This window comes from Gossypium arboreum, chromosome 10, assembly GCF_025698485.1.
Source record: "Gossypium arboreum isolate Shixiya-1 chromosome 10, ASM2569848v2, whole genome shotgun sequence".
Lineage (NCBI taxonomy): Eukaryota > Viridiplantae > Streptophyta > Magnoliopsida > Malvales > Malvaceae > Gossypium > Gossypium arboreum.
In genome coordinates, this window is record NC_069079.1 from 110610376 (window position 1) to 110754554 (window position 144179).

The 144179-nt window shown below is 33.2% G+C and overlaps 1 protein-coding gene, 3 long non-coding RNA genes and 2 other non-coding genes across 9 annotated transcripts; 2 read left to right on the plus strand and 4 right to left on the minus strand.

The window, feature by feature from the left end:
* Positions 1–24002: 24002 nt before the first annotated feature.
* Positions 24003–24604, minus strand: LOC128281691 (uncharacterized). The gene is made up of 2 exons (XR_008271946.1): positions 24397–24604; positions 24003–24233 (listed from the first exon to the last, which is right to left on the minus strand). It is a non-coding gene; the product is annotated as an uncharacterized LOC128281691 (long non-coding RNA).
* A 623-nt stretch (positions 24605–25227) lies between these two features.
* Positions 25228–91813, minus strand: LOC128282525 (uncharacterized). Its single transcript, XR_008272822.1, has 2 exons — positions 91587–91813; positions 25228–25420 (listed from the first exon to the last, which is right to left on the minus strand). It is a non-coding gene; the product is annotated as an uncharacterized LOC128282525 (long non-coding RNA).
* Positions 41984–42089, plus strand: LOC128283183 (small nucleolar RNA R71). Its single transcript, XR_008273525.1, has one exon. It is a non-coding gene; the product is annotated as a small nucleolar RNA R71 (small nucleolar RNA).
* On the minus strand, positions 44550–44654 carry LOC128282770 (small nucleolar RNA R71). Its single transcript, XR_008273124.1, has one exon. It is a non-coding gene; the product is annotated as a small nucleolar RNA R71 (small nucleolar RNA).
* Positions 70561–72454, minus strand: LOC128282524 (uncharacterized). The gene is made up of 4 exons (XR_008272821.1): positions 72364–72454; positions 72165–72249; positions 72010–72052; positions 70561–70788 (listed from the first exon to the last, which is right to left on the minus strand). It is a non-coding gene; the product is annotated as an uncharacterized LOC128282524 (long non-coding RNA).
* An 11621-nt stretch (positions 91814–103434) lies between the features above and the next one.
* LOC108489332 (ATP-citrate synthase beta chain protein 2) lies at positions 103435–108707 on the plus strand. Of its 4 annotated transcripts, none has more exons than XM_053019988.1 (16): positions 103435–103735; positions 103989–104213; positions 104368–104470; positions 105139–105204; positions 105291–105414; positions 105571–105705; positions 105916–105976; positions 106080–106156; positions 106361–106516; positions 106626–106754; positions 106832–106964; positions 107060–107187; positions 107408–107590; positions 107681–107751; positions 107888–108172; positions 108312–108707. In XM_053019988.1, exons 2-16 carry the CDS (start codon positions 104114–104116, stop codon positions 108385–108387), a joined length of 1827 nt encoding a protein of 608 aa, XP_052875948.1. In that variant the 5' UTR covers positions 103435–103735; positions 103989–104113; the 3' UTR covers positions 108388–108707. The 4 variants fall into 4 exon arrangements, with proteins under 4 accessions (XP_052875948.1, XP_017649283.1, XP_017649284.1 ...); XM_017793794.2 differs by having other exon boundaries at positions 103436–103735; positions 104005–104213; XM_017793795.2 differs by having other exon boundaries at positions 103436–103735; positions 104016–104213.
* The last annotated feature ends 35472 nt before the right edge of the window (positions 108708–144179 follow it).

Sequence of the window (144179 nt, forward strand, 5' to 3'; positions counted from 1 at the left end):
ATAATCATAATAAAACATTATCACAATATATTAAAGCATTAAAAACATACTACAACACCACATTATTTGCATATGTACTTACCTCGGTACAAAATGATGATAGGCGAGCTTAATCGTCGTGTACTTTATTCTTTCCTCAATCAAGTCCCGATTCACGTTTTTCTTGATCTATAATACCAAATTTAACTTATTTAATATTCACATTGTTCAAATGGGCCCATAATTCATACTTTTGAAATTTTACATTTTGACCCTTAAACTTTCACATATTTACGATTTAGGCCCTAAGCTCGTAAAATGAAATGCATGCATTTTCTTGGTTACCTAAGCCTAGCCGAACCTTTAATATGCTCATATTAGCCCATATTTTCTTTTATTTCACATTATTACTATTCTCTTTTACACTTTTACAAATAAGTCCCTTGTTTAGGTGTTTTCACTAAAAATCACCTAGTAAAAGATGTTTACCATGCCTCAAACATTCATATTCCTCCATTAATCATCATAATACATACATGTCACACATGGTTCAAATTTTATACATGAACCCTAGCTTAAAATATAGCTAGAAATGGGTAGATCATGCTTCAAGGACTTCAAAAATACAAAGAACATTAAAAACGGGGCTAGGATGCACTTACAATCAAGCTTGGAAATGTTGAACAAACCCTAGCTATCGTGTCTTGCAATTTTCGGCAATAAAGGAAGAAGATGGACACCAATTTTGACTTATTTTTCCCTTTTTATTCTTTTAATTACGAAATGACCAAAATACTCCTAGGGTTTCTCTTTTACATTTTTCCCATGCATGTCCATTTTTGTCCAAATTTATAGAAATTGGTCAAATTGCTACTTAGGACCCTCTAATTTATAATCTAAAGCAATTTCATGCTTAAAGCTTCTAGAATGCAACTTTGGCACTTTATTCAATTTGGTCCTTAAAATGTAATTAGACGTTTTATGCATAGAATTTCTTTATGAAACTTTCACACATGCATGAATTTATAACATAAACCTCATAATAATCATAAAATAATTATTTTTATCTCATATTTGTGGTCTCAAAACCACTATTTCGACTAGGCTCTAATTCGGGATGTTACAAAGCCTGTATGGTCCCTCAGGAACGAAAAATTTGTAAGTAAAATTGGGGATTTGAATCCACCGCATACTCAAAACTTGACTCATTTCTTCTTCTTTTGAAATGCAGACAAAGAAGTTAGAAGTTGGCTTCTACAAGGATCTTCAAAGCACGCTCTCGCGATAGGCAATGAGGAATTATTCGACCACTAGCACCCTTCATCGTCGAGATGTTTTCGGTGTGGAAAGAAAAGAAAAAAAGATAGAAGAAAGTTAAAACCTAAGACGAAGAAGTTACCAAGATTTACCTTAAAGAAAGCTTCAATAAACCTTGCTTGTAAAAAATGATAAAATTGTAAGTTTAGGGTTTTCAAACCTCTTCCCAGTGTTTTGACAGTTTAAATAACCGAGGACCATCAACGGTCAGATATAAACAGATATGATCCACCTGTACACGTGGTAAAACTAATGTCACATCCCAGTGGTTGCTACGTATTTAGCAAGTTGTATAAATATGAAGTGATGTCTCTAAGGAACTCCACTTTATACCCTCCTTAGACCTAATAGGAGGGACTAGATTGTTATATACTTATGATCACTGACCTGAAAGCCAGATAAGGTTTGGGTTGCCTAACCGCGACCCGGGTATGGTCCACTAGATGGATATGTGCAAGCCTCACAATACAAAGTCAACAAGAGGTGTTCGCAAAGGGAGTTCGCAGACTCAACTCGCACACGTCAGTGGGTGCTCACAGGAGGATCTCGGAATCTCAGCTCGCATATTCCCAATGAGTGTCCAGCAGCCAGCTAGAGCAGTATACATGTCCATCATGCATAAAGTCTACTAAGAACGTCAATTCCATGTACAGTAGCTATGTATATAAATATTCGATTGTCCCCTTTAATGAGACACGGCAAAAATTTACTCAAAAATTCTCAAAATAATATTTGTTACTTTATAAAATATAATTTTTTTTTTATAATTTCACAACCGAGTTATTAAAAAACCAATTGGCTCAAACTCTTAAAATATAGAATAAAATTTACATTAATTAAATTTTAAACATAGGTTTGAATAAAATTGAATTGAATTTTCACTTTAGAATTTAAAGTGTGGACTAGATTATGGAAGACTTATAATGTGGGTGACGATTATGTAATAAATTTATAAAAAATTATATAAATTTAAATATGATTTTGGTTGGAATAGTAAGATTGAAAAAATAATGTTGAGATATTTTGGGTTAAAATTCCAATTTTATATAGAACATAAAAAGATAGTTTGTTAAATTGCACATATCTTAATGTTATTTTAGTATAAAGATTTTTTTAAATTTATCTTCAATTTGTTGGGATATATTTATTTTAATATTTTAGTGTTTTTGATGAATTGTATTTTTAATTTTTATATAAAAATAAAATAAAAATTTTAATATGGGTAGGCTAAGTCGAGTTTGAGTTTTAGGATTTTTATCCGGACGGTCTTGGGAAAAAATTAATTCCATTTTTTGGTCGGGCTGGGTTCGAGCATATCAATCGAGCCTAGAACTTTGTGAGGACTCAACCCAGCCCATGGACAATCTTCGAATAATATAACTTATTTTATATAAAAAAATATTTTTGTAATTTTCTTAACCAAATTCATATTCAGTTGATTCATGATATCAATTCAATCAAGGTTTAAATAAAAATGTAAATATAGATTAATATTATATTTAAACCCTTGTGAACTCAAAGGTTGAAGTGGGCAGATAACTTTATGGTCCACTAAAAATGAAAAATGGGCTTATTACTTGGTAGTATCTTTCATAGCGTAAGGCCGAAAAGTAGCCCAAAGCATTAAACATTAGCAATAGACCACAAATTCAGGGAGGCTAAGACTAAAATGGGCATACAAACTTAAATTCAAGGATAAAATAGGCATATTGATTTATTTCTATTTATGATTTGAAATAAATAGGGTGTTTATTAATCATGTTTTACTCCTAGAATATCATAATTTATTTTTGATGAAAGAGATCTTAGATCTATTAGTAACTTTATTAATAAAATGATTTAATCAACTTAAGTAGAAACCATTTAATTAAAGGTAGAATGAAAGGTAATGAAAAAACCTTTAACTCAATCTTAAATTAATAATAAAAATAATTTAATAAACTTCAACATAAACTATTAATGATAAAATAAATAAAATATCATTTACTAAAAGTGTTCTACATTAAAAATTGTTATTATTGTTATGAATATCATATTAAGTGGATGTCCATCAAGATCAAGTTAAGTTTTAATATACTTTAAATTCTAATAGTCAGTAGAAGTAGATCTATACTTCATTTACACTTCTTATGCCTATAAATAAAAATTTTAGAGAAGCTTTGTAAATATTTTGATTGATCAATAAAATACGCTCTACATTTGCTCTCTCATTCTCCTTGTTTTTTATTCTTTTTTTTTATAACATGATATCAGCACGATTCTCTTTTAATTGTTTTTCTCCATAAGTCACAAAAATTTTTCCCTTTCACCAAGTCTTACCTGTTTCAAGCAACAACCAATGCAATAATCGGTCACTCAAATTTGCTACTCAAGCTGTTGTCAATTGCCTTCTAGAGCTACTATTATTTCAGTCTTCAATTGAGGCTTGCGCATTATGAGTAATCATTATACAAAGAAATTTATATAATCCTTACATGATATGTTTTTCTCCTTTATTAATTGATTTTTGTAAAATTATTTTATGAAAAATATTATTACTTTAAGGTTTCTTTTAAACTAAGATTCTTTTATTAAATTAAAATATGTATGATATTTGGATGATTAAAATTTTTATGATTAAATTATTGTTATTAAATATGCTTGAAATTATTGTATTATATCTTTTAAAATTGAATTTATAAATATATGATTAAAGCATCATAAGATTTTATAACATATATGTGGTATTGAAATTTGGTACAATGTGTATAGGATAACTTTCAAGCATCGTATATGAAAACTTTGATTTTGTTTATTAAATGATTTTTTACTATTAGATTATAAATGTGATTACGAAAAAAAGTTGTTTTACTACTTGTAATAGCGCTCGTGATAATAGCTAGGGTGATAACAATAATGTTAAAAAACCTCAGGTATATTTTATTATGATTTATTTATTATATCATGTTTGTTATAATTTAAGACTAATCATAACAACATGAATAAATAGATTTTGATTTGAAATCCATGCATGTTTTGCGATGGTGATTATGAAATAAAGAATCAATGGAGCTATTTAGAAGTCTGTCCTACCAGATTTGTTGCATTCCCTGAAGCAAATGAAGCAAATGAAAACATAAAGAGAATAAAATATATAACCATGAACAACTAAAAGTGGGAACATATTAATAAATAAGAGAACAAAGAGAGTTCTCTAGATTACTCTTAAAAGGGTAAAGATAACCTGTGTTATCAATGTCATATGAAAGATTATTGACCACATATGTGGCGTATGCTCAAATATTTTGTTTTTCTTAATATTTTTTTAGGAAGAATATGAGAATGCAGTAATAAATTCTATCATTACAAATAGAAAATATTTATCTTATTTGGTACTGAAACAAACAAATATTATTCCAATATTTGATAGTACAAAATCAGTTTAAAGCTCCAGAAGAGCTAATATATCAATATATAAAAAGCACAAAATTTGTGATGGCTAATGCATTAGTTTTAAAATATATTCATTATAATGAATATCATATTAGTATTGTGAATGGAAAAATGATTACATTTCATATGAATCAAAAGAGGAATGGGTTATTGGTTTATATTTATTACTCTTGTTATAAACTGGATTGATCGTGACTATCTTTGGGATCTTCTTTTGTCATCATCCCCGTTAAGGGGTTGAAAGCGAAATATTTGACTGTGAAAGATCTACTTATGAGCAATAGAATATAATAAATCTATTTAAAGCTCGTTATGGCTTGATGCACTTGCAATTGCAAGTTTTTTTAAAACTGTGAGTATAACACTATAATATTCAGAATAAGTTCTCAATTAAAATTACGTGGAAGAATATTACTGATGAGAACCGTGCAAGAGAGAACTCGTTCAACTTTTCATGATTCAAATGTGCTCCTACAGTAGCAATATCATGAAAAAAAATTACTTATGATTGAACAAAAGTCTTTAACCACAAAACTTAATCATTCCCTAAAGAGAATGTAACAATATGTAATGAATTTGAAAGCTATAAGGGAATGTAACAATATGTAATGAATTTGAAAGCTATAATCTTTAACGTGGATGTAGCAAATTGGACTATAATAATAGTCATGGGGGATTGTCGTAATAAATTTTCTCACCATCAAAAGTGGAAAAATGAAGAAAGCAAGAAAAGAACAAGAATTTCCAATAACTTTTTAAGAAGAGAGACAATATATTTAATAGATTTTGATTGGATTTAAAGTCTACTACTGAAGTTTAATTTGCTTACCTCATATTGTCAAGACTCAACGTAGAACAAAAATGTATGTCTTTAAATATTAAATCAACTTGATATATGATTTAAATATTTAAATATTTTTTAAGTTTTGATTATATGTGTTACATATTGTTTTAAGCATCTCATTTGTTCATGAAAATGAATATTAACTGATTTATTTATGTCGCTATAATAGGTTTTATAATTAAATAATATATTTGATTAAAACATATCTAGTATACAAATTTATGTTAACAAACCAATGAACTTTATGGTTATTCAGATTTGATTTAGTTCAAAGAATTGTTAAAGATAGTAGTTTATATGTTTTATATAATTTTGTTTGTTAATTATTTAGAGAAATGGCACGAGCAATTGTAAATGAAAAGTTCCATGAGCTTGAATACTTGGATTTTTAATTAAATCTTATACATGTTTATGATGATGGTTGTGGAAAAAAATTGCTAGTTTTTCATTATGCCATATTTTTATGTTTGAGATATGTCGTTTATTGATATATTTAGTATAGACTTGTTTCTATAAATGACCTAAGCAGTTATTCTTGGTAATTAACTGATTATGCAAAACTCTTGTTAAAAAGGTTTTAAAAGTATTTTGAATCGAACTCGGGACTTCTCGCATCCGAAGCTAGAATCATACCATTAGACCAAATTCCCTGCATTTGAATATTTTGGCATATTCCCTGAAGTGAATATTGCATAAACTATTTGGAAACTATATTTATTGACTTAATGGCATTATAGACTTCACATCGACTTAGACATTTCCAGTAGTAAATGTCGCAATAGTACTTATATGTGGATACAAAGTAAATGGAATGATAGTAAAATTATCAATTTGTTACAATTTAGTACAATTGAAATGCATGTTAAAGTAAATAAGAAGTTTACTAATACAAATGCATTTAAACAACTACAATTCATATGGACATTCATTAAAAACCCAGAAGATTCTTTAATTTAAAGAATTCTCATTTGTTACTTGTTCTCAATGAAAATTGATTGTTAGAAACTCACTAGCTAAAGTTGAGATTTAATGTCTTGCATTTCTAAAATGAATATGGGCGCATCCATCCACCATGTGGATGGTTTTGATATTATATGATTTTGGTAGATGCATGTATAAAATAATTGCGTATGTGTTATCAACTTGTAAGTTGTCGTTTGCAATATTTATTGTTTAAATAATTAACTTTAGATGATGGAATTAAGACAATTCATCTTGCTAATACTAATGAGTTTATATCTCAGTCTTTTATTAATTGAGTTTGAAAAACTTTTGTAAATTTTTTATTTATGCGCATAATGGTTTAGAGAAATTGTTGGTTGAACATCCCTGATTAATGTCTAAACCATTACTTATGAGAACTAAACTTCCTATTTCAACATGAGATTATGTTGATTTACATGTTGTACGCATCAAGCCAATAAGTTATAAATATTGTAACACCCCTAACCCGTATCCGTTGTCGGAATAGGGTTACAGAGTATTACCGTAAAAATGTAACTTATAATCAATTGTTTCTAAACATTTCATAAATCATATCATAGTCCATTCAAACACATGCATATCGTCCCTTATTTGAGCCATCGAGGCCTTAGAAACACTTTAAAAATGATTCGAGACTAAATTGGAAACATTTAGAACTTTATGAAAAAATATAGAAAATTTCACACTACAAGGGTCACACGGTCGTGTGGCCAGGCCATGTGCCTCACACGACTGAGACACATGCCCATGTCTTAGGCCGTGTAACAGTCAAAATTTGGACACACGGTCGTGTCCTAGCCCGTGTTCATGCCCGTGTAACTCACTGACTTGGGTCACATGGTCGAGCCACATGCCCATGTGCCAGGCCGTGTAACCTTCGTAAAACAACCTTTAAAACCTATAGGGGATACACGACCGTGTCACATGGCCGTGTGTCACACACGGCTGAGACACGCGCCTATGTCTTAGGCCGTGTGGATAAGAAAATGGCTAAAATCAAGCCATTTCTCTCACCATTTAATTCATGAACCTACAAGCCACTTGCAAATATACACAAGGCCTTAAAACATACCCAAATCATACATAAAATGACCAAATACTTATACCAAATGTCCATACAACCAATATGCCAAAAGACACCTCAATCACAATTCATCAAACCTATCAAAACATGTGCATATTTATCCATTCATCAGTCAATCACACCCAACTTATTTCTATACCAAACTTACCATATTTGACTACATTTATATAATTAATAATAGTTCATAACTACCTCAAAGCATAATCCATCTTGGCCACATTATAAACATTCCAAATATTGTCATTCCAAACATGCATCAATTTAACCATGTTAACAACCACCAACAAAATACCATACGTACCACAAATTCAAAGCAACATTACATGCCATAAACATCAACTAAATATTAGACATACGTCTACCTATACACGCCATTATAACCATGACCAAAATATCAAAATCTATCGATATAATCACTGGATAGTGTGATATATCTCTAACTAGCTTCCAACTCAATCGAACTTCCTATAATCTGTAAAGTAAGAGAAAGATAACCACATACGCAATGAATGCTTAGTAAGCTCGTATAAAATTTAATCATAATATTCCATTTTAAATATGAACTTTATAAGTAAAAAATAAACTTATACCAATGCCTCAAGATTTATCAAACTATATAACTATCAACTCACAAATGAATAGGTTCATTAACATCCCGAATACTTTCCATTTATAACATAATAAGGTCTTATAAGCTGATGCGTCATTGAGAGCACCAAAAATATCTTATCCTTATAAAATAATGAAAAAGAATAGTATAAAGGAAGTAGGGTCAAATCCTCAGGGATTGGATTTGCACAAGTTCCTGTTCCTCGAAATTCCGGACAAAGTTATGCCCAAGAAAACTTGTGTAGCTAGAAAAAAATAAAAAAAAATAGAATTTAAAGTTTGGTTGAATTGAAATTAAGAAAGTTCAAATTAAAATTATAACGAAAGATAGAGTTAAGTAAGAGAGAGTTTTTTTTATAGAGAGATTCCAGCCTCCGATTGTCTCGATCTGCCTTGGGTTCTATCATTGGCTTTTAGGTGATCCTTCTCGAACAAAATAAACCAGTTATAGTGGAGAAGGACACCTACGACCAACAGCTCTACTTAGATTTTAAACTTATGATTAGAGGAACCTGACTCTAGCCAACTGTCACTTTTGTGGGACTGTATTACACTAGATCATCACTTCTCACTGGTGAATGCCACGCCATTTTGTCTATTGGGCTCGACAACCACTGACGCAGTAAGCTAACGAACTGGCTGTGCAGCCTTCCCAAAACATACAAAGCGACCACCTTTGTACAATATGAAAAGATCGCTTTTGAAGGGACATCAACGAAAGCGTTAGTCCCATAGTGCGGAGAAGCGATGAATACTCGTTGAGAAGGCTAAGCGTGGATTCTAAGCCTCATGAACCCTTTTTGGGGAATTTCGACAACCTTTGGCTAGATAAGTTTAGTGGCTCATGATTTTTGGGGGAAAAGAAACAAATGTAATGATAATGGAATTTTTATTAAATAATATGAAAGGGAATAAGGCTAAACGTTTTGGGAGAGGGAGTGTTTACAGAAAAGACGAGTGAAATTTGTGTCACTCCATCCCCTATTTATAGTGCTAGGAAACCTAGTCTATTCCTAATTAAATTCTAAAAGATAAATATAAATAAATAAAGATAATTAAAGATAAATAAGGACAAATAAAGATAAAAGCTAAAATTAAATTCATGCTATGAAATCTCTTCTTTGCACTTTTGCCCCAAATCTTCCACAATTTGTATTTTCGACGCCACCTCTTGGACGCTGGTCCATTTTATCTTTAAATTCATGCTTTTAGCCCCCAAATTTCCTTTTCCTGTAACGCCCAAAAATTTTTATTTTTGTTTCTGTTAAAATGTGACACAAATCTGTATCTGCTTCAGTGGTTAAATGTTCTGGATGTGTGTGTGAGGTCCTAAGTTCAAGCCCTGCCTTTGGCAAATTTTGATAATTTTCTGATCTAAGCCTTGTGTATGGAAAGTAGGCTTATATTTAATTATTGGTAGAATCACATCAGAATGGGCCTACTGGTCTGGTGGTTAGGTTGAGTGTTAGTTGGCTGGAGGTCCTATGTTTGAATCCCTGCACGAGCGTGGGTATTATTTTTGCTTAGTTATCAGATAGAATTTCGATTGAACTAAAAGTCTGAGGAGTGGATTAGTGGGAGAAAATCAAGGGACGTGATCATAATTTATTTAGACTTTTATTTTTTTATTTTTATTTTCAATTTCCCCAAATTTTCTCCATCTTTTTACATTTTGCTTCTCCTTTCCTTGCTGAAATTTCTGTGCTTTTTCCCTCTCTTCTTTGGTTGTCCAAATTGTCTCCTCTTTGTTCAATGGTTGTGTGCGCTCGTCGGTAAGTAATTGTTTTCCATTTATCTCTTTGTTTCGTGGATAGTTTTCTAAAAGAGGTTTGTGTTTGGTTCTCTTGGATTAGGCGAAGGTCAAGATTTCGGGGGTACTCAGTAACACCCCTAGCCCGTATCTGTTTCCGGATTAAGGTTATGAGGCATTATCGATCATACTAATATTCATAAAAATATTCATTATAAATTGCAATTCGAGATCTAGTTCACATTTATGCTTATAACTCAATCAAATATCAAATCTTAAAAATTTCAACATGCACAACGCAGCATAAATAATGCATAATCCAATATATATATACATATATTAAACATTTTATACATATACAGGACATAGAACACATCAATAAGTTCATTATTGAATATTAGACTTGTTTTATAAAAGTCATACGTATGCACAAATTTTACATCAATTAAAACAAATATCATTACCAACCTTATTATTCATTTATGCGGCATGTATATATTAGCCTATATGGATTTCATGTGTTGTGGATATTTAGACAAATTATGAACAAGCATTCGGGTACATATATAAAACCCATTCCATTCTTTACCTACTCGGCTATCACAATTCATTTACACATTTTCATAACCTTACAAATAATCAATGAAACTATACAACCATGCACATATACATATCAACCATAATAATAACATATATATGTACATGTAAAGACATATAAAAGCTCATCTACATGCCATGACCGAATATCTAAACACACATATTCTTCGTTATTAAACCAAACTCCTTATATTAATCTAAGGCCCTATATGTCTAAATTGTCATGATAATTAAATTAAGTACCATACACATCATTAATATAGTCTATAAGTGGACATCGAATTTACTTCATGCATAAATGTTTTGGTTCTTACCTTACAAATGCATGACCTACCTTAGCACAATTAACATCTATTATACACCATGTGGCTAAAACACATAGCAACATCACAAACATTATATTTATTGGATACACTTTCAATATGGCTCAACCAAGACCAAGCATATATATATATATAATATAACCAGATTCATTCATGTCACATCCAAATTCAACAACCAACCTTATTATACAATCACATAACACGATTTATAATCATCCATAGAACAGGACATAATAATCAAAATAAACTCAAACCATAAATGAAACCAAAATCGATTTCTAGCATAGAAAATAAGCCATTTTTGCATGGCCTTTATACATAACCAAAGCTCATTATTTCAAAACACATTCCAGCCTATAGATGCCATAGTTCCAAAATGCAACTTATAAAATACCGAAAGCGGTTGATAGTGTGATAGACTTTGTTGACGATCCCTAAGCTTGTAACTTGAATCCAAAATCTATAAAACAGAGTAAACATGAATACACAGAGTAAGCTATCATAGCTTAGTAAGTCATAAGCAAATAAACAACCCAATGATATATTCAACTTATTTTAAGCTAATCCAAATTCCATTATCATTATCAATCTTAACCTCAAACCTACAAATGAGATAAATAATACATCTTCATACACAAATTCTACCTTGGCTGAATTCTCTCTTAATCAATTTGACCTAATATCATTCAATTTTCTAAGTCAAAATGTCTTAGTATAATCAAACATACACATACACATTTATATAAGCTCAAGAACCATAATATAACATCATGTACATATACGACTTATATGGCCGAATATACATACTCACATATATACACATATCCAAGAATCAATTCTACAATATTCATACCATTTATTTACAAGGCTGAATATATTTACCAAATTCACATATAATCTTCGTTTGTATCACGCATAATTAGTAATAAATATCAAGTTACTTATTTACATTATCCCAAGTAAACAACAAGCTAACTCATACTTGATCATTTAGCTCGTTTTACACACCCATTCACGATTTTCTTTTACCTGATGAACCATTCGAAATTGGATAAGGCACTCAGATAATCACACATATCGTACAATGCCAACGTCCCAGACGTGGTCTTACATGTAATCACATATAGATGCCACTGTCCCAAACTTTGTCTTACTCGCACACATATATCAAAGTCACATATCGACGCCATGGTCTTACTTGCACACATATATTGGAATCCTATGTCATGACATATGTATCCTAACTATTCCTAAGGTTCATAGAGGGCTTTCAGACATCGTAACTCGGTCGAAACCAATTCGGAAACATAGTAATCAAGCTTATTCACATTTGGCTTTAGCATAAATAAAATCATATATTTCATTTTAGCATACATATACCTTGCATTTAATTAAAACTAAGTACGTCTATTTGCTTATAAACTTACCTCGGACGATACAAAACGGAACAGGCAGCTAGTCGACAACTTTCATTTTCCCCCGATCCAAATTTGATTTCTTTAGTTCTTGATCTAAGCATATTCAAATTAAGCTCATTCAAACATATTTTCATTCAATTTAGTCCAAAAACACATAAATGGGAAAATTACCATTTTACCCCTGATATTTACACTTTTTACAATTTAGTCCCTATTGCACAAAACATAAAATATACAAAATTTAAATATACCCATGTTGGGCCGAATTTTACCTATACTCATACAAGTCCATATGTTTCATTTATTTCACATTTTAGTCCCTCAAATTATTATTTCTGCAATTTAGTCCTAAATACTCAAAATCATCAAAAACTCCAATACAAAACATGTTAATCTAAAACATATCTTTCATATTTCATCATCAAACAACAAAAATCACAAGCTTTCAACAATGGCGTAACTCAAAATAGTCACCAAAATAAAAAATTTAAGCATGGGTTTTGTAGTACTAGAAGCAACGATCTCAAAAAACGTAAAAATTATCAAAAACCAACTAAGAACGACCCTTAAATCGAGCTTGGAAGGATGGCCGAACCTAGGTTTTCTCTTTTCTTTTGTTTAGTCTCTTATTTTCGGTGGATGAACAAATGAAATAAAATATGAATATGTTAACTTCTTTTAATTATTATATGTTTATTAACCATATTACTAATTTAACCTTTATAATTTAATAAAAATCATTACTTTCCTTAGCCATTACCGTCCATCTATAATAATAATGGCATAATTACAACTTTAAGGCTTCAATTTAGAAAGCCACTAACAATTCAGCCCCTTTTGGAAATAACCACTAAATTTTCATTATACGTGATTAAGTCCTTTTATTTAATCGGACACTCAAACGATAAAATTAAATCATGAAAATTTCACAGATATAAATTCAGAAAAAATAAACACAGAAAATAATTTTAAAATATTTTTCTGACTCAGATTTGTGGTCCCAAAACTACCGTTTCAATTAGGGTCTAAATCGGGTTGTTACATACTCCTACAGCGATTTGAGCATTAAAGGTTTCTGCTCGTTACCAGTAAGTTTACGAATACGTTATTGATGTTGTGAGTTCCCATTCATAGAATCTTTCCGTTAAGGTTTCGAAGATGTTACTGAAATTGAGTGTTATTATGATAATATTTAGGCTTTGGAAGGCTTAGGAGTGATTTTGCATCGAATTGATCCCAAGTGTGTACCCAAAAATGTAGAAAATAGGATTCGAAAAAAGCCAAAAAAACCCCACTGTCGACGCCACATGAGCGTGTGGTCGCCCATGTGGTAGGCCGTGTGCGGCAGCACGGCCGTGTAATCGATGAAGGTCAGGCCATGCGCAGGACAAGGCCGTGTGATGGTCGGGGTGTCGCCATGTATGCCACACAGGCTAAACCGAATTGGGCTTGTGGGCCCACACGGGTAGTCCACGTGGGCGTATGAAATTTGGACCAGCCGTGTGATTCACATGGGCTAAGGCCAATCTGGGCTTGTGGGCCCACACAGGCAAACCACATGGTGTGTGTGAGCCCATTTAGCTAAAATGTTTCCTAGGGTTGCACGGGTCGCTCGAGTTGAATGTGAATTTACTATAGGGTCTGTAAGCTCTACTTAGACCCTAAATCGTGTGAACTGAGTATAAATGTATGTATTAAGCATGTTAAATTTATGCATGTTTACTAATCTGTATGTATGACTGATAACTGAATATTATCATGTAAGCATGTACTTCTGTATATTTGTATTGAGCATGTTTAGTTGCATCTACATTGAAGTGGGATGGTTAGTTATTGGAGGAAGTGTACTGAAAGGCTTTCATGCCTATTATGTGGTAGCTCAGCTGCAATTTTACTGATAAGTGTTGTATTCGGTATGACTTGGAGTGTAGGGCTGGGTGGGTGTGTAACGCCCCAAAAATTGGGCCTAGAAGAGTTGGGCTTTGAGTCTGGGATTCGGATAGAAGAAAACCCGAATATTGAGAAGTTTTAAATATTACTAGTGTTTAAAAAAATATATTGATAAAATATTTATGTTATTACTAATATTTTAATTTTTATGAAAATTATTATCATTATAATTATTAGATACAAATATATTTATAAAATTATTGTTGTTAATTTAGTGTTTAAATTAACATATTATTAGAAAATTTTATGTATCTATTTTTATTGATTTATGGAAATTATAATTATTATTATTAGGAAAAATATATATATATTATCGTATTTGAAATTTTCATTATTATGGTTATTATTATTATTATTATTATTTTAGTTTTAAATACATTACAATGGATTTAAAGTGTGGGAAAAATTAGGACCAAGACTCTAGCAAAAAAAAATTATTATTTTTGCTCCTTTAGGGGATCTGGGCATTAAGGTTAATTAATAAGTTCGGCTAAAATTTGACATAAGGAGGAGTCTGGCCTAGTGGTTAGGCATGTTAAGCGAGAGGAAGGGAGCAGGGTTCGATTCCTGCGTGCGCAAATGTGAGTTTTATTTTAGAAAACCAAGGGTCGCTGTGTAGGCCTTATTAATTGTTCAGCTAATTCATGTCGAAGCAAGCATCCGCCTAGTGGCGAGATGTGTGGGAGGAGCCTAGGTTCAAGGACGCTGCGCGCAATTTGTGTGTTTTTTTATATGCGATCGCGGCTAGATAAGGGTTAAGATGAGTTGCAGTATAATTTAACACAAAAGAGCTAATGGCGCGATGAAAGCAGCAGCGTTAAAGGGACCGAGAGGGCACGAGTTCGAATCCAGTCTTTGGCGTTATTTTGGTTTGTTTTAGGCGGACCAAGACTTCAGCAGTAAGGTTTATAATTAATCGTGACCGTATATAAGTAAAGAGAGAAGCATGGTGCAAATGGCAAAGACGCAGGCGAAGGCACAAGGCGCATTTGAGGTCGAGGTTCAAGCCTCACCTCGCGCACGGAAGGCTTGTATTTTTTTGCTCACGTGGGGAGAGTCGAGTTTGACCGAAACTCTACTAGCCATGGCTTGAGTTGGTCAAGCGGTGGACTCTGCTGATGGTGCAAGGAAGTTGGATAGGATTTAAATTGGTGGTGGCTGAAATTAAGGAGAAAAATAGGAATTTAAACTTGGGAAGGATTTGTATGTCAAATAGGATTCATGGTGGTACCAATTGGCTATAGGCAATTAAATGCCGAAAAAGCTCTCAAATTTTGGCTAGGATGAATTGTTTGTTTATTTTTTTCAGCTCAAATTCTCTTATCATATTTTCTTTATTTTATTTTATTTTCTCAAACTTCATTCCTTTTGATTCATCTTTCTTTTCTTCTCCGAAGCCTAAATCTTCTATTGCTATTCTTAAAATTCTTTTCCCTTTTCTTTTTCTTCCACCGATCTCTCTCAAACCATTGCTAACCGATTACCCTTCGAAAGGCTAAACCACACTACGTGATAGCCGACTTTACTCCTTAGCCGAATCCTCTATTCTTTTTCTTCGTTATTCTTCTATTTTCTTCTTAACTCGAAATAAGCATACCTAAGAATAAGTTCTAAAAGCCGAAAACCCCATAGTCTTAGGAGCATAGCCGGATCTTTAGACCAGTAAAGGATCGATTTCTGCTAGGGTTTGAGGGTTAGATCTACATCAAAATTGAATAAGAACTAAAGTTGAATCGTTGGCTGAAGAAATCGGTGGTAAGTTTTCGAATCTATTTCTTTATTTCAGGAATTAAGAAAAGTAGAAACCCCTAAGGGTGGCTAGCGTTTTGGTCTAAGGGTTTTTTTGCCTCTTTCTTTTGATTGTGTAAGAGTTAGCATAGACAAGAGGACAAGAGGACGTACAACGAAGGGCTTGAAGACTAATTCGGTTGGCTCTTCAGATCTAACCCATATTTCGGCAAAAGGTAAAAAAAAAAAAACCTGGGATCTAAGGCTGTGTTGGACGAGTATGGTAAGAGGTTAAATAAGTAGTTTGTTTTTGATATTTAGATTGACGTGGTAGTAATCCAATTGTAGGCAGTTCGTGTGTAGATCTCGCCAACGTATCATTCTAAATCAGGTGTGTAAACGACACCCACTCATAGACTAGATCGGTAAAAGCCGAAAAGCCAAAAAGCCGGCATTTATGAACTTGCAAGCGTCTGGCGCTTGTGAGGTGGTTTGGTTGTTAATTTTGATAATCGCAAGCAAGTATGATTGCAGAGTGTGTAATTTCGCACGCCGGTATATTTGGGCTTAATGGGCGAAAATAGGTTAGTAATAACAGTCTGATTCGTAAAAACTCTCGGTAAGTGCTTCATTAATGTGTTAATGGTTAGAATATGTATGTAAACTCTAGAATAGTAAATTTTATTAAACTACCCTAAGTATAAAATTACCGTTTTACCCTAGGTGCTAAATAGCCGTTATACCCCTAGGGTTAATTTTGACCGAAATACATGATATTCGATTCATTTGTTATATGCCATGACATGTATATCATTGCATGGGGTTGGGTTTTGTTATGGAGGAAGAACCTGTTACGGTGGTCGTGCCACATATTACGATATAAATGACTTTGTTGGGGATTATAGTTAGTGCATAATCGGTGCTAACACCGTAAGTGTAGGGATGGCGTGGTGATTTATTCCCCACAGGAAGTGTAGGGATGGACGGAGGCAAGTGCGAGGTTGGATGGGGTTATCATGCATTAATCATATGAGACTGTTTTATTATGGGCCAATCAGTATTAAAATGGGCCCAATCTGTGTTAATATGGGCAAGACCCAATATATCTCGACTTGTAATAGGCTACGCCCGATTAATCTTGATATGGGCTAGGCCCAGTATACTCTGTTACTGTAAGAGGTTATGGCCCAAATTAATACTGATATGGGCTAAGGCCCAGTTAACACGATTTGAATAGGGCTTAGGCCCAAGAAAGCTTGAACCGATTTGGGCTCTGGTTGGGATATTTTACACTCGAGTTTTCCAAACTCACCCCTTTTTTCCCATCTTTGCGGTGAGCCTTAGATCGATGGACTTGGAGTGGATGGGATTCAGAGTGGCCACGAAGATTAAGTTTTGTTTTCTTTAAAATAAGTTTTGCATTTATTATTTTGATTATTTTTATTCGTTAAAGTTGTAATAAGGCCGCTTTTTATTATTTTTAATATTTTGGGTTATTAAATTGGTTAGCTCTAGGTGCGTTTTATAAAAGTTACTTATTTTTAAAATATCACGATAACCAAGCAAAGCTTCCGCAACGTAAATGTTTTCAAAGGAAATAAATATTTTAAATAGACTTAAACTTAATTTGTTGTTCGTGGACAAGTAATAAGCTTAAAGTGTGGCAATGAATGTATGCATGTCTAGGATTGGATCATGGAAGAGCTAGGTACTTAAGCAGTCTAATTGACTCACCTCCTCTTTTCTTGAATCCTACCTGGTGCGTAGTATCCATTCACTTTAAGCCATGACAAAGAAGGTTTGATTTTTTTCGATACTTAACTGTTTTTTTAAAATAACATGTTTCTGCCACTACAAAGGTTTACAAGTTTTCAAAGTTTCCCATAAGATTTTACAAGGTTGTTAACAATGCTTTGATTATTACAATGAATCACATTTTGGAAAAAAAAATAAGGCTAAGGTTTTATTCAAGTTTAAATGGTAAAAGTTTCTAAACATCAAGAAGGGTTTTCAATGAAAACATGGTTTTTGAAAAACACTTCAATGTGACACGCCAGATTCGGTCGTAACGTCTGAGCCGGGTTTGGGGTGTTACAGGGTGTTTTAAACCCCACATGGTGTGTAAGGATGGTTGGAGATGGTGTATAGAGGCTGGTGGATAGGATATTGTTTTCTATTACTATATGCATACTGCATCTGAGATGGGCTAAGGCCCTATTTATATCTGAGACTGTATCTATAATGGGCTTAAGCCCAGACGGCATTTGACTGGTAACTGTTGTTTGACGGTTGCATGTCTTCTGTGGGGATTACACATTGAGTTTACGTAAACTCGCCCCTTTTTGTTTATCTGTACAGGTAACCCCCAGACCTAGACGGATCGATGCGGCAGAGGACTCAACGGTGACCACATGACTATTGAACTAATTTAATTCCATTTAATGTTTTAATTCCTATTATTTTTCGGGTATTTATGATGTAATTTGGACTTTTGGACTATTTTCGCTTACTTTGGATTTTAACTGTTGACATGGACTTTAAACTACAAACTCAACGAAAACTCGGTTTTATTAAATACAATGTTTTTCCTAATGTAAACAATTTTCTTTAAATATCACTGTTTTAAAAGCTTCCACTACAGAATATATTTTTAAACGAATCAAATTAAAGAGAAAATAGTTTTGGAATTGATGAAAGATAAATAAAATCTAGTAAACGGAAATGGTCTTAACTTGATAAATTCGATTTCAAATTCCATTCCATGTGACATCGCCAGATTTGGCCATAACGTCTAGGCCGGGTTTGGGGTGTTACATTTGCCTTCAATTTAGTCCCTATAAGATAAAAAGTCATAAATAGCTCAAATTAGTAGGATCATACTTAAAATAAACATATAATTAATACATAAAAATATGTCATTCTAGAGTATTATCATAAGCTGAATTACATAATCATCAACCTTTTCTTAAAACGGTGAATCATTTCATTTACTTAATCACTGTTCCATTTTCTTAGCATAAGCTTAATCACGTTATCAATTCACGAATTAGTGTATTTATTCGTGACATAAGTAAACTCACATATATCATAATTAAATTCTTTCCTTACAAGTAAGTCCTTTAACTCAACAATCCTTTTTATTTCATCATATTTCATCTCATCCATGAACTTATCATTTCAATATCTATTTTCACCCATTTCATTTATATAACACACAATACATAAGCATAAACATCAACCATAACCATAAGTTAGTGCATTTAAACATAACTCTTTCATATTTAACTAATAATCATTCTATAATTCATCATTCGTCTCAAACTTTCCTATAAACATATCATTTTGGAATCACTTACTTTCACTAAACAAGATTAAAGCTAAATGAATAAATTAATCATATTATACATTTACGAAGAACTTATAGGCTTCATATTGAAAATGATTCATCATATGCTTCTTGTACTATAATAGTTCAATCCAAACTCATTCATATATGTATATAAACATATATCTTTAATCGAATAATCATCAATTTAACAATACTAATATATGATTAAGTAATTCATTGAACATTTACTAATATCTTCACTATACCTTAGCCTTTAACATTAATATAATTTTGTAAATTCCATTCACATTTATCCGGACGAACTAGTAACTTGAGTCAAATACTTGTGCAACTACACCACACCAAAGGCATCATAGATCCATAATAGGGGCACCAAAGTGCAGACTGGGGCACATATGTGCAAACAAGGGCACCATAGTGTGAATAGGGACACTGAAGAGTATACAAGGGCACAAAAGTGTAAATCCAATACAAGCGTGCATTCTAACCTTATTGGCATTCCAATCGTATCCTAGTGATTACTATGTTCAACCAGACATTTCATGTAATCCATTTCTTTTATCATTCACAGGCACTTCATCATTTCCGTACACATAATATAATATCAATACATATATTCATATTGTCAATGTACCATCACAAAGATTGACATCATCCATTAATCACTTTCATATTTCTCAATACGCATGCTGCAACAATTCATAATCATTCTGAAATCGCATATCTCATATTTCATAAACATTCAATAGTTTTCTTATAAATCCTTTCTCATCTTATATTCAGTTATAATATTTCGAGTTCCAACTCACATTTTAAACATCATATATAAGTATATGCATTCATAAATAAGAAATATATATAGGTATGTACAATTCTATACCTATGAACTTACCTGGCTAAATTGTAGAAATAACTAAGTATAGGGGTTATTTAGTAATTTTTTCTTCTCCTCGATTTTGCACTCGTTCTTGATCTAAATTAAGAATTTCATTCAATTCATTAATTTAGACAGTTAAAAAAAATTATTTTACTCAATTTAGTCATTTTTGAAATTTTTACAAAATTGCCCCTAATATTTTACTTTTATGCAATTTAGTCCATGAGCCTAAAACATGTAAATTAACCATTTTTATTGTAAACCCATGCTAACGAAATATTGATAGCATCCATTTTTGTCCATTTGTGCAATAATTTCACATCAATTCCTTGAACTATTACTATTTCAACAACTTAGTCCCTAATTGCCAAATTCATCAAAAATCATTTAACAAAATACTTTTAAATACTAACCAACACTTAAAATTCATCATTTAACATCTAAATTCACAAAGATTCATCAATGGCAACATTCAAAATCTTTAACAGTTTCAAAAACGAAGGCATGGGTTAGCTGGACCTAGTTGCAACAATAAAGAAAAACATAAAAATTAATAGAAACGGGTAAAAATAGCTTACGATGCATGAATTGAAGCATGGCCGAACCTCGGTTCTTCTTGCCATGGTGTTTCTGTGATGAACATATCAAATGAAGAAGAAAACCTTTTGTTTTCTTATTTTATTAACTTTTATTTTTTTTATTTTATCTTTTAATAATATTATTATAACATATAAATCACATATAAAATTAAATTAAAATAAAGCTTTAATTTTCCACCAACTTAAGAATGGGTAATTTATCCATTAAGGCCATCCAGTTATAATTCTTTAATCAATTAACACCTTTAAACTAATAGTGATTGACATTTTCAATTTTTACAATTTAGTCCTTTTTTACTTAATTAACTATCGAAACATTAAAATTTCTTAACGAAAATTTAATACAACCTTAATAACACTCCGAAAATGTTTATAAAAATATAAAAATATTTACAGCTCGGTTTATAGAAATGAGGTCCTGATACCTCATTTTCTAAAACCACTTGACTTTAGGGTCTTACCACTTGAACTTAATTAATCATTTATATAACATAAATTATCATATCAAAAACCATTTTAAAAACCATATTTGACTTGTAAATATTATTATACTTACTCGTGAATTTATGGCCCTGAAACCACTATTTCGGACATAACAGAAAAACAGGCTGTTACAAATACTCCCCATTATAATTAGTTTTTAATCAAGAGCTAAATATTTCTCATCTTTGAATTTTTGTAGGTGCGTATATGTTCCAATTGCTACACCAAAATGCACAAATATGAGTGAATCCTCAAAGAAAGTTGTGAATATTTATTAATTACAAGTTTCTTTATATTATTAGATGTTTTGAATGTATTGGAGATTCAATTATTACATGATTTGTGATCACAATTTTGATTCGATAGTTTTCCCAATATTAGGAGGAGAGAAATAATAACTTGTAATGAGTCAGAAGGAGAGTAATTTGAACCAGAAGTTCAACAAGGTTAACTCATTATAAGTTAACTGTTAGATGTATTTACAAACTTAATATGAATAATCAAGTGTTATATATCAGCTAATATTTTAATTTGAATCAAAGTCCCAGTAGGACATTCAGTTAAAGTAAATAATACATTGATCGGTTCCAAAGATGAAAATTCTTCTAGATGGTCATATAGTGGAGGCGGGTGCTCCAAAAGAGATCCAAGACATAACTAATAAGTAAAACTCCAAAAGAGATTCATGTACTTGAAACTGAAAATAAAATATCTCAATAAGTTATGTCAATTCAAGAAAATGTGGAACCAGAAAATAAAAGTGATCAATAATGATTTTGCATGCAATTTTATTATTGAAATAATGAAATAAAAAAGATCTTGCATAAATCTATTGAGAAATATAGATATGGAATAAATTGATCAAAATAGAAAGACGCAACTCAAGTATAATTAAATTCGTGAAGTTTTTGGACTAGTAGTCCAAATATCTAAAGGTATAAAGCCAGTGGTGGTGCAAATGAAGTAATTTTGCAAAAGCAGAATAAAATATGAAGTTTTTTGCTAAGTCCTGGCATTGATTATGAAAAGATATAATATTATTTTGTGGTGGATGCAATAACCTTTAGATATATTATTTTGACAATTCATAAAAGATTTAACTTGCGTCTAATGATTATTGTTACAACCTTTTATGAACCACTATATATAAAATTTATATTAATATCCTTAAAGGATTTAGAATATTATAAGCATATTGAAATTCTTGGGAAATTGTTCATTTATATGAATTGAAATAATTTGAATATATGTGGTAAATAGTAGTTGAAGGAGGATTATAAAATGATCCAAAATACCTATTTGTGTTTTTATAGAAGAATCATGATTAAAATTTGTTATGATTTTTGTTGAAACTCCTGAAGAGATCAAAATATATTTCCCCCAAAATTTTCCCTCACTCATGACTTTCAAAAGAATGATGATATAAATGCTTAACAGATACATTCAAATAGTCATTTGAAAGACTAGTATTCAAGATTGAATATGTAGAATATGAGAAAGTATGTGATGTTTTCATGAGGGGGAATAAATACGCGTTGTACTCTTTTTCCCTTAACCGAGGTTTTGTCCCGTTGGGTTTTCCTAGTAAGGTTTTTAATGAGGCAGCATATTGTGTGTATTATAGATATGTGTATTCTTTTTCCTTTATCTAGGATTTTTTTTTCCTTTATCTAGGATTTTTTTTCTCATAGGGTTTTTATCTTAGTAAGGTTTTAACGAGGCACATTCTCTACTAATGGACATCGAAGAGGGAGTGTTATGAATATCTTATTAAGTGAATGTTCATCAAGATCAAGATAAGTTTTGATGTACTTTAAATTCTAATAGTCAGTAGAAGTATATCTTTACTTCATTTATACTACTTATGCCTATAAATAGAGACTCTGGAGAAGCAGACTCTGGAGAAGCTTTGTATATATTCTGATTGATCAATAAAATATACTCTCTCTTTACTCTTCCATTCTCCTTGTTCTTTATTCTTTGTTTTTTTTATAATAATTATGATTTAATTACCATATATTGTGGTTAAATAATTATATTTAAAGTTGATTTTAAATAGCATTATTGTGTCTTAATTTTTATATTTATCTACATATTTAAATAAACTAATAAAAATTTAATCTTGACAACTATCTATCATTTTTCTTTTCCTTCTTCATTTTTTGATAGATTCATTTTTGTTTTCGTAAATTGATTCAAATTACAACTTTTGTAATTATATGATAAGTAGTAGGTACTTTAATGTGTTTGGGTGAAGAATTTACAGGAGATATTTCATTTGTATCAAGGTTTTCAAAATTTGTGAGTAATTTTAAGTCTGAATTTTAATAGCTAAGTTTCCTTAACCAAATTTGACCTAAAGTGGTGGGTTTTTTTTAATTCCTCATATTTTTATTTGATTTAATACACATAGTCCCGTTATAATATAAAAAAACTTAAACTTCAAAATTCAATTTTATTTAATTCTACTTTCAAAAAAATTACTTAACTCTAATATATTTTTTAAATTTTATTCTATTTAAACTGTAACACCCCCAAACCCGTCCTAGACGTTATGGCCGAATCTGGTAGCATCACATGTGAGTGTTTTTTAGAAAACCTTAGCGAGTTGAAAATTTGTCCAGTTTGTTATCTTTACTTAGGTCGTGAAATCCCTACTCCAAATATCAAGTGGAAACATTTCATAAACACGAAAGCTAAAACGTCATTAATTCTTAAATCAATAATCTATCAATTTAAAATCCCAAAATATACCCAAAAACAGTTCGAGTCCGAATGCATATCCAATCCCCAAAAACAACTTTTAAGGTAAAACAGGAAAATAAATGTTATTCATAAAACCATTAAATGTCTACCAATGGTCACCATCGAGCCCTCCGTCGCACCGATGCATCTATTACCGGGGATTACCTGACAAACAAAATAAACAAAGGGGTGAGTTTTCGTAAACTCAGTGTGTACATCCCCACAGACAGCATGCATACAAATAGATAACATAGTACAGTTATTCAGCCTTAATCATACAGATTTCGCATGCATAACAGATCAGATATCAGAAAACATGCCTACCAACCCTGCACACCATCTCCGTCCAACCCAACACACCATGTGGGGATAAAATCGACCCACCCATCTTTGCACACCGTATATGGGGATATAATCGATCCATCCAACCTTACACGCCATAAAGTACAGCATCGCAGCACATATCATAAGTATGCAGCTTAGCTACCAGATAACAGGCTAATCGCCTCTCAGACTTCCTTCTCTTCACAATAATCCCAACCCTATGCAATACATCATAAATATCATGGCATGCTATTATGCAGTTAACAGATCATATCAACATCATGTCAAAGCATATTTACAAAATCAGACAGATACACATGCTTATAATAACGTACTTTTCAATAACCAATCAGAGTATGGGAACTAAGTAACACTTACCGTCCCTACAGTTAGGTCACAGTCGACTTAGGCGACCCGTGCAACCTTTGTAGCACCCCAAACCCGGTCAGAAGTTATGGCCGGATCCGGCATGCCACATCAAAAACGTAAAAAAAAAATTTCATTCTAAGTCCAGAAAATCGTACTTGATGTTCAAAAGATTAATTTCATTATAGGTTAAAGTGAATGGAAGTCATGCACGGTAGGAAACCGGAAAAGAGGTGGTGAGTCCATCGATTGCTTAAATACCAAGCTCCTTCGGATCCAATCCTGACATGCATACCGCCATTGCCACACCTTAACGTCATGGATATTTCTAGGAAACCGATTTTTAGGAAAAGTGATTAATTTTGGAAAATACTTTCATTGCGGAAGCTTTGCTTGTCGTGTTATTTTGAAATCAACTGTTGTTTTTTTGAAAACGCGCCCTAAAGCTATCCAATTTCAACAGTTAAAATAAGTAATACCTATCTTAGTAATACATATTAAAACCATCAAAAATAAATAAGCGGCCTTATTACATTTAAAAGCCCAAAACCTCAAACGTAATTAAAAGGATGTCCAGTTCACCAGAAGAAAATCAAACTTTCAGAACGGGTGGCCACTTCGAATTCCCTCACAGCTCCAAGCCCACTATGGTTGGAGATTTCCTGCATGGATGAAAATAAAAGGGGTGAGTTTGGGGAAACTCAGTGTGTAAGGAAAACCCATTCAAAGCCCAAGTCAGCTCAAGCCCATTGGGCCTAAGCCCATTCAGGTAACAGTGGTATTGGGCCAGAGCCCTTTTCAGATTACAATAAACTGGGCCTTAGCCCCTTATTCAGATAACAGTATGGCCCATAGGCCCATTTCAAAATACATGCAACATCAGTAAACATATGCAAGCCCATTTGGGAGACTACTCAACCCACCAACCACTACACTCCACCGTACCAGCCATACACTCCATGTGGGAATAGCTCAACCCACCCATTAACACTCCACAGCTTTAAAACATTCTTTGCTCAATTATCGATAAATTGAGGCAAAGCCTCCAAGACGTGGACAAGCCACTTTCAGTACTTCTCCGTCAATATCCCAATCCCATGCATCAGATAATAACAACATTGCATGCAGTAAATAACAACAGTCAAACATGCATTTAGGTCAATTTAACCCTAGGGGTATTTCGGTAATTTATCTCCTAGGGGTAAAATTGTAAATTTTCCACTTTTAAAGGTATTTTAGTAATTTATCTATTTTAGGGTTTTCATGCATATTCTTACCTTTCACGTACTCTGAGAATCACGCATCGAGAGTTCTTACGAATTGGGCAGTTGGCCCATCATTCCAATTTTGGCCCATTAAGCCCAAAAATATCGAGGCACGTAAATCATGCACTTTGCAGTCCAAATTTTGCAGTTTACCAAAAACATTAATCGATTTACCTCACGAGCATTCGCTTTTTTCGCAAATCTACAAAATACCGATTTTCGGCATTTCGCTTTTCGCTTTTGCCGATCTAGACTAAGAAAGAGGGTGTTAGTTACACACATTTTGCTGACGATATGTCGACGAGATCCACACACGAACCGCCTACAATTGGATTACTAACACGTTAATCTAACTATTCAAATACAAACTACGTATTAACCCCTTACAATATTCGGCCAACTACACCTACAGATCATAGTAAGCTTATAAGAAATCAATAAGCAACTCATTAACAATTTTTTGTTAATGTTTACCACATAATCATAATTTCACTGCAAGCTGTCTTCCTGAGTAACAGTCACTAAATCATTTATAACTGGAGCTACGAAACTCCAAATTAAGTTCCGTTAATTTTCCCTGAAAATAGACTCATATATCTTCTATCCATAAAATTTTCAGAATTTTTGTTTTATCCAATCAATACCAGATTTTTCTCAAAGTTTCTCATGTTTCACTGTTTGACTAATCTGACCACTCTTCATTACGAATCAAATTTCTCATTGTACAGAATTCAAAATATGTTCTTGTTTATTTCATTAGAAACTAGACTCAATAAGCTTTAATTACATAATTTATTCAGCTTCTAATTCATCTCCCACAATTTATGGTGATTTTCCAAAGTCACGTTACTGCTGCTGTCCCAAGCAGATTTATTACCAAATCACTCTTTCATACACCTATCTTGCATGCATGTTATTTAAACATGTATATCACCAATCAATCATCACATATCTATGATTTTTACTTAAGCATAATCTCCATTTCATCATTTTAAAGCACAACATGTTAGCCGATTTTTCCTTTAGCATCTAAGGCACATGCATGCTCATTTGTTTGGCTCAACTTCACCTATCTTCCATTTTTCATCAAAAGAACATCAAACAACAACCATTTCCTTCATTTTAATTCATGACTAAATGCTCACAACACAACTAAAAATCAAAATATGCTTCAAGAGTTAAGATAGAATCAAGAAGAACTCATGAACATCAAGATAGAAGCAAACTACCATGAACTTACCTTCAATTTTCTTCCCCAAGTGACCGAACATTTAAGAGCTTTCTCCTCTCCTTTCTCTTCTCTAATTTTAGGCTAGGATGAACAAAGATGGACAAAACTTTGTTCTTTTCACCCCTTTTTCTTTTAATAAAACTTCATATTTCATCCATTTAATTCTTTAATACAAAAGACATGAATTTCTTATCATGAAACATTTACCTAAACCATTATCATGAAACATTTACCTAACCCATTATCATGGAATATTTACCTAATCTATTATCATGAAACATTTACCTAACCTATTATCATGGAACATTTACCTAACCTATTATCAATTTGTATCAATTTGTACCATAAATTATGGATATCAAGTACTCATATTGTCTACAACAACATGATGGCTGGCCACTTCATGTAAAATGGGAGGTTTGTCATGCAAATCCTCCTATTTTGCACTCCTATTTATTTGGTCACTTCAATTTAACCTATAGCATTTTCAAACATTTTCACATAAGTCCTATTTCATAATTTCACTCCCTTTTTCTTATGGAACAAAAATTAACTAAAATTACCGGGTTCTATCTTAAGCTTGGGCTTTTTAGAGGCCCACTAACATAATTAAACCTATGCCAACATTCATAGGATTCCCGAAAATTGGGGCGTTACAACCTTACAGAACCAATCAGCAAAATTGGGCTCACACGCCCGTATGCCCTACCCGTGTGGGTCACACAGCCCAAGTTGGCCTTGCCAGTGTGGATCACACGGCCTAGCCCAGATTCTCACAAGACCGTGTGATTCACCCGTGTGGGCCCACACGCTCGTGTGGCCCACATGGCCCATTTGCTTAAGCCTGTGCCTCGTATACGACCTACAAGCCATCACACACCCGTGTCCGTCACTCCCGGGTGGCACTCGCATGGCCTGGCTCATCAGTGACACGCCCGTATCTCGCGATGTAGGCTACCACACAAGCAGACCATATGCCTGTGTAGCGTCGGCAGGCCACTTTTCGACTTTCGCTGAAACTCGTTTTGCGCATAATTGGAGTACACACCTGGTTCGTTTTCGCTGCTAATCCAACCACAAGCACTTCAAAGCCTAACATTGACAATACCGAGCCCAAAATCAATCACTTAAATCGACATCCTTAAGTGCTGTCAAATCCCGAAAGAGAGATCTACTTACCTTCAATGCAGAACGATGTTTCCTTGCTGTTTAAAACTCGATTACTGATCTACAGAACCTTGGATATTCCCTAAACAGCAACCAAAATGCCTCTTAAACAATCTCTAAAGGAAATCACGAAACTTAATTAAAGCGATACTTACCGAAACGATAGAACCGCTAGCAATACGCCTAAGCTTATCAAAAAAAGAAGAAAAACGAAGGGAATGAGGAAAAAGAGAAAGGGAATTTCGGCAGCAAGGGGAAATTAGGAAAAAGAAATAGCAGAGAAAAACTTTTGTTAAAAAGAAGGGAATAAACCCTAATTTTCCCTAAACCCCAACTCAGATTTCTGATAAAGCCCATCTCTTAGCCAAAACTTACAGCAAAAATAATCCCAACGCTACTACAGGGAATCGAACTCCAGACCTCCAACACACCAACACACATCTTAACCACTACACTAGCAAGCCCATTCTGTTAGGTTTTTACCATCAATTCCTTAAAAGCCCACTGACCTAGAGTCAGGCTTACTCAAATAAAAACCAAAATTTAGCCCAAGTTAAAACTTGAATTTGGGACCTCCCAAACACACCCTAAAGCACTTAATCACTTAAACCAAATTTTTTTTTAAGCCAAAAATAACACCAAGCAAAAGTTCCAATATTTTCACGACCAACAAGCACAAAAGCCGAAACCATAGAAATTTGGGGCGTTACATAAACTATTTATAAAATTTTACAAATATAATCAATTCATATTGAATATATTTTATATTATTTATTTTAATATAATTATTCTTCTTTCCAATTGCTTTTTAATTTGTAAAATTTCAATAATATGATTTGTCTTAAATTAGTTATTTATCCAAACAAAGCAATTACAAATTAGTTATTTATCCCAATAAAGCAATTACAAATGATAGCATTTTGAATTGATAGATTTTAGAATACTAACATTTTAAAAATTTAAAATTTTTAAATTTATTCAACCAAACATATAAAATTGCTACTTTTAGTAATATTATTATTTTTAGGGATTTGGTAATATTATTCTTACTTTAATTTAATTGTATATATTTACAAAAAAATTTAAAATAAGGATTATATAGATAAATTAAATCATATGTTATGTACAATTAGTATTTCAATATTTTTAAATTTATATTTTTTTATAACCTTCCCAACCCAACCTAAACGTTAGGCCTGGATCTGAGAGATTATATCGATCATCGAAATGGCCTAGTAGCGACCGGGGTTTATACAACAATCATTTTAAATATTTTTTTATTTTAGAAGAAAACTTAGTCTATTTTAGAAAAATCCATGAGTTAAAAAACAATTAGTTTAACATCTTTCTTGTAAAGATGATTATAATTGAAATTTTAGTTAATTTCTAATTTATTTATTAGACAAAATTTATTTATAATCTTACTAGGAAAAGTGATTTTTAACTTAATTTTAATAAAATCTACATTTCATTTATATTTGATTATAATCCATAATTCAAAATTTAAAAAAACAATAAAAGACATGCATGCTAATTAAAACCCACCTATGTCTCATGCCACGGTTCAAAACAAAACAATATAGTCTCTGAATAATAAAAATATCAAACAGTAATTTTAAAATATTCTTATGGTAGAACGGCCAATCTGAGCCAAGCCCTCTGTACGCCGAGTCCATATCCTAACCTGGTAAGTTTTTTGTAAAGATGAAAATAAAAAGGGGAGTGAGCTATGAAGCTCAATGTGAGTTCCATCACAAGAAAATCGATGCAAACAGTAGACAAAATGTAACACCCCAAACTCGGCCTAGACGTTATGGTCGAATCCGGAGATGTCACAAAGAAGTGTTTTGAAAACTGAGTCGTTTCATTAAATCATTCAAGTTTTATAACTCATATTCGTTTATAACAACAATCGAAAGAGTTACTTCATTAATTTATTTACCAAAACATAATTTACAGCAAAAGTCATAGAAAACGTTATATTTGAAAATCTCGTTCGTATTTTTGGAAAACCTTTGTTTCAGTAAAAACCATGCTTTTTTAACTAACCGTCGCAAATAAAGTATTAAAACAAAAATCCAAATCCTAAAATTTAAACCAAACGGTTCAGAGAGTCTAATTATTACAAACTCTCAGTAATAATCCTTAATTTGAAATAAAAACCATAATCTTAAACAGTTTACGAACTTGTGGTCACCGTGAGGCTCTGTCACACCTATCCACCTAAGCCCGTGGATTACCTGAATAGAACAGACAAACAGATGTAAGTTTTCATAAACTCAGTGTGTAACACTATTCATACAGGAATCACATACACAGTCAAATTCTGATTTGGACCTAAGTCCTTTACAAATACAGGTAACAGAAACAAATATGCAGAACAGATATACAGAATTCTACCTTCATCCTCTACACACACCAACTCCTTCCATCGCATCATACCATGTGGGGTTAAAAACACCCACCCATCCCTACACATCATATAGTGTCGATACGACACATAACAGATAATATGCAGTCAAGCTGCCAGAATACAGATACAAAAATATCATGCTTAACATGCTCGCATACAAATACTATATATATAATAGAATAATCAGACATGCATAAAGATGTCCTACTCAGCGCAAACTATCAGAATATCATATCACATAATCTAGGGTTTGGTTAGCCCTTACCGACCCTACGGTAGGCCCACAATCAATCGGAACGACCAGTGTGACCCAAGGAAAAATTTCAAAAATATGGGCCCACATGGGCATGTGGGCCCACACGCTCAAATTGGCATTTCCCATATGGCCCACACGGTCTGGCCCAAAACCTACACGCCTAATATGGCCTAGCCCGTGTGGCCCACACAGCCACACTCACACCATCACACGGCCGTGCCGCACCTTCATTAGACACACAGCTATGTCTCGCACACGGCCAACCCCACAACTGGCCACATGCTCGCGTGACGTTAACAGATTACTTTTTCGGCTTTCGTCGAAACCCGATTTTCTAAGTTTTGGGAACACACCTGATATGGTTTCGATGCAAAAACACTCCCGAGCCACACAGCACCTAAAATTGACCAATAAATTACTGAATTAGTCACTTAAATCGATACTAAACCGAACTACATTGAAATAGACAATCCTTTAATCCACCAAAGCCTTTACCTTCGAATGAGCAACGGTGGTTTCGCACAACTAAAGCACCAATTGGAAGCACTTAGCCCCTTGATCTTCTCCTAAGCACAAAACGAATCCCATTAACCAATGATTCACTAACCAAAAAAATAACCACACTTACTAGAAACATACAAAGAACACTGAAATATTGAAACACGATAAATTATTTAAAATATTTATAAAAATAATTATGGCTCGGTTTATAGAAACGAGGTCTTGATACCTCATATTCTAAAACTACTTGACTTAATAAATGATTATAAAACATAAAATATCAATTCAAAAACTTTTTTTCCTTTTTTTTAAATCCATATTTGACTCTTAAATTTAAAATAATAATATTTACGAGCTTACTTGTCAGATTCGGTGGCTATGGAAATCCTTTTGATTTCTAACTGAAAATAGTAATTTTTTTGTGAAAGAACCAAATTGTAAAAAAAAAAAGAAAATTTCTTTCTTTCTTTCTTCTTCTCACGTTAGTAGCATGGAAAGATAAAGAGAATTCTTCATCTTTCTTTCCTTATATGCTAAATAAAAAAATTATAAATATAAGTAAATGTTAAATCAAAATATTAATAAACTATTATTTATTTATTTATTTATTTAATCTAAAATATCATCAACATCATTATTACTCTTCAAAATTATCTTCCTTGCAAAATGACCTTTTTGGCCTTTATGATCCTTCAAAATTCCTCCACTGACTCATCACTCATTTTAGTAAAATTGTGATTTAACCCCTCATACTTTTTTCCACTTATTCAATTTGGTCCTAATTCATCCATTTTTCTTAGTTTGTAGATCCTTCCACCCTTAAAATATTTGCACTATTTATCCTTCAACTTTTTCGTATTTACACTTTAACCTTTTAAATTTTAAGTATTTACTCTTGGGCCACAAAACTTTTCTCATTTTTGCGATTTAGTCATTTCTTGAATTAATATATCGAAATATAATTCCCAAATAGATTTGGTTGACATAACTCAAAATTTCTCCCTTGTCACTTTATTTCCTTATTTTACTATACCAAGAATAACATTACACTTTCTTACTATAGCAACTTTCGGGGTATTACATTTCTCTCCCCCTTAAAATAAATTTCGTCCTTGAAATTTCCTTGTTTTCTTTTAATCATGAACTTCATTATTTCTATAATTCTATAGTTCCTTGATGCACATATTTACCTAGCTTATCATTTGTATTTATTCATTATCCTTTCATTCCATAATTTAGACCTTAAGTCTTCAAATCAACTTATAAAATTACTACTTTATATATATATATATATATATATATATATATATCATATTTCACCATTTAATGTAAATTTTCATGATTTTCTTACTATTTCTTTCACAATTTATTTTTAATTCAATATTTCAAACATTAATAAAAGATAATCCTTTACCTTGTAACAAAAATTGTTTACCTTTTTAGCAGAGGCCCAGTAGACTTAATAGAACACTTAGAATATACGGAACTGATACAGAGGTGCATTATTATGCACTATTAAACAGAGAGCACTAAAGTGCTATATAGAGAGCATAAATGTGCTAATAATCAGAGAACAATAATGTGCTTATAATCAAAGAGCACTAACGTGCTTATAATCAGAGAGAGCACTAAGATCCCTTAATGACATGTCACTAATATCCTTTTTGCATAATGCTTTTACATACTTTACAAATATATTATGCATACATATCACTATTACGCTTTTTGCATAATGCTTTTACATACTTTACAATTTTCGAAAACACTCAAGCCGCTTGGAACTAATCAAACAAATCGTCGATCCTTAGAAGTGGATACTTATTCTTCACGGTCAATTTATTCAACTGCCAGTAGTAGATGGACATCCTCATGGTGCCATCTTTTTTCTTTACAAACAGAACTGGTGCCCTCCACGGAGATATATTAGGACAGATAAAACCACAATCCAGAAGCTCTTGAAGTTGATCCTTAAGCTCTGTAAGCTCTTTCAGTGCCATTCGATAGGGAGTGATGGACACCGGAGTTGAACCAGGTAGAAGCTCAATGTCGAACTCAACTTCCCGATTCTGAGGTAAACCTAGTAACTCCTCAGGAAAGACATCCGAAAAGTCCCTCACTATTCTGATATCCTCGATAGAAGAGTTTCCAAAAACTGAAACATTGACAAAAGTCATATATGCCTCACACTCTTTCCGAAACAATTTCTCAGCCACAAGAGCGGAGATCACATTAGACAGATAATCTTGACGCTCTCCGATCACAACCACTTCTTTATCATCCTCGGTCCTCAGAATAACCCTATTAGTTGTGCAATCCTAACTCGGTGCTCAACTAACTAGTCCATACCCAGAATTAAGTCGAACTCCCCAAACGGTAGATCAATCAAATTTGCCAGAAATACAGCCCCTTGCACTTCTAATATGACATTCCTATAAATTCTATTAACCCAAACAGACTGCCCCAACGGATTCAGTACAGTAATCTCACTAGAAGTACACTCCACAGAAATCCCTAAGTTTTCGAAAATAGTACTAGCTACATAGGAATGTGTAGAACTTACGTTTATCAGAGCAGTATATAAAACATCAAAAATAACGAATGTAACTGTGATAACATCAGGAGCGTCTCTATCCTCTCAGTGTCTAGCAGTATAAACCAATGCAGGCTGCCTCGCCTCAGTCTGACTAGCACCTCTGCCTGGTGCTCTCTGTCCTCAGCCCATACCATTACCATCCCTAACCAGTCCGTGGCCTCTAGATGGCTGCTGAATTGCCCTCTGAGGCTGTATAGAACCCTTTCCTGAAGCTTGCATTTGATCAACTCACTGTGGACACTCTCTAATCCGATGATCCAAAGACCTACACCTCAGACAAGCGCCTAACCTCCTCCAACACTCGCCCAAATGTGCCTACCACAATCACTACATGACTGAATCCTATTAGGAGTGATGCGTCATATTCGTGACAGGTTTTAAATATTTATAAAAAATCATTTTTAAAACTAACTATTATCACGATGAAGGCAAGTGTACCTATCGAACAGTAGTATAGTTTTAGCAAGAACGGATTGTTGAACCCAAAGGAACTAAAAGTATTAGTAATGACTTTCTTTTTATTATCTAGCCTAAGAATAATGGGGTTTGTTTTAACTAACTAATTAACTAAACTAAGAATTCATAGAAAATAGAATTGGGGAATTACTTTTGGAAAAACGATTGAATTAAGACAATACCTAAGGAAAAATCCACCTAGACTTCACTTGTTATTTGACTCTGAATCGAACGATTTATTCATTTGACTTGATTCGTAGAAATCCTTAAGTTATATTATTATCCCTCTCGAGACGTCTAACACTAGGTTGAATAATTGAAATCTATTTCTAATTAACTCCCTAGGGTTGCATTAACTCGATCTATGGATCCCCTTATTAGGTTTCACCCTAATCTGACAAAAACTTGTCACCCTATCTCTAGGCGCGCAACAAACTCTGCTTGATTATGAAAAATGTACTCTTAGACAGGGTCTATTCCTCCTCTGAATAAGAGCTTAACTTGAGCCCATATCCTGGAATATCAAAACAAGAATTAAGAACACATAATTAAGAACAAGTCAAATATTTATCATACAATTAAGATAATAATAACAAGATTTGTCTTAGGTTTCATTCCCCTTAGGTATTTAGGGGTTTTAGTTCATAACTAAAAAGGAAAACATCTCAGAAGAATAATTAATACAAAACATAAAGAAAAACCCAAAACTCCTAAAGGGAAATTGAGGAGAGATCTTCAGTCTTGGTGATGAATCCGGCTTCTAAGATGGATTAATCGGCTTTCCTTGAGTAGTTCCTTGCCTCCTTCCCTGTGTGTCTTTTTTTTTTCCTCCTCCTCTAGGGTGTATTTATAAGCTTTGGAATGCCTAAGAACCCTCAAAATTGGCCTTTTCCAAATTGGACTAAACTTGGGCTCGGCAGGGACATGCCCGTGTGCGATTGCTTAAGGTCGTGGTCAAGCCTGTTAAATAGGCACGGGCGTATGGTCCACCCGTGTGAGTCGTGTTTTGATTCTGCCAAATTGACACGGTCGTATGGTCTGCCTGTGTGAGGAGGTCCAAGCCGTGTTGATTTCGTACGTTGGTCTATTTTCTCTGTTTTTGGCTCGTTTCTCATTCTTTTCACTCTCCTATGCTCACCTAAGTATAAAACATGAAATTAAAGCATTAAGAGCATCGAATTCACCAATTTTAAGGAAAAATCATCCATAAAATGTGCTAAGCATGGGATAAAAATATGTATGAATTATGGTTTATCAAATACCCCCACACTTAAGCATTTGCTTGTCCTCAAGCAAAATCTTAAACTCATAATCAAAATAAATTCTTCTCAACTTATAATTTCTATCAATAATATCTCAAAATAATCATAGCTAATCATATATTAAAAATTCAACTAAAAGAACATCAAAGTTTCAAACATTCCAAGTTGAGCATTTTATCATGAAAACATAGGTGTCTCCCCTCATTTAAGTAATTACCTTTGATTCAAAATATCACAGAGTTTCACATCCTTACTAAAGATTCACTCAAATCACTCGAGGTGTTTAAGGACAATAAAATGAAGCACTTAATAGTCAATAATGAAGAGTCATTACCATAGGCTTGCATGAAAATTAAATCTTCACCACTATAAATTAAGATGAGACATCAATCAAAAGGTTTTTAGAGGGTTGTAACGTGGCTTTGGTTAAAGGGTGTGGTCACAAGCTGAAAGGAAGGGTTATAATCGAGATTGAATTGAAAAATTGCCTAACTAGAAAAATGATTAGTCATCAATTGCGTACAACAGAGCTTTTTTCTCAGAATATGGAATTTAACTTCTTTACCTCAAAAGATAACTACTACTAATATGTATACATGTATATATATATATATTTTAAGAACAAGTCAAATTACAAAAATAAAATAAAATAAAACATAGCTAAGCAATTATTCCAACTAAAATCTCGACAAAAATAAGGATTAAATTAATTTAGGGGATTTCAACAATAATGAGTCATGGGTTAATATCGAGGGTAAATCAATGAATGGGTTGTTAGGCTCAAAAGGGTTCACTAAGGGTATTGTGAAGGTAGGCTTTTATGGAGTGAGTGGGTTAAACCTAAGTGCCTTTTATCATTTTGACATAGCAAATTAAATGGTGTGGTCTTGACATGCATAATCAAGCAACTTCTAGAATAACAATTCAATACTGACGCATTCATAATAAAAGTGAGTATGAAAGAAATAATAGATGCTCTAAAGGCTCAAGATCTCACAAAAATTATGGCTTTTATATGTTTAAACTTGTAGATTTCAATTCAAGAGAATACCTAAACTTGGGGAAACAACTTGAAATTTTAAATTCTTAAAAATCAACTTATCATGCTTAATTCTCTAGTTTCTAAAAGTTTAAATAATTAATGCATGAATGCCTATGTTTTAATTTAAGATATATCAATAAAAATCATAAATCAATCAAAATTTATCCTAAACATGATATGAGAGCTTTTCAAGAGAACAAGGCAATCATTCAGGAATTTTTTTGATAGTGAAATGAATACCCCCCACACTTAAAATGTACATTACCCTCAATGTACAAAGATAGATATATAGAAAAGAATATAAAAATAAGATAGGGGGAGAAGTGAAACTTCCTGAGTGATGAATGAATTTCCTTGAACTGGAGTTTTGGAGAAAAATTGGCGTGAGGGTGGAGGAGGATACTCCGGCGATGGTAGAGGTTCTTAGTCCATAAGTCCTGTGCCAAAAGAATATTATATCTGAAGTTGGTTATGGTCGTGGTCGACCAGGACATAACAATCGTGGAGAACCTTCCCAGTGGAGTTTCAAGTCCCTGAGTAATAGTGAGCTTTAGAGCTCTTTATAACTGTGATAGAATCAGGAACTCTTTTAGAAAATATATAAGGAAGAATAATTACTCGATAGGAAATAGCCGAAATTCAAAATTGTTAAATAAAAATTATAAAACCTAATATAAAATAAGCTTAAAGAAAAATAAAAAAGTAGTCCTAAAGTGGAATAAAATTAAAAACATAAACTAATAAACAAAAGCTTTTAAACATCTTCATCGCTAGATGGTTTGCGAGGTGGGGTGGCAATGAGATGTGGAAGTGCTGACAAATTTGGTGCTCAGAGATGTTAGTGTATGAAGCCGTCGCATGAACTGGACGAGAGGGTGGTGGTGGCTGAGATGGTTGGTCCTCGTGACATAGAGGGACATCATCAGTAATGTCCTCGGGGGCTTCTTCCTTGGTAGATTGGGTAAGATGGTACTGAAGAGGGAAGGTGCCACGTCATTTCTCGATCATCCTCATACTTAGCATGCTCGAGATACCCTGTGGGGACATCTGGCCCATGAGAGTAAGGGAGGATGATTGGGCTACTGTATTGAGGAGCCTGAAGTGCCGAGCCAATCACGTCACATAGGGCCCAATGGAGATAACTCCTTCCCTATGCTGCTCTGTCTGATGTTGAATGGCAAGGGCAATGAAATAAGCAAGGTCTATGAAATGCCTGTGCGGCATACACCATAGAAAGTAGGCGTCGTGAGTGTTGAAGACTCCAGTGCTCTCTCTCCTTTCGGTTAACGCGTGAGCCAAAATGGCGTGTAAGTACCTCAGAGATGGAGGGAAAGCCGATGCCTTAGAGCGGCTAGAATTGTAGGAGGCAGCGCCGGGGGCGAGGGCATTCCAACACTGTGAATAAGAGTGATGGATGTGACAATTGAGAGCATGGAGTTCATTCTTCTCCATAAACTCCTCAGTGTAAAGGCCCAGTACGGTTCTGAACTCTAGGAAGTTCAACTGGAGGACTAGACCGCCGAGGCAAAATTGGATTGTCCCCGGGTCATCAAAGCGGGCCATCACGGTATGAAGATGGAACGTTGAGCAAAGTTCCATCGTGAGTTCGAGATATGTCCGCTCAACAATCTCAAAGAAAAGCCCTCAAGGGTTAGTGGTGAAGAGGGCCCGAATTGCATCCGCCAGTTGGACTTGTTCTAGAGCGGCCTAGTTTATACAACGGCCCACTTCCAAGGGTCGGGCCCGTAGACTCTGGAAAATTTCTTCTTGGGATCCAATGGGGAACTACAGGAAAGGGTGACGAATTTTTGTGGTAGGACCCGAGGAAGATAACGCTCCCTTCATTTTCTTCAAAGCAGGGACGACGACTTTCTTTCCTCGTGAAGATGACATGGTGTACCTGTAATGGAAATTGAAGTGGAATGTGAATACTTTCCATGGGGCTTACATATTAACCTATACTATAATAGCCAAATTAAATGTGCCAAATAACCCTATGAGAATAAGTAATGGAGATATCTAAAGAATAAATTTGTGTGGGGTTAATAGCATGAAACCCATAGAAACAATAACTATGAATGAATGTAGCCTAATATACTGACTAAGAAAATAAAAAAAAATTACCGAAACAAAACTTAAAAATATACATTTATCTATTTAACTATGAATGTGCACGTAAAATAGTCAAATGAAGCATAGAAATCATGAAATGTGTAAGAACTTCAACATGAAAAGGATGATAACTACTCTAGATACGAAGTTTGAGTGATAGAAAGATGAAAACAACATGAAAAGTGCAGATTACTATGATAAATAGCATTAGAAATCAGTAAAATAAAAGAGAAAATAGTAAACAAACACTAGAAAGAGGAGAATGAGCGTCAAAAATGGGGTTGGAAGTGGCGCACGGGCATGTTAGGGAGGCGGTGTGGACTTGCAGCGGCTAGGGTTAGGGATTTTGGGTGAGGGAGATGATGAATAGTAAAGGGTATTTATAGATTTTACGACACACAGCCAGGGGACACACCCGTGTTCCCTAATTTTCACCCGCGTGATTCGCGAATTTTGAATTTGAGCGCGTCTGACAATTTCCCCACGCCCATGTACCCTGGGCATGTTGGTGCGTACAGTTGTGTCTGTCTTTGTTCACTTCTCTCACACCCATGTATGAAGGTCCATGCCCGTATTGTTTTGGCAGGTTCGCCCACGGTTGCTTGGCACGGGCGTGTCGCACGTCCGTGTTAATTTGATAGGTTCGGCCACAGTTTCAAGGCACAGACGTGCCGCACGCCCATGTTGTTTTGGCAGGTTCGCCCACGGCCATGTCGCACGGCCGTGGCGATTTATCATAGCCCGTGCTTGGGAAAATCTTTGCCCTGTTTCCACAAGGTCCTAAGCACGCCCGTGTGTTTGGCCGTGTCTGTGTGGTAAACCTGTATTCAAGAGCTCCGTTAGTAAGTTAGGTACTAAAATTTAAAGAAGTTAATACAGTTAGTGCTCGGGTTGCCTCTCGAGAAGCACTTATTTATAGTCTAAGCTCAACTTGCCTTTCCATTGAATGGTCATGGTGGTTCGAGGAGTTTATTTTCCTCATTCCTGCTATGAATCTCATCAAAATAATGTTTTAGGCGGGTATTGTTTACCTTAAAAGTGCCAAACTTGGGATGATTTACCTTGACTATACCAAAAAGGAAAATGCTAAGTACCGTAAGAGGGATTTCTTCATTCGGCTTGGCAGTGATAATGTGAGGATCTGCGGCATCTAATAAAAGTTTATTTCCAACTTTAAGTTGATTTGGAAAGGTATTGAGCTTGTTCTGGCGTAGTTTTGGTTTATCGTATGTTCTCAGTTTATGTGTCTGCCATTCATCTAGCTCCTCGATTTGTAGACTTCGTTCTTCATGAATAGGTCCTCTACTATTGCTTGAAAATGGCTCATGTACTTCCTTCAAACTCATTTCCTGCAAAGTAGGTTGCACCATATTGTCAGTTGTAATAGAATGGTTTAGACAATCACCTTCAATTTTTGACGTGTTGCCGAAATTGCAAGCTTGAAGGGTGATTATTTCGTCTCCCACACGAAGTGTGAGCTCACCTGTGCCAACATCAATAGTCATTTTAGCAGTTGCTAAAAAGGGCCTTCCTAAAATCAAAGGGGTGTTGCTATCCTCCTCTATGTCTAGAACAATGAAGTCAATGGGAAATATAAATTTATTGATTTTAACTAGCACATCTTCAATAATACCCCTAGGAAATCTTATAGTTTTATCTGCTAATTGAATGCTCATCCTAGTCTGTTTGGGTTTCTCAAGACCTAATTGTTTAAACATTTTTTAAAGCATGACGTTAATACGGGCCCCTAAATTAGCTAATGCATTATTAACATCTCAACTACCAATTAAGCAAGGAATTGTAAAACTCCCTGGATCTTTCAATTTGTTGGGTAGTTTATGTTGTAGAATAGCTGAGCAAACTGCGTTTAGCTTCACATGTGAAGCCTCGTCCAACTTCCGCTTATTTGTTAAAAGCTCCTTTAAAAATTTCATTGCGTTTGGCATCTGCGATAGAGCTTCAATAAATGATAAGTTAATATGTAATTTTTTAAGAGTTTAAGAAATTTACCGAATTGTTCATCTGAACGGTCTTTCCTTGTCGCATTAGGGTATGACACACGAGGTTTGTATTCTTTACTTACCGATTTCTGCTCATTTTGGTCTACCTCACCTTTACTTTTTCTTATCTCAGTTTCTAGCCTTGGTTCTGGTTCAAGTGTGACTAACCCTTCCTCATCTTGACTAGTAATCGCGTTGAGTTGCTCCCTTGGGTTAGATTCTGTATTGCTTGGCAAGCTACCTTGTGGTCGGTCAGAAATCAATTTGGCAAGCTGTCCAATCTGAGTTTTGAGCCCTTGGATCGATGCTTGTTGATTTTTGAGTGCTGTCTCAGTATTCTGAAAATGAGTTTCTGACACCGAGATGAATTTGGTTAGCATCTCCTCAAGGTTCGACTTTTTTTTTTGCTGGTAAGGTGGTTGTTGAAAGCCCGGAGGATACTATGGCCTTTAATTTCCTTGACCGCCCCATGAGAAATTGGGATGGTTCCTCCAACCTACATTATAAGTGTTACTATATGGGTTATTTTGGGATCTAGAGTTATTGTTACCCATATATTGGACTTGTTCCTCCTCGATGTTAGGGTTGAAGGGTTGATACTTTGTGCATGCTCCTCCTCCATTTGAAGCACAGCTCATCACTAGATGTACCTGAGTAGAATCATACAAACCATCAATCTTTTTATTTAAGAGTTCTACTTGGTTAGATAGTATAGTAACCGCGTCGAGGTTGAAAACACCGGCTGCTTTTGTCGGCTTTGTTCTCATAACTTGGCACTGATAGTTATTCAATGACATCTCCTCAATAAATTCGTAGGCCGCCTCAGGTGTCTTATTATTGATAGTTCCTCCAGCGGCTGCATCAACCATCTGTCGAGTAAAAGGATTTAGACCATTATGGAACGTTTGAACCTGTAGCCAAAGCGGTAACCCATTGTGAGGGCACCTTCTCAAAAGGTCCTTGTATCTCTCCCATGCATCATAGAGTGTTTCTAAATCCATCTGCACAAAAGAAGAGATATCATTATGTAATTTGGCTGTTTTAGCCAGTGGAAAATATTTTAATAAAAATTTTTCAGTCACTTGTTCCCAAGTAGTGATTGACCCTCGTGGTAACGAGTTTAACCATTGTTTAGCCTTATTCCTTAACGAAAAGGGAAACAACTGAAGACGTATGGCATCATCAGAAATGCCATTGATTTTAATTGTATTGTAAAATTTTAGGAAATTTACCAAGTAAGCGTTGGGATTCTCGTCCTGCAAACCATCAAACTGAACAAACTGTTGTACCATTTGAATTGGGTTAGGTTTCAGTTCAAAATTGTTTGCAGCAATAGCAGGTCTGATAAATGCCAAATTATACATATCTATACCCCAAATACTTAGATATTTATGGATGTTTATTACTAGATTTGTGGATTTTGGTACTCTTAATCTGGTTATTTCATGTTTTGTACTCAGGAGAGCACCAAAAGTCGAAAGGAGCCAAAAACGAGCTAAAAAAGGATAAAACGGACCAAATCGAGAAGATGACACGGCCTAAGCCTTGCTATACGGGCATCTCACACGCCCGTGTCCTTCAGAGGTGTCGACCAAGGTTTTCACGATTCACACGGCCTGGCCATTAAGGCCACACGGCTGTGTGCAATTCAACGGATCGAACACGGCCTGGTAATCACGTCACACGACCGTGGCACACGGGCGTGTCCCTTTTTCAAAGAGTTGTATTCTACACGGAAAAGGGTACTTAGGGAGGAAGAAAGCCAATCCAAAGCCTATATAAACACCCTAAGTATGACCTAGAAGGAGGCCGCTCTTTCCAGAACTTTTCTAGAATACAGAACCACGCGCCAGGAATTACTTGAAGAAAGCCAGACGATCCATCTCAAAAGCCGGAGCTACTCCAAGACTGAAGATCTCTCTTAGAATTCTTTCAGGGGTTTTAGAGTTTTCTTTATGTTTTGTTATTTTCATACTTTTGAGATGTACTCTTATTTTATTATGAACTAAACCCCTTAGATACCTAAGGGGGATAAAACCTATGATGGATCTTGTTATTATTATCTGAACTGTATGATAAATACTTGATTTGTTATTAATTATGTGTTCTTAATGCTTGAGTTAATATTCCGGGTATTAATTCATGATTTGATGTGCTTATGCAGAGGAGGAATAGACCCTGCCTAAGAGTAGATTTGGTATAATTAAGTGGAGTTGATTGAACGCCTAGAAATAAGGTTACGAGATTTTGCCAGATTAGGGTGAAACCTGATATGGGAGTCCATAGAGTGATTTACTGCTTCCCTAGGGGTTTTAATTAAGAAATAAATTTTGATTAATTCAACTGAGGGTTAGACATTATTAGTCTCGAAAGGGATAATAACATAGGTTAGGGAGTCTCACGGATCAAGTCAAATGAATAAATCATCCGGTTCAGAGTCACATAACAAGTGAAATCTAGGTGGATTCCTCCTTAGGTGACGTCTTTATAAAGTGCTTTTCTTCAAGTCCTTTTCCAAATTTTCTCTTTGCTTTAATTAAATCAGTTAATTAGTTTAAACAATTAGTTAATTAAAACAAACCCTTTTATTCTTAGGCTAGATAATAAAAAGATAGTTTTTACTAGTACTTTTGGTTCCCTTGGGTATGATATCCTTGTCTTGCCGTTACTATACTATTGTTCGATAGGTGCACTTGCCTTTTCATCGTGATAATAGTTAGTCTAGGTTTGATCTTCATTATAAATATTTATTACTTGTTACAAATCACGGGATCAAGTTTTTGGCGCCGTTGCTGGGGAACTGAAATATTAGGAACACTAAATTTTTATTACTTTAGTCATTTATTTTTCTTGCAATTTTATTTTATTTTATTATTTATTAATTTACTTTTTTCTCTCTCTTGGCAGGTTTTTATAGTTTATGACTAGAAGAAACCCGTTAGGACCATTACTCATTGACGAAGAAATCAGTCCTACAATTTACAAAAATCAAAGAGAAATAAGGCGTAGTTTACGCTACATGGAGAACGAGCGAGAAAACGATACTCAAACCCCAACCGACGAGATGGCTGAAAACCCAGGCGATCAGCTGCCTCCTGCAATTGCAGCTAATCAAAATCTTGCTCCACGTACTATGTATGACTATGCTAAACCTTCTTTAACAGGAACTGAGTCTAGTATAGTTAGACCTGCTATTGCTGCGAATAATTTCGAACTAAAACCTAACACAATTCAGATGATACAGCAATTTGCTCAGTTTGATGGTTTGCAGGATGAGGATCCTAACACGCACTTGGCTAATTTTCTTGAATTTTGCGATACATTCAAAATCAATGGCGTTTCTGATGATGCCATTCGTCTTTGGTTATTTCCCTTTTCACTGAGAAACAAAGCTAAACAGTGGTTGAACTCGTTACCACGAGGGTCTATCACTAATTGGGAACATATGACCGAGAAGTTTTTACTAAAATATTTTTCGTCGGCTAAAATGGTTAAATTGCGTAATGATATCTTTTTTTGTGCAGATGGATTTAGAAACACTTTACGATGCATGAGAGAGATACAAGGACTTACTGAGAAGGTGCCCTCACCATGGGTTACCGCTTTGGGTGCAAGTTCAAACGTTCTACAATGGTGTGAATCCCTCGACAAGATAAATGATTGACGCAGCTGCTGGCGGAACCATCAACAATAAAACACCGGAAGATGCCTATGAATTCATAGAGGAGATGTCACTGAACAACTATCAGTGGCAAGTTATGAGGACAAAGCCAACGAAAACAGCTGGCGTCTATAACATCTATTCAGTCACCGTGCTCTCTAATCAAGTAGAACTTTTCAATAAAAAGATTGATATTTTTCTTGGTTCTATGCAGGTACATCCAGTAATGAGGTGTGACTCAAGCGGAGGAGGTGTGCATATAGAATATCAATCCTTCAATCCCACAATCGAAGAGGAACAAGTCAACTACATGGGTAATAATAACTTTAGATCTCAAAATAACCCATACAGTAATACTTATAATGCAGGTTGGAGGAACCACCCCAATTTTTCCTGGATAGGTCAAGGGAATCAAAAGCCACAAAATCCTTAGGGTTTTTAACAGCCACCTTATCAACAGGAGAAAAAACCAAACCTTGAAGAGATGCTTTCTAAATTCATCTCGGTGTCAGAAACCTGTTTCCAAAATACCGAGACAGTACTTAAGAATCAACAAGCATCGATCCAAGGACTCGAAACTCAGACAGGCCAGCTGTCCAAACTAATCTCCAAACGACCACAAGGTAGCCTACCAAGTAATACTGAACCTAATCCTAGGGAACACCTCAATGCAATTAGCACTCAAAATAAGGAAGGATTCATTGCACCTGAGCTAGAAATACAGCAAGATAATGCGATGAACAAAGGATGAGAAGAGGTAAACAATAATGATCCCAAACAGGTAAGTACAACTCATGAACCTCGTGTGACATATCCTAAAGTGATGACGAAAGATAGAACAGAAGAACACTTCGGTAAGTTTGTCAAACTCTTAAAGAAATTACATATTAACTTACCCTTTATTGAAGTTCTTTCGTAGATGCCCAACTCAGCAAAATTCTTAAAGGAACTTCTGAGCAATAAAAGGAAATTAGACGCTACATCACATGTGGAACTCAATGCAGTCTGCTCAGCTATTCTAAAGAATGAGCTACCTAACAAATTGAAAGATCCAGGTAGTTTTACAATTCCTTGCTTAATTGGTAGTCTATCTGTGAATAATGCCCTAGCTGATCTAGGGGCAAGTATAAATGTTATGCCATATAAAATGTTTAAATGACTAGGTCTCGGTAAACCCAAATGGACTAGGATGAGCATACAATTGGCTGACAAAATAGTTAGATTTCCTAAGGGTATTATTGAAGATGTTCTCGTTAAAATTGATAAATTTATTTACCTAGTAAAATTTGTTGTCTTAGATGTGGATGAGGATAACGAGGTACCTCTAATTTTAGGATGACCATTTTTAGCAACTGCCAGAACCATTATCAATGTAGGCACAGGAGAGCTAACACTTCGTGCAGGTGACGACGCAGTAACACTCCAAGCACATGACTCAGTCAAAACCTCTAAGACTCAAGATAATGCTATAAAAAACTGTCGATGATAAAACTAATATTCAATCGTCCTTGCAGGAACTTCCTTGAATAAAGACAACAGAGACAGTCCGCTACTATCATGAAGAGAACAAAGACGTCCATGAAGAACGAAGACTATGGATAGAGGAGCTAGACGGATGGCGAGAACACAAATCGAGAACACATGATAAACTGAAACCATGCAAAAACAAGCCTGATACCTCTCCTAATCAACTTCAGGTCAGTGATACAGTCTTACTAGATGCCGTTGATCCTCACATTGTCACTACCACAGCAAATGAGGAACTCCCTTTTACGGTACTTAGTATTTTCCCATTCGGTACGGTGGAGGTGAGTCATCCTAAGTTCGGCACTTTTAAAGTAAACAACACCCGTTTAAAACCTTAATTTAAAATCGACAACAAGAATAAGGAGTATGAACTCCTCGAACCACCATAATCATTCAACTGAGAGGTAAGTCAAGCTTAAACTATCAATAAGCGCTTCTCGGGAGGTTACCCGAGCACTAACATATTTTGATTTCCTTATTTTTATTTTCTCACACTTCGAATCAATTAACTTATTCTTTGAATTGCAAAGTTTTTCAGCACACACGGCCAAGCACACGGGCGTGCCTAAAGTCGTGGCCAAACAAGGGAAGAGACACGGCCGTGCGATACGGCCCTGTTGAAGCAGGACATGATTCCCCAAAACACGGGGTACGATAAATCCCCATGGCCGTGCGACATGGCCGTGGGTGAACTTGATAGGAACACATGGGCGTGGGAATGAAAACCCACGGGTGTACCAGGGACAAGGCTCAATTTTATTTCTTCGACACGGGCGTGTGACACGCCCGTGCCATTTAGCCGTGTACAACAATACACGGGCGTGCTACCATAATACACGGGCGTGGGAGAAGCGAACAAAGCTAGGCACGGCCATGCGACATAGCTGTGTGCCACACACGCCCAAGACACATGGGCATTGGACAGTAACTGGGCACGACCTCAATTGAAAAATTCAAAAAACACGGGCTCACACTCAAAGCACACGGGCATGGCCCTAAGCCGTGTGACCCTCCCCTATATAAACAAACCATTGTTCATCTTCTTTCCCCTTTCAAAACCCTAGCCGAAAACTCCTCCTCCCCACTCCCTAATCCTTATTCCGGCCACCATTCCCACGATTCTCACTTTCCTAACCCTCAAACCACCCTGAAATCCATTCCCCTTGCATTAATCCCCACTTTCCCCTCTCTATACCCTCTATTTTTCCTCCACACGGCTATACCCCGCGTCACATGCCCGTGCTCGACATCAACACGCCCGTGCACCGCCATACAATAGCCTTTGGTTCACTTTCTCAACTTTATTTTTCCAATTTGTATTGCTACATTAGTATTCTACATGCTTTACATAGATATTGTACTATTTTGCTTTAGACAAGTTAGGAATTTACTTTAAATTTTTCTATATTTGGATTATTTAAGCCACTAAATCGCATATACTAGTTTTAGGCCTCTTGCTTAACTATTGATGTATCGTGGATTCTATCACTGCTCAAATATTTTCAAGTATATGATGTCGTCATCAAGAGGAAAGAAGGCTGCGGTCCTATCCTTAAAGAGACGTAGGAGACTGGGTTCTTCCTCGGTGGGTGCTACAACCGAAGTTCGGCACCCGTTCCTTGACTTTTCATAAGCTTCACAGGATGAGCTATTTCAAATACTACGCGCACGACCCATCACCACAGGTCGCTGCATCGACTGGGCTACCGTAGAGCAAGTCCAGCTCGCTGATGCCATCCGTGCCCTCCTATCCACAGACCTATGGAAACGGTTCTTTACTATTACCGAGCCCACTTATTTAGAGCTAACTTTAGAATTATGCTCTACTTTTCATTTACAGGTGGTGATGACGAACAATGATGACCCAGGCACCATTCACTTTCGATTAAGTGGTCTAGTTCATTCGATGAGTGTCCTAGAGTTTAGAGTTGCTCTGGGACTTTACACCGATGAGTTTATGGAGGAGGACATGAATGCACTACCACTCAATATCTACATCTCCCCCTCCTTGTGCTGGAAGGATTTGGCACCACTCTCTTCTACCTACGACCCCAGCCGCTCGAAGGCTTCAGCTCTTCCCCCTTCCCTACGATATCTCTATGCCATATTGGCACACACCTTGACCGGGAGGAGAGAAAGCACCGGCGTCGTCGACACCCATGATGCCTACTATTTATGGTGCATGGCGAATGCACACGTGACTGACTTAGCCTACTTCATTGCTTTCGACATTCGCCATCAGACCGAGCAGCATAGAAAGAGAGTGATCTCCATCGGCCCCTACGTGACGCGCCTTGCCAGATACTTCAGCCTCCTCAACACCGCGACCCAATCATCAGCGCTTACCCTGATAGGTCAGATGTCCCCACAGGGCATCACGACTATGTTACACATGAGGATAATCAAGCGTCGACGTGAGACCGATCCTCCTCAGTACCGTCTCTCGCATGCCATTGACGAGGAGGATCTTGAGAACATCCCTAATGATGTTCCCCCACAGCATGAGGAGCCTTCTACCGCGCCATCTAGGGAACGAGCAGCTCATGCGGCTGCTTTATTGGCACACCTTTCCGACTGACTCGTCCATTTCGAGCAGTATTGGACTACACAGTTCGAGGTGATCCACGAGCGAGATCGGCGACGTGATAGACAGATGGACGACATGCAGGCCATGATGCAGCAGCTATGTCAGCACTTTCACATCGTCACTCCAGCACCACCACTTGAGAGCCCCACCGACAAGGATCATTGAATCCTCCTATTTTTTTTATTTAGTCTTATTTTTATTTTATTTTATTTTTATTTTTCTTTTGATTTTTATTTTCATTTCAATTTTATTATTTTATTTTCCAAGACAAATCTATATTAGTAAATTTTATTTTTTTTCTTTTTCCATTTTCTGGTATTTCTAACAAGTAATTTCACTACGCTCTCTTCCACACCAACTCTTAATAAACTCTTTATGATTCTACAGACTTCCAAGCAAAGCTGCTAGGAATATTTTATGGAATGAGGAAACAAAAGGGAAACAATACCTCACGAGTGCCATGTTCAACGACCCAATTTCTTCATCTAGCCAAGAACAATGGCAGCCACCACTTTCCCCGAACACTCCATCCTCAGAATCAAGCTCCACATCCATATAACAGGGAGTTTCACCTCCTTTCCTCTTATGATTTTCTTTATTTTGAATAATATATCTTTGTACATTGAGGGCAATGTACATCTTAAGTGTGGGGGGTGAACATGAAACCTAACTTTTTGTATTATTCTCAAATCCCTGAATTTGGTCTTGTGCTTAAGTGATTTTCTCATAATATTGATAGAATGAATTCTGATTGATCTATAATTATTGTTGATATGTTGTGAATTAGACCATAGGAATTATGCATGATTATTTGATTATAGCACATTAGAGAATCGAGCATGATAAGTTGATATTTTGAGAACTAAAATTTTTAGATTATTTTCCTAAATTGAGGTATTATCTTAAGTACACAGGCATGACATCAAAAACCCAAATTTTTGGTGAGATTTTTAAGCCTTTTGATCATATAGCTTTCTTTCTTGCTCACTTCTTTTATGGTTTAAGTGTGTCAACTTTTAACTGTTATTCTAGAATTTGCTTCGATTATACATATTGAGATCACACATATGATTTGATATACTGAGATGATAAAGGCACTTAGGATTTAACCCATTTACTCCATAAAAAGCCTTCCCACATAATTAAACCCTTAGTGAAACCCCTTGAGCCTACTAACCCTTTTTCATTGATTAACCCTCATCATTAACCCATTAACCCATTATTGTTGAAATCTTCCTACTGAATTTGAACCTTTTTATCGAGATTGAATTTTATATTGTTACCTCGCTATGTTCACCATTTTTTGTTACTGAATCATGAAGTATGATTTCTATATTGTATCAACTTGATTTGTTCTTAAAAAAAACATTCAGTATTATATTGTAATTCTCAGCAAGCTAAAGTTGTCATGAACTCATGTAAAATAGTTCTAGATATTTGTTTGTGGTTTAGTAATTAAGTTTTTGATAGTGGGATAATATATTGAAATTATCTCGATTTTAACCTTTATCTCTTCAGCTTGTATCCATACCTGTAACCTAAACCCTGTTACAACCATGCAAGGACCTTTTGATTAGTGTATCATATCATTTACAAGTGGCAGAGTTTTGATTTTCATGCAAGCCTATGGTAATAACTTTTCATGTTAGACAATCGAGTCCTAATCTTGAACATTAAACACTTTGAGTGATTTGAGTGAATCTTTAGTGAGGATGTCATCTCTTGTATATTTAGGACTAAAGTTAATTACTTGAACGAAGGAGATTACCTATAATTTTGTTGTCAAAGTATTTGATTTAGATTGTTTGAGGCTTTTCATACCCCTATAGTTGAATTCTCACTGTATGATTTTCTGTGGAATAACTTGTAACATTATTAGTAATGATTATGTGATTGAGAAGAATGAATTCTAGCAGTAAATGAGAATTTTTCTTGAGGACAAGCAAATGCTTAAGTGTGGGGGTATTTGATAAATGCCAAATTATACATATCTATACCCAAAATACTTAGCATATTTATGGATGTTTATTACTAGATTTGTGGATTTTGGTGCTCTTAATTCGGTTATTTCATGTTTTGTACTCAGGAGAGCACCAAGAGTTGAAATGAGCCAAAAACGAGCTAAAAAGGGACAAAACAGACCAAATCGAGAAAATGACACGGCCTAAGCCTTGCCACACGAGCATCTCACATGTTCGTGTCCTTCGGGGGTGTCGACCAAGGTTTTCACGATTCACATAGACTGGCCATTGAGATCATACGGCCGTGTGCAATTCAACAGATCGAATATGGCCTGGTAATCACATCACACGGTGGTGGCACACGGGCATGTCCCTTTTTCAAAGAGTTGTATTCTACACGGAAAAGGGTACTTAGGGAGGAAGAAAGCCAATCCAAAGCCTATATAAACACCCTAAGTGTGACCTAGAAGGAGGCCGCTCTTTCCATAACTTTTCTGGAATACAGAACCACACGCCAGGAATTACTTGAAGAAAGCCAGACGATCCATCTCAAAAGCTGGAGCTACTCCAAGACTGAAGATCTCTCTCAGAATTCCTTCAGGGGTTTTAGAGTTTTCTTTATGTTTTGTTATTTTCATACTCTTGAGATGTACTCTTATTTTATTATGAACTAAACCCCTTAGATACCTAAGGGGGATAAAACCTATGATGGATCTTGCTATTATTATCTGAACTGTATGATAAATACTTGATTTGCTCTTAATTATGTGTTCTTAATGCTTGAGTTAATATTTTGGGTATTAATTCATGATTTGATGTGCTTATGCAGAGGAGGAATAGACCCTGCCTAATAGTACATTTGGCATAATTAAGCGGAGTTGATCGAACGCCTAGAAATAGGGCTACGAGATTTTACCAGATTAGGGTGAAACCTAATATGGGAGTCCATAGAGTGATTTACTGCTTCCCTAGGGGTTTTAATTAAGAAATAAATTTCGATTAACTCAACTGAGGGTTAGACGTTATTAGTCTCGAAAGGGATAATAACATAGGTTAGGGAGTCTCACGGATCAAGTCAAGTGAATAAATCGTCCAATTTAGAGTGAGATAACAAGTGAAATCTAGGTGGATTCCTCCTTGGGTGTCGTCTTTATTAATTGCTTTTCTTCAAGTCTTTTTCCAAATTTTATCTTTGCTTTAATTAAATCAGTTAATTAGTTTAAACAATTAGTTAATTAAAACAAACCCTTTTATTCTTAGGCTAGATAATAAAAAGATAGTTATTACTAGTACTTTTGGTTCCCTTGGTTACGAAATCCTGGTTTTGCCGTTACTATACTATTTTTCGGTAGGTGCGCTTGCCTTTTCGTCGTGATAATAGTTAGTCTAGGTTTGATTTTCATTATAAATATTTATTACTTGTTACGAATCACGCGATCAAGGTCTAACTATACTTGACTCAGTTCCTGTTAAATTAGGTTTAGCATAATCATACATAGTGCGCGGAGCAGGATTTTGATTAGCAGTAATTGTAGGAGGTAGCGAATTTTCTTGGTTTTCAGCCATCTCCTCAGTTGGGGTTTGAATATCTTCCTCTTGCTCGTTCTCTGTGTATCTTAAGCTTCACCTTATTTCTCTTTGGTTTCTGCGAATTGTGCGGTCGATCTCACTGTCAAAAAGTAGTGGTCTTAACGGATTTCTTTTAGTCATAAACTATAAAAAACTTGCCAGAAGAAAATAAATGAAGAATTAGAAAAGAAAATAAAAATTTAAATTGCAATAAAAGTAAAATGGCTAAAGTAATAAAAATCGAGTGTTCCTAATATCTTAGTTCCCTGGCAACAGTGCCAAAAACTTGATGCGTGATATTCGTGACAGGTTTTAAATATTTACAATGAATCGTTTTTGAAACTAACTATTATCACGATGAAGGCAAGTGTACCTATCGAACAGTAGTATAGTTTTAGCAAGACCGGATTGTCGAACCCAAAGGAACTAAGAGTACTAGTAATGACTGTCTTTTTTATTATCTAGCCTAAGAATAATGAGGTTTGTTTTAACTAACTAATTAACTAAACTAAGAATTCACAGAAAATAGAATTGGGGAATTACTTTTGGAAAAATGATTGAATTAAGACAATACCTAAGGAAAAATCCACTTAGACTTCACTTATTATTTGACTCTAAATCGGGCGATTTATTCATTTGACTTGGTCCGTAGAAATCCCTAAGTTATATTATTATCCCTCTCGAGACTAACAATGTCTAACACTAGGTTGAATAATTGAAATCTCTTTCTAATTAACTTCGTAGGGTTGCATTAACTCGATCTATGGATCCCCTTATTAGGTTTCACCCTAATCCGGCAGATCTTGTCACCCTATCACTAGGCGCGCAACTAACTCCGCTTAATTATGACAAATGTACTCTTAGGCAGGGTCTATTCCTCCTCTGAATAAGAGCTTAACTTGAGTCAATATCCTAGAATATCAAAACAAGAATTAAGAACACATAATTAACAACAAGTCAAATATTTATCATACAATTCAGATAATAATAACAAGATCTGTCTTAGGTTTCATTCCCCTTAGGTATTTAGGGGTTTTAGTTCATAACTAAAAAGGTAAACATATCAGAAGAATAATGAATACAAAACATAAAGAAAAACCCAAAACTCCTGAAGGGAAATTGAGGGGAGATCTTCAATCTTGATGATGAATCCGGCTTTTGAGATGGATCAATCGGCTTTCATTGAGCAGTTCCCTACCTTCTTCCCTGTGTGTCTTTTTTTTCCTCCTCCTCTACGTTGTATTTATAGGCTTTGGAATGCCTAAGAACCCTCAAAATTGGTCTTTTCTGAATTGGACTAAATTTGGGCTCGGCAAGGACACGCCCGTGTGCGATTGCTTAAGGCCGTGGTCAAGCCTATTAAATAGGCACGAGCGTGTGGTCCACTCGTGTGAGTCGTGCTTCGATTCTGCCAAATTGACACGGCCGTGTGGTCTACCCGTGTGAGGAGTTCCAGGCCGTGTTGATTTTGTACGTTGGCCCATTTTCTCCATTTTGGGCTCGTTTCTCGTTCTTTTCACTCTCCTATGCTCACCTAAGTATAAAACATGAAATTAAGACATTAGGAGCATCGAATTCACCAATTTTAAGGAAAAATCATCCATAAAATGTGCTAAGCATGGGATAAAAATATGTATGAATTACGGTTTATCAGGGACCAACAGGAACCCCCACTCTAACCAGCCCATCAAGTCAGGCTCATTTCTTGAGCCTCTGAACAGAACTAGAAGGCTCTGAATGCCTCTTATTCTTACCTCTCTCACGATCCCTATTTTTGCACTCCGTACTCTTAACCTCTTCAGTGATCTTCACATTATCTATCAGAACTACGAACTCTTGCTCCCTCTGTGGCACAATCAATACCCTCAGACTATCCCTCAAGCCATCCTCAAAACGAACACATTTCTCATACTTAGACGCTACCATGCCTCAAGCATAGTGGCTCAACCTCCGAAACTCAGCCTCATACTCGGCAATAGATCTATCACATTGCGTGAGATTCATGAACTCACGCCTACGAGCATCAATATAGCTCGCCCCCACATACTTTCCCTGGAAAGCAGTCTATAAATAATCCCAGTTCAGACGATCTAGCTGAGTACCCTCCTCAACCAACAACCACCACTGATATGCCTCATCGAGAAGCAAAGATAGTACACCCTTTAATATTTGCTCAGGAGTACAGTCGATGTCATTCATAATTCTCTCGGTGGCCTCCAACCAATACTTGGTCACAGTAGGGGTGACTTTAGTGACACTCCTAAACAGCTCAGCTCCATTGGACCGAAGTCGTTCCGTTACCGACCCACAACCCTCAGATTTAAAATAGGGTCTAACGACCCTCTCCAACACCCTAAACATGGCTTGAGGTCCCCAGCCAAGCGGCTTTGAAACCCAGTCTCAATAGCATGCGAAACGGGTGTCTCACTCGTGTCTAAATTTGGCATACTACCCAAAGAGGAGGATTCAGCTCGAGCCCCCTACGGCCTCTACCGCGCCCACAAATACCACGATCGCTAGTTCCACGAGTGTTCATCGTATATTTCAAATTTTATCTACATTATAAAATTTTATCTATCAGTTCCAGTATTAATTTGTAGATATTTTATGCGTAAATTATTAGAAGTTCAGAATTGTTTCAAAGATTTTAGTCTCTAACTAGCTTAGTATAGTTTTCAAAAAAATGCTAACTACAGTGTTTTCAGAAAAATACTTATAGGATTGGCGCCGGAGACTCGGTGTACCACATACTTACCCAAAATGATCTTAATTATTTAAAAAAAATAGTTCTTTTTTAAACACAATTTTGGAACCCAAAATTTCACAACTCGAGTTTTGCAACCTGACTCTGATACCACTAAATGTAACACCTCAAATTCAGCCTAGATGTTATGGTCGAATCCGGAGATGTCACAAAGAAGGGTTTTGAAAACTGAGTCATTTCGTTAAATCATTCAAGTTTTATAACTCATATTCGTTTATAACAATTATCGAAAGTGTTATTTCATTAATTTATTTACTAAAATATAATTTACAGTGGAAGTCATAGAAAATGTTATATTTGAAAATCTCGTTCGTATTTTCAAAAAAACTTTATTTTAGTAAAAACCATATTTTTTTAACTCGCAAATAAAGTGTCAAAACAAAAATCCAAATCCCAAAATTTAAATCAAACGGTCCGAAGAGTCCAATAATTATAAAACTCCTAGTAATAATCCTTAATTTGAAATAAAAACAATAATCTTAAACAATTTATGAACTCGTGGTCACCATGAGGTCCGTCACACCGATCAGCCTAAATTCGTGGATTACCTGAACAGAACAGAAAAACATATGTAAGTTTTTGTAAACTCAGTGTGTAACCCAACAGAAATAGACATACTATTCATACAAAAATCATATATACAGTCAAATTCATATTTAGCCCTAAGTCTTTTACATATACAAATAACAGAATCAGATATGTAGAACAGATATATAGAATCCTACCCACATCCTCTACACACAATGACTCTGACCATCCTATCACACCATGTGAGGTTAAAACATCCACCAATCCCTACACACCATATAGTGTCGATACGACACATTATAGATAATATGCAGTCAAGCTGCTAGAATATAGGCAAAAGGTCACCATACAGATCACTTTCACCACATATACGATTCCCACCCCAATCATAAATACAAAATACATATACAAAAATATCATGTTTAACATGCTCGCATACAGATATTATATATATAACAGAATAATCAAACATGCATAACGGTGTCCTACTCAGCGCAAACTATCAGAATATCAGATCACATAATATAAGGTTTGGTTAGTCCTTATCGACCCTACGGTAGGCCCACAGTCAATCGAAACGACCCGTGCGACCTTAGGGACAATTTTAGGCCCAGGTTGGCCTTACCCGTGTGGCCCACACGATGTGGCCTAAAACCACACGCCCTGTAGCCCACACGCCCAATATGGCCTAGCCCTTGTGGCCCATACGGCCACACTCACACAATTGCACGGCCGTGTCTTGTGCATGGCCGCACCTTCGTCAAACACATGGTCGTGTCTCGCACACGGTCAACCACACAGTCAGTCACATGCCCGTGTCACATCGACAGATTACTTTCTTTACTTTTTTCGAAACCTGATTTTCTGCATTTTGGGAACACACATGATACGATTTAGATGCAAAAACACTCCCAATCCACACAACACCTAAAATTGACCAATAATTCTAAACCGAACTACATCAAAATAGAAAATCCTTTAATCCATCAAAACCCTTACCTTGGAATGAGCAACAGTGATTTTGCACAACTAAAGTACCGATTGGAAGCCCCTAGCCCCTTGATCTTCTCCTAAGCACAAAATGAACCCCATTAACCAACGATTCACTAACCAAAACAGTAACCACACATACTAGAAACGTACAAATAATACCGAAATTTTGAAACATAATGAATTGCTTAAAAGAGAATATGACAGAATCGGAAAAGAATATAACAATGAAAAATTGGCAGAGAACCCAAAAGGAGAGGAAAAGAAACGTCAGAATTTTTTTCTCGAAGAAAGAGAAAAACTTTTAAAAAATAAAGCATAAAATAAAATAAAATATATTAGATAGATCCCAACTCCCCACTAACAACTCAATCTCAGCTACCTCAGAATTTTAACTCCATCGAAACTCTATTATGCAACCGAGCAAAAATAACATCCACGCTCACGCTAAGATTCGAACACAGGACCTCTAACACACTAACTCCCTTACCACTCAAACCAGCAAGCTCATTCTGATATGGATTAACAGACAATTTATTATAAACCCACTCAATAAGGGTAAGGGTTGGATCTAAAATAACAAAATTTAGCAAAAGGGAGACTTGAACCCAAGATATCATACACACACCTAGAACACTTAATCAATAAAGCAGATACACACTTGTGTCAGAATTTACAGAAATAGAAATAAACTAAGTAAGGCGTTACACAAAACATACAGAATATCACCTTCAAAGGATAAACACAATTTGAATAGCAACTTGAAATTTTGGTATTTCAAATTAACTCATTATCGTAATATATTGGTATTCACAGCAATGCAAATGCTTATAAATGCAATGCCATTTCAATTTATCAGAAAATGTTCCTACCCCACCGCTACACACCACAGTAGGAGTTCCCCAAAACCTCTCTACCTTTACACCAAGTTGTGGGTAAAACCACTCATTGTTGTGGATGAACCACTCATTGTAGATAAATTAATAGTAATAAAAAGGATGGATGAACCACTAAGTTTTTTTTTTTTATAAAAAGTTTTTGCAGACAAGTTGCCAGAAGGCTGTAGATGCACAACATGTTTGCATATTGAAGCTGTTAATACGGTGTAGTTAAACCACTCAGACGTTATAGATAAAAGCTTATCAAACGATATGGATAAACCATTCAACGATGTAGATACTGCTCAACTTCCTCTGTTCACATTGTCCCACCTCATGCAATACAATATGGCAAGCTTAAACAAATCAATATGGTAGAATTAATTATGCTTTTAACAGAACAATACGGTAGCAATCAATATGCTTATAACAGTTTAATTCAGTAGCAAATAATATGCTTATAACATATCAGCTTAGTAGCCAAAAGTCATGCTTATTAAGTGTCCGGTTTATTGGTAACATAAGGCATACTGTATGCATAATCACAAACATAGATATAATAGACATGTGTATTTCATGCAAATATTCACATAACAATAGTTCAGTCAATTAGATCATGGATTCTAGTATTATTCATATTATTAGGGATTTAATTGAATAAAATAAAACACTAAAAATAGTTTGGAAACCATTCAGAGACTAAACTAAACAAATCATAAAATTCTAGGTAAAATTGTAAAATCTAAAAAATAAGGGAAAATTGTAAAATTTGAAAAATAGAGGGACAATTGTAAAATCTAAAAAACAGGGGTCACATGCTCGTGTGTTCATAATCTTAAGCACGATTTGCCCCGATTCACTTGTAAAAGAAAATACACATTTTTCTAGGATCTCGAGAAATGCCCCTCTCATTTAGATCTGGTTCAGGGTACCTAAATCGGGTCCTTCAAATGATATTTACGCAAGAATTAATAATGGATTCCAAGATTTAAACAAAATTATCAGGAATTTCGGCAAAATTTGAAATGGATCGTAATTGAATTGAAAGATTAGCGAGATCCAACGCTTTTTTAGAATTTATGAGTTCTTACAAATTGAAATGAGAGTACTTACCTAAATTTTGATGAAAATACGATATGCGATTGTCAGAAATTACGAAATCGGTGAAGAAAATGAGTTAACGGTAATTAGTTTTGAATCGGGATAGAAAAATAATTCTAAGCAAAAAGATGTAAAATTTGATAAAAGAAAAGGGAAAATAAGATAAAAAGAAAATATGAAGAGAAGAGAGGAAAAATCCTATTTAAGGTTGGAAAAAAAAATTAAAATCTATGTCAAATTAGGAAAGATTGAAGTAAATACTTAGAGTTTGGAAATCCTAGGGGGTTGCATGATAATTTTCCTTTTTTAGCCAAAATTAAAAATTAATGAGGGATGGTGGCATGACTTGAACTTGAGGTTCAAGGGAGAAAGAAATGATACTTAACCATTGGGTTGCTACCCACACAATTATTATCTACTCCATTTAATGTATATTTAAGTATAGTTTTGATCCTTGATTGTTGAAAATATTATGAAAAGAAATGTGAGAAGAGTGGATAAAACCTAGAATCTTTAAAGAGTACACTAACTACATAACCATCATGACTTAGTTAATTAGTTGATTATTTTTTTACAATTAACCCCATATATTTTGGGGTGTTACATTTTTGGTATCCTCTATATTCATTTTACAATCCATGTTCGGGATTTGAAGCTACCCTTCTTAACAATATCGTCTCCAAAGCTTGAACATGCATCTCTCCTTGCGAGTGTAATATATCTTACCTTTATACCTAATACTTAATAATTAATAATGACTTACCATAAATGAAAATATGCAAACTTTTCATCGAAAATTTAATTTATCTTTATATTTCATCGAATAATAACATTCTTTTAATTATTACATAATTTATAGTATTTGAAATATAACTTATAATATTTGAAATTTTGAGTTCTATATTATGAAAACATAAGACTAATAAAAGTAATATTATTTTTAAATATTAAAAGCTCAATCCTCATATTCCTAGTATTATATAAAATCAGTTCTTAAGGGATCCTTAAGAAATAAATAGGGTAAAACAGGTATTTAAACTTAAAATTAGGGATAAAATGTATGTTCATCTATATCAATCTATGTATATATTCTCACTCCACTTTAGTTATTTAAAATGAACAGGGTGATGTTTATTAGTAATGTTTTACTCTATAATAATTATTACAATTAATTTTGAGCTTTTAAAAAAAACTGATCTTTTAAAATTTTGAAAGTTACAAAATTAGTATCTTTTAAAATTGCATTCATTCAAAAATTTAGGGATAAACTTATATACACTAATTTTAATTTTGTGCAATTATATATGCGAAACTCTAATTATAGTTTAAATGTATACTTAAAATTTTAATTTTAATTTAATCATACACATTTAAATAAATAAATATATTGATTTATTTTATATTAGATAAATATAATTATTTATGTGTGCAATATATAAACCTAAAATAATGTTACATCATTAATTTTATAATAATTTACAATAACTAAATTAAATCAAAATTTCATATATAAAATTACACAAAATCCACAAACTCCATCGATAGAAACTGTAGTGATATCGGAATTTAACTTGCAGCAACCTTTTTCTCTAATGCAGCATAAACTGTAGTGATATTGAAAACAAGGCTAAAGGCTTGACGTTGAGTGAGTTTACAAGTAAGCTACAAGACTAAAATTATAAAATATAAAAAAAATAGATTTTTTTGAGTTTTTGGTAATTTTTACTATTTTTTCAATTTTATACTATTTTAATATTTTTTCCATTTTTTATAATTTTTAAAAATTCTATTTTTAAAAAATTAAAAAATATATAATTTTTTTATATTTTTAAATTTTTATAATTTTTAAATAAATATAATAAAATTACAGATTTCATCACATGACACAGCTAACGATGTCAAAAGGCGAGGGCTTAATTGATTGCTTAAATTCGATTGACAGCTTAATTGAGTGCTTGAACTTGATTGAGGGCTCAACTGGATGTTGTTTTTGATTGAGGGCTCAATTGATTATTAAATTATTTTCAAGAGACTTTTTTATATAATAGGCCAAAATATTTATTTTTGAAAAAGTAGTAGATAAAAATATGAAATAGGTATAAGTGCCAATTTATTATTGAGGTTGAAAATGCATTTGAAAATTTTGATAGTGTTTATCATTATTATTCATAAATGCTTTTGACAAGATAAAATATCTATTTTAGATATAATATTATAAAGTTGAAAATTTAATTAGGAGATAAAAGATAATTTAATTAAAAACACATCCCTAAAAGTCAAAAGCTAAAATATTTCGTTTTTTGGCTTAGCTTAAAATTTCATATTATTTTTGGCTTAGCTTAAAATTCAATATTAAAATCAAAGTTTGGTTTGAAGCAGTTTGCTTAAAAATATATATATATTTAAAATCATAATTTGTGTTGAAAAAGTTTTCAACTTTAATAGTAAATACGCTCTAAATTTTAAATGTTTAAAATTCAAATTATTAATAATATTATGTTATAATTAATTTGCAACCTCAAAAAGATATCCTAATTTTCTTATTTGATGGAAGAGATTTTAGACCTGTTTCTAACTTTATTAATAATACGATGTAATCGACTTAAGTTAAAATAGTTTAAAGATGAAATGAAGGCAAACAAGTAAACCTTCAACTCAATCTTAAATGAATAATAAAATTAATTTAATAAATTTGAACACAAACTATTACCAAAGTGAAAAATATCATTCATAAAAGAAAATTAAAATATGAAAAATTAAACTTATATCATTTTCCTTTAAAATTAAAATTAAAATTAAAATAGTGTTCTAGTTATGTTTCACTAGAAAATTGTTATTATAATTAACTTATATTTAAAAGAAAATAATTATTCTTAGTATATAAAAACACTACTTTTGGTGATATCTTTTTAGGATTTGCTAATATTATTCTTAGTTTAATTTTATTATGTATATATATTTATACATAAATTTTAAAAATAAAGATTATATAGACAAATTAAATCATTTACAAAAATCTAATATGTTGTTTAGAATTAGTATTTGAAGATTTTTAATGTATATATATTTGTATATTTCATATCAGTTTTACGCTCGTATTCAAGATTTATTGTTGTTCTTGCTAACAATGTTATCTCCATGTTAAAACATATAATCTCTTTTTATGTTAATGCACTTTCCCATAGCACCCAACACTTAATAATTAATAATGAATTCACGAAAATGAAAGTAAGTAAAATTTTCACAAAAAATTATTTTATCTTTATATTTTACGTAATAATAATATTAATTTAATTATAACATAATTTATATGAATAAAAATAATTTTATTTATATTAAAGCTCAATCTCGCAACGCGATATCATATTTCAATTATAATAATTTCCATTGGTTTTGAATTTAATCACTTATGAAGAAGGTTGATGAATATTGGACAATGGTTCATATATTTTTATTGCAGGTGATAGCAAGTTAGATTTTGTAATTTTGTAAATTATATGAATATGTGACTTTGTTTTAAATTTTGAATTAGTTATTATCCACATTAAATTGAGTATAATTAATTAAAATTAATTAAATTATCCTTTAAACGATAGACAAATTTAAATAACATATATTCAATTTTATTATTTGTAAAATAATTAAATTATAAATTACTGATCCACTTTCTCATAAATATCCTAATTCAAATCATTATTATAAAAAAATGATTCTAAAAAGAAAATCGTAGAGTCGAAAGTGGTTGACAAGCCAAGACGGTTTAAGACGGATGTGAACGAGCGTCGGCAGTCCATCACAGCATTAACAACTCAGTATTACGTGCATTTTGTTTGACTCACCCATTAGCGATACTATTCAAAGATTAAAAGTCAAATTTATGAGTGTATTGTGAATTGATGTTGAATTTCAACATATTTTATTAATTTATTTATGATATTAGCTCTTGAATCTCTTTTGACGGTTTAAGTAAAAAAAACTCATTATTACGTAGATTTTGTTGGAGTTTTTGCTCCTTATTACGTAGATTACGTAATTGCCTCATCCTCTCATATTTGACTATCCTTTCTATTTTATCAAGTTTCAGTGTGCTTTTTTTCCATACTACCCCAGTATTAACCACTAATTAGTTTTGAATTAAGATATTTTGAGTTTTTATTATTTTTAGGTTAAATCATTTTAAAATTCGAGTTTCACATTCAAAATCAAGATGCTTGTTTTGATCAGTATAGGATGTAATTTTTTTTATGACAAAATAAAATTAAATCAAATTCAAATTTTAATTTTATTTATAAATATGTGTGTGAAAGTTATTTTTTATAATACTTTTTTCAGATATATCTTGATATTCATGGGCATAGAGTTTAGGGTACATGTCAATGCCTTGAATTTTCGTTCACCCTTAGAATCAGAGTAATTATTATGATATGTTTATTGTATCTCAACACCCGTCGATGTTGAGTTTACGATGAAATATTTGAAAATTAATTAGTATCAATAAGGATAATTAAACCCAAGTCGCATTTGGGAGAGTTACTTACATTCCCATTTGCTCTAATTGAACAATAGAGATCGAAGAACAATACATTTCATCTCCCACATGACAAAACAAAAATGACATTGGAATATGTAGTGTTGCTAATAAGGTTTCTAGTGGACAAACAATTTTTTTTATGAATGACTGCTGAAGATAGAAAAGTCTAGCCACTTACACCCATGGATACGAATTGTCATGCTAGAACGTACATTCTTTGTTTGGTCGAAGGTGTGTTGATGCTAGAAAAGTTCGGCACTTTGGTTCATACCATGTACCTCCTGTTGTCATCAAATTTTCAAATGGATGGTACATATAATTAGCGCTCTACCATTTTGGCTTGTCTATACAAGGTGTTGTGCTAGGGGTGTCGAGGATTCAAGGAAGTAAATGATTGCCTTTTGATTTTACTACAACACACCAAAAATTTTTGATAAGACACATGACACTATTCTAAGATTGAATATAGTAAATTTAGAAGAAAGTTGGAATTAGTCAAATAATAAATTTTTATGAAAGGAAAATTTGTATTGGAGATGAAAACCAATGAAAAGAATTTTAGAAGTTAGAATGTGGAAAAATTGATCAATTGCAAATTTCAAAAAATTGATAATTAGAGTGAAAATTTGAGAAAAATGAGTTAGTATTGATTAATTGGAATAAGAATAAGTTGGAAAATGTAATGGTGTGATAGAAATCACTTTTGGGATTAATTTGGAAAGAATGGAAAGTATAAGAAGTAAATCATAAAATTTTCATTTTTGTTCAGAAGAGGGAAAATGTATAATTTTTACCATACAAGGTGTATTATTGAGAGTTATATGTGGGTTAAGAGATTTGGATTTGATAAGTGCCCATTGTTGGGAAGAAATTATACATTGAGACAAAATGGGCAAAATGGTAATTTTGCCATGTAAGGATATTTTAGTCTTTTTTCAAAAATTTTATAATAGAAATATTATTTGGATAATATTTGATGTATGATATAAATTTGAACATTTGGATCATGGATTGCCATAGTGGGGCACAATCTTAAAACTTTGGACGTAAAGTTATTGGTTTTGTGCACTTGTTGGGTATTTTAAATGGAAGAAAAGAGAGGAAATCTAATCCTCTTTCCTCTATTTTCAACAAAAGCACGAATAAAAGGATAAAGCTCCTTCCAACTATTCTTTTCTAATCTCTAAGTTTTATAACTTCAACCCCGATACCTTTCTAGCTAAAATCACCTAGAAATAAACCTTCTTGTTTGGATTCTTCCATCATCCATTATTTTTCAACTAGGACTTTTGTGGTTTTAGAAAGAGAAACCATGACTAGTAAGAGAAAGCTTCCATAATGTAAGAAATGATGTTTTTCAACTCTCCTCACATGATTTTTGAGCTTAGTTGTTATGAGAAAGTTTAGAAATATATTATATTAATATTTTGATATATTTTTGGCATATGGAAAATAAGGAATGTTGAGAAATGGGGCCTTTCAGACTAATTTGAGAATGGATTTAAGTTTATGGAGACATGGTTTTGTGTTTTAGAGCATCCAAAAGTAAGTACCCTTGGATACTCATACTTATCCAATGTTATTATTATGCTTAAGAAATTAGGGTAATAAGGTTATAAATATGAGTTTGATTATATAAGTAAAATATGTGAATTGTGTGGCTTAAAAGTTATGAAGTAAGTTATTAATGAGTTGTGGTGAAAAGTGCTTGTCCATGAGATGCTATTAATTAATTATGGGATACGAAATATTGGTTATGTGTGTGAATATGTATAAATCATGTTATTTATGTGAAATATTAATAATGTCAATATGGCTAAGCATGTGATGAATCATTAATTCATGCAAGTTGATAGTGTCAATATAAGGTAAAAACATGAAAATGCTTGTGTAAGTTAATAAATAAATGAAATCAAGACTCTTCACCATTTGGGACCCATTAAATTAACACGAAAATGTGTATGAAGTATAATCAAAATCATGAGTTTTGATATGCTATAACATAGAAATGAAGATATGATGAAGACTCTATGAATGAATATCTTGATCATGCGATTTCTAATGACCTTCTATTATGAAACTAAATCAATGAGGCCTCTTCTAGGAATGTTATGGATATAATGAGCTATAAACCTTTGTTAGGATTGTTTTTAAGCACATGTCAACTTCGTAAAAAGGTGAGGATCCAATTGACATGTCAATTAGTGTCTAATATGTATTTTATTGGAGTTTTATACTTGGTGTTATGTGGGGTTCTAGAGTTATTTGCTTATATCTGGAGTTCTATTACGTTACCCCTTGGTCGAGCATGTTTTGTGGACCATTGGGCTTATGTTACCTCTTCAAAGGACTTCATGATACTTTTGGAATTCTATTGCCTTTAAGCTTAGCACCTCAGTGCTTATTGGTGTATGTGGATTTTTTATGTGTTCAAGTCTTGTTTTACTAAGATTATAGTAGGTGTTAATAAAAAAAATTGATGAAAAGTTAATAATGAAATTAAAAATATGGCTATAAGGTACATGATCAGTAAGTTAATAAGAAATTGTTATCATAACATGTTATAAACATGTGTGACCTAAGTGAACTTGTCTTTAATGATATTAAGGAAACTGATAATCATGTTGCCCTTAGGGAAGGAAATAGAAGTAAAATGTTTGGTGCATAAAAAGAATGTATGCATAAAAATGTTAGGAAACTATGGTTTAAAGTATGGTGTGTTAGATTAAACATCACACAAACTCTCTATAAGAGTCTCAGACATGAATAACATAATGTGATTGAATAATAAACCATTAAAACGTAAGTTGAGCCCTATAATTCAATTAATTTAAATGTAACAATTAATAGCTCTAAAATGTGGTTTGAGTGAATTCTATATGATATGTTTATGAGAAATTCAACATTATTAAAGAATATGATAAGTAGGTTTATCCTTGGTCACTTACTGAGGTCATCGATCTCACTCGTTAGTTGTTTAAAGACATATGTATTGGATTCATCGAGAAGTTTGAGGTTTTGGATTGGGAGCCTTGCATCAGCCTTCAAATTGAGACTGTATTTTATATATATGTTTTCAATTGTAATAGAAGAGTTTGACATGGCCTGTACTAAGACTAAGTGTATTGTATACTAAATTTGCAACTTTTATGAAGTTTATAAATGTTTTTAACTCTATCAAAGTAACCTTGAGTGTGGTTTTGATTTGATCATGTTTTCAAGTTGATTATAAGCTCAAATATTTTTTGACATTGTTCTAAGATGTATTGAAACTTATTGGTATTTTGTGGATGTTTGGAGTTGATTTAAAGTGTTTTTCGGCTACTTTGCTACAAAGTCGTGACATTACCCTTCATAACGTTACAGCATTATAACTTAAAGGGTGAAGTTGCGACATTGTCTTTCCCAATGGCATGACATTTCCCTATGTCACAACTTCATTCTTCACAACATCGCAACATTGCCCAAGTAGAAAGTGATACAACAATGTAATACGTACAACGTCGCAACATTACAATGTCCCAACATTGTGCATAACATTGTCCCCCCACTACACTGAATGATCCGTTTTGGCTTTTGAGTGTTCATTTTTTACCACAGAACACTTCTAATGACCATAAAATGGTTCTATATTATTTTTAAATTATTTCTAAAGCCTTCAGATTATTTTTAATTAATTTTTATGATTTTATAAAAATGTTTAAAGCTCATAATTTTGTGTAACTTCAAGATTTTCGTTCCGTATATGCTCTGATAGCATCTCCCATTTGTATTACACGCTAGGACAAGTGAGGCATTTACATTGACCTATACCCTTTGAACCTTTAAGTTCCTCTCTGGTTAAAAATGTAACACCCCTCATCCAACTCGATCATCGGGTCCGAGTTACAGGATACCACATTTGTTGCCGAAGCAACTACAATCAAATACGGAGTAAATAATTATTCTAACATGCAATTAAGCATCAATCACATTCAAATCATGTTAAACAATTGATTTTGAGTCTTAACGGAGCTTACAAAAGCTCTTTTATCAACCTGAACTCGAAATATGACCAAATTACAAAGTTTTAAAAGCTCAGGGCCAATGACGTGACATCTTCCCTTCCACATTGCGACATCATCAAATAGTTTGTCACATCACGACCTCAGGCACTTGACGTCGCGACATCACATACTGTCAACCAACATTACGACGAGGAAAATGCTCGTCGGGATATAGACTTTGTTTTTGGTAAAAATGAATCATTTGGTACCTATTCCAAATTTCCAACAACTATTCAACATATATACAAAATTGAAATTTCATTTGAATCAAACCATACGAAAAACATACCAAATGAGTTCAAACATACAATTTCAACTTCATATCAAACATTCCACACCTATTCATCAATTACACTCAACAATTCAGTATCATGGAATACATATTAATCAAGTTATTTAAATACCAAACCTTACCTATAACATACCATAATGAGACTTAACGTTTCACTTCTTTTACCTATACTAGAACACTTTTATTCAACCTAAAATAAGTAAATAAGGTATCAAGTATGTGCCCATTCAAATGGCATCACATTCATTGTCAAAACTAAAACAAGTACAATCCATCTACTTATTCAACTTACCATTTCTTCTATATAGAATTCTATGCATATCTTAATAACATGTTCAAGTTTAAAATCATCAGCTAAATAATATCAAGCATTGTTCAATATTTACCACAAACATGAAACATACCATATGAACAAGAAAGTGGTCATTTCTTTACACCTTATCCCTATATACATGCCACAATCCTTGACTCAAAAAGACCAAATAGCTACCGAATTTGGGGATAGTGTGAGCTTCAAGATAATCCAACTTGACGTGTTCCACAAGGTGTTGATCTACAAGGAAAAAAGGAAAACAAACTAGGTAAGCATATAAAATGCTTAATATGTTCAAATGGAAACTAGAACATACCTTGATCATTCATGCATAATTAAATAATCCATTTACCCAACATTCTAACTATCCTTTGGCATATTGTGACAGATCTATACATAAAAAAAATCAATCAAACACATTATATACATTCTCAATTCATAGATAATTCAAACTCTAATTAAAGTCATGTAATCATCCATACATTAACATTTCCAAATACCATTTCATTTTCCAATCCATGGTTAAATTTCCATTTTCAAAAAATTGAACCCAATAGAACTTTAGTAAAATGGACTCGGATACACGGGAATGTAATGCTCACACAAGCTGACAATATTTCAGGGTTGCTTACACAAGCTTACATTATAGATGGATTGCTTACACAAGTTGATATTATATCGAGGTTACCTGTCCAAGCTAAACCTACAATACGTTTAACTCGAGAACCTACAACAAATGTTAGATCTCATAATAACATGTAAGTTCCTAATCAAATATGTATATAACCCTAATGGCATGCCATACATATCCTAACCCTAATGGCATGCCATACAAATCCTACACATACTTCATTTTTCATTTATGAGGCATATAACCAATCAATAATCATATTAACACTTTGTATTATTTTTATTCAACCAATATTTACACTAGTTTACAATTCAATCCAATACAAGACATTTATGCCAAATTCCTTAGTTCTACTCAATTCTAACAAGTATATATGTGTATATATATTAATTCAAGTATAATTCATACAAAATTAAAACAAAGTAGTAAGTTCCATATGAACTTACCTGGTCAACACACTAAACAAGTTGAACCTTTCAAGGACTAATCGGCAATTTAAGCTTCTCTACAATTATCTTCGGTTTGATCTAATTCTTGATCTAAAAAATTATTCCATTCAATTTATCAATACCAAAAATTTATACATTATTCCATGACATGAATGAACCTATAGAATCTCATTTTTTGATACCTTTAAAGTTTACTTTTTTATTCAATTTAGTCTCTAAAATAAAATAGTCATATCTTTCAACTTTGAGTTTCAGTTTAAAAATTGAATTCAATTACATTCATTCCAGGCCCTCTACTATCTATTTATACCAAAATTTCAGATTAATTTTTCATTTTATTCATTTTAGTCTCTATGTACAAAACTAATAAGTAAATGTTACAATCTAGTATTTTTTTTCATAATCTAAGCTCAAAATCTATCAATTTAACACTAAAATCTTTAATAAATCAACAATGGCAATATTAGAAAACTTTAACAATTTTGCAAATCAGTACATAGGCTAGCTAAATCAAGCTCTCATGACTTCAAAAACATAAAAATTACAAGAAAAGGACTTCAAAATGCTTACCAATTAGGGATTGAATAGATTGAGCTTCAAAACTGGTTTTTTTTAAGTTTTCAAAACATGGCCAATTTGGTGGAATGAAGAAGATAGAAAAATCTCACTAAAATTTGCCTTATATTTAAATATTTAATTACTTAATTAATGTAATTAAATCTTAATTAATTAAACCTTAATCACAATTAATCAAAATTAGTGAAAGTTAACATTATCATCCACTATTTGACGTAACAAAATTGTTTTTTTTTTGACCATTTTGAACATTTAGCTAATTAAAAATCTGTAGTAATTGAACTTTTAAATTTAGCCATTGTATTGTAGTTAAGCAATTAATTGACAAAATTACTGGGCCAAACTCTAATATATTGTTATACCAATTCCGTAAATATTCATATTCAAATTTTAGGGACCCGATTTACAAAAATGGGTTTCTAAAATCTCGTTTTCTAGCACTACTAAAAATCGAGCTGTTACATAAAAGGCAAAAGTAAAACCTAAAACTTAAAATATATTATTTTCTAAATGGTTTATATTTGTACTAACATTTTGGAATTTAATAAGTGGTCCAAGCATTGTGACCATACAACATATTGGAAAGAAAATTTGGTATTGATGCAATGAGCAATTGATATGGAAACTAACGATTTGGTAAATTATGTTCTACGTAGTGGAGTTCATTTGCTTTAATTAATAGCACATCATAATTTTTATTTTTATTTTTACTTTTCTAGTTTGTGGATGTTGTACCCACAAAAAAATATATCGCAGTCATATTATTGTTGAGGCATGTGCGCACAATCATTTTTTTACCATATGCATGCCCCTTATATGCTTTTGTAACACCCCAAACCCGGCCCAGACATTATGGCCAAATCTGACGTGCCACATTGGAGTTGAAAATCCACGTTCCGTTTTAGTGTTTTAAAACCATATATTTTGTTGAGTTAACAAAGTGTATGGAAGCTGGGCACCAGGTAGGTATCCGAGACAAAGGAGGTGAGCCATGAAGGCTACTTAAGTACCAAGCTCTTTGATTGGATCCAATCCTAGACATGCCCACAACCATAGCCACACTTTGTTATATCGAGTTTAAATTTGTTTAAGTGGACGTCTTTGATAAATCGATTAATTGTGGTGTTGAGATATTTTGAAAACAAGTATCGCTTTGAAAACACGTCCTAAGTCTAGCCCATAAGAAAAGTTAAAAATGGCCTTATTACAACCCAAAAATAAATAATAAAGGAAATTAAATGAAAACCAAAGCTTATTTAAAGGTCCAAAAGCGATCACCGTGGCCACTCTGAATCCCCTCCGGTCCAAGTCCCCATATCAAGGCTCACCTGCAAGGTTAAGGAAAGGGGGTGAGTTTGGAAACTCAGTGTGCAACAAGCCCCTTTCAGAGCCCAAAACAATGACAGTCTGTTGGGTCTAAGCCCAAATCCAATCTCAAGCATGTATTGGGCCATAGCCCTTTTCATATTTCATATTTCATAACACCGGGTCAAGCCTTTTCATATTTCATATTCTTGGGCAAGCCTTTTTAGAAATCCAGATGGCCCATAGGCCCATTTCAATATCACATGTAATGTCAAATGAAAAATGCAACCCATTTGGGAGACTACTCAACCCACCATCCGCTACTCTCCACCGTACCAACCAACACACCATGTGGGATTAACTCGACCTACCCCGCCATAACTCTCCTTTGGCAAAGATAGTGCTGATTATATAACCTGAGGCCTAGCCTCTTTTTAATAATGGGCAAAGCCCTTTTTTAATAACTGGGGCATAAGCCCTTTAATAACTGGGGCGTAAGCCCTTTTAATAACTGGGGCATAAGACCTTTTAATAACTGGGGCATAAGCCCTTTTGCACTTCCTCCATCCATATAAAAAACCCAACCCAATGCATTTATGAACATCTCGTGTGCATATCATACATATCATGTGCATATCATACATGTCATGTGCATATCATACATATCATGTGCATATCATACATATCATGTTTATCAAAATCTCATGCATTAAGTTCATATATAAACCCTAGGGGTATAATGGTCATTTTTACCTAGGGGCAAAACGGTCATTTTCATATTATAAGGGTAATCTTGTAATTTTACCAAAAATTAGGGTTTCCATGTTCATTAACGGTTACAAACAATTCATGGGTGCAAACAAGTGATTCGGCCCATTTTAATAAAACGAGTTATTGGGCAAAAACCCTAATGGGCCCTACTCACCGATTTTATCATCTAGGCCCATTTAGCCTATGTCCATAACAAGATAACAGTCTTAACATGCAATTTAACATATTTCGTTTTCTACCAATTTTACCCAATGGGCCCGAAAGCCCAATGGGCCCCACTTCTACCGAGGCCCAACTTACCAAGAACGCCAAAATCACATTCTTACCGCTTTCCATCGTTCTCGATCATTGTCTCATCGATTCTAACTAACTAGTGAGCGTCATTGCTCACAAGTCCTCGAAATGCCGTGATTTGAGATTTTACTTTTCAACATTTTATCGCTTTAAGCTATGAAAAAGGGTTCGTTACACACCTGTTTGCGATATTCCTCGTCGAGATCTCCTATGTGATTTCTCCTATAATCAATCGTTAATAGATTAGACCATGTTAATATTAAACCAAATCGAAAACTACCTATCATCATCACTTACACATTCGCCACCATCCACAATGGCCCTGGGTTCATACCTTTGCCGAAGTTGATGACTAGATTTAGTCACTCCGATGATCCAAGCTTTTCACACACTCCTCGATCGGTAGCCTTTAATCCTCACTAGCACCAACAAACCAAATAACACCAAAAACCCTTTTAGCCTTAGTCGACAGAGGGGTTTTCAGCTTTTCTTAAACCACAAGATACAAATGGAAAGAAGGTTCGAATACTTACGAAGAGATCTACTCGTTGAAGAACGTTCCAAATACCTTTCTACCCCATATCCGTTGAGAATCCAACTTAAACGTGCGTAGAAAATAGATCTAAATATTAATTCCCGGATCACTAAAATATGAAGCTTTCGACTTTTCAGAAAACATTAATCTAAGCTATTTAGAGGGTTAGTACACACCTGTTACGGGTTGAAGTTGAAACGTTTCCATAATCAATCACCTACGATAACCACCACCTGTCACTCAAACTCAACTATTCCAATATCAATATATGTATATCCTAAGCACATCAGTCATACGGAACATAAGGCATATTCGTCATTTTACCATACAGGGGTATTACGGTCACTTTACCCTACAGGGGCTTTACGGTCTTTTTACCTAATAGGGGTATTTTAGTCATTTCATCCTACAAGGGTGTTTTGGTAAATCTACAAACCAATGGTATTTCAGTAATTTTGTTAACCAATGGTATTTTTATAATTTTTAGAAAGTCAAGGGTAATTCTATAACTTTGTAAATCAGGGGTATTTTGGTAATTTTACAAATTGAGGGTATTTCGGTAATTTCACAAACCAAGGGTATTTTGATAATTTTACAAACTAGGGGTATTTTGGTAATTTTACAAACTAAGGGTATTTTAGTAATTTTGTAAATCGAGGGTAAAATAGTAATTCTGTAAATCAAGGGTAAAATAGTAATTCTATAAATCGAGGGTAAAACTGTAATTCTGTAAATCGAGGGTAAAACGGTAATTCTGTAAGTCGAGGGTAAAACGATAATTATGCAAATCAGGGGTAAAACGGTAATTATGTAAATCGGGGGTAAAACGATAATTTTGTAAATCGGGGGTACTTTGGTAATTTTACAAGTCGAAGGTATTTCAGTAATTTTACAAATCGAGGGTATTTCAATATTTTTACAAACTAAGGGTATTTCGGTAATTTTAGTAAACTAAAGTATTCTAAACATGGATAACAATACTAATGGCTCTAAAGCCCATTCTCATTAAATGGGCCCACACGCTCGTGTGACCCTTTTAGCCCAAATCTAGCCACAAATATTAGATTCACCTAGCTCGCCCAATATTTACTACACAATCAAACAACTTATCCAATTGGGCTTGTAGGCCCATTAGGCCCACATGACCCCTTTCGACCCATCGCTACCAAGTAGCCATCCTACACTAGAGTTGTAAGAAATACACACCTGATAGGAGACTGGAGTTAATCCACACTCCGAGCACTCTTAGCCGACGCCCAACCCAAACGAGCACGCCATACAGCGAAAGGGATCAGCCAAGAAAGGTGCCTTTACTCTCCTCATGGTTCCCTCTATTTAAAGCCAGCTTTGTATCCACTCTTATGTTAGCTTCCCGATGTGGGATCCCTCCAACATTACAGTTTAAATTCAACACCAACTCTTGCTGCTCCCTGTTAGCAAAATAAATGCTCTTTGCTTGCCATGGGATTCAACCTATGCCTCCCTTAAATGCTCCACACGCTACTTGCCACTAAGCCACAAGGCTTTTTGTGTCATATTTTTCCCCAATTAATTATAAGGTCTAGAGGCCAAAGTCCAGTTCCCTTTAAAAACCCAAAATAAATTGCAAGAGCCAAAGCTTGAACCAGTGCTCCCATACAACCTTAATGACGCCACAACCACTAGACTACAAGCTTCCTTGTGTCATTTATTTAACACAATAATTTAAAACCCTCATCCAAGCATCCGTGTTTTTTCACTTAATACCAAAATTTTGCTAAAGCCCAAGTTTGAACCCAAGATTTCTCCAACACTTCTCAAAGCCATTAACCACTAATAGCAAACATTTAATTGTTTCATTTCATTGCACAATTAAATACCTATATAAAACCTCTTTACGGACCCACACTCAAGGCCCAATACTTCTAGGCCCAAATTCGGGGTGTTACAGCTTTTCTTACAGCAAGTAGCATAAATTAGATCAAGTATTAAAACAACTTGTGATGGTAAAGAATTCTGGCAAATGTAGAGAACAAGGATATCTATCATCCCATTGATTTCTATTCGGGGTGTGAGAGTAATTGGGCTTGTTAGATTTGTATAGCACGTGGCATATTGGACAAATGTCTCCAACATAGGTTATGGACTGCATTGATCGAGGATGGAAATTTTGATCAAGGATAATGATGAACCATACATGTATTCATAAAAAAAAAGCTCCTCTACCTCGACTTGAGCTTCTAGTTTCCCAATGTTGAAGGATGAATATGGAAGCGTGACCGCCGCCAGACGTGTGAACATTTGGACTGGAAATATTGCAATAAAATAGATGAATAATTAAATAGCAGTGTCCACAAGTATACAGGTCAAATTGTAATAAATATTAGTGTTAGAATGGAACACTTCGAGAAGCATTTCAAGGATCGTACCCAAGGGAGGTTGAATTAAACCTAAATTAACTCTCTATACTAATAGGGCTAAACAGTACCAATTTAAATTTATATTACGAAAAATCTAATTAACATCAATTAATTAAATTAACCCAAAAATTATTTAGACTAAAAATCAACTAATTATCAACCAAAATTAATTTAATAAAACAAGCAGGAGATTAACTCACTTCAATGATCCTAATTAACTTAATTCAGGTTTTATCAAGTTAGCTATTAATTAACCAGTTATTACCTCTTGGTCTCTCACTAATTAACTAATTGATCATTACACGCTTACCTCTTGGCCTCACTTTCTTGACCGGGATAAATTATGAGGTACTTGGTAGACTTATATCTCAATCTTGTTTATCCTAAATTACGTCCTAATAGTGTCACTTCCTAGGGTTTATGTAACGCCCTCAACCTGACCTGATTTTCGGGTCCAAATTTTAGGTGTTACTACACTTAATACTTAACAATTTAACAAAACAGATTACAATTTCTCATTTCTTTAAATATTTTATTTATCATTTTAACTAAAAAACTTAACATAAAAAAAACAAAGGGGTATTTAAAAATACTTATTATATCGCATAAGATACGTATAATTACAATAAAAAAGTTAGTTTATTGTAGATGTTTATGATATATCCTAAAACTTTGTCACATTTCCACTGTATGCATAATAACCCATTTCACCGCTACTCTGGTGTACTCCTAGAATCGTCCCTCATAGCGCAAGCACTTAAAAATAATAAAAAATTTATGAGTATAAAAATAATTGGTGATCTTCATCACATCATAATTTGGTGGATACTTTATATTCTTGGAAGAACATTTACGAGTCAACCATCATTTTGAACCATTTATATCGAGTGAATACTACAGTTTTGGTACACACATACATGTTAACTATAATACTCTTAATAAACCAATTCTTTCTTATCTGACTAACTAAAGATTTATTCAAATATTTCCTTGATTCTCTGTCATATATGTACTTCTCAACAGAACATATCTTTAAATTCATTCATACAGACCATATCTTGATACTTGCACTTACCTCAAAAATAGTTGTTCATATACATCAATCAAGGGCGAACACATACACATTTAGCGAATATTTATGCAGATCTGAGTACCATCGAAATATTCTACAAATCATACCCTGATTCAATACCACAACCCTTTTACTATAGTCCAAATGCTCAAAATAATCAATATTCAGATTCCATACAATTTCATACGAACTCATTATACAATTCAAATATGACAACTTTCATTTAACTCTGATTCAACCTTAACACAACGAACCCAAAATGACAATTTCTTAGGTCATACATAGATACGAACAAGTCCATATCCAACATTATTAGACAATCATGGCGGATACCTTTATTAACATACAAATGCACAGATCTTTTTAGAAACTTATTCAATTATTTCACCAATCTTACCCAACCCTTAAACTTGAGCATATCATTACTTTAGCTTAACCATACTTATTACAAAACTAACAGAGTTTATCTATAGTTTACCAAAAAAATAGTTATACACATCGTACTAGGCATACATGACAGATCACGCCATAAGGGTCAAACAGAACACGCCATAAAAGCATCATATAGAATCTCGTGCTTACTGTCCTGGCCGACTTGCAGAAGACGCCAAGGGTTTCTCCTACATGGGCTTATACAAAGTTTCATGTATTGTGATTTCCCATTTTGATTTACACATTATCGAAGGCTACACCATGAACAATCCATACAGACATATCATATCATGCCATAGGTCTTAACCACATGGTCTTACACACTTTCATGTATCGTATTCTGTCATTCCAGTTTCATCTTTTTGGAGGCTACAACATGAATGGTTCCAAATCATACCAAGCTGCCATAGGACTCTACCTCATGGTCTTACAATCATTTTCAATTTGTTATATGTTAGTTTAGTTAGGAATATAACTACCCTACTAGAGGCTTCACAATAAAACATTAGGCCAGCATTTACTTACCTAGGTAATCACCTTCTTACAAACTTATACACCTTGTATACCAGACGTTTACTTGCATGATTTTCAAACATCCTTCTTTTAACAGAACTTTATGCATATCATTACAGAACATCTCTCATCTTTACTATACCCATACCTTTACCATTTTTCGTAGACATCATCATCCCATTTTTGAATGTGTATATATATATTTCTTATTTAAATAGTTCATGTAAAAAAGTCAAGGTAAAGACTCACCTGATTCTCACCTATTGTAGTTCTAAGCTTCAGACTCAAACATCCCTTTCGAACCAGTAACAACAACTACTTAGAAACATAAATTTACTATTACACTCTTATACATACAATTTACTTATCAACTCAATCGCTGGCAATCTCATATAAAACCTTGTACTTAAAGTTTTACTATTCATACAACTCTTACAGTCTTACTCTTTTAGAACTTAACAAGCATAGCTAAAACACTTACCCAGAGATGGAATAACCACTGATTAAACCGAAATCATAGCTTCTAGCTTATTGAGGAAGAGATACCATTTAATTTAAGAAAAATAATCAGAAAATAACATGTAAGGAAAAATAAGAACCTTCTTCAAAACCCATCTCACACCTATAAATATGACCCAACGTACTTAGTGGAACTTAACAAGTGTCACACATTTCAGAAGTTGCCTTCTTAATGGTCTACAGTTTTTGAGAAAAACATAAATAAGTCCTTTGCATTCACAATTACCAATCTAAGCTATATAATTGATTTCTAACCAAATTGCTTATAATCTAAGTAGCACAGTATTCTAGACAAACAATGCGTACTATACCTTTGGTGATAACTCAAAGCATACATACCCTTTTATCGCTTAACACAAACTTCTTCTTAATATTACAGAATATCATGAAATGAAATCCTCACTTACTTGTGTGGCGATTACTATACGCCTACACGTATATACCATAATAAGAAATTAGGTGAATTACACTTCGCCAAACAAATTATTTTACTGCTATACTCTAAAATTTTAGACTTGCACATAATTTAAACCAACTAACCTGGATTTAAACCCTTATTCATTCGTTTATTAATCACATATCCATTCGTTAATATCCTTAAGGAAATTAGCTACTCATGGATCTAGATACAATAATCCCTAAACTCATATTTAACATGCAAAACAATAAATTAAATAAAAGTAGAGAGTAGAGAAATAAGTCTATTTCAATATCGATTTGTGCTCAGAATCGAAATCTCCTTTCACAGTCGCAAAGACCACTTCAATTGCAATTGGAATCAACAATGAAATAATGAAAAACTACTATATTAAAGCCTTGAATCAAAATTGAATCCAAGTTAAAACAACAACGAAAGTACTTAAAGGACTAAATTGAAAAGAAAATAAAAACTAAAGTAAAACCCTAAAATAACTAAATGGCTCACTTGGTCAAGCCTCCTCAAATGAGACTTAACATGCCTATTTATAGAACTTATGATTAGACCTAATTAGGGTTACTAAACAACCCAAAAATCTACTTAAGTTACTTTGTGCAGACTAAAATACCCTTAATTAAAATTTTAGCTCATAACTCGGCGTCGAGACACAACCTTCAAATTTTGGGTATTTTAGCATGTCACAAAGCTACAGTCGTCTTTCGTATTCTAGGCCAGAAAACAGTGTCCTACATAGTAGATAGAATCGTTAGATCATTCCTAGGCCCATAGTGGCCCATTAGGTTATTGCATAACTCAAAATTGCATAAAAACTATAATAGCCCATTTTCGGTGGTGTCAAAAATAGCACTTTTGATACCACAATTTCGATGAGTGAGTTAGTATTTTAACATTTATTTAATGTCTATGGGATTAAATTAGGGTTGTATTGAATTTTCCTTAAGAAATTTTAAGGTTTAAATAACTAATTAGGTAAAAGGACTAAATTAAAAAAGATACAAAAGTTTATTTCTATTAGTTAAAAGGATCAAGTGGATGTGGAAACTTAATATAATGAACTTAGATGGTAATTATACCATATAATATGTTAGTAGATAGTTATGGAAAAGGTTTAGTTGAAAATTTTAATTATTAACAAGGGTAAAATGGTAAATTAGTAATTAAACATAAAATTAGTAAGCTAAAATCATCATCTTCATTCTAGTCAAGTGAAAATTGAAACACCATTGAAATAGAAGGGGGAAGCTTAAAAAATCGAAACACCATTGAAATAGAAAGGAAGCTTAAGTTAAGGCATATTTTTCATGCATGGTATGTTTTTTAGTTCCATTTTTAGTTATTTTTATATTTTTGAGTTTGTATTAGCTTAATCTAGCTAGCCCGGGGTCAATTTGTAAAAATCTTAATTTTTTAGAGACTTTCCATGAATGAGTTACATGTGTTTGTGAATTTGGTTGATAGAATATTAAGTTTGATTGAGGAATAAACTTATTATGTTAAGAGATTTTTAGTGATTTTGAGTATTAAGGATTAAATTGTTTAAATAGCAAAATTCATTGGAGATAATATGAAATTTTGATAAACATGGGCTATTAAGGAACCCTATAAAAATCATTAGCATGAAATTTTGTTAACTGTAGCTAAATTGTAAGTTTCGGGTCTAAGGACTAAATTGCATAAAAGTTAAAATGTTAAGGGTAATTTCATCATTTCACATTCAAATGGGTTATAAGTTAGAATTAATGATATTAAGCTATTTTAATTATTTAATTGAATGAAGTTATTATTTAGATTAAGAAAAGAATCAACTGGACTTGAACCGAGGGAAAGTAAAAGTCTCGGGTTAATTCTCGACTTTACCGTAACAGCCGTTGTAATTGAGGTAAGTTTTTATTTCATTTTAAAGTATTACATTTGAATTTATATGATTAACTGATATCTTTATATATGTATCTATGTATTGGTGTTTAAGATTGTTTTGATTTGAGAAAGGGAAAGGACAGTGATTTAAATACATCATGGTATAATACTCGAAAAGGAAAAGATCATGGTTGAAAGATACCATGGCACTGTATTCGGTATTTCTAAATCAATGAAAAGGTTGAAAAGGATGCATTTGAAAAGAATATAAAATGAAAAGATGTACTTGAAAAGGTATCATTAGAATGAACTAATAAATATAAGTTTGTTATGTGATATGAAATGGTTATGTACATTTGAATTAAAAAAGAAGATGAGTGAGTATGTGATTGATGATTTATATGTTGAAATCTTATTCATGATATGTTACATGCTATTATGATTGAAATGTTCTTATACATATATAATTACTAACTTGTGAAGTGGTGTGATTAGGAAGAAATCTGTATATAGGGTAATGAACAATGCTTTAATGGTTTATTCATGTAATTATTTATTCGATAAGTTTAAATTTCCTTTATACGAGCTTACTAAGCATTGGTTGCTTATATAGTTGTTTTCCTTGTCTTGTAGATTATCAGAAAGCTCAATCGGTTGGAATCACGTTGGAGCATGATCACACTATCCAAACGTTATTTTGGTAGTTTTTGGTTGTTTTGGAAAATGATTATAAATGGCATGTATAAGGCTTAAATGTAATAAGATTCTTAATTATGTTATTTGGTTAATGTGATGTGGTTGGGTTCTTCTGTATATGTTTTGCCTTGGACTTGTAAATGCTTAGGTAAGTATATGTCTTTTGGTCACTTTTGAATGCATTGTAAATATATATGGCATATGACTTGTTGATATATGAATGAGGTGATTCGATGATATGTAAATGAGTATTATGTATGTTTTAGGTACAAAATGTTGTTTCCGATTAAGTTTAATTGGTGTGTGAATTGAGGTGTCTTATGATGGCATATTGGTTAGTTTAGGATGGACGATTTTGGCATGTTTCTAGTGCCTTTGAATGTGTTATAAACAATGTGAAACAAGCTAGGTATGGTGTCTCTTGGTGTACAAGGTTTGGTGTTTGATTTGGCTTGTTTTAGAGGCAACATATGTTGCACACGGCCTGGGGCACGGGCTGCCACACGGTCGTGTGCCACACATGGTTACCCCACACAGTCGTGTGTCATTATTGTTTTTGGTGTAGGTTTCACATGGTTTGCAACATGGCTGTGTGACTCAACATCGAGTGCACACACTATTTGGCACATGTTTTGCATCACGGTCGTGTGTCATTATTGTTTTTGGTGTAGGTTTCACATGGTCTGTGACATGGCCGTGTGACTCAACATCAAATGCGCACACGGTTTGGCACAGGTGTAACACCCATTACCTGTATCCGATGCCGAAACAGGGTACGAGGCATTACCGAACTTAATCGTTCACAAACATGCAAAAACCAGGCTACAAAATTTCATTTGTATCGAAACTTTCATACACATGCATAATGTCCCATTCATTGGCCTACGAAGCCCTAAACATGCATTGAAAGTATTTAGGGACTAAACCGAGAACCTTAGAAAGTTTTGGGAAAACTAAGAAAATTTTTCCATTACACAAAGTCACATACCCGTGAGGACATAGGGACACGCCCGTGCGTCTTCGACACACCCGTGTCCTCAGGCCGTGTAACTCTCTGACGATGAAATCAGTGAATAATTTAAACCACACGGCCAAGCCACACGCCCGTGTGCTAAGGCCGTGTCCCCCACACGGTTGAGACACACGGCCATGTCTCAGCCCGTGTGGCCAACACTTAGGCTATTTTCCAAGCCGTTAAGTTACCCTTAATCCTTCACATCTTTATTTCCATATTACACCATTAATTCATAGCCATGACCATTTAGATTTGGTCATAAAACATTCATCATGCACATATGTCTTAATACCAATCATGCCTGCCTTTCAAGCATAATCACATCACAAGCACTAGAACTTAGCATGGATAGATAGATCTACAAACCATAACCACTATGAGCTACACCTCATGGCCATATACAAGTAACTCAATGTAAGCCAATACCTTTGGCTAATCATAATAACGGCTAACATAAAAACTAAGTCTCTATACATGCCACTCACACGAAAACGCTTAACATATATGGGTCAATACTTCAAAGGCGATGACTTGATAGTGTGATGCTGCCTCCGACGATCTCTAACCCCGAACTAACCTGTCAACACTAAAGAAAAGGAAAGGAAGGGAGTAAGTTTTATAGCTTAGTAAGACCGTATGAAAATAATAAGCAAATTATCAACTTGCTTCTCAAAGTAATACAACCAAATTTGTACTTTTATTTATGTTCAGGTCAAGTTGTTTTCTAGACTCACAGTCATTAAATTTTTAATATTTGGATATAAGGAACTCCAAATTAAATTTTTCTAATTTTTCCTGAAATTAGACTCACATATCTTCTTACCATAAAATTTTCAGAATTTTCGATCTAGCCACTAAGTACAGTTTATTCTTTAAAGTCACCCCTATTTTGCTGTCCGACAGTTCAGACCCCTCTTCACTAAAAATTACTTATCTCTTCATACGAGATTTAGATGATGTTCTCTTTTGTCTCTTTTGAAAATATATTCATTAAGGATTCTAATCGTATAAATTATAACCCTTAATTATTTTTTTACAATTTTTAATGATTTTCCAAAATCGGAACAGGGGATTTCAAAATCATTCCAAATCCATCTCACAACAATTCATATATCTCATAACAGAGACTTCTTTTGCTTACACCATTTCTTTTATATGAAATTAGACTCAATAAGCTTTAATTTCATATTTTATTCAGCCTCTAATTTGATTTTCACAATTTTTGGTGGATTTTTAAATTCAGACTGCTGCTGTTGTCCAAAACTATTTCAATGCTAATTTTACCTCTTCATAATTATCTTCAAATAAGCTTTTATGCCAATCAATTTCTCTTTCCATATTCATTAGGCCACAAAGTGAAGGGGTAAACATATCATGTCTCAATTTAATTCGACCTAAAAGCCTTATACATAATCATCAATCAAATTTACAACATAATTATCCACCATAGGTATTGACCTAATATTTACAAGTTCGTCACAAAGTCATCCTCATAAGTATGACTTACTCATTTACATTTTTACCATCAGGGCAACATAACTAGACTTATATCTCATGAGTTCGAATAAGAACCTGTACGAATCACAACATGATTATATCCTTCCATATCATTATCATGAGCCTTAAAATAACTCGTGAACCCTTTTGGAATACTAATGGATATCCGATAAGCCTCACACAAAAGGGTGAATTGCCGATGCCATATCCCACACATGGTCTTACACTGGCTCACATGTCGAGGCTGATGCCATGTCCTAGACATGGTCTTACACTAGCTCTCATCTCAATGCCGAGGCTATGTCCAACATGGTCTTACACTGGCTCTCATATGGTGGCCGACGCCATGTCCCAGACATGGTCTTACACTGGCTCACAGCCAACGCCGATGCCATGTCCAACATGGTCTTACACCAGCTCTTATAACATAGTCGATGCCATGTTCCAAACATGGTTTTACACTGGCATGTGAAATGTGGCGGATGCCATGTCCCAAACATGGTCTTACACTAGCTCACATGTCACCCCAAATGTTATGGCATGGATATCCAATCTATTCCTCGGTTCAATCGGGACTTTACTACATTAAATTTCATCATGCATTTTCAATCATATTACACAAAATTAATCATTCAACACATAAAAATGATAAAGTTACCTTACTTATGTACAACTTACACGTTTCAATGGAATGTCATATTCCATCCAATTTCCAATGTATTCAATCATCACAGAAATGTTATTAAAATTTGGCATCACTTTCTTATACTCAATATCATCAACATATAATTTAATACAATCATAGCAATACAGATTTCAAGTATATTAACAATAACATGGATAACATGCTTATTTAGTCACACAGACTTACCTCGAATGAAATTTTGGCTAATTATTTCGTTTTAGTCCATAACCTCATACCTTCCGATTTAAGCCCCAATCTTTATTTTCTTGATCTAAAATAATAAAATCCACTACTTTAATCATCATATTAACCAATACATTTCATAATTTATACTTTGAAAAATTACTATTTTGCCTCTAGCCTTTCACAAAATTTATGATTTTGCCCCTAGGCTCGTAAAACGATTTTATCAAATTTTCTCACTAACCAAGCCTAGCCAAATTCTTTTTATACTAGAAGCAGTCCCAAATAGCAATTATTTCTCACACTTATCACTCATTTTATAAACTTTACAAAATGGTTCATTTGAGGTGTTTTCATGAAAATCTTTTCACAAAAGTTATTTATTAAACAACCAAGATTCATTTTCTTTCACAAATTTTCAGTAAATATTACAGATTCTCTCATGGCAAAACCCTAGACTTTCAACCATTTTGCAAAATAGTCCCCTCATTAGCTAGCTCATGCTACAAGGGTCCTAAAAATGAAAAAATCATCAAGAAAGGCTATCTAAATCACTTACTTGCAAGGGATATAAGTGGATGATATTTTTAAGCTTTCAAAACCCCATTTTCAGTGGAGAAGAAGATGAGAAAAAGATGATATCATTCTCACTTTATTTTATTTTATTTCTAGCCAATTTAGTTACCAAAACTCACCTAACTTTGACAACTTTCTTCTTATAAAATACTAAAAACCAAAAATGAAATAAAAACATATTAAAATGCCATAAAATAAGCTTGTTAAGTGTTGGAAAGACCTTTATTTGCCACAACAAATTGTGGCAGATCAAAGCGCAAGCCTAATGATCTTGTTATAGCATAGGTGTACCTATTGATGAAGGTGTTGGGACTAGGGAAAATAGTTGTGATCGAGGAGAAGGTTGAGCTCAAAGTTGAAGTCGAAGATAAGGTGCAAGTCGAGACAAAGGCATTCTTGCTGAAGATACCTTGGCTATTATAGTTGTCGATCCTAACGATGGACTTGATTTTGTAGATGTAAAGGTTAATCCCAAAGTTTCTTAAATCATGGATGAAGATTCGATGCATCAACTAAACCATAAATTATAAATTTATACTATGCTTGACATATGTGGATGTTGAGGTCCATGTAATGCATTTATTAGGGTTAGGTTTACAGTAATGGTGAAACCCCAAATATATATAAACTCGATACTTATCGGTTAAACAAATAATTTAATATTGATTACATCTTACATATAACTCAAAATTTGAAGGTGTCTAGATAACTTAATTATTGCATAATTATTACTTTAGATTCCATTAGAGCGATAGTAACTTTGCGGTACAAATTTTACAATTGAACTCGACACCATAACTGTCGAAAGACTCCTAAGAAAACATATTCTGAAAAATAACTTGCCTATAGACATAATTTAACAAATAGTAATAACTCATGTTTTAAAGTAAAAGAAAAAAAACTCGTTTATTTAATATCTAAAATTATTGCAATATATTTAATGAAACTTGACAAAAAAAAGGATGAGTGACAAAATATAACACTTGGCATATTCTTAGGCGTTAGCTCGCCAAAGTTCTCATTCATTCAAAAATTGGAGGATTGTTTAAAGTCTCATTCTTGGTTGAGTTTAAGGTTTCAAAAACACTTTTCAACCTTAAAAATAATGAAGAGCATTTGATTTTTTATGTCAAAACTTCAATAATAAAAATAGCATGTTTCCACCCAAATGCAAAAAGCTAAGATTTAGGTGCTTTTGACATTTGTGTTGTAAAGTAAAATTATCAAAATATATTTATTCATATTAACTATTTAAAAGACATTTAAAATTTTAGATTAATTTACATTTTATATACCATTATATTAAATTATTTAAACATTATGTAACATTAATTAAATTATTTAAATATCGCTTATCAATACGTTAAATTATTTGAATATAATTTATCATTATACTAATTTTTTATAATATCTTATGTATCATTAATTTTACAAATAATTTATAATAATTACTTAAAATTATTTAAAATTTATATTTCATGTATCATTATATTAAAATATTAAAATATCATTTAAATTATTTTATTTTTTATTTTTCAATATTATGTTTAAAATATACATTTTTACTTCCCATTGTAATTTTTGACAATAATGTAAAGCTCTTAAAATTAGCAATCACACTTTTTCACAACAGTTGTTCTAAAATAACTTTTCAATTGCAACATCAATCAACAACTAAGTCTAAGAGTGACAAAATCATGTCACAATGCAACAATTTAGATATAATTTTTTATTAAAAAAATTAAGTACTTCGATAAAAAAATTAATTAATGGTGAATTTTACGTATAAGTTTTCTTTATTTTGATTTCAAATAATGAAATATAAATAGTTTATGAAATACTCCCCTTCAATAAAGGAACTTTGAACTTTAAAAAACCTTTCGCGGTGGTAAGATACTCATTAGACACCACTTTGTGAAAGTTTGTGAATAAAAAAAGTCTTTATGTTCTTAGTTTATTTTTATTTTTATTTTTATTTTTTGAATAAATTAACACTAGGCTTATTATTTCTAATCAACCAAAACAAAAAAGCAGATCAAAAGTCCAAAACAGAACCTAACAAAACCTAATATCGTAAACAAACATTAACAAACTTGACCAAAAACAGAGGCCTAAAATGGATCCTAAAAGTCCAAATATAAGAAAAATCTAGAAACATTACCACCTACACCTTGCCCAATCAAAAACTCATTGGCTCCCATCCCAAACAAACAGCATTCATTTCATCTTGTTGACGGTTCCATTTCTCAGAGAGTTTCATCTAAACAAAATCATTTCACCTGCACAGTTACCCACTCTCCCCTTTCTCCTTCATCGCACCGAAACGCCTCAGCTCGATTCTCGCGTCTACTTTGTTGCCATCATTCGCTTCGCGTACACAGGGACTCCCCCCATCAAGTAAACGGTCTCACTTCTTTTTAGAGTCTCTATTGCTAAAATGTGGGCTAAACCATTAGCCAATCTCAAAGTATGTTTAAAATTGATACTTTGAAAACTATCTTTTAACAGCTAAAGTCTTGTATATGCGCTCCTATCTGTGATTTATATGGGTCTCGAGATTGACATTTCTTTATATTGGCTAATGAATCACCTTCCACTGTCATCTCCGGCCACCCCATTTTCAAACCTGTTTGAACTGCCTAGATACATGCAAAAGCTTCGGCGGAAAAACACAAAGAGATCCCATCATGGATCTCTGAGCAAGAAAACAACACTTTTCCTTTAGCATTCCTTGCAAAAATACTCGATATCGACCTAAAGCTATGACTTTCATACGTTCGTTTCAAACGCCTCCATTTCACCGCTTTAAGTACCTGTGTAAGTTTCCTTTTGTCTGTTTCATCTAACTCAATACAGTAGTGAATAATAAATCGAGCAATATCTCATCCTATACCGACCTTTCTTTCACGTATTCTCTCATTTTTGTCACTCTAGATGCCCAAAGTGCACCACAAAATAAACGCCTCTAACGGATGAAGCATTCTCCAAATACCCAGGTAAGCCACTATACAAAATCCATCTCTGGTCTATTAAGAATATTTGATAAACTCAAAACTGACCAAACTTCAATAGATAAAGGGTAAACACAAAATAAATGATCCGTTGTCTCTGCGCCTCTTCCACACCGAGGACAAGTCACATTATTTACTAGTTTTCTATGCTGCATGTTGACTAGAATAGGTAAAAATTCCAAAAATCCTCCATATTGTAATTTTAAGTTTTGAAGGAAGGTTTAGGCTCCATAGTTGTTTATAGAAATTTCTATAACTGATTTGTAAAGCATAAGCATTAGGATTCCCCGGAAAATTTGGTAATAGTTTATAGGAACTACGTACCGAAAACTCTCTTGAGAGTTCCACCACTCTATGCTAGCAAATCATTATGGGCCTTCGTCGCTAGAGGAATACAGAGGATCCTAACTGCGTCCACTTTCGAGAAGATATTGACAAGTAACTCCTTTTTCCATGTTCTAGTATCAACATTTATTAGATCTACAACTTTAAAGTTTTGCATGCTATGAACAATGCGAGATAATCTGTAATTATCAGCCCTTGAGATCCAAGTGTCCTCATTAATTGAAATTTCCTCACCCGACTCCACCCTCCAACAAAGCCCCTTGCATCAAAAGCCACCTGTAGCCCAAATGTTTTTCCATGTATAAGATGGCATATTCCCTAAACGCGCATTAATAAAATTGGTATTAAGAAATTATTCCGCTTTAAGAGCATGGGCAATTAACGAATTCAGGTAATTAATGAGCCTCCATCCTTTTTTTGCCAACAAAGCAACATTGAATTTTCCCATGCTACGGAAACTCATCCCCCTTCTTCTTCTAAACGACACATATGCCTCCATTCGCACCAATGTATCCCCCTCCTTTCATACCCTTTTTACCTCCAAAACCCGGCCATTATACTTTCAAGTTCCTCACAAAAAGATTTTGGTAACAGAAAACACATCATAGCATACATTGGTATTGCCTACAATAAAGATTTTATAAATACCTCTTTACCTCCCTGAGACAACAATCTCGTACTCCACACTTCAATCCGCATTTTGACCTAATCTTTAAGATTCTAGAATGATGCATTGTTTCTACTCCCAACCATATTTGGTAACCATAATTACTTTTTCGGTTTTAAGGAGAAACACATTCCCAACATTCTTGAAATTCTCACCTTATTCTCATCAAATGTGTTAAAACTAAAAAAGACCATAAACTTGTTAAAATTCACACACTGACCTAAGTAGCTCTCATATTCCTTTAAGACTTCTTTCAAAAATGTTGCTCCTCTATTAGTCGCCTCACCAAAAAGGATGTAATTATCTGCGAACAACAAATGTGATATTTAAAGACCCCTCTTACTAATCTTGGCTCTTTTAAAAAATCCTCCCTCATTGTCAATCTCATCAATGCCGATAGCCCTCACTACAAATGAGGCAAATAAAATGGTTAAATGGGTCACCTTATTGAAGCCTTCTCATCAGATGAAAAATTCTTCCACTATTACCATTAACATTCACTGAGTAAGAAACTGAATAAATACACTTCATTATGAGATCTACCCATTCTTTTGCAAAGCCCATTCATAACACCACTTCCTTTAGAAAACCTCATATTTAGATCAATGTTTTCCCTGTGCGCTTCTGACAAAAGGTATGCAAAAGCTCATAGGCTAGTAGCACATTATCAGATATTAGTCGCCCAGGTACAAACGCACTTTGGGTATTATCAATGTATTTATCAATACCTCCCTGAAGTCAATTAGCTACTATTTTCGCTACAATTTTATAAATGACTGTGCACAAGCCAATAAGTCTGAAATTCACTAGGTTTGTAGGATTTAAAGCTTAGAGAGTAGCGCAATATTAGTAATATTTGCCAAATCAAAATCATTACCATCATTCATTATACGTAAATTGTACTTAGTAACATCACTCCCTACAATGTGTCAGTACCTTTGGAAAAACATAGTTGGAAAACCATTTACCCCCGGCACATTAGTTGGACCCATTTCCTTCAACGCCACATAGACCTCATCTACTGTGTACTTTGTCGTTATAGTCGAATTGATATCAGGAGAAATACTTGCCTCTATTATGGACAAAATATGTGATAGATAGCCTATCCCATTTGACGAAAACAAAACTTGAAAATATCTAGCAGTTATTTCCCCAATCTCTTTTTCATCGCAAACCTCTCTTTCCTCATTTCGCTCCAACCTGCTAATAGTATTCATACGCCTGCAAGTAGAAGCAATTTTATGAAAGAAAGTTGTATTTTTCCCCCTAAATGAAACAAGTTGGCATATGGCCTCTGCTCCAAAAAACCTCATCTTTATCCATCTCTAACTTAAGCTAAATATTTGTGTCCATGAACTCTGCCAATGTGCCATCATCCTTATCCAACTCTATCATGCTTTCCAAATTCTTTGTAAGATCCCGTTTCAAACCATTCCAACTAGCTTTAATTGATTTCACCCATATCTTTAATCCCTTTCGCAATTTATCCAATTTATCAAAAATAAACCTAGAGGAGGACTCCCACACCTATTTAATTTCCTCTTCTAATGATTCTTCCATCGTCCACCAGCCTTCAAACCTAAATTTCAATTCCCCCAAAAGAGCCCTATCGTGATCTGTGCTTATGAGTAACGGACAGTGATCTAAAAAGGAATGTGGCAAATAACGAATTCATGCATTTGGAAATAAAGTCAACCATTTATCATTTGCGACCCTCTTGTCTAATCTCTCCCTTATGTTTGTCTTCGGCAAATTCCCTCTTTCCCAAGTGAACCACACTTCTAAATATCTCACATCCATTAATTGACACTCTTTAAGGACATACTAGAAAACTTATATTCTTTTCTCCTCCCTTGGCATACCTCCAGCCTTCTCAAAGGAATACATGATTTTGTTGAAGTCTTTATACACCAACCAAGGAAAATTTTGATTCTACCCTAGTCTCCGAAATAAGTTCTAAGAACCATTCCTACTACTTGCAAAAAGTGCTTCATAAAACCCAGTGAATCTCCATTCTTTATCATCACTATCTTTTTTAGACTAGCAGTGTAGCACCCCAAACCCGGCCCAGACGTTATGGTCAGATCCGACATGCCACATCGAAGCATTCAAAACATTTTATATTGTTGATCTAGAAAAACTTACTTAGTGTTTTAAAAGATGATTATAGGTTAAAGTGGATGGAAGCTGTGCACCAGGTAAGAAACCGGAAAAGAGGAGGTGAGTCCATCAGACTGCTTAAGTACCAAGCTCCCTCCAGATCCTATCCTAGACATGCACACCGCCATTGCCACACCTTAACGTTATGTATATTTCTAGGAAACCGATTTGATTAAGTCCTTTTTAGGAAAAGTGATTAATTTTGGAAAATACTTTCATTGCGGAAGCTTTGCTTGTCATCGTGGTATTTTGAAATCAATTGTTGTTTTTGAAGACGTGCCCTAAAGCTTTCCAACTTCAACAGTTAAAATAAGTAATACTTATCTTAGTAACACATATTAACACCATCAAAATTAATTAAGCGGCCTTATTACATTTAAAAACCCAAAACTTCAAATGTAAAAAAAAAGGATGTCTAGTTCACCGTAAGAAAATCAAACTTTCGAATGGGTGGCCATCTCAATTCCCTCATGACTCCAAGCCCACTATGGTTGGGGATTACTGCGTGGATGAAAATAAAAGGGTGAGTTTGGGAAACTCAGTGTGTAAGGAAAACCCATTCAAAGCCCAAGTCACTCAAGCCTATTGGGCCTAAGCCCATTCAGTAATAAAGGGTAATCGACCGAGCCCTTTTCAAATTACAATAAACCGGGCCTTAGCCCTTATTCAGATAACAAGATGGCCCATAGACCCATTTCAAAATACATGCAACATCAATAACATATGGAAGCCCATTTGGGGAGACTACTCAACCCACCAACCACTACACTCCACCCGCATCAGCCCTACACTCCATGTGGGAATAGCTCAACCTACCCAAATTTAACACTCCACGATTTTGCACCTTGTCGCTCAGTTATCAAAGAATTGAGGCAAAGTTTCTAAGACGTGGACAAGCCACTTTTAGTACTTCCTCCGTCAATATCCCAATCCCATGCATCAGATAATAACAACATGGCATGCAGTAAATAACAACAGTCAAACATGCATTTAGGTCAATTTAACCCTAGGGGTATTTCGGTAATTTATCTCCTAGGGGTAAAACTGTAAATTTTCCACTTTTAAAGGTATTTCAGTAATTTATCTATTTTAGGGTTTTTCATACATATTCCTACTTTTCACGTACTAACAGAATCACGTACCGAGTGTTCTTACCGAATTGGGCCCGTTGGCCCATCATTCCAATTTTGGCCCATTAAGCCCAAAAATATCGAGGGCACAGAAATCATGCACTTTGCAATCCAAATTTTGCAGTTTACCAAAAACATTAATCGATTTACCTCACGAGCATTCGCACACTCGCAAATCTACAAAATACCGGTTTTCGGCATTTCGGCTTTTCGACTTTTGCCGATCCAGACTAAGAAAGAGGGTGTTAGTTACACACCTGTTCGCTACGATATGCTGACGAGATCCACACACGAACCGCCTAAATTGGATTACTAACACGTTAATCTAACTATTCAAATACAAACTACGTATTAACCCCTTACAATATTCGGCCAACCACACCTACAGATCATAGTAAGCTTATAAGAAATCAATAAGCAACTCATTAACAAATTTTTGTCAATGTTTACCACATAATCATAATTTCACTGCAAGCTGTCTTCCTGAGCAACAGTCACTAAATCATTTATAACTGGAGCTACGAAACTCCAAATCAAGTGCCGTTAATTTTCCTTGAAAATAGACTCATATATCTTATATCCATAAAATTTTCAGAATTTTTGGTTTGACCAATCAATACCAGATTTTTCTCAAAGTTTCGCATGTTTCACTGTTTGACTAATCTGACCACTCTTCATTACGAATCAAATTTCTCATTGTACAGAATTCAAAATATGTTCTCGTTTATTCCATTTGAAACTAGACTCATTAAGCTTTAATTACATAATTTATGCAGCTTCTAACTCATCTCCCACAATTTATGGTAATTTTCCAAAGTCACGTTACTGCTGTTATCCCAATCAGATTTATTACCAAATCACTCTTTCACACATAACTTGCATGCATGTTTTTTTTTTAAACATGTATATCACCAATCAATCATCACATATCTATGATTTTACTTAAGTATAATCTCCATTTCATCATTTTAAAGCACAACATATTAGCCGATTTTTCCCCTTAGCATCTAAGCACATGCATGCTCATTTGTTTGGCTCAACTTCACATATCTTCCATTTTTCATCTAAAGAACATGAAACAACAACCATTTCCTTCATTTTAATTCATGACCAAATGCTCACAACACAACCAAAAACCAAAATATGCTTCAAGAGTTAAGGTAGAATCAAGAAGAACTCATGAACATCAAGATAGAAGCAAACTACCATGAACTTACCTTCAATTTTCTTCCCCAAGTGACCGAACATTCAAGAGCTTTCTCCTCTCCTTTCTCTTCTCTAACTTTAGGCTATGATGAGCAAAGATGGACAAAACTTTGTTCTTTTCACCCCTTTTTCTTTTAATAAAATTTCATATTTCATCCATTTAATTCTTTAATACAAAAGACATGAAATTCCAATCATGGAACATTTACCTAACCCATTATCATGGAACATTTACCTAACCCATTATCATGGAACATTTATCTAACCCATTATCAATTTGTATCAATTTGTACCATAAATTATGGATATCAAGTGCATATTTTGTCTACAACAACATGATGGCTGGCCACTTCATGTAAAATGGGAGGTTTGTCATGCAAATCCTCCTATTTTGCACTCCTATTTATTTGGCCACTTCAATTTAGCCTATAGCATTTTCAAACATTTTCACATAGGTCCTATTTCATAATTTCACTCACAAATGACAAAATTAAAGCATGAAATTTTGCCAACATTCACAGAATTCCCGAAAACTGGGGCGTTACAAGCAGTAACATCCTTTCCACACCAAACAAAGCCCACATCGAGATCTCTCCACCTCTACTTAATCCCACTCATAAAGTCACGCCTTCTCCTAACCTTTTCCATGCGTTTTCCATCAATTTTCATCTCCGTAAAAAAAACCATTCGGGGATTATACAACTTCAACATATGCCAAAGTAGTCGAATGGCCCATAGACTCCTCAAACCATAAATATTCTAACATATGGTTTTCATTGCGCCCGGTTGACTTACCTTTTGGCAGCTGCTGATCCTTGGTGAAGAAGAGTAAAAAATCGCTTTAGAGTTGCCATCACTAAGTCTTTAGATACTAGACTATAGAGGACCTTAACTTTGAGTTTTGCCCTTTTATTTCTTTTCTCACAAAAAGTTGAATTCTCAAACTCACCGGCCCCAACCAAATCGATTTTCCTTTTGCCATCAAGCTTTCCAACTTACTTTGGTCTACCATAACGCCTATTGTTGTTCTCGTCCAGCTACTCTTTTTGGGCTTTTGAGATTTACCCTCCATTGGGCTAACAAACCCACTTTGACTACCCCTTTTGTTACCAAATTAATCTGCTCATCATCTGTAATTAAGCCATCATGATCCATTTACTTCAAATCAACATCCTTAATTGGTGGGAGTCTAGAATCCCCATAATCCCTAAAAATGTGCACTGAATCAATAGTTTTTAATTCTGCCGAAAACTTTTCTGATTTACTTCTCCTCCGATTAATGATCCACCGTCAAAACCTAATTGGATGTACCATCCTCACTAAACTTTCCATACACCCCATTGAATACAACAACATCACCTATATAGGAGCACTGCTTCACTGATTTCTTAGTAGAAAAATTAGATTTCAAACTTTCTTTCTCCAACAAACTTGATTCGGCTTTAAGCGCCAATGAATAAGGGAGTTCATCTTCCAGCTTATCCCTTTCATCAGTTGGGATTCCATTACACTCCTTAACACCATGACTTATTCGTCCACACCCAAAGCAAATTTTTTTTGCAAATTCTCGTACTTAAAAGAAACGCAAAGTTTCTCTTGATTATCAGCCGAGATAAAAATCCTTCTTCATAACGGTTTCTGTACATCCAACTAAACTCTTAGCTGAAAAAATCCCCTTTGACTTTTGATTTGGTCACCCCTCCGAAAGTTGACAAAAATTGCCTACATTAAATCTTTTTTATCACATTTTGGTCGACATGGACCAATCTTGATCCAAAACGGAGAGAGAACAAGCCAGATCTTACTTTGTTCTATAGGATTTACCAATTGATCAAAAATAACAAGCTGCCTTCGAAATAGCCAAGGCCGACCCTTTAGGATCATCTCCAAGTCATCCTCGATTTCAAACGAAATCAAAAATAAATTTTGCCCTGCCACTTGTATCTCAAACTTCTTCCTCGTCTTCCAAATACTCTTAAGCTGTGCACGAAAACTATCTGGATTGTAGGATTTCTTCGTCCATACAGAGCATAATAACGTTGGACTTTCGCTCGGAACAACCAGCGAACTCTTTACAGTCAACTGAACAAGTTCTTCCAGAAAAGAGATCTCATCCCTCCCCATTCTCCAAAAAAAGTCAACACCCCGCTCCTACCCAACCAAAGTAATCACTGTTTCTCTGGGACACTAAGAGAGAGCACTCTCAACTTTTAAAATTTCTAAAAATTTAGATTCTCTCTCTATAATTTAATTGATAAAAAATAGAGAAATTATTTTATAGACTCTTCCCACCTGTTATGTTCTTAGTTTCTTTTTGTTTTGATTAATTTCTTTTTATTTCACTTTTAATTTAATTTCTTAGGGAGCGTCGAAAAATTTTATCCAAATACTTTTAACATGAAAAAGAAAAAAAAAAAACATAACTGACAAGAAGTTGTGGTTGACGGTGATATTATCTTTACAATCATAATTTTTAAGTCTAACGTTTTCAAATAGTTGAATGACGCGAGCGAGTAATTCAATGCAATTCGAAAGAGGCAAACGAATGGTATCCAAGAGGAAAACAATATCATCTCAAGTGTAATTACAGAATCTCCAAATGTAGTTAGTGGATGGAAGGAACAAGTATTAGGAAATTATTTTCAGAAACCGACTTTCAAGTGATAGTTCCATCAAACAATATGGATCCATCTTACCTTAATTAATGTATACTTGCTTTCGATCCAAGAAGGGTTTCATAGTATTAATGAAATGCAATTGCTGATATTTGTAAATAAATAATTTATTAACATGAGTGATAAACTTTTATCAATTTCTTATTTGATGTTCAAAATTGAAAAATAATAATGTATGATAGTTAAAATCAAATGAACAGTGTCCATAATATAAGTGAAGAATTGGCATTAATTATCGTGCATGAAATTCGATTTTAGCTTTGATGATGCTGGTATTAGAATAAAGAAAAGCCCGCATCTCTTTTATGACCAAGGAATTATCTTAAGTTTTTAAAGTGATCCTACATGGTTAAAATAAAAGAAAGTAGGAAAAGGGCGAAGAGAGTTTTAGTTTGATGCCGTTTTCGGTATCCTCACCAAATTCTTCACAGCTTTGTTTGAATAAGCAGACAAATCAAATTATAGAATACGCAACTCCTGAAGTTCCACGTTGTTATAGTCAGCTGTGAGGGCTGTAAAATAGATTTATTTAAAATCTTCAATTACTTGTTTTATTTTTTTTATCATGAAAAAATTGAGAAAGGGAATATATGTTTGCATGCAATTTGTAAATATAAATTAGTGATAACATTCTTTAAAGTATTACAAGTATAATTAAAATTCATGTATGAGTAACTATTAAGTAGAATCAAATCATTATAACATAATCAAATTAAAAACTAGTATAATTCAAATTAAAGTCAATAAATTGGCCTAAACTCACATATGATAGCTGCATATGATGGATTTCAAGACCTATGTATATAATTACGAATGATGAGTCTCAAACTTGGGTAATTAAGACCCAGGGCCTCCGCTTTTGCCAATTAAACCAAAGCCTCATTGGCAAATTAGTGCTAACATTGATAACAATGTTAATAGTATGCAAAAATTGAATTAAAAGATTTCATGTATAGAGTTAATTTTTTGATAAAAAATGTATAGAGTTACTTGCACTAAACATCTTTAAACTATGACTTTCATTTTAAATTAGTCCTTAAACTTTAAAATATTCAATTACATCCCTAAACAATAGATGTTATATCATTAAGGTTCTTTCGTTACTAAAATCATTAATCTAACAACTAAATTAGATGTCATATCTCAAGTGCTATAAGTTAGAATATTTTAAAAATATTAGTTTTGAGGTTTTCTAAGTTGTTTTAGAAGTTTTATCCTTCACACTCACTTTACTTTACTTTTAACTTTTATTTTTAACCACAACGAATCTAAAGATATAATTAAAATATTTTAAAGTTTAGGAACCTATTCATAATTTGATATTTTTATTTTTTCTTAACATATTTAACATATTTATCAAGTTGGATTGCCATTTTTATTATTAAAGCTAGTCATAATGATTTATTTGACCCTCTAGCTTTATAAAAAATCATTTTATCCTTTCATTTAAATAATCACTGTTTTTAGCCCTTAAATTTACGTCATTTGTCAAATCACCCTAAAATAAATGAAAAGTACTTTGTTGACATGGAATACATATGGATGAGCATGTCAACAATTAATTAATTTTAAATTTTAAAAATATAAATAATGAAAATTATTTAAAAAGTATAAAAATTATAAAAATAATATTTTTATTTTTAAAATTTATTAACAAACGTTAATTTTTCCACCTATTTTTGAGTGATTTAACAAATAATAGAAATTAAATGAATAAAAGAGATAAAAATTAAATGGAAGACTAAACTAACTTATTTTATAAAGCTTGAGGACTAAAAAATCATTATGGCTTAAATCTAAAGAAACCAAACAAAAGATAACTTATTTAAAAAACAAATAAATGTATTAGTTTTATTACAGTTTGGTAGGCTAGGCTTTTTGAATTGTGACATTAGCTAACTTAATCCAATATGTGCAAAGTTTGGACTGACCAACCATTTCTGTTGACTTGGATTTGTTATTTATATTTAGATAATAAATTGGGGAATATTTTTCCAGTTTTTCCTTCGCATAAATCTTTATTTTTAAAATAACCTACTTTGATTTTTATTTATCAAAATAGAGTGTTTATTGACATGTCAGTAATTAAAAACTTTGCAACTTCTTTTTTTTCTTTACACTGAGGAAAATTAATTAAAAATCAAAAATAACTTTTAAATTTTTTGATTTTAATCACGATAGTACATCATAATAATTTGATTATGATTATAGTTAAAAGTGGAGTTATCTCGAAAGTGGTTAAAAAATGGACTTGTAATGGTAATTTTACTTGAACGGTTAAAAAAAAATGATTATCACTCTGCAAATCGACCAATCAGAAGCATTACGGTCAGGCCCAATGTCTCGATGTAAGTTAGTTACGGAGCTCCAGCCGGTTGTTACACCAAAAGCTATTTGTATATAAACAACATTAATTTTGTCAAACAGATAACCAATGCTGCTATTTTTTTTTTATTTCTTTAAAATGTATGTTAATCGGTCGCTTTAAGTCCAAATAAGAAAAAAGAATGTACAAATAAAAGCAAGTCAGTACCATCGTCACATCCCAATGCACCACGTGCACCAAATGATGCATTTCTGTTTCCATTTCAATTATTGCATATTGTTATTAAAATAAATAAATTTCTATTATGTCCAAATAAGTCTCTGTCTAAGCTTGAAATAAAATTGTATTTCAATCCATAATTAAATAATATGTTCAAATATGAGCAGAATATTAAAAAAAATGATTAAAGTGTGGAATAATTCATTTTTTTAAAAAATTTAGCCGTCATTTTTTTGTCAAGCCAGCGTCAACATTTACTCACTGACTTGTCTTGTTTAGAAAACAATAAAAATAAAACAACCCAAAAATGGACGGCATTCTTTTAAAAGCCTATTGTTACCATTTTATTATATTTTTTGAATTTATTTAATAATTATTAGTTTTATTTATTTTTAATTTAATTTAATTATCTTTACGTAAATGTAAAATAATTTCTTATCTATCCTTCCTCGTGATACTCGTCGGTTTTTTTTTCAATTTCAAATATAACGGTAAAATTTATGTTTTGGCCTCTCTATTAAACTCAAATTTAAGATTTAATTTTATATTTTTATTTTTATTTTTTTCATTTTAATTATAATGGTAAAATTTTAGTTTTGATCCCTTTTTAAACTCGAATTTAAAATTTAATCTTTATATTTCTATGACCACTTTTGTTTGATTTTTCAATTGTAAAATTCAGTTTGGTCCCTATATTAAACTCAAATTTAAGATGTAATTTTTTTTTATTTGACATAATTTGGTTCTCTACTTTTACAATGATATTAGGTAGTCCAAATAATTAACATATTTAGTTATTCTAGTTAAAATTTTCAATCTTTTTAAAAAAAATACTATTCAATTAGAAAATTTATCGGCATGATGAATTGGAATAGGTGTTATTAAAAAAATTACATCAAGTACTAAAATATTAAGTGTGTTAATTATTTGAACTACTTAATAACACGACTCATTTTTTTATAATCATTGTAAGATAATGATAAAATTGTAGTTTCAATCTCTTTGTTATACTCACATTTGAGATTTAATCTTTATATTTTAATATGACATAATTTGATTATCTACTTTTATAATGAAGTTCGTCAGCCCAAATAATTTATATTCTTAGCTATACCGATTAAAATGATTATGTGAATTTCTCTCAAAAACACCTTTCTAACATTATATATATATATATATATATATATATATATATATATATATATATATATGTATGAAGTTGAGGAAACTGGTATTTTAAGAAAATAATTGACCTCAACATTTTGATCAAAATAATTAAGGGATCAACTATTTCAACTAATTAATGATATTATGTAGAGGAACCAAATTATATAAAATTAAAGAATAGATACTAAATTATAAATTTAAAATTGTAGAGGTCATAACCATAATTTGATCTAAAACAGTCTATACCAAACACAATTATTTTTTATTTAATAAAAGGTAATTATTTGTTACACAAGTAGTGAAAATTTTAAATTTTATAAGTGGGATTGATATTTTGACACATACCCATTGATATTTAAAAAGATTTTTTAATTTAATTTAATTAGTATAAGTGTTATATTTATTGGAAGTGAATAAGAGATAGCAAACTAATCTTTACTGAAAATAATAATAATAGTTGATTGAGTCTTGCTCGATTGGCATCGATATTGTTGCCAATATAGGAGGATGTGAGTTTGAGTGCACTAAAGTGCATTATCTTTTTTTTTTAAAGGTTAGAGAGAGACTATAGGTAATTTTAGACACTGTATAAAAAAGAGTAGATATAATAATACCCCCTTAGAGATTAATGTTAATATATACATGTATATGCCTTACAAGTAATAAAAAGGAATGCTTGAAAGAAGTTATTCAAAATTTATTATTGATATTAATTACTTTTGTTCACGTCATTTATCATCTATAAAATTTTGGTTAAAATTTGCCATATGTCCTCTATTTTCACAAATTTGGAATTTAATTTTGTATTTTTATTTCTAAAATTTAGTTATTTTACTTTTAAATTACAAAATTCAGGTACGATTTTTAACACTATTAAATTGTTATTGTTGAATTTATTGATGTGAAATTTTGAAAAAAAACTCACTTTATAGTAATATAACTAAAAGAAATGACTTTATAATAAATTTGAATTTAACAAAATAATTCTAATAGTATTAAGATTTTGACTTAAATTTTGAAATTTAGAAAGTGAAAAGATTAAATTCTTAAAAATAAAATTATAGGGGTTAAATTTGAAATTTACCTAACGTATTTTAACTTAAAAATTTAAGAAAAATTATAAAGAGATTTGGAATTATACTAGTAATTATGATTTCAGTTATAGGTAATAAATAATTACAAAATATTTATAATAATTGTGAAATTTGAAGTGATGGCAGTCATAAAAGTTTTCAAGTCAACAAAGTGAAACCATAATAAACTTTGTTAGCGTAACATGCATCTGTTGAATTCCGGTATTCATCCTATAATTTGGCAGAACAACTTTGACAGAAATTAGTAGAAAATTATCTAATATGACGTGATGTTTTTTTTATATATTTTAATTCTTTGACTAAGGGAATTATATGTTGGGAATAAAATAAAAGATGGGTGGATTAAGAACCCCGACATAATTTAAATAATTTCATATTTTGGAGGCCAAAAAATTAATTATAGCATAATCCATAATAAGTTATTAAAAATAATAGGAATATATATGCTCATGTAGTTGAGAATTGTGTCGGAAATGAGATAAAATTATAAAAATTGGGGTTGAAGTTAAATAATTTATGTTAAAAAAAGCGCTTAAATTAAACTATTAATTTTTGGGAGAAATTAAAAATGCAGTGAAATGGCTTAAATTAAATTATGAATAAAAGACCAAAAGAGCAATTTTTATTTAATTCATGGGGCAAGGCCTTTGTCCTAACTTTTCCCCTGAATACACGAATGCATATTATTATGAATATATAATATCTTAAATAAAATAACATCAAAATAATGTAAGTAATTCATAAGAATTATCAAATCTAAATTTAATATAATTTTACTTTTGTTTACAAAACATAAAAATAAAAATATCAATCAAACATTTAATTAAGTTTTAATATCTTTTCCTTTCATTTATCTTGATTAACTAAAAAAAAGAAGAAGCACATTTCTCTTTTCCCTATGCCAAATTCTTCATTATCAGACAAACTTACTGTCATTTATTTTGATTTTCTTTTCACAGTTCATAATATATTTTTCCTCTTCTTTTCGGTGTTATATGTAGAATTTTATTCAAAGAATAAGGTTTTAGCAGCCTTAAAAGGACGACAAAATCAGCTATATATATATATTATATCCCATCAGGTTGCATTTTTTCTTCAACTTCAAAAATATTATTGAAAACTACAGCTTTATATATATATTATATATATAATATCCCATCGACAGCCGCCACCTATGAATATTCTATTAATTAACTATTTGTATGCTCACTTAATCTTTAATTAAGTTATGTTCGGTTAAAATATGTTCAAGTCCCTAAACTTTTGGTACATTTAAAATCTAGCACATTTCCTTTTATTTCCAATAATTTAGTATTTTTACTTCTCTAAAATTATTCTAATGAATTCACTGGTATAACATCTCCAAAAAAGAAAAAAAAAGACACTTACTTGATAACTATGTAAAAAAATGTAATAAACCTAAATTTAATACAAGAATTTGAATGTGGTTAGTGATTGGACTTTTATTTTAAACTCGGATTGCAAAGAGCCTAAATTCCTATAATTAAAAGTAAAATGACTAAATTTTAAATATATAAAAATACAAAAACTTAATCATATTTTTAACTTTTTATATTTCTTAAACTGGTTTTTGTCCCGTGAGATGCATGCGTTGATTATGTATATAAATTAAAATGCATTTAATCATTTTATAATTTTTAAATAAAATTTTAAAAATTCAATACACAATTTTTTATTAAAACTTTTATTGAACTTTTAAAGTATTAATTGAAAAACTTGAAACATATTTTAATTTTTTTTATATTTTTAAACTAATTTTTATCTCGTGAGATGCAATGTATATAAGTTAAAATACATTTAATCATTTTAAAGTTTTCTAAAGTCGTAAAAATTGAATACAAACATTTTCAATTTTTATTAAAACTTTTATTGAACTAACATATTTTTAATTTTTTTAATATTTCTTAAATGTTATTTGACCATTTAGAATCTAAATGCCACCTTTTTGAATTGTGGCATATAATATATAACCATGCATAACATAATAATAAAAAGAAGAGAATGACAAATGCCTTAGACTAAGTTTCATGTGGATACAGTCAACCTCTGACTGCAATGAAATTCAGCTTTAGTCCGATGTTCACTTCAAATTTTCTAATTCAGCACTTACCTATTCAAAATCAAAATGATTTTAAGCTTTTAATTCTACTCATGGCACTTTAAATAAGTTGAATAATGAAATTAGAAAATATGGAATATTACTATAAAATTTGCTTTTAATATATAAAAATAAAAGCATAAATCTCTGACAAGAATATATAATATAACTATTTTAAATTTATTAGTGACCCGACGTTAAATAAATTCATAACTTTTAAAAGTAACTATAAACATTTTTAAAGTATTTATACTAAACATGAATTGTCAGATAAATTGAAATATATCCATAAGACTTAAATAAAATAAATATAGAATGAAAATTTTATATAGTTAAACATAGAATTTATGTCTAAAGGTGACAACGGACTTAAAATGAAAAATATATATTTGTTATTTACTTATTTTCGTTATCATTTAACGATATAGTTTACAATTTTATTTTCGGCTAATCAAATTAAAAAAATAAAGTGACCAAAATTCCTAAAATTTTAATTATTGTTTACAATTTATAATTAAAATATATATATGGCAAGGTGGTAAATAAAGTGAGCAGGAGGGCTATTTATCGCATTCCATTTGAAAATTTATTGTCAGTAGTATTTTTAACTAAATATTCAAGTCAAGCCAACCTCTACCGTGGCTTTCACCTAACCCCGACCATACCTCACATTTCTTGTAGATGTGAACCAAATTTGTTTCATAAATGGTACTCCAAAGGAAAAAAAACGATTATTTTAACAAATTTAATCTTTTAAAGATACAATTAAATTTTATCTAATTCCAAATTTTATTAAAAATTATAATCTACATTAATTTTATCAAAATTTGATCATCATATTTTATGAAAACTTAAAATTGATCAAATTAAGAAATATTATTAACATTATCTTTAATCGATTACTTGAAACTAACATTTAATTTTTGTAAAGTATTAATATCAAATTCTAATAAATTAAAATAGAAAGATTAATTTATCAGTTTTTATAAAATAGAGACGTGAAATTAGCATTAGATATATTTTTTTTTCTCAAAAAGGAAAAAGAGAGAAAAATTATTACTTAGGAAATAACCAAAAAAAAAAAAAGAAAGAAAGAAGAAGAAGAAGAAAAATGAAGATTATTCAGTGGGCTAACTACCAAAGGCCACGTGACCATCTCTCTCCTGTTACTCCCTGCGGTGTGGTGAGCTACTCCCAATTCCCTCCATTCCATTTTCCCTCTCTTTCTATATAAATCCGCACCTACCCTTTTCATTCCTCATTTCCAGCTTTTCTTTTCTATCCATTTCTCGTCTCGTCTTTTCTTTTCCTTTCGTAAGGCGAGCGAGCCACTGTAATCTTTTCCTTTCGTTACAACTTTCTCTTCAGGTAAACATTCCATTTCCTCCCTAAACCTTTTTTTTTTCTCTCAGATCTGTTTCTTTTTTCTTAATTCCAATTTCTGTCGCTTTTTGATTTCCGATGCTTTCGAGGAAATTTTAAGATACTTTGATTTGTAATTTTTTGCTGATGAATCAACTATATGAAGCTCGAGAGCTAGAGATCTCGCATTTCATTTTTATCATACTGCTTTTTTAACTGCATTCCGGTGATTTGATTTGCTCGTCTTCTTTGTATCGAGATCTGATTCGGTTTAGGTTCGAGTTAGGTGTAGCGTTGGATCCGGCTCTTTCAATTGCTTCATCAACAGCTTCAGTTAACTAGTTAGCGACGTGTTTGTTGAACAGGTCTCTTTGAGTCGAAGCCATGGCCACCGGACAGTTGTTTTCTCGAACAACTCAAGCCTTATTCTATAACTACAAACAACTTCCTATTCAACGCATGCTTGATTTCGATTTCCTTTGCGGTACGGGTCCCTTGCTGATTTCATCTTATATTTAGCTGATCGGCACTCGTATTACGGAATTGTTCGAATTATGTTGTTTTTATCTTTAATTCTTGATCGTTATTATCTTTTATTATTAATTTTCCCTTCTTTTTAAAAAAAAAAAAATTTGTAGGGAGGGATACACCGTCCGTCGCTGGTATCATTAATCCTGGTGCCGAGGGATTTCAGAAACTCTTCTTTGGTCAAGAGGAAATAGCGATCCCAGTGCATTCAACGTAAGATGCTCTTATCTCCTGTTTCTATTTTTAGATAAACTTTTTTTCCCTGTAGTTATTAATCCGTATATTGAAAGTGTTATAGGGTAAATGAACTTTCTACCATGTTACCTTAAAATCCTATAAACCAGCCTGCAAAGTTTAAATCTCTACTACTAGGCTTATGCGATCACCATGTGTAACATTCGATTATGAATAAGGAATCCTTCAATGATTCATTTATTTAACATAATTTAGTTAGAGGAACACATGACCAGCATATTATCTGCTTTCGAAACTTTGAAATTCTACTATTATGGGATGATGATCCATTACTCGGTATATATTTGCTTTTTTCGGAAAATTCTATCCATTTACTATTGAGAGATCAGAAAATAATTGGTCTATGATGCTATAACTTTGTTTAGTTTTGATCAAAGGGAATTGACATTGGCTTTTGTGTTAGTTGTATCTCCTACATGGCAATCATTTTTGCATTTAACAAGTAGTTCTTGCTAATAAATAATCTAATTGTGTCTTGAGAGAGGACGTTCAATTAATACTATAGTGTGATTTTACATCCTTTACAGATTAGGATAATCCTGTAAGGCTTACTTTGCTGTTTGATTGATGAATTTGTATTCTCCTAGCTTTATTTTCTCTAACCTCGTAATTGATAAATTTTGCAGCATTGAGGCAGCATGCGCTGCACATCCAACTGCCGATGTTTTTATTAACTTTGCATCATATCGAAGGTTAGCCTTTGTTGCATTCATGCTATTTTTGTGAGCTAGAATCCTTATATGCATAACTTAAATCATTTTGTTTTATTTTCTTACAGTGCTGCTGCTTCGTCCATGTCTGCTCTGAAACAACCTACCATTCGAGTTGTTGCTATAATTGCTGAAGGTGTTCCTGAATCAGACACCAAACAGCTGATTGCATATGCACGTTCCAACAACAAGGTAAGCAAGATGATTAGAACAGAACTAGGCAATGGAAATGGTTAACCAATATAAAATGCATCTCCTTGTGATCTTGCAGTTGCAAAGATCTGATTTAACAAATTTTACTAGCATTCTTTGATTCTGTATTTCATTTCATTACTTATGCTATTACAGGTTGTTATTGGCCCAGCTACTGTTGGAGGAATTCAAGCTGGAGCTTTTAAGATAGGTGACACTGCTGGAACAATTGACAATATTGTTCATTGCAAGCTGTACAGGCCTGGATCTGTTGGCTTTGTCTCCAAATCTGTATGTTATCTTTCATAGTTTTTTCTTATGCATGTGCACATGTGTCTGAGTAACTATGCCTCTTTCTCTTCTGCTTAAGCAATTACACCTCGATACATTGTGCACCAATTTCCTATCACTAATTTGGCATTTGGTATCATGGCTTTGGCCAGAATGTGACCCATACATATGGCATTAGTTTTAACTTATATCTTTTTAATAATATTGCAGGGTGGCATGTCGAATGAAATGTACAACACTATTGCCCGTGTTACAGATGGAATCTATGAAGGTAACTATAAGCTACCCTTAACATGTACAAATATATTCATATTTGCCAAATTGAATTTCATATGAAACATTAATTTTTGGGTACATATTGAAAAATAATGTAGGCATAGCTATTGGAGGAGATGTCTTCCCGGGATCCACCTTATCCGACCATATTTTGAGATTTAACAACATTCCACAGGTATATTATAGTTTTCATTCGAATCATTGTGATTTCCTGCCTACCATTTGTTTCTACAAGCAAAGCACTCATGGTTAGGGTAGCACAAAACTAGCCCTCCTAACTCCCATTGGATTGATTTTTGCATTTTAAAATTCATAATTCTCATAGAATCATCTTCTACATTGCAAAAGAAGTTCCTGACCCTTTTTTCCCCATCAACAGGTCAAGATGGTGGTTGTCCTTGGAGAACTTGGTGGAAGAGATGAGTATTCCTTAGTTGAAGCCCTGAAACAGGGAAAAGTGAACAAGCCAGTGGTTGCTTGGGTCAGTGGAACTTGTGCACGCCTCTTCAAATCAGAAGTACAGTTTGGTCATGCTGTAAGTTATCACCTTAATTTTCCTGGAATTCATCTTTCCTCCCTTTGTGTTCAAGCTTTGGGGTTCCTGCAATGAATGAGACATTACCTTTACCTTATAATTAATTCAGGGAGCTAAGAGTGGTGGTGAGATGGAGTCTGCACAGGGAAAGAATCAAGCGCTAAGGGAAGCTGGAGCTGTTGTTCCCACTTCATATGAAGCTCTGGAAGCTACAATCAAGGAAACATTTGAGAAACTGGTGAGTTTCTGTTTTGGCCAAATGTTGGACAGTTTTAAGCTTTTAGCCATATTTACAAATTTGATTGGTGTGTTTAGGTTGAAGAAGGGAAGATTACACCGGTCAAGGAAGTTAAGCCTCCACAAATCCCAGAAGATCTTAACAGTGCTATTAAGAGCGGGAAAGTTCGTGCTCCAACACATATTATTTCGACCATCTCTGATGACAGAGGTATCTTAACTAATATATATTTGACAATTAAATTAGATGTTTGATGAAATGGAGACTAAGGCGTGTTAAATTCTTTCTTTGAACCAAATTTGCAGGGGAGGAACCATGCTATGCTGGTGTGCCCATGTCTTCCATTGTTGAGCAAGGTCTTGGTGTTGGTGATGTCATTTCTCTCTTGTGGTTCAAACGTAGCCTTCCACGATACTGTACTAAATTTATCGAGGTAGGCTGCTGAAATTTGTGATAATCTTTTATGAGTTATGAGCCCTTGCTTCCTAGTGACCCATATCTACCATCACCTTTCACAAGTGTTACCCTTCTTATGATAGGATCCTTTTTGAAGTTAAAATTGGCCTAATCCTTTTCTTTTTATTTTATTATTGTCTTCATCTCTAGAAAGCATCATTCCTTTTTGTTTTGACTAATATGTTTGATCTGGCCAGATATGCATCATGCTCTGTGCTGATCACGGTCCCTGTGTCTCTGGTGCGCACAACACTATAGTGACTGCAAGAGCTGGGAAGGACCTTGTGTCCAGTCTTGTGTCAGGTTTGCTTACAATTGGTCCTCGCTTTGGTGGTGCAATTGATGATGCTGCACGATACTTTAAAGATGCTTACGATAGGGTAAGTTTCAATATTGTTATTTGTAGCGACTTTGATGATTTTTTTTCTTAATACAGCCTAAGATGTTTCCTCTTTACTGTCCTTTTACAGGGTCTTACACCTTATGAATTTGTTGAAGGCATGAAAAAGAAGGGCATCCGTGTACCTGGAATTGGTCACAGGTACGAATGCTTTTTAATAGTCATGATAGTTTTAACCATGCAAAAGCTACTAAACATGGGATCTGCTTTTCTATTGTTTCATCCTAGATCATGTTACATGTCTAATGGTTACAAATGCTTTCTTTCCTGTGAAAAGGATCAAGAGAGGGGACAACAGAGATAAAAGAGTAGAGCTTCTCCAACTGTTTGCTCGCACAAATTTCCCATCTGTGAAGTACATGGAATATGCTGTTCAAGTTGAAACCTACACTCTCTCAAAGGCTAACAACCTTGTCCTCAACGTGGATGGTGCTATCGGGTCGCTTTTCTTGGATCTTCTTGCTGGTAGTGGAATGTTCACAAAGCAAGAGATTGATGAGATTGTTGAGATTGGCTACCTAAATGGGCTCTTTGTGCTAGCACGATCCATTGGTTTGATTGGGTAAGTTTAGACAAACTTTCCAATCTTAACATTTGGTATTTTGCTTGAAATTTCTGACCTTGCACTCAAAACCATTGGATTTGGATGTTGGCAAGAATGTTTTACTTTGTTGTTGACATTCAATTGTTTGATATTTCAGGCACACTTTCGATCAGAAGAGACTGAAGCAGCCACTATACCGTCATCCATGGGAAGATGTTCTTTACACTAAGTGAGAGAACATTACGAGCAGTAGGTGCAAATCTCCTCGAGCATTGTTGTTACTGGAGTCCTTTTGTCTGCATTTTTATGGGGTATGGTTGTTTGGTTCTTAGATTATTGTTTGTAAGGCAAGGCTAAATGGTGGATCACCATCATTTCTAAGTTGTATTCAAGGTCCACATAGGAGAAAAAAAATCTCAAAAATGCTGCGTGATTCGTTTTTAGTTTTTTTACCAGTTTCACGGATAAATAAGACATGTCTTGCACATTGTATTGTAATATTTTATGAGAAATTTCGAAATTAGGAATCATCTATTCTCGGATTATACAATAAGGTAGTTGAAGTTAAGCTTTCCCCCCTCTAAAGTTGGATCATTAGGTCCACAATATTATGTGGCTTAAATTTTCTGTTTGAAGAATAGGGCGCTCTACATAATATACACAATGTATCGACCAGAATTATCCTATTCCTTTTATTGATGTGCTTTCTCTGGAATCAGTTAAAACGATGTTAGGTGGCACTTGGCGGAGGCGTAGGTTTTGGTAATGATGTGTTTTCAAGGCAATTGATGCAGTTGGATTACGTTTGCAACGTGGTATTGTTCGTTTCAGCGATGACCATTGTTTTTGCTGCTTTGATATTTTTGGAATAGACATTACATAATGATAAAGTCACCTTGCTATATATAGCTACAACCAAATGCAGTCCAACAATCCGTCTACCAACAATAGTGCGGTTAGTGGAAACCTGTTTTGGGTCTGTTCAGCCTTCTAACAAAAATATTGTTCACACCTTATGGATTAGCCTTTTAAAGGAAAAAATGATCTCATATTGATGGTCTAAGGGTGGACTAGACTTGATATACCATGGGTTTCTTTCCTCTCTCGACAGGCTTATTCTCAAACGACACATGACGTGAAGAAAGGATTCACCTTTAAAAACAATATATCATTTTAAAATCACATAACTGTGAGAATAGTTTTCGCCTTCTAATTTTGGGAATGGTTCCCAAATCATTTGGGTTTTGGCTTCATCTTATGGGGCAATTTTCTTTTTTTGAAAATAAAGCTTGAGGGTGAGACGGAATTTCAATTAAAATTTTGGAGTTCAGGCTGATTTGGGTTTAGATCTCAGCCACATCGCTCTATCTCGAAAAATTTACCCACATATATTTCTTTTAATTTTATATCTATATTTTATATGCTTTAATTATAATATTTTTAAAACTTTTATAACACTTTAAACATTTTAATTATTTTTATATTAGAAATTATATTGTGTATGCACGTGAAAATCACATATTTAAAATATAAATATATCTTTAAAAATAATATAAAATAAATAATGAAATGTATGGTTTAAAACTAATTAATAATAACACATTAAATATTTACGTTATTAAAATGAAAAAATAAATTAATTTATTTATCATGGTGTTGTCATCAATCTTGAGTTGATGTCGAGTTAACTTGTGACACCAACTCAATCAAATACATTATTAATTATTAATATATACAACTAATAGAGGTAATAAGGTGTGCTTAATAAAATTAAAATGTATAAAAATATCAAAATAAAACTTTAGCTTAGTGGTAAATTGATGGTTTTACTTATGCTATTTTTGTGCATTTAAATCCCATTATATGCATATTTTGGTTTTTTAAGTGAAAAAAAAATACTAAAATACTCTTGAATAATATTACTCATTTTAATTCGGAAGAGTATTCTTGTAACTTCCTAATTGAGTTGGTGACCCGGTTGAGGGTGACACCAACTCAGTCAGGGGTTTTATTAATAGTAAGTATAAATATATACAACTGATGGAGTTAATAATGTGTGCATAATGAAATTAAAATATATTAAAATATTAAAATCCTGTTTTACTTGAGAGGTAAATTAAATATTTTACTAAAGTAATTACCGTGGATTCTAATCGATTATATACATATTTTTATTTTTTTAAAGTGAAAAATTAAAATGCCCTTGAATAATATTTACGTATTTTAATGATAGAAAAGCATTATCATAATTTCCTAAATGAGTTGGTGACACGGTTAAGGATGACAACAACTCATTCAAAGGTTTTATTAATAATATAGATATTCAATTAAATAATTTATTTTTTAATATTTTATAATGTGTATTTTATTTAAACTTGTAAAAATTAATATGATATGAAAAATTATGATCAAATTATGAGATCATTATGTGTAAATTGTGTTTAGGTTTTAAGTACGATTATGTTTCAATTTCAGTTTATTTTTGTAATGATTGATTATAATTATAGTTATTAAAACATGTATTATTTATAATCATAACTATACTTATCACTTAAAAAGGAAATTATAAAAAATTATAGATGGAGTTTTTTTTCAATATCAGGCTTGGGTATTAAAACATTAAAATAAATCCAGATGGGGATGTGATGAAAGCAGGAAGTATAAAAAACTGAAAACGAATGAAGCGAGTAAAAAACCGCGCCTTCATGTCCCACAGCCACCGAAATTGAATAGTCCTTTCTTGCATCAACCAAAAGATGTAAAGAAGTTAGAAAGGTAATAATTCTGAGCCAAGTTTTGTTCCTGTGTGTACGTCTTAGAGTGAATAAAGTGATGAGGTGAGTTGAGGAATAAAGGAAGAATTGACGGACGATAACCAAAGCCAGGCTCACCTGCCGTTTCGCACCAACATCCAACAACTATGATAGCGGTTGCTTTCTTTTCTGTGATGCGGCGATACTTAACAGTTAAGTTATTTTTTTAACAACCTGACGATACTTTTGACACTTTTGGCAAATGTTGAGATCTTTGGGTTTGAATCCCACAATTTGTAAAGACAACGTGAATTTATTTCTTATTTTGTGTGAATTTTATCTAGTCCTTTTTGAATCAGTTAAAACTTTTGTCTGATTCTTTGTTGACTGATTGAATTCTCGGAAATATATTTATATGTTGTACTTATAATTGTATTGTTATTGTGCTGATAAAACAAAAACAATAAAAAGAGTTGATATTTTATTTATTTATTGGTATATTTATGTGATGGAAATAAGAAAGCAAAGGACGAAAAAGGGTCCTACATATGAAAAAATTATTCAACATTCAAAAACTTTGCTTTTTATTTCCAACCGCAGAAAACAAAATTGGATTTTCTTTTTTCAAATTTGTTTAACACAGTTTTCTTGATGTATAAGATTCAAATATACAATTTATTTTATAGTCATCGAGTTTCAATTAGGGTATTATACTAATATAATATATATATATATATATATTTTACATTTTTAGGTAACTATTAACATTTTTTTATCAAGTTGACCTAATTCTTTTTTCTATCACTTTGAATTTTAACCTTCAAATTTAATTAAATTATTTTTAATGAAAAATTGAATAAATTATTAAATTTCAACAACACTAGCAGGCTACTACATAAAGTCTCCATGTACTTTTTCCACATGAATGATTCTTTTAAAATTTATGGAAAACTACTTGGGTGGTTACCCAACTTCAATAACTTTCAATTTCATCATTGGCGTTTTCAAATTTTAAAATTTTAGTCTTTCACTGTTAAATGCTTAATGGAAAGTTGATGTGGGCCTATTTTTATTGGCCTAATAACAAATTTAATCCTCCAACATTTACAAATTTTATCAATTTATTCATAGATCTAAAAATTCAACAAATTTAGCCCTCAATGTCAAGTCCCAAATATAGGAGGTCAATTATAATGGATAGATAAGAAAATTTAATAAGCTTGATGGTTATGTGTACTCCCTTATCTTGGAGGTCTTAAGTTCAAGCTTCCTGTCTCTTGTTTCTTTTAAAACCTAAACAAGAAAAAAACTTTAGTCCTAATGATTAAAAGATAACTTCCCTCCCCATTGACTTGAGTTTGAGCCACTCTCCTCCCTTCCATTCCTTTTATTTTCGGTAGCAATGGATAAGTTGCCAAGCTGTCTTGGGTTTTCAAACCCAAGGTATTTAGTCCATCTTTTCCCAATTAGACTAGGCATATTGTTTTCTTTTCAATTTCTATTAGGATTTTGCCTTCTTCTCTCTATGTCTTCTCATTTTTCTTTTCTTTCCTCTTCTTTGCATAATAATTTTCATCTTTTTACAGCTGAATATTTTGCTTTCTCGGATTAAAACATCCTTCATTCAATCATTTTTCTACCAGTTTCGTAATTGCCATCAATAGTATCCCGATATTTTTCAAGAAACGGTAAGTACATCTGTAACACCCTTTACCCGTGTCCTACGCCGGCATAGGGTACGAGGCATTACTAGACTTAAATACAATCAATCATGTAAAAACCAGCCATAAAATTTTGTTCTATTTAAAAACTTTCATACATATGCTTATCGTCCCTTATATGGGCCTACGGGGCCCAAAACATACATTCGGGGTGGTTCGGGACCAAACCGTAAACATATGAAAGTTTTACAACACTTAGAAAAATTTTCACACTTTGGAGAGTCACACGCCTGTGTGGGTTGGCCGTGTAGGTTTCACACGCCTATGTGGCTTAGACACGCCTGTGTCTTCAGCCCGTGTAACTCTCTGCTTATGACGTCAGCAAACGTTTAGAGTCATACGGCCAAGTCACACACCCGTGTGCTAAGGCCGTGTCCCCCACACGGTTGAGACACACGGCCGTGTCTCTACCCGTGTGGTCAACACTTAGGCTATTTTCCAAGCCTTTATGTTACCCTTAATCCTTCACATCTTTATACACACTAAGGACACATATCATGACATCATTTTAATGATTTAGTATCTCATATTAAGACATTTCATAACATTAACGCCAACCATATATGGCCAACAAGCATAATCACACCACCTCATCACAAGCATTAGAACATAGCATAGATAGATAAGTTCACAAACTATAATCAAAATGAGATACACCTCTTGGCCATATACAAATAACTCAATATAAACCAATACATTTGGCTAATCATAATAACACATAACATAGAGATAGGTCCTTATACATGCCACTCACTTAAAACGTTTAACATATATCAATATTACAAAGGTGATGGCTTGATAGTGTGATGCTGCCTCCGACGATCTCCAATCCTGAGCTAACCTGACAACACTAAAGAAAAGGAAAGGAAGGGAGTAAGCTTTATAGCTTAGTAAGACTGTATGAAAATAATAAACAATTTATCAACTTGCTTCTCAAGGTAATACAACCATATTTGTACTTTTACTTATGTTCAAGTCAAGCTATTTTCTCGAGTTACAGTCATTAAATTATTTATATCTTGAGCTATGGAACTCCAAATTAAGATCTGCTAATTTTCCCTAAAATTAGACTCACATATCTTCGTACCATAAAATTTTCAGAATTTTTGGTCTAGCCAATAAGTACAGTTTATTCTTTAAAGTTACCCCTGTCTCTCTGTCCGACAGTTCTGACCCCTCTTCACTAAAAATTAATTATCTCATAGTACGGGACTCAGATGATGTTCTCGTCTATTTCTCTTGAAAGTAGTCTCATAACTATTTTTGTACAATTTTGAATGATTTTCTCAAATCAGAACAGGGGATTTCAAAATCGTTTTGACTCTGTCTCACACAAATTCAAATATCTCATAATATGAAATTCTTTTGCTTACACATTTCCTTTATAAGAAACTAGACTCGATAAGCTTCAATTCCATATTTTATTTTGTCTCTAACTCATTTTCTACTATTTTTGGTGTATTTTCAAAGTCAGACTGCTACTGTCCAAAACTATTTTAGTGTAAAATAATGGTAACTAAGATTATAACACCTTTACAAACCATTTTAAACATTATGGTAAAAAAATACATATTGGTACATCATAAGCATAGAGCCATAATCACAAGGTCATCAATATTTCATTCTCATAGGCATAGCTTACTTATTTTTATCCTCACCAAAGATGCATTCATTTCATGATCGTAATAGTATTTGAGCTTCGAGTAGATACCTGTACCTTTTCAACGTGCTCATAACATTTCATAGTTCATTCGTAATACATAAATGGACATAAGCACAACTTATTCATCACTATCCAATACAATTCATATAGCATATATCGAGCTTACATCTCATACGTTTCAAGTAGGTACCTGTACCACTTACAACATGGTCATAACTTCTCTCATTAAGCTTTAACTGTAAATCTTTCCGTTGAACCGTTTGGAATACTAAAGGATATTCGGTAAGTCCCAAACATAGGGTAGGATACCGATGCCATGCCCTAGAAATGGTCTTACACTGGCTCATACATCAAGTCGATGCCATGTCCCAGACATGGTCTTACACTGACTATCGCAATCGAGGCCGACACCATGTCCCAGGCATGGTCTTACACTAGCTCTCACATATCTGTGCCGATGCCATATCCCAGACATGGTCTTACATTGACACATCTCATAGCCGATGCCATGTCCCAAACATGGTCTTACACTGGCTCACATCTCGAGGCCAATGCCATGTCCTAGACATAGTCTTACACTAGCTCTCGTCTCAATGCCGATGACATGTCTCAGACATGGTCTTACACTAGCTCTCATAATGTGACCGGCGTATGTCCCAGACATGTCTTACACTAGCACACATGTCACCCAAATGTCATGGCATGAATATCCAATATTTTCTTACGATTCAACCGAAAGTTTATCTCATTAAGTCTCATCATACATTTCTCATAGCCCTATTCAAGCATTTTATGAAAAATTAATCATTCAATGCATAATAATAATAAAGTTGTTAATATTTACGTGCAACTTACTCGTTTCAATGGAATATCATATTCAATCAAATTTCTAATGTGTTCAATCATCACATAAATGTTATTAACATTTGGCATCACTTTCTCATATACAATATCATCAACATATAATTCAATACAAATCATAGCAAGATAGATTTCAAGTATATTAACAATAACATGGATATCATGTTTATTTAATCACACGGACTTACCTCGAACGCAATTTCGACTAATTACTTCATTTTAGTCCATAACCTCGTACTTTTCGATTTAAGCCCGAATCTTAGTTTTATTAATCTCTAATGATAAAATTCACTACTTTAATCATCATATTAACCAATACATTCCATAATTTATACTTTGGCAAAATGACCATTTTGCTCCTAGACTTTCACAAAAATTACGATTTTACCCCTAGGCTCATAGATCGATTTTTTATCGAATTTCCTTATTAATCAAGCCTAGCCGAATTTATTTTAGGCTTATAGCAGCCCACAATTTCTTTCATTTCACATATTTATCACCTTTTTATCAACTTTTACAAAAAGGTCTATTTAGGTGTTTTTCATGAAAATCCTTTCACAAAAATTATTTATTACACAACCATGACTTATTTTCTTCCATTAAAATTCAGAAAACAACATAAGTATTCACATGGAAAAACCCTAGACTTTCAAACATTTTGCAAAATAATCCCCCCTTTAGCTAGATTAAGCTACAAGGGTTCCAAAAATATAAAAATCAACAAAAACAAATACAGATTTCACTTACAAGGAAAGGATTTAAGTTGCTGAAAATTTGAGCTTCAAAACCCCCATGTTTGCTGCCATTTTTGATGGTTGAAGAAGAAGAAATGAAAAAGATGACAACCTTTTTCCTTATTTTATTTTATTACAAAAAAAGTCACCTAATGCCACCAACTTTTGACTTTTCAATTTTTTTTTCCTATGGCCGACCATCACTCCCTAAATGGCCTATTTTCACTTTAAAGACCTCCAATTTTGGTTCTCTAGCTATTTAACATATTTGGGTAGTAAAACAAAACTTTTGCCCTTTATGCGATTTAGTCCTTTTTCGCAATTAAGCTCACAAACGCTAAAATTAGTTCACCAAAATTTTCATGCACTCATATAATCATGATATAACACATAAAATAATATTAAAATAATTTATTGACCTCAAAGTTTTGGTTTTGAAACCACTGTTCAGACTAGGCTCAAAATCGGGCTATTACAACATCTCGTTCTGAAGTTTAGATATTGAATTTTCGTACTATTTTTATCCAAAGCTAATCTTAATTTCAATTAAACAATCGTTTAATGGTTCTTGCCAAATCTTTTATTAATATTGACGAATCTTGAAATCAATCATTAACTCATGTATAAATATCATTGAAGGACCAAATTTAGGCGAATCAAATCAGATTTGATGGTGAGGAATGTCGATTAGACACCCGGTGAAAGGTGTGTGCCCCTTCCCAAATGAATCGGTAGTGATTGTGTGTAGGATTAGGGCCATACGATCTTCTACACGAGCGTATGGACCACACGAACCCCCACACAACCATGTACCCTGTAAACCCTAGGCTAGTTCGTGAACCACACGGCCACTGTAACACCCCTAACCCGTCTCCGTCGCCTAATTAGTGTTATAGAGCATTCTTGTACAATACATAACCTTTAACATCAAAACAAAGATCAACACGCAATTTATATATTAATACTTGATAACATAACTTAAATATAGTATAAATATTTTTACAAGCCTTAAATCGAGCCTAAGGGGCTCTAAAAAGAGTTTACTAGCAATCATGGATTTATTCGAAGAAAATTAGAAATTTTAGGCCAAACTTCAAAATTTTCAAAACAGAGGTCACACAGCCGTGTGACATAGCCCAGGTCATGTGAACTTTCAAACAATGGGACACACGACTGTGTCCCAGCCCATGTGTCAAACCGTGTAACTTGTTGACTTGGGTCACATGACCGTGTGAAACCTGTACTTGAAAATAAGATGACACACGACCATGTGGGGAGACCGTGTGTGGCACATGGCCGTGTGTAGCCCGTGTCTCAAGTCGTATACTCCAAATTTATCCCTTAAAACAAGACAACTCAAGGCCTATGCTTGTACACCAAGCCATACCTTCCTCCCACACACTCACATAACCTAACACACTTTAAACACACACAAACATACCATTTCAATCATCCTATATGTTCTAACCAATGTGCCATTCAAAGGCACCACAATTTATTCAACAAGACCATTCATAAATAAGACTTCAATATCACATTTTAACTATATAACATAGATAAATCATGAACACTTCCTTTTTAAATCCATACCACCACAACTTTCCAAATTAGCTAGGTATAACCAAATGACTGCATTCAAAAGTGCCTAAACACAAACCAACCAAATCAAACTACATATATACAAATGGTACCAACAAATTCAAACATACCAAATTAACATATAACCTTATAAATGTCATTTATAACCATTTCAATATATATTCAAAAGTTACCAAAATGGATCGATGGATAGCGTGTTCTTACTCCGACTTTGATTCCAACCATTCAAACTTTCCAATAATCTTCAAAACAAAGAAAACAAATACATAAGCAACTAATAGGAAACTCATATTAGGAACTTAAGCTTGCTGTATATATTAAATAAAACAATCAAGGATAGTTTCATTTTATTATAGACCAAAAATCCTTTCCTATACAGAAAAATTCTTAAGGTTTGTTGGTGAAATAATGCACTTATAAAATCAACCAAGACATGGCATAAACATATCAACATTTCAGTTTCACCATCCAACACTTGTACGTATATCATGAAACTTCATTCTCTTTACATTATGCATATCATTATAATCCATTTGTATCACCCCAAAACCCGACCTAGAAGTTTAGATCGAATCCTGGAGGTTACATTGGCCACCAAAAGTAGCAAAAACAAAAACTTTAATTCAAACCAAGAAAAACCTTTTTGTTCATTATGTTTGAAACAATATTAAACCAGCTTCAAAAAATCAGAAATAAAATCCATAATTTCTAAAGTTTAGTACAAATAACACCTTACAAAAGTCCAACATAAAAACTTGTACCACAATTTATATAATTGTTTTACAAACCGACTTAAAATTAACCGTATAAAACTTATGAAATTTTACTTAAACCGAATCAAACCATATCTTTCAGAGACCTTTGGTATGCTGAGTCCAGCTCTAAAACACAAAATGTACCTGAAAGGAAAAATACTATAGAGATGAGCTACGTGAGCTCAGTGTGAGTCTGAAACATGAACAGATGGCAAAAGACGGAGTGACACAATAAATACTTCAGACAAGCATATGTATAAAAATATCACTTATCAAATTCTCAATCGGTATGTCAAATACAATATCAAACCACATAAATGGTGTTCCAATCATACGCAGTAATCAGAACATATTACATGACATTAACTATATTGTCAGTAACCAAATGTTCACACAAATAGACAAAATGTTCTGACAAACAGACGTCTATTTAGGTGCGGATGGATGTAAAAGTCAAAAATGCCACCCCACCAACCAAGCACCACTTCGTCCATCCAACACACCACATAAGGGCTATGGTAGGCCTGTCCACCTTACACACCACATAGAACCGTAATAGGTTCATCCACCCTACACACTATAATGTGGAACTATGCCACTTGAGTAACTGTATACAGCTAAGTTGATATACGTATAGGACAGTACGGTAAACCGCTATACAAAAATATCGCAGTTAAAACTGCTAAGTCTATCTTTCTTCTCTTCATAACCAGTTCCCAAAATTTTCATACTATGCAACAATGCACACATTACGCAAACAACATACAGAAACTAAAATTAACATTTCCAATTGACTAGATTCAGATTTGATTACACTTGTATTCTAATATTCAGTTACGACAACAATAATAAACTCATACTTATTCATCACATAAACGAGCAATAAAATTGAAGCCCATAAGCGCACAAATAGACATGAACCAAACTAAATTGAGTCCCAAATACACTTATCGAGGCTTGACCGAGGGTTAGATTACAAAGAAACATAAAACAGACAGTTTATGACTCAAAACAAAAATTTTGCAAAATAGGGCCACAAGGCCTTGTGCCCTGGCCGTGTGGAAGTATCTAGGCCGTGTGGAGACCTACACGACCATGTGGAGGAGACAACACCCGTGTGACCAAGTTACACGGCCATGTGAGTAACCCGTGTAACTTATTGTCCAAAAGTGCCAAAAAATAAAGAGTAGATGAGAATGGTTACGTGGAGATCTCATACGCCTATGTGGGGAAACACGCCTATGTGGCCAGACCGTGTAGAACCAAAAGTCATCAAAAACCCTAATTTTCCAATTGCACATGGCCGTGTGGACCGCCCTATGCGGCACATGCCTGTGTGGCCACCGGTGTAGTCATAAAACCACACCGAAGTAGACTAAAATTCGTGTTATTGACATCGAAACGATCCCCACCCTTTGGTAACCCAAAAATATACTGAAATATGCAAAATATCATGCAATCCATCAATAACTTAACACTTAAGATCAACAGTTTCGAAGGCACACACCTTAATCAAAATTGCAAACAACAAGGATTAACCGCTTCACCTCCATAAGACTATTCTGACTCACATCTGATTACACGAAACACACAAGAGTAGTCACCTTTAACGGAACAACAGATAACAAGTGTGTAAAATAGAAGAAGCAAGAAACAAACAAAATTGAAATTTGGAAAGAATAAAAAAAGAGGAACAACGGGGAAGAAAAAGAAAAAATAAAGTAAAACGTGAAACTTTATTTTTTTTTATTTTCAAAATAACTTCCCCTTTTAAAATAAAATAAAATAACGTAAAAAATATAAAAAAACACTCACAGGGATATGAGACCCATAGATAAGTTAACATGCTCACAATCACTGTACCAGCAAGCTAATTCTGACATTAAAACGCGAAACTGAACCCAAACATTTAACCCACTCACTGACCCTAACCACAAACCTTAAAACTTCTAACCCCAGATTCCGTGATGTTACAGAATTTCATTATCTAAAATTATGATTCATTTCATATTTTCATATACCTATTTAAGCTTTATTTACCCATCCATGTCATGGAAAGAATTTCATTATCTAAGTCATTCATTCATATAATTCAAATGTTACCTTTTCAATCCAAATACTTACATTACATTTTCCATTCTATATTCCAAAAATATAGTTCATTTATATACATACCTTTTCATTTTAACCCTTAGTTGCTTGTTGAACCAAATAGACTAACATCAGATAATGGAAATAATATTTTCAGTACAACTTACCTGACACAATACACTAGCACGAAGCCTACTAGTAGGGGCGAAGCCAGAAAATTTTTTTAAGGGGGCTGGATGAAATTTTAATTTTTTATAGTTTATATCTTTATAATTTGTAAAGAATTAAATTAAAATTTTATAATTTTAGGGGGGCCAAAGTGCAATTTTACCTTTATTGATTTAAATATTTTTAAAAATTTTAAGTGCCTAAAATGCAATTTTACATTTTAGGGGGGTCGAAGCCCTTGCCAGCCCCCTGGCTTTGCCCCTGCCTACCAGGCACAAAGCTTGATATAATACACCGGCACGAAGCCTGCTAGGCACAACGCCTAATATAATACATAGGCATGAAGCCTGCTAGGCACAACGCTTGGTATAATACACGAAATCTAGAATAATAGGAAAAAGATTAACTCCCTTCAATGTTTGTAATTAACTTCAAAATTAGAGCTTTAGTGAATTAGTTAATAACTAACCAGTCATTATCTTTCGACTACGAAATGTTAATTAATCAATAAAAACCTACTTATCTTTCAACCTCGTAGTTTAAAAGCAGGATAAACTGTGAGGTGCTTGGTAGACTTATCCTTTTGGCCTATCTACCTAGATTACTTCCTAGAGTATTAAATCCTAGGGTTTAAGCATGAAAAATTTAAGTAAACTAATTCTAAGATAAACCCTCGTTTTTTTGTTAATTACTCACACACCTGTTTGTGAATCTCATGAATCTAAATACTATTTTCCATAGAAATAATTTAACATGGAAAGCACGTAAATTAAACTAAAAAAATAGGAGAATAAAAATCGATCTATTTGAGATGTTCAATGTGCTCAGTTGCGCAAAATCCTTTAACAACTAGCAATGTCGATGATTGCAAGATAAAAGTCCAAGAAATATATCGAGTAATAAAATAATGAAACCTTGGACTCCAATCGAATCCAAGTCTGAAAACAAGAATAAAACTTGTCTAGAAAATAAAATAAAACCTTATTAAAAATCCTAATCAAAACTATATCTACTAACTAAAACCTTAAGGAGGGCCTTCTAATGGCCTCCCATATCTTAGCCTAAGCTTTGTTATTTATAGGCAAAGTTAATTGCTCAATTAGATCAATCACAAGCCTTAATTATGCTAAATATGGATTATACGGACGAAAACACCCTTAATTAATTTTTGCCCTCTGTCAGACCTGTACCGCTACACAGGCTTATGTGTGCATGACATATAACTCCAAATTTCACATTTAGAGTTTGTTCCACTGTGCTGCGGCCCGGTTGTCATTCCTGGTGCTTTTGGGCCTACAAAAGGTGTCCTGCACATTCAATTAAGTTGTTAAAACTACTTTAAGGCTTGCATTGACTAATTCAAATTTATTGCATCAAAACACTTATTTTACAAGAAATTAAATCTAAGCTAATAAAATTGAAAATGCATAAAAACTATATAAAATGGCTTAAAAACAAGCTCGTTAAGTGCCTGAAAGTACCTAATTTGCCACTAAAAATTGTGACAGGTCATGTAACACCTCTAACCCGTTCCAACGCCAGAAAGCATTACCGGACTTATAACTTAAACATAAAATATTTCATGTTCAGAAATAATTCAATTCAAATACCATTCATAAACATCCACATAGTCCCTAATACAAGCCATCAAGACCCCAAATAGGCATTCAAAGTGGTTCAGGACTAAACCGAATACTCAAAAAAAATTAGAAAAACATTGAAAATTTTCAAAGTGTAGGGGACACACGCCCGTGTGTCTCACATGGCCAAGAGACATGCTTGTGTCTTAGGCCATGTGGGCATTCAAAATGGGATCATATGGTCGTGTCCCACCCTGTATCCGACTCGTGTAACTTTTTGACTTGGGTTACATGGTCAAGCCACACGCCCGTGTACCAGGTTGTGTGAAAATTGGAGGGTATATTGACTTGTGCCATACAACCATGCTACACGCCCGTGTGCTAGGCCGTGTAAAGCTACTGACTTAGTTTCTAATGAAATAAATATCAAAGGACACACGACCATGTCACTTAGCCGTGTGTCATACATGATTGAGACACATGCCCGTGTGGACAAAAACAGGCTATTTTACAAGCCATTTTTCTCACCCAAAGTGGTGCCAACCTACACACATCAATATGCATAAAACCAAGGCATAATAGGCATACAAAATCAGCCAATGTCAAGTTTAAAACATGTAATATCAACACATACAAGTAAAGTACTAATAGAGATCTCAATTAGCCATTTAAACCCATACCAACTATGTCGTCCATATCTACCTAAATGGTCAAACACATATATGCAATCTTTGTACCTAAAATTTAACATGTATGTCATTTAAGAATCATAACCATTTGGTACCCAAAAGACCATTTCATAGTCAAGGCATTCATATGACAACCATACATCGTATACCATAAGGCTATTTACATATTTACATGTCAAAATGTATCAAATTCAAGCCAAATTGATTGGCTGAATACTTAACAAAACACATAGGCTATCATTAGCCAAAAAGACCTATACATGCCATTTAAACCAAAATATAAAGTCAAAAGTACCAAAATAACCTTTGATAGTGTGATGCGATCTTCAACAACTTTCAATCTGAGCGAACTTCTAAAACACTAAAAAAACACGAAAAATAAACAGAGTAAGCAATTAAGCTTAATAAGTTCATTAATTCGGAAGTATGCTTACCAATTGACTTCAATTTAAGTAATAAATTCAAAGCAAGGTAAAATTCGATTTGGCCAAAGCCTATCATACAATCCATAATCACATTAGTAATATTTTCACATAAAACCAAGAATCATATATGAATTCATTAATTAGTTGAATTCCATGTACATGTAACATCTATGTCATGTAATCATATATTAAATATCAACCATTTCCATGTAAATACCTATACTTACTCATATCAAACTTGTATTATCTCATAATAAGACCATGCTCGTTGAACTACTTAGAATATCGTTGGATACGTGGGTGGTATACACACAAGGTGTATTGAACTCTAATCCGTCAATTCTCGTACAAGTATGCTCCTACGAGTGATAATCGGTAAGCTTCTCCGAGCTGAGTATCGGTAAGCTCTCACGAGCTATAAATCAGTAAGCTCATACGAGCTGTGGTGAGTTCGCAACAAATGTACAATCTCAACCAAAATGGTAACCTTAATGACATGTCATTTGTATCCTACGAATTTCTAAGATTCAAACGGGGCTCAGTATTCGTCTTACATTGTCAGTTACGTGCTAGATAATTATACATAATAATTAAATTTAATCTCATACACATATATTTCAATCAAATCTTATAAATATGTAATTATTTATACGAACTTACCTCGAGTTAATACGGAGTAAGTCGACCGATCAATCCACTACTTTTTCTTTGCCTAGATCTAATTCTGAACGTGGCTTTTCTTGATCAATATATAATCAAATTTAACTAATTTAATACTTATTATAATCAATTCAATCCAATTTCATGTTATGAAAAAATTACCATTTTGCCCCTAAACATTTAACTTTTTTACAAATTAGTCCCTATGCTCGTAAAAATGAAATTCATGAAATTTCAGTACACCCAAGCCTAGCCGAAACTTATATGTGCTTATAACAGGCCATACATTCCACAAATTCATACATTTAACACATAAATTTTGAAATTATCAAATGAACCCCAAATTGATAATTTTATTAAAATCCTTTAACAAAAGTTGTCTAATTAAAAATAAAGACTCATATTCTTCCATTAAACTTCAAGAATAATAAAAAACCCATCATGGAAAAACCCTAGACTTTCAACCATATTGCAAATTTATCCTCCATTTAGCTAGATTAAGCTACACTGGTCCTGAAAACATAAAAATTAACAAAAAGGGGTCAAAGAATCACTTACATGCAAGGGAGCTAAGTGGCTGAAATTTTAAGCTTCAAAAAACCCTATTTTGCTGTAATTTTTGATGGAGAAGAAGTTGAACACTATGGTCTTCTTTTTGTTTTATTTTTTTATCTTTTAAATCACCTAATACCAACCTAACCTTGACAATTTCATGATTGAAATCCATGTACATCCACTAACTCATTTATTGGTCTAATTACTAAATAATAGAAAATAACTTTTAAATCACCTAATACCAACCTAACCTTGACAATTTCATGATTGAAATCCATGTACATCCACTAACCTCTACATTAAATTTCTATAGCTCTTTAACACTCTTAGCTAATAGAAAATAACTTTCACACTTTATGCGATTTAGTCTTTTTTCGTAAAATTTCTTAACGAAATTTTTATACCATCATTCTAACATGCTATGGATATTAAAAATATATTAAAATAAATTTTATGACATCGGATTTGTGGTCCCGAAATAACTGTTTCGATTTTACTGAAAATGGGCCGTTATAGGTCACTAGCCTTCTATAGTAGCCAAACACTTTTAGCAAGAAAGAGCTATTATCAGTTGGAAATCTCAATCTTCACGACAGCCATGACAATAACAACAATATTGAAGATAATGGAAATGCTCTTGATTCCAATAGTCACATGCACAACAATGAGGATAGTATTCAGCTTCATATTTCTACTAATAATGGGTCTTCTACATCTTAATTTAGAAAAGACAAGAAAAAAAAAAACACTACTGAATTTGAAAGAAAGCAGCAGACATAGATGATGTTTTTGCTGCTCTTTTACATTTGGGCCTTAACTTTTTATTTTTCATTTTGGTGATTAGTAATCTAATTCTTGGTGATGGCGAGATGAAAGAAGGAGAGAACAGAGGATATGACTTGTGAGGATAACAATTAAAGAGAATTATTTTGTCATTGTTAATTCTATCATTAATTGATATTTAGACGTATTATAACATAAATCTTTGTCTTCTAGCTCGACTTGATTGTTGCCTTTCTCTTCCTTGTTATGTTTTTTATTCTCTTGTTTTTGTTGCTTTTTTTTTGGTGACCCTAAAGATTCTTGAGTCCTCTTATAAAAATTTGTCCTAAAAACTACTGGTTTTGTTCTAATTTAATTAATTTTAACCCTAAACCCTAATTTTCTTTATTTAAAACCCAAGAACACTAATTTACTTAATTTATTTAAAACCATAAACCCTTAATTTATTTAAAACCATAAACCCTAATTTATTTTATTTAAAACCCTAACTTAATTTATTTAAAACCCTAGAACCCTAATTTAATTAATTTATTTAAAAATCATAAACCCTAATTTAATTTATTTAAAACCCTAACCTAATTTACTTAATTTATTTACAAATCGTAAACACTAATTTAATTTATTTAAAACCCTAATTTAATTTATTTATAATCCTAAAACCCTAATTTACTTATTTTATTTAGAAACCATAAACCCTAATCTAAATAATTAGTCAATTACCAACAAGAAAAAAAACAAGAAAATCATTAAAATAAAAATAAAGTGTTATATCTAAAAACTTAACTGTTGCTAATTATCTCCGTAACAAGCAAGCAATAATCACATAAAAATAACTAAATCTTGCACTGAGTCCCTAGCAATAGTGCCAACAACTTGATCGCGCTTCAGCGTGCATGCACCAGGGCTAAGAATCAACACTACAACAATCAATAATATAGCAGTATCTGCAAATGTGACAGGTCAGTTGAAATATTTATAACGTTCAATGGAACATTGAAGTATTCCAAGGATCAAACCCAAAGGAGTAAGTGATTTAATGATTCCTACTCGACAAACATGCAATGAAGGAGTCTAGCTAGCTACTTACTAAGCACTATATTATGGCAAACCATAAATGAAGTTGATTAAAACTAATTAATTACCTAAAATAGAAAAGGACTAAATTATAAATAATGCAAAGTGTAAAACTAACAAATACGATAATAAACAACAGTTGGTTGATTTCCATGTTGTTGGTTAACTTTTGAATTAAGGATCTAAATTGCTATTACTCTTAAATTGGATCAATTTTACTTCTCGACCTCAGTTTTACCAACTCAGATAAATTAGTCTGGTTTATCTATTGTCTTCACCAACTAATTCGAGACTATCGAATTGGTGCCTGATAAGATCTCCTATAGGCCTCACTTACTTAAATTTACCCTTAGGGTCATCAATCCTAAGTTTTGAAGTCCATTTGATTTAGTCCAATTTTTACTATTTAGTCCCTATACCAAAAATTAACTGGATAATATTGTGATCAACCAACCACTTTAATTTAGCTACCCATACTCCTACTTAAGCAAAGAAGAACACAATAATAACATAAAATATGCATAAAAGGTAAATGAATGAAAAATGAGAAAAACTAGGGTTTTTCTTGAAAAAGCTTGAAAGTAAAGTAGATGGCATCAAAGGAAATGAACAAGAACACTTAAAGGCTAGACTTTTAATGATGAAACTAAAAGAAAATTGAGTTATATTAATACTCATGATTAAACTGAAAATACAATAAGTTCAAGGTACTAAAGCAACAAATAAAACTAGCTATAGTGATAACTAAATTAACTAACTACCATTAACACTAAGAAAAATAAGAAAATGTGCAGGAAAACTAAACTCTAAGCTATGGAGAAGAAAACTACACTAAACCTAAACTAAAAGATGAAATAAACCCTAAACTAAAAGCTTTCTCTACACTACTCACTTGTTCTCAGCCAAAAATGGTTTTTAATATCTGATTACGACCTAATTGCCCCTGGACGTCTAATTTGGTTGGGGGACATGTTTTACAAGGACTGCTCCTGCAATCATTTTTTTTTGCCTTATCAATATCGCAAGATCCTCGTCAGTCTTGAAATGAGGGTCCTTTGGGAGCTTAGATATCGTGATACGCTATGGCCGATATCACGATACCAATTTGGTGATATCCATTCTTTTTATTCTAGCATTATTAGGGGCATTTCGACTTTAGATCTCCATATTGCGCTATCACCTCGTAGTACCACCCTGCGATACCAGTTAGTAGTATCACTTAACAGTAGCACTTAGCGCTACAACTTAGTGTTGTCACTTAGTGGTATCATTTAGCTCCATGTTTGACTCCCTACAATACTCAATCAACTTGTTAGACTCTCGGGCACCATTTGGCCAACTCAGGTCTAAAAAATGGGATAAAAGCATGTTAAACAGTTATTAAATCACAAAACTAAAACTAAGCAAAAACTAAGAAAAAAATTTAAATTTCTCAAGAACAAGCTCATTAAGCGGAACGGGGATCCTAATTTAACATATCAAATTATGATAGATCAATATGGTGTTTGCAAATTTTGGTAACAAAATCCTTGGGCTGTGAACATTTCTAATACCTAGGTCGTGTTTAAACCAATATGTAATATCTAAACATGTTATAAGAACATATCTTAGAGATTGGTTTTGATTGGATCAAGTAAATTGACTTTCCTATTTTGAGGAGATTAGAACCGATCTAGTAAGCTTGGTAACATATCCTGAAGATTGAAGACTTATCTTGGACTTATTGCAAACATTTCCAAAGCTTATTATCCTAATATTTTGATGGGAAGATTGGTTGCAATTGGTCTAGTATGTCTTGATTGCTTATAAATTGAAGAGACTTGTATAAGTGATTTATTATTTTGAGAGCACTTATTTTGTAAATTAAGAAATGTTTAATTGTGTATGCATTGAGTATGAAAAACAAGTGCGTTACTTGGTTTTCAGCCTAAGTTTTTAGGGGGAAACTTAGAGGAGAGTGATCTAGACCTTAGGTGCAAAAGTGAGGTTGCTAATCTAGTGAGTATTAGAGCTTGTAATCACTTGTTGTATAAGGTGTTAACATAGTTGATTATCTCTCTAGGTAATGCTCCATAGACATAGGAAAACCAAACTGCATAATCATATCATCTTTGTTCTTCATCAATGCTTGAAGCAGTTGACATTGATAGTAGCATTACTTCTGGCACTGCTTATTTTTTCTTGCAAATATCATTCTAAGTTCTTTCAACTTGTACAAATGCTTTAATAACAATTAATTTTTTATTAGTACATCTGAATGATTAAAATAATTTATATAAGTTAATTATATTTATTAGTTATTATCTTGAATAAAATTACTTTTGTCACATCCCGAAATTCTAATTGAAAATGTTGTAAAATTATAGCAAGATTGGGTAATTGGCCTAATGGTAGAGAATTAGTGAAATTATCCTTGAGACCTAAGTTTGATTACCCTACCCGTTTAATTTTTATTTACTGAATTTTTGCCTAGAAAACCCTAGGTGCTACCCCTAGTTTTAACCTAGCTATAAATATTATTTTTAGCTCCCATCTGTCAGAATTTTCCCACTTTTTGCTTCCCCTTGTCGTCCCTTCCCTCTTCACTCATTGTTTCTTTAAATTTTTTTCCTTTTCTTCCTCTTAGTGCCACCTAATTGAACATCAACTCCCCTTTTCTCCTATTTTATTTTACTGTTTTTTTTGCTGTCTGTAACACTCCTAACCCGTATCTATCACCAGAATAGGGTTACAGAGCATTACCAGACTAATTACTTAATCAAACATACATTTTTCATTTCCAAATAAAAAATCATTCACAGTCATTCATATAGTCCCTATTATGAGCCTACGAGGCCCAAATCATGCATTAGAAGTGGTTGGAGACTAAACCGATAACTCAAGAAATTTTTGGGAAAACATAGAGAATTTTAAAAGTACAGAGGACACATGCTCGTGTGGCCCAACTGTAACATCCTGAATTAAGGCCTAGTCAGAATAGTGGTTTTGAGACCACAAATCTGAAGTGAAAATATTTATTTTATGATTATTATAAAGGCTATGATATGTTTCTATGCTTGTGTGAAAATTTCCTGAGGAAATGTTATGTGAAAAGTGCCTAATTGAACTTTAGGGACTAAATCGAATAATTTGTAAAACTTGTGTTCTTGAAGCATTTTGTATGAAATTGAATTGGATTATCAGTTAAAGGTCCTTAATGATTAATTTGACCAAGTTCTAAAAACTTTGGACAAAAATGGGCTTGGAAGGGTAAATTTTGAAAGAATAGTAAAAAGGGCATTTTGGTCAATTAGGGGTAAAATGAACTAGAAGACAAAATTAAAAGCCAAACTAGAAGACAAAATTAAAAGCCAAATGTGTCCATATTCTTCCTAAGTGCCAAAATTCTCATGAAAAACACCATGGCTAGGGTTTCCAAGCTTCCAAGCTCAATAGTAAGTGCTTTCGAACCCCATTTTTAATATTCTAAGCATTTTTGAAGTCCCGGTAGCATGATCTATCCATTTCTACCATTATTTTGAGCTAGAGTTAATGTTTAAAAATTTACCCATACATGACATGTTAGTATTTTGATGTTTAATGGTAGAATATGAAAGATTAAAGTGTGTTTAACATCTTTTACTAAGTGATTTTCATAAAAAAGCCTAAAAAGGACTAAATTGAAAAAGGTGTAAAATGGGTAACTAAAAATCTATTTTAATGATAAATGTGGGCTGCCACAAGCTTGAATATGGTTCGGCTATACTTGGGTAACCAAAAAATTGAAGACATTTCATTTTACGAGCCTAGGGACTAAATTACAAATATGTGAAAGTTTAAGGGTAAAATTGTAAATTTCAAAAATATAATTTTTGGGTCAATTTGAATAATGTGAGTCCTAAATAGGCTATATTTAAAATTTTAGATCAAGAAAATTGAGATTCGGGCTTAAATTAGAAAAGTACAAGGTTAAGGGCTAAATTGGTAAATTTGTCATTTTCGTATTTGAGGTAAGTTTGTGTGTTAATAATAAGGCACTATTATGTATGAATTATATCCCTTGTTATTATGGCATAAATTGTATAATGGACTATATTGAAAAGTTGATGGAATGAGTATATGATGTGGAAATATGATATGAAATAAAGATACATGACTAGTAATGCATGAAATATATGATGATTATATGATTAATGTGTTTATATGATTACTTGATGATATAACATGCTGTGCTAATGTGATGAAAGTTATTTCATTTATTTATGAATATATGATAATTGCTATATGAGATGAGACCGACATTCCGAATATGTCCGACGAAGATTTATAATCAGAAATCCCGTTTGAACGTTAGGAATAACTTAGGATACAAGTGACATGTCACTAGGATAGAGATGCGATATATGCTTTGGTCCGGGTGCTAGGTATCCTGAGTATGTCGGATACTCTTTAGCTCTTTGAGTAGCCCCGTGAGTAGCATTTATGAGCTCATTTGATATGTGATACATGCTAGGGTCCGGGTGCTGGGTATCCTGAGTTGTGTTTGGATACTCTTTAGCTCTTTGAGTAGCCCCCATTGAGAGCGCCATGTGATTCTATGATATGAGGCACTTCAGTGTACATTCTGTCTGGTAGCCAAGGCTACATTCAGGCACTTCGGTGTATTACATCTGCATATCCAATCTTTATTCCGAGTGTTCAACTGGAAAGAAAGAGAAAAGTAATATGAAATTCGATGGTAAATAAGTGTACCAAATGATTATGTGCGAATGAGCACAGGTACGCATTTGAATTCATGTAAGTACTTTGGAAAATGATGGTTTTGTGAAAGGTATGTATATATGTGTTTATATGTATAAGTATGTATGTGTTCATGTGTATATGTATATGAAGGTGTATGAACTTAGTTAACATCATTGTGACACTAAAACAGCCTTGGGCAGTAGATGTAGTCTAACTTAGAAAATCAACCAAAAATAGTGGAAATTGAATTAGAGGATGGATAAAATATAAACTAAATCTTATTGAGCCTAGTTTTTCATAGAAGAAACAATATAAGCAAAAGAATTTCATATTATGAGATATTTGAATTTATGTAAGATAGAGTCAGAATGATTTCGGAATTCCCTGTTCTGATTTGGGAAAATCATTAAAAATTGTAAAAAAAATGATTATGAGTTATAATTTATATGCTTGAAATTTTTAATAAGTCTATTTTCAAGAGAAACAGACAAGAACGTTATCCGAGTCTCATATTATAAGATAATTGATTTTTAGTAAAAAAGGTCAGAACTATCAGATAGCAAAATGGGGGCAAATTTAACTAATAAACTGTACTAATTGACTAAACCAAAAATTCTGAAAATTTTATGGTAATAGTATATTTGAGTCTAGTTTCTAGGAAAATTAGCGGATCTAAAATTGGAGTTCTTTCGCTCCAGATATAAATGATTTAGCAAATGTGACTCGAGAGAACAACCTGACTGGAATATGAATAAATAATGAGAATTTGGCAAGAACTTGTTAATAATTTGATTATTATTTTCATACAAACTTACTAAGCGTAAAGCTTACTCCCCCTTTTCTTTTCTCTTAGTGTTGTCAGGTGGGCTCAGGGTTGGAGATCATCGGAGGTAGCATCACACTATCAAGTCACCTCTTTTGGAGTATTGATGTATATGTTAATAATTTCAAGTGAGTGGCATGTATAGGGACTAGACAAATGATATGTGTTATTATGATTTAGTCAAATATGTTGGCTATATTGAGTTATTTGTATATGACCATGAGATGTGGCTCATATTGATTATGGTTTGTAAGTTTAGCTAATTATGCTATGTCTAATGCCTATGATGTGATGATGAAATTATGTGGTTGCCTTGCATGATTGATAGTATGTCATGTGTGTTAGATGTATGCTTTATGACCATTCGAGATAGTCATAATTTTGAAGTAATTGCATGATTTAGAAACAATATGATGATGGTTAAACATGAGTGTTTGATGGATAAGTTGGTAACCTTGGTTTAATGGTAAAAGTGGGCATCAAAATGACAAGACTTATGAGTAAGTGCATTTTATGAAAAAGGATATGTTAGTATGATAAATGTGTCTTAATAAAGAGTGTTTAATTATTAAAATGATGCCATGAATTGTGATTTGGATGTGTGCAAGGTTGTAAGGGATTATGCGTAATATAAAGCCTTGGAAAATAGCCTAAGTGTTGGCTACATGGGCTGAGACATGGCCGTGTGTCACAATAGTGTGAGGGACACGGCCTGGAGACATGGGCGTGTAGCCTAGCCGTGTGGTTCAATTTGTGTGCTGACATCATAAATAGAAAGTTACATGGCCTGAGGACACGGGCGTGCCCCTGTGTCCACATGGGTGTGCCCCTGTGTCCACACGGGCGTATGACTCTGTTTTATGGTAAGATTTTCTAAGTTTTCTCAAAACTTTTTAAAGTTCCCGATTTAGTCCCGAACCCTCTCTAAAGTATGTTTTGGGCTTCGTAGACCCAAATAAGGGACGATATGTATGTGTATGAAAAGTTTTGAATTAAAAGAAATTTTATGGCCTGGTTTTGCATGTTTATTTATGCTTAAGTCCGGTAATGCCTCGTATCCTGTCTCGGCGTCGAACACGGGTAAGGGGTGTTACATTTAGGAAAAAGAAATGGAAGGGGGGTAAGCATTATCACTTAGTAAGTAGGTATGTAAATGATAAGTGATCTATTAACATGCTTTTATAAATCTTCACAATATGTTCTCAAGATAATACAATCATAATTGCACATAGTTCCACTATTTATTCATGTTCATCTCAAGCTGTCTACTCAAGTCATAGATGCTAGCTCGAGTTGGAGGTCGTCAGAGAATCTATCACACTAACAAGTTATTGATTGGTATAGTATTAATGATCTTCAAGTATTTTTATGTCTATGGCATGTATAGGGACTTGATTATGTGAATATGTTATTATGAGTTGGCCTAAAATGTTGGCCTATAATATTTGATAGTTCATTTTGTATAAGGCCATTGAGGATGGCTAATATTAGTTAAGTTATATGTTTATGATGTTGTATTTTATGGATGTGCAAGCTTGCATGACTTGGTTGAATGAGTGTATGATGATTAATTATGAAAAGTGAAGCATGTGAATGGTTGTGTGAAGAACACGGCCTTGGACACGGGCGTATACCCCTATTTTCAAGAAATTTTTTAATGTTTTTCAAAGTTCACGGTTTAGTCCCGGACCACTTCCAAAGTATGTATTGGGCCTCGTAGGCCCGTATAAGGGACGATATGCATGTGTATGCATAATTTTAAATTGAATGAAATTTTATGACTCAGTTTAATACGTTTATGTGACAGCCCAAAATTGACCCTAGTCGGAATGTGGTTTTGGGACCGGAAAACCGAGGCATAAAAATAATTTAATGCTCATTTTGATGCTTATGATATGTGTTAATTCGTGTGTGACATTTTTGATGTTTGATTTAGAGTTATAAATGTGAATTTCACTAGAAAGGACCTAGTAGAAAACTTTAAAAGTATGATGGGGAAATGTGTGATGACTAATTAAAGCATGCATGCAAAACAATGGCCTTGCATGTCAAATATCCCTCTTTTATAGGAGGTGGCGGCCATGACAAGGAGTATGGGCTAAACATGTCATGAAACATGTTTTGTTGGTGCATTAGGAGAAATAATAAACAAATAAGTATGGGTAATAAAGAAAGAAAAAAAATGTGTGAGTGAACCCCCATTGCCGTGCATTGAAGAAAAGAAAAGAAAAAATTTTGCTCATCCATTTCATTCTCTCTTGACCGAAAATACCAAAGAGGAAGGAAGGAATTTTTGCTTCATGTTTGGTTTGGAAGGGATTAGGAAGAGATTTGGCTATACTTGCATTAAGATTAAGGTATGTTTGAGGTTGTGCCATGAGATTCATGCATGTTTTTAGTTGCTAGCTTGATGTTCTTATTAGCCCATGGTTCAAATCTTTGTTATATCATGGGGATGGTATTTGGCCAAGGTGGATTTTGTGTTAATGCCATTGCATGTTAAATATGAAGCTTGCTAATGGTATATGTGATGGTGGATTGATGGCTCTTGGACTTTCTTTTTAGTATTTTTGAGTAAGACATTAAGTTCTTTGCTTAATCATGACCAAAATTATGGTGTTGTGATGTATTCGGTCATGGTATATCCATAAGTATGATTCATGCATGTTGCATAGTAGGTAAGATTTGAGCTTTGGATATGTGTTTATATTTGGATATAAACAACTTGAGATTCGGCCCTTGCACCTACATGAATATATGTTTGCACATGATGTATTGGTATGACATATATACTATTTTAAGGTGTTTATTTGCTTGTGATGTTGTTTCGGTTATGAAGTAAACGAGAGATGTGTATTGAGCTACAATATGTAATGCGTTAGTTAGTAAAATGTATGCTGTTTTTTTTGTGTAGTATTAGTGTAAAATTGGCCTCAACATAGACATGCATATTCGGCCAAATGAAGTAGATTGGTGTGCATGTATTGGTTAGAGGCAACCATATTGAAGCCTTATCTTGGCTTAGATTATTGACTAAATGGGTAATAAGTGAGGATGGTTGCGAATATACAAACATACATATGCATGTGTAATTGAATTATGAATGTTTAGCAAGATGGTTAAACTAGTTGATTTATTGATTAAGCTCAAGGAGTTAAAGAAGGAGAATCAAGCAAGGGAAAGACGAAGGTCATCGAGTAGCCGACTTGGACTATTTTACCCAACACAAGGTAAGTCACTAAGCATATATTTTGTATTGATTTGAATAGACATAATGTCTATATAATTATGCCGAAAGGAATGATGAATTTATATACATGTATGTATGTGGTGATGGAAGTATTGAATGAAAGGAAAAGAGGTGAGATGTATTGAGTTGTTGATTTCGGCACTAAGTGTGCGGGTATAAACATTTGTGATCATGAGAATGGCACTAAGTGTGCGGGTTTAAAACTTGTACAGCACTAAGTGTGCGAGTTTGATCATATAGCACTAAGTGTGCGAGTTGATTATATAGCACTAAGTGTGCGGACTCACTATATGCTTTTGAATCACTATTGACACTTTGAGTGTGCGACACTATTGAGTTGATCACGGACAGCGGATCGGGTAAGTACCTTGAGTTCATGGCTAATAGGCGCTATGTTTATATTTGGGGTTGAGCTTGGTAAGTTTGAACCTATGTGACAATGTAAATTGAAGTCACGTACATAAGAATTATCGTGGAATGAGTGAAAGGTCATGTAGATGTATGATTGTGACGAAAACAAAATGGTGTATAGAAACGCTTCAAATATCCTATTGATTAGTATATGGAATGTGAATGTGTAACTTGGTATGTGGTTGAATCGAATGGTCTAAGGAACTATGGTATAGTTCGGTTTGAATGGAGTAATTAGCCTCGTTCCATTTTGTTTCCTTTTGCGATAATGTTATTAATGGTTGGTAGTGCATTGCTTATGACTTACTGAGTTATATACTCATTCGGTGTTTGCTTGTCACCTATTTTAGGTTTCTTGGACTCGACTTTTTGTGTATTCGGGACCGTCATCGAAGTCATCACACCAACTAGCGACTTTTTGGTATCTTCTTCTTAGATGGTCTAAGAGAACATTTCGCATGTATAGGCTATTATGTTTTGTTTGAACTTGGTATGTAAAATTTTGAATAGCCATAAAATGGCTTATAAATGTTTTGAGCATAATGTTATAATCATTTGGTATGTATATGCTCATTAAGAGGCACGGAAATGTTTGGCAATGACCAGCCATTAGAATGGGTCATCATGATTATATTTTGGACTATATATGAAAAAGGGGTGGTTGAATCATAGAAACTATGTGTTAGAGAAAGTCTACCCTAGAAATAGATGCTAGCAGCAACAGTGATGTGGATGTGAAAAATCACTAAAAATAGTAGGAATAGAATTAAATAGTGAATAAATTATGTAAATGAACCTTGATGAATCTATATTCATATGGAAGAAACGAAACGGTCATATGAGTTGTATGTTAAGAGATATTTGGGTTTTTGTGAAACAGGGCCAGAACTGTTTCTGGATTCCCTGTTCCGAGTTTGAAAATTCATTATAAATTAACCCGAGACATTTAGAAATCATGCCATATATGTATAGATTCCTTTTTGAGTCTAGTTTCTATAGAAACAAACGCCATCAGTATTGAATCCCTGCACAGGGAGTTATTCGAGTTGCAACGCATGAAGGTCAGTGTAGTCGACCCCTGTAACATTGGAGACTTTAACTAATAAACTGTACTAATTGGCTAGACCAAAAATTCTAGAAAAAAATATGTAGATGGAAATATGAGTCTAGTTTCAGGGAAAAATTACGAAACTGATTTTCGAGTTGTAGAACTCAAGTTATGATTTTTGAAGCGACTAGTACACAGATTGGCAGCTTGTCTGGGAAATTATCAATAAGTGGTTTGAAGTTTGTTAACACCTCGTGTCCGACTCCGGCGACGGTCTCGGGTTAGGGGTGTTACAGTTTACAAGGGTATGTGTTCCAGCAATGCCTCCTACCCTTTTCTGGCATCGAATACGGGTAAGGGGTGTTACACCAACCGTGTGTCTCACACGGCCAAAGACACGCTCGTCTCATAAGCCGTGTAGACATTCGAAAAAGGATTACATGGCCGTGTCCCAGCCCGTGTCTGACCCCGTGTAACTCTTTGACTTAGGTCACACGGCCAACCACAAGCTCGTGTAACTAGCCCATGTGCCCTTCGAAATGGCCTCACAGGCCCGTGTGCTAGGCCATGCCAAAACTGTAGGGTATACTGACTTATGCCACTTGGCCAAGTCACACGCCCGTGTGTTGGGCCGTGTGGAGCTACTAACTTGTTTTCTAAATGAACATCAGGGGACACACGGCTGTGTCACCTAACCATGTATCGCACATAGCTGAGACACACGCCCGTGTCTCAGCCCGTGTGGACAAAAATAGGCTATTAGCCATCTTTCTCACTCAAACTTTTATTCACCTACACATGCCAAATTGCATAAGGCTCTATTGATAATAGGCATTTAAACTCATCTAAACCAATTCCAAATCATGCTATATCCATACCAACAATCACAAAGCACATAAGTATCACAATTAACCATTCAATTTCCTACCTACTTCACATCCAAATAACCTAAATGATTACTTTCAAATATGCATTAATTGTCTAATACTTACCATGCTAATTCATTATCAAAATTCAACAATTTACTACATCTATTACCAATTCTCAATAAGGCAATAAAAAAGCAAATATAACCCACATGTCAAAGACCATTTGCACACATATATATATACAACCAAATATACCAAAACAAGCCAAACCACATGGCTATATACATAACCAAAACATTCACCATTTACAAGCCAAATTAATTGGCTAAATACATTACCAACTTATAGACTATATCCACCACAACACCTATACATGCCATATAACCAAATACACAAGTCCAAAAGTACCAAATTGATAGATGGATAGTGTGATGAGATCTCCGACGATTTCTAATCTGAGCAAGCTTCGAATCACTATAAAACACAGAAAAGTAAACAGAGTAAGCTATAAAGCTTAGTAAGCTTGTATAGTTAATAAGTAAAACTTACCATTCATTTACCAATTAAGATATCTATCATAATACAATACAATTCAGCCTAATCATAAGGCTAACATATGTTCATCCACATGGTGAATTATGTAACTCACAAATGACATAAATTCAATGCCTATACAGTTTACGTACATACCTACACTGATACTTATCAATCTCTTACCCTTTTTATATCTCTAATATACCCATTGAACCATTTGGAATAATATCGGATACTCAGGAATGTCGCACTTTAAGTGCCAATACAAGGTCGAAACCATTTCAATCTCATATATCATATAATCCTAACTCCAAGCTATCAACGAGTCTGCTCACACAAGCTGACAGTCAAGACATAACTACACGGTAGTGCTCACACAAGCTGACGAGAATCCGCAACACTTTCCAGAAAACTCAGCCACCGGTAGAACGTACAGACCAACACGTAACACAGTAATCCCTAATGACATGTCATTTGTATCCTAATCTATTCCTAAGGTTCAACCGGGATTTCACACGTAGCCAATTCTTTGTCGAACATTTTCATAAGGCTGTATTCACAAATAATTAAATAATAAAGCATTTAAAACACAATTATATTAATGCTTATTAACATACAGACTTACCTCGGATTTATACGGAGAGAAACGAGCTATCAATCCATTATCTTATTTTTCCATCGATCTAATTCTGAAATTCGCTTTTATTGATCTATATATAATCAAATTTAACTTATTTAATTATCATTCTATTCAATTTAATCCAAATTTTATATTATGGAAAAATTACACTTTTGCCCCTATATTTCAATTTCTTTACAATTTAGTCCCTAGCTCATAAAAATGCAAATTCATGCAATTAAGTCCACACTAGAGCTCCAAAAAATGGGAGGTTCGGGTAAAAATATAGGCCCAAAAAATGGGCTTGGACAAAAAATAAGGCCTATTTAAAAAGCAGTAGAGCCTCTGTAAAATTTTTAGGCCTGCCCATTAACCCTACCCAATTTATATATTAAATGTTTTATTTTATTTTATTTTATCATTTTACCTTTTTAACTTTAGTACTTTACCTTTACCCTTTATTTTGCTCACCTGTCTTCCTCTTCTTCCAAATAACCTATTTCTAAAAAATCCCTAACCCACACCACCACCGATCCCTACTCCCTACTCCCGACTCAGCTCAGCTCAGGCCAAAATGGAAAAAAATTGCCATTCGTTAAGTCGCTTCAGAGCTTGATGTCGAAGCTTAGCTCAGCTCAGGCCAAAATCGAAGCTCGCTTTCATTTCTCTCGTTGAAGCTCTCTCTCATTTCTCTCGTCTCTAGCTTCTTCATTTGTTCATTTGCAGTCTCGCAGCTCCCCACAAGTTGTAACTGTAAGCTTCTTCTTAATTTACCACAAGTTGAATATTACTTGTAGGCTCAAGGCTGTAGTTTAACTTTTTTTTCTTATTCTTCTTCATTTGTGGAATTACGGTCTGTAGCTTCTTTTTTTTCCTTATTCTGCTTTTGGTTTTTCTGCTATTGTTAAATAAATGGATATTTAAGTTAAAAAAATTTTGATACTTGTTTTAGTCAAAGTTGAAAATGGATATTTAAGTTAATTTTAGACCTGAGAAATAGTGGCTTATGTTTGAATGCTTCATGTTTTATAATTTCTAAAATCAAATTTTTCATTAATATTAATTAATAAAGTTGGATTCCATATTTAATTAGGGCCTGAAAATTAAATTTAGAGTTAATTCCAAAAAGTAGGCACCAATTTAAAATTATTTAATTTAATTGTCATTATAAGGTTATTTATTTAACAATACGTATTTCATCATGTTCAACATCATCAGCTTCTTCTATCACATCTATCTTCCACCATTTGAAAATTAAAATAACGGCTATAAGCATTATCTTTTGGATCTACCTTCTTTAATGTCATACTTTTGCTGCAATGGCTTTCAAATTATTATTTTTCTTTTTTGCTCAAGAGCAAACTTGAGTATAATAATGATAAAGATTGTCAGAAATTCAATTAAGTAAATAATTTTTACACTGGTCATGACCTTCTCCAGTTCTTCGCAATATTCTTTTTATATTCAGATTCTTCCCCAGTCATAGCCTTTGTATCTTTTTTATTGGAACTATTTCCCTCCAAAATATATGAGACATTCTAAAGGGTCAAGTGAAAAGTCTTTTCCTTCCACCCCTTATAATTTACATCATGAAAGCAACAAGGACACTTTTAGACTAGTTTTGGCAAGCTTTCAATAATATTGTTCTTTTTAAAGAAAAAATGTTATTCCCAAACTATAACAATTTTCTTTTGGTCATCAAAAAAATTTATTATAACTATCACAATTATCATAGTTAAAATAAGACAGAAGATTTCAACATATATTATGTGGTGCATTCTTCAGCAGTGATCTCATGGCCTGCTTTTATGACCAAAGGGAAATAATTCAAACAAAAATAATATTGCATACATATACATATATTATATACAATTGTTGAACAATTATATTAACGTTTGGTTTATTTGGATTCCAGGACTTGAGTTTTTATGACTATGGCTAGTTTGAACACTCCAATACCTATGGACGATGGGTTTAATGAGTATGAAAGTGCTATGAAATGTCAAAAGTCTACCACTTCAAAGGTGTGGGATAAAATGACAAAGCTTGAATGCGAGGACAAAAATGAATTGAAGGCATAATGTAATCACTGTAAGAACATCTTTTCTGCTAAATCTTCTAGTGGAACCTCCCATTTAAGACGTCATCTAAATCAATGTTTGAAAAAAGTTAATAAGGACATCACTCAATACACCATAGCCACTCAACCATCATTAGGAGGTGGTCTATCTATAAAAAATTACAAGTTTGATGTTGATGAGTGTCGTCGAGCTATTTTTACTTTTCTTGTGTATGGCAAGCATTCATTTAGGACAGTTGAAGAACTAAGATTTAGATACATGATGAGAATTGCTAGTCCTAATTTTAAGAATATAAGTAGATTTACAGCTGCTAAGGATATCCTAATGTATTATGCAAAAGAGAGAGATCATGTTAAAGAAGAGTTGGCTAAAGCACCTGGTTTAATTTGTCTAACTTCCGATAATTGGAACTTAGAGCATACTAATGATGAATATATTTGCATTATTGCTCATTGTATTGACAAAGATTGGAAGCTACAAAAGAGAATCATAAGGTTTAGAGCTTTATTTCCTCCGTATGATGGTTTGAACATAGAGGATGTACTTGTTTTATGCTTATCTCAATGGAGTATAGACAAGAATTTTTTTATCATCACTTTGGATAATGCTTCTTATAATGATGTGTTAGTTTCTTGTCTTAAAAATCGTTTTTGTGCTAACCGAGCTATTTTGTGTGATGGTGCTTTTTTTTCAAGTTAGATGTTGTGCACATATATTGAATCTTATAGTTAAAACTGGTTTGGAACTTGCTGATGATGTTGTTGGTAAGATTCGAAGTGGAATTAAGTACATAAAAAAATCGAGAATTCGTAAGAAAAGATTTTATGATGTGGCCGACAAAGTTTTCATTTGAATGTGACCAAAAAGTTGCGTCAAGATGTGTGTGTGAGATGGAATTCTACTTATTTGATGCTTGAATCTTCTCTTTACTATAAAGATGTGCTAGATTATTAGGGCCAACAGGATAAAGACTATCAAATATTTGCACTTTCTAATGAGGAGTGGAGAAATGTTTCTATTCTTTGAAAATTTTTGAAAGTCTTTTATGATATGACTTTGTCTTTTCTGGTTCTAATTATCCAATGGCTAAGCTTTATTTTAGAGGGGTTTGGAAGGTTCACAAGGTCTTGCTTGATACAGTTAAAGGTCCTCATTCTTTTTTAACTCCAATGGTTAAGCAAATGCAAGAGAAATTTAATAAATATTGGGCTGAGTATTCGTTGATATTGTCATGTGCTGCAATTTTAGATCCTCGTTACAAGTTGAATTATGTGCAGTATTGCTTTACTACAATCTATGGTATTCATGCTTCAGATTTTGTTGAAACCATTCTTAGCAATCTTAGACTCTTGCTTGACGAGTATGCTAAGAAATCCAAATCCACGTCTTCCTCTTTGGCTAAGAATTCTAATGTTTTAAATAAAGATCCTGTTGATTCTAGTTTGCATTAACACAATGTTAATAGTGTTGATTTTGGGGGATATTTTGATGAGAGTGATGATTATAAACGGTATTTAAATGAATCTAGCACTAAGAGTGAAAAGTCACAGTTGGACATTTATTTGGAAGAATCGGAGCTTGAGTTGAATAGTCAAATAGATGTTTTGGATTATTGGAGCAAAAGTTCAGTTTGATATAGTGAGCTTTCATTATTGGCTCATGATCTTTTGGCAATTCCAATATCGACTGTAGCTTCTGAATCGGCTTTTAGGACGGGTAAGAAAGTCATCACACCTTTGAGGAGTTCACTTAAGCCAAAAATGGTTCAAGCCGTTGTTTGCCTTGATGATTGGATGCGAGCTAAGGGATTTTCAATGGGTAATTATTATTCTCGTTTTATTGTTGTAATTTTATATTATTTTTTATCAATTTGATAATCTAATTATTTATTTTTATTTCATGTTAGAAATTGGTGACAAGAATGATGATGACGATGAGGACGATGAGGACGATGTTTCTTCGATTGCTTTTTAGGTTACCTTCTTTTCTAATTGTTGACAATTTAATTCAGCTTACAATTTATAGTTTGTTATAAAATTATATATGTTAATTGGTTAATGTATAGATATTCTGGTTGGTTGATTATATTTTGCAGGTTTTTGGTGCTGTTTTGTGGTGTTGGTGATGCTGTTTTTTCTGCTGTTTGGTGCTATTTTAATGCTGTTAGATGTTGTTTTGGTGTTGTACTGCTGTTTTGATGCTGTTTTATTGTTCTTTTGTGGTGTTTTATTGTTCGTTGTTGTTTTTAATATTATTTTGTTATTATAGAATTTTGTTTTATTATTAATTTGGTTATTATTTTAGTTTTAACTTGTTTAAATTTTAATATAACTACTTTTTATTATATTTTTAATTTGTGTAGTATTTTAAGAATTGTTTTAGTATTATTTTTATTTGTTTCTTGTTTTAATATTTATTTGTTTTAGTATTTTAATTTGTGTAGTATTTTTATGTTTTTAAATGTATTTGATTTATTATATTTTTAATTTTTTATTTAATAAAAAAGTTAAAAATTTAATATGGTAGAAATTTGGGCTTATTTTGGGTAGGGCTTGGACAATTTTTCAGCCCATATTTTGGTAAGTTGGGCTCAGGCATGGAAAAGCTGCCTAGAATTTTGTCTTCTAGTCCACACCCATGCTAGCCGGATTTCCTATAGACCCATAGCAACCCAAAATTTTCATTATTTCACACATTTCAACATGAATTTTACACATTTCTCAATTAAATCCCTAATTGACAATTTTATCAAAAATCACTTAACAAATGTTGTTTATCTAACAACAACCATCCGTTTTCTATCATCAAACATCAAAATACTCACATATTCATCAATGGTAAAACCTTAAACCTTTAACAGTTTCACAAATTAGTCTCTGGGCTAGCTAGGTTAAGTTACAACGACTTAGAAAACATAAAAATCATTAAAAATGGACAAAAATAACTTACAACCAAGCTAGAGATTGAACCGAATGCTTGAAAGCCCTAATTGTGTTCTTTCTTCTTCAATTTTGGTGGGGAAGAAGATGAATGAAAATAAAAATGGCTTTTGTTCTATTAATTTTAACATTAATTACCAATTACCAAAATTAACCTTAAAAATTATCACAAATTTCAAAATTGCCAAGCCATTATCATCCACTAACACATTAATGGGCTATTTACCACATAAGGACCTCTACTTTAAATTTCCATATCTATTAGAACCTTTAGCTATTTTGAACTCAACTTTCACACTTTATGCAATTTAATCCTTTTTATCAAATTAAGCATTCAAACGATAAAATTTCTTAACAAAATTTTCATACAATCATACTATCATGATGTAGACATTAAAATATTAATAAAATAAATATTTTGACCTTAGATTTATGGTCCAGAAACCACTGTTTCGATTTGACTAAAAACGGGTTGTTACAACTCTCCTCTCTTAGGAATTTTCGTCCTCGAAAATCGTACTAGAAAATAGGTTGGGGTACTGTTTTCTCATAGCTTCATTGGGTTCCCAAGTAGCCTCTTCAACATCGTGACGTTGCCAAAGTGCTTTCCCTAAAGCT

What these genes read in the sequence shown, in the direction of transcription:
- LOC108489332 (XM_053019988.1), top strand. Translation starts at nt 104,114, where the DNA reads ATGGCCACCGGACAGTTGTTTTCTCGAACAACTCAAGCCTTATTCTAT. An exon ending in ATGCACGTTCCAACAACAAG is followed by an intron (nt 105,415 to 105,570) that starts GTAAGCAAGATG and finishes ATGCTATTACAG; the next exon opens with GTTGTTATTGGCCCAGCTAC. An exon ending in AGGAAACATTTGAGAAACTG is followed by an intron (nt 106,755 to 106,831) that starts GTGAGTTTCTGT and finishes TGGTGTGTTTAG; the next exon opens with GTTGAAGAAGGGAAGATTAC.